At 44.2% G+C, this 144,179-nt stretch overlaps 1 protein-coding gene across 1 annotated transcript; it reads right to left on the minus strand.

The window, feature by feature from the left end:
• Window positions 1-19,517: 19,517 nt before the first annotated feature.
• PPP1R37 (protein phosphatase 1 regulatory subunit 37) lies at window positions 19,518-79,299 on the minus strand. Its single transcript, XM_044305345.1, has 14 exons — window positions 79,039-79,299; window positions 74,393-75,049; window positions 56,583-56,680; window positions 55,580-55,625; window positions 47,514-47,614; window positions 47,183-47,302; window positions 45,716-45,866; window positions 36,551-36,706; window positions 35,503-35,615; window positions 35,239-35,380; window positions 31,970-32,136; window positions 27,988-28,558; window positions 24,153-24,248; window positions 19,518-24,045 (listed from the first exon to the last, which is right to left on the minus strand). Exons 2-13 carry the CDS (start codon window positions 74,991-74,993, stop codon window positions 24,154-24,156), a joined length of 2,361 nt encoding a protein of 786 aa, XP_044161280.1. The 5' UTR covers window positions 74,994-75,049; window positions 79,039-79,299; the 3' UTR covers window positions 19,518-24,045; window position 24,153.
• Between the last annotated feature and the right edge of the window lie 64,880 nt (window positions 79,300-144,179).

The raw sequence follows: 144,179 nt of genomic DNA on the forward strand, positions 1-144,179 counted from the left end.
GATTTTTCTAAGGTTTTATGGACTGATGAAATGAGAGTGAGTTTTGATGGGCCAGATGGATGGGCCCGTGGCTGGATTGGTAAAGGGCAGAGAGCTCCAGTCCGACTCAGATGCCAGCAAGGTGGAGGTGGAGTACTGGTTTGGGCTGGTATCATCAAAGATGAGCTTGTGGGGCCTTTTCGGGTTGAGGATGGAGTCAAGCTCAACTCCCAGTCCTACTGCCAGTTTCTGGAAGACACCTTCTTCAAGCAGTGGTACAGGAAGAAGTCTGCATCCTTCAAGAAAAACATGATTTTCATGCAGGACAATGCTCCATCACATGCGTCCAAGTACTCCACAGCGTGGCTGGCAAGAAAGGGTATAAAAGAAGAAAATCTAATGACACGGCCTCCTTGTTCACCTGATCTGAACCCCATTGAGAACCTGTGGTCCATCATCAAATGTGAGATTTACAAGGAGGGAAAACAGTACACCTCTCTGAACAGTGTCTGGGAGGCTGTGGTTGCTGCTGCACGCAATGTTGATGGTGAACAGATCAAAACACTGACAGAATCCATGGATGGCAGGCTTTTGAGTGTCCTTGCAAAGAAAGGTGGCTATATTGGTCACTGATTTGTTTTTGTTTTGTTTTTGAATGTCAGAAATGTATATTTGTGAATGTTGAGATGTTATATTGGTTTCACAGGTAAAAATAAATAATTGAAATGGGTATATATTTGTTTTTTGTTAAGTTGCCTAATAATTATGCACAGTAATAGTCACCTGCACACACAGATATCCCCCTAAAATAGCTAAAACTAAAAACAAACTAAAAACTACTTCTAAAAATATTCAGCTTTGATATTAATGAGTTTTTTGGGTTCATTGAGAACATGGTTGTTGTTCAATAATAAAATTAATCCTCAAAAATACAACTTGCCTAATAATTCTGCACTCCCTGTATGGTCTGGCTTTTCTTACCCTGACAAAAAACGTTTTGAACGAGATACATGATGCTCAAATTTCTGTGGTGCACGTATTTGATGAAATTGTTTTGTATTTCAAGATTTTCGCAAGCCGCCTCCATAACATCATCAACAACCGCCAAATTTAAACGTAAAATTATGGTGGCTCACCTGGGTGTGATCATGTGTTGGGTGCTCCGTCTCTATCTGATTCACCCAATCAGTGTGTGTAATAGATAATTGTATTGTATAGATAGGCACTCCACATCTAGTCGCACGCGGAGAGATATGTGAAATACTAAGTATTTTATTAGTAGTAAAACAAGCAATATATGGAACACACTGGATATAATTAAAAATATATAATTAAAAATTAATTGATTAAGAATAAAACTAAGAATTAAAATCATCAAAGGTCCTTTAGCTCTAGAAAGATAGATGGATCAATTAACCATTGTCAATATTTATAATGGCTTTTATAATGGCTTAGTAAGAGGTTAATATTTTATTTTTAAAGATATTAAAACTTAATTGAATTAATGATGCGATATTAGATCTAACAGAATAAAAGGGGCGGTATTTAGGCGTGGTTTGGGGCGGTATTTAGGCGTGGTTTGGGCAGGACTGGGAGGGGTTGAAGGCGGAGTGGGCTGGGTTGTGGGCGGGGAAAGGGGCTTGTTCACCTGTCACTTTTGATTTGACAAAACATGTCGCCCTATACTACTGCTGGCATTTTTACCCCAAAAATGCAACAAAAAATACAAAGCTGCACAAAAACGCCTGCAAAAGCCTATGTTTGAACCCACCTCTAGAGGCATGGTGCAGTTAGGAATCACTGTGAAGGATAGAAGTGGGATGTGGAAGGAGCCAGACAAAACTGAAGGCTTATCTTAAAAATATGTTCACATGTTGAAGCTGAATCACTGTTTTGATATGGTTTTGCAAAAAAATGCTGAAAAAAAGCTGCAGTTTTTGCAAAACCAGCATTCGAACCCAACATGTGAACACGGTATTAGATTCATCATTCTTGAACTCTTGCTTCTGAGGGCTGTCATAGAAGAGTGATGGTCGATGGTTATTTATTATGCCCCGGGCACATAGTATATCCGCATATTTTAGTTTTCTGACCTTGCTGTATTTAATCACATATAACATTGTACGTGATCTTATGTCACATGGGTATTGAGAAACAAGCTCTGCCTTGTGCGAGAATAGTATGATGCTTAACCTTATGAACCTGTGGCTTCTGTATGCTGGTACACTAGTATAATAGGTGGATCCCACTTCTCCATTTTCTTAAAGGGATGTCCCAAAACTTAATCTTATCACCTATTTACAGGATAGGTGACAAGTGTTTATTTGGTGGGAACATGACCACTGGCATCTCCCCACCAGTTGAATGGAGCAGCGATTGAGCATGCACATTACCTTTCCATTCAAATGTATAGGATTGCTAGAGATAGCCAAGGACTGTACTTAGTTCCTCTTCGACAGTCCTATACACTTTGAATGGAGAAGCAGTGCACATGCTCAACCACTGCCACTGGGGGGGAAGGGAAACCCATGTTGAATTTGGATCCACGGGATATGCCAATCCACGGAATATGCCAAGGGACCACTACTCCAGAGAGACTGAAGGAGCAAAACACTACAGATATCTTCATAGCTACAGCGTTTACAGTCAGTAGAGTGACCAGCTACCACAGCTAGACAGGTTCTGCAGGTGAGGGACAACAGCTCAGACACCCATCACTTTAGATCACATCCAGGCCAACTCAAAAAAGCCTGCATTACAAAGTGGACACCTACAACCACAAATACCAGCTTACAGCTGCTCGCCAGAAGTTCAGGGGAGAGGCATCAGCAAAATAGCATACCCAGAGGGGCCATCATCTGTCACTTTGCCAGCCATCATACCTCATCATCTGAGGAAATTGCATAACTACTGCTGGATGGACTGCAGCTTCCATTTTGCACTTAGCAAAGAGAGACTTTAAATTCTTCTACTTCTGGCATGATTTCTTATACCACCTTTTCACTGCACTGATCCCCAGGAAGCAATGTCCTGAGGGAGTACACCGTGACACATCACCTCATTAGGGCCACTACCACTTCCATACTCTGCATCAGCTCTAATAAGAATTGGACATGTTATTTTTTTTTAGCGGGGCCATGGAACGGAGCAACAGATGCGGACAGCACACGGAGTGCTGTCTGCATCTTTTGTGGCCCCATTGAAGTGAATGGGTCCGCATCCGAGCCCACAAAATGGCGTCTCGGATGCGGACCAAAACAGCCGTGTGCATGAGGCCTAATCCTTCCTGTGAAGAGAATGAGACGACTGCCAAAAAGTGATTGCTAGAGAACAATGCCTAATATTAGGTTTAGCAGCCACAATGAAAATAACAAGATTTCTTTTTTTAATAGTAAAAAAGGAAAATAAAAAATATATATTTTTTTTAAATATGTTTAACCCCTTCCCAACTGTAAAATTAGTACAGAATACGGGTGTTTAAATATGGCGCCCACTCATGAGCGCAGCCACCAGGTGTAAGCTGTTTCAAACAGCAGACATTGGGGGCTGATGTCTGGGATCGGTGATAACGCTGATTGCTGACATTTAACCCTTCAGGTGCCAGGGTAAAATGTGACCACGACATCTGAGGGCTGAAAACTCGGACGCGCTGTGCTTCTGGGGCTGGAATGACTCCCCCTTAGTGGTGATTGGGGGAGCTGTTCATTCCCTGAAGGTTCAGAGAGTGTCTCAGCTATGTTTCTTTGAGCTCCATAGACATGCTTATAGACTCAAATGCTAATGCATTGGAGCCTATGTGACAAGTGATCTGATGATAGCATGTTCAAGTTCCCAAATTCCGAATTGTCTAATTCTCTACTTGCACAAGTCAAGATTCTACAGGCCAGAGCAGAAGACGCCGAAAATAGAAACAGGCGAAACAATATTCGCATCCTTGGTATCCCTGAAAGAGCGGAAGGCACTGAACCAGACACCGCTACACCTCTCTCAGTGCTTTGTAATCGAAAGGGCACATAGAATTCCAACTAGAACGCTGCCTCCGGGTTCTCTGGCACACCCTTTTATAATGAAAGTATTAAATTACAGAGACCGGGACGCGATCTTGACGGCGGCCAGAAAGAAAGGTACTATTTCTTACGAAAATAACAAAATATCCTTTTATCCGGATTTCACCACAGAAGTCCAGAAGAAGAGAAGACAAGTCACACAAGTCCGAGCCAGGCTCAGAGAATTAGGGATCCAATACGCAATGCTGTATCCCACAAGACTACAGGTTCAAGCGGACGGAGGAACAGGATTCGCCAGGGGCCGGAGGAAGCGTCAGATTGGTTAGAAACTGGCCAGAGGAGAAGATGATGAATCTCTAGTTCTACTCATATGCTTTGTACCCTCTTTATTGTATCTGAGATTTTCCTATCTAAATATATGGGGGGAAATGGGGATGGTAGAATTCTCCTAATCCGCAAAGAGGGTAGCGAGGAAGTTTTACTTTTCCTATTGGGTGGTGGAGACTAGTATAGGGGTGAAGGAGACCTATCTAACCGATCCGACTTACTTTTCACATCTAAGAGGGGTTCCCCCCCCCTTTTTTTTTCTCTTTGCTATTCCCTTATTTGCAAATAAGTGAGAACATAAAAGGGGGAGGTTCCATCTCTTTAAATCCCTTACTTTGGATAGAGGTTAGGGGTCTCTCCTTGTCGAGAAAGGTTGGGAAGAAGGAAGGAATTGCTTTAAAATAACAACCGATTAACTCCACGGATGAGTTAGTTCTACCTAAGTGTCAGGTTTCGTTTAAACTTCACTAACTTTAGTTTGGGATCCAAGGCTCAGACGAGTTGGGGATGTGTGGGCAGGGAGGGGAAAGGGATAGCTGTAAGGCATGTTTGAAATGGTATGAATGGATGTGTGAATGTCTCCATGGCTCTGCTGGATTCTACAACAAAAGGTATATATGTCGATTTTCATTATGGCAACGCTTAAGATAATTTCATGAAATGTGAGGGGTTTGTAAAATCAAAAGAGCTTTGGTTTTTAATTATTTTAAACCTTATAATCCTGACATGATTATTTTGCAGGAAACTCACTTGCGAGACCGAAAGGTAATGGCCCTTCGTTGACCATGGGTGGGACAGACCTACCATGCGACGTACACGAATAAAGCAAGGGGAGTATCCATTCTTGTCAGTAAGAAAACTTCAATACAGCTATAGACGGTTCTGACTGATTCACGTGGTAGATACGTAATTTTATATTGTTTACTCCGGGGTAGTCCTCTGACCGTGGTGGGAGTATACATTCCACCTCCTTTCTGCAGGTCCCTATTAGACAAGACTATGACTAAGGTGTCACAATTGCCTTAGTCTCCTTTTATACTACTGGGTGACTTTAATGCAGTACTGAACAATCAACTAGATAGACTCAAACCCCCAATCAGACATAACACATCTCTGAGCAATTGGGCAGCCGCACATAATCTAGAAGAACTGTGGAGATGGAAAGATCCTACTGCCAGGCAGTTTACGTGTCACTCAGCCTCTAGTAATACCATGTCACACATTGATTTAGCATTCGGTAGCCCGGACTCCCTACTTTTGGTAAGTGACCTATTTACCACGGGGAATTTCAGACCTTGCGCCGTTGCAGGTGATCCTCTCTCAACCATTAGAAGGGCCAGATAAAATATGGAGACTCAACCCTAGGTGGTTACAGTAGCTCCCAGTGAAAGCCAGTTGTCGACAGGAACTAGAGGAGTACTGGAAGGTGAATGAGGGAATGCTGAATCCAATTACGGAATGGGAGGCATGTGAAGCAGTGATGAGGGGAGTCTGCATTTCAGCCATTGCTACCCATAGAGTCGAACTGAGGATTACGAGAAATAGACTAGAGGCGGAGTAAGTAGAGGCGGAAGAAGCTTACATTGCAGAACAGGATGAGGACTGTCAGGAGAAATGGCTAACCCTTCAAAGGGATTATAGGATACATCTCACTGAATACACCCAAAAGCGTCTTTTAGCACAAAGGCAGACTATCTTTTCAGAGGGGGACAAAAACGGGAAAGCTCTTACCTACTTGGTAAGAACGGAGAACCCCCCCCCAAACGGTAGGGTCAGAGATCAAATTGGAATCTGGGGCAGTGGTGTCCAGGCCAGAAGAGATTTGCGCCCAATTTGCATCTTATCACACTAAATTATATACCTCCAAACATACCCCCATGACTGAAAGTCTGAAGACATACTTAGATCAGATTGAATTTATGACACTTCCTGGGGGGGATAGAGAGCTACTAGACTCCCCAATATCGGCTGCAGAGATTCAGATAGCAATAGGCTCTATGGCCTCACACAAGACCCCGGGTCCAGATGGCTTTCCTGCCGAGTGGTATAAGATACATGCCGAGAACCTTGGTACCCAGCTAAGCAAACTTTTCAAATACGCCTTAGAGAACTCGGAATTACCACAGTCTTTCTCTGAGGCTACAATTGTAATGATCCGCAAGGCGGGGAAGCCACCGGACCAATGCAGTTCATACCGGCCCATTTCACTTGTAAACTAGATGCCAAGATCTTAGCTAAGGTATTGGCCATAAGACTGACAGGGGTTATCCTATCTATTGTGGGGACAAACCAATCTGGCTTTATGCCGGGGAAATCTACAGACATTAATCTTAAAAACCTGTACACCAACCTACAGGTCAAACATGAAAATGTGGGTAATAGAACTATCGCCTCATTAGACAATGAAAAGGCCTTTGATTAAGTAGAATGTTTCTTCCTTTGGGAAATTCTGGAAAGATTTGGATTCCCAGGGAATTTCTTACACTGGCTGGGAATTCTATACCGACAACCCACGGCCCGTGTCAGTCAATTGATATCTGTCAGAACCGTTCCCCATATATAGAGGCACACGGCAGGGATGTCCTTTATCCCCTCTGATATGTGCTTTGGTAATGGAACCTCTGTCATGTCTCTTAAATAGCTGCAACCATATAGAAGGATGGAACTTTGCGGGGATAACTGAGAAGTTATCATTATACGCAGATGACATGCTGGTGTACTTGGGAGACACAGAGGGGTCATTGGAAGCGCTTTTGGAGGTAGTAAGTGAATATGGTGAATTTTTTGGGCTGAAAGTTAACTGGGCTAAATCAGCGCTATATCTAGTTGATGAAGGAGAACGGATCTTGGTTTCACCAAGATCCAAATTATTGGTGGTTGACCGATTTAAATATCTGGGAATTATTATACATAAGGATATACAGCAATTTATCCCGCTCAATATCTCACCAACCATGGAATATATTAACCGTAAACTGAAGACATGGGAAACCCTCCCCCTGTCTCTAGTGGGATGCATTAACATTTTTAAGATGATAATCCTACCCAAATTAAATATATATATATATATATATATATATATATATATATATATATATGTAGGTCAGTGCCAGTTGTCCTTCTAAAATCCCACTTTGTGGAAATTGACAAAATGCTGACTCTGGGCTCTGACTATTCCTCTGGGCTAATGCGAAACTCAGACTGGCCAGGGAGACTCTGAAAGCGCCATATACTCGGGTGGCCTGGCCCTGCCGGGTATGTACAGATATTACTATGCTGTCCAGCTGACATATGCAAGCTGGTGGGTAAGAGCGGATGCCAACAATCCGGCAGTGGTGCTGGAGGCGGCACTCCTTGGATCATATGAGGCAAATTTTTTGTACAGAATGGGTAAATACCCAGTGGAACATCTCACTTCTAACATGATGGCAGTAATAAAAGTATGGAACGATTATGTGTGGGTATGGGGTAATAGGGGAGGAGGGGAGAGATGGCCCCCTCTATTGCCATTGTGGAGAAATGCAAAGTTACCGGAACTAGAGACACTTCCTGATTTTGAGTTTTAGCCAAAACATGGAATCAATTACATGACCCAGATATTCTCGGAAGGAATGTTTAAAGCCTTTCATCAATTAAGGGAGGAGTACTGTTTACCCAGGAACAGTCTCTTTAGATATTTTCAATTAAGACACACTTGTGTAAAGCAATTTGGTAGCGGAAGAATCAAGATAGAGTATGGAGAGATCGAAAAAAATTGTTAGACAAACGAACTTATGCAAGCCAGTATCATCCTTTTATTCAGTACTTATTTCCCAATTAGCCTCCCCGTTGACCAGAGCTATGGCAAAGTGGCAGAAAGATGTCCCTAGATTAGAAGATAGTCATGAGAAGGAACTCACACACAACTGGAGGAACACAGTCATAAGCACTAGAGACCAACTGATACAAGTAAAGTGGCTACATAGAGTTTACCTAACCCCGGTCAGATTAGAATAAATGCATCAACTTGACAGTTCACTATGCTCTAGATGTAATGGAGAGACAGGCACTCTGATCCACATGATTTGGGATTGCCCCAAAATTGCTGAATTTTGGTCAGCAATTCATGAATTCCTATATCTGAAGCTGGGACTTCCGGCGGTATGCTCCCCTGAAAATAACCTGTTAGGACTGGTAGATGATCTATTGCAAACTAAATACGCTAAAAAACGATATCGACTTCTAATGTTCTATGCTAGGAAGTCTATCCTATTGAGTTGGAAGCCCCCTAAAGTCCCCTCAATCCAACACTGGATGCAACTAATAGAAGAAGCCTTGCCAATGTACAAGATTACACATTTAGCCAGAAATAACCAGGAGAAATTTGATAAAATCTGGGGATTATGGCTCAATGCTAGAACATCGGTAGCCTAAAGGAAGGTGGGAGTCCAGTGGACTTGCGGAGGTGTGTATGAGCGAGCGAATGAGGTAAAAATTTATAACACAATTATTATTCAGCAAAGGCGAAAACTCTGCTCTGAAGGAAATACAATGACAGACTTCTGTGGTATCTCTTTATTGCACTAAACCGTTGTTGAAGTGTCTCATTGATTGTGTGCATCTAGGTTACTGAACTGTTTTTTTTTCTCAAAAATGACAAATAAAAACTTAAAAAAAAACACAAGAAAAAACTTTAGAAATGTAGTATCGTTGTAATGGTACTCACCATGAGAATGAAGGTAGCAGGTCAATTTTACCTGCTACACCACGAGAATGAAGGTAGCAGGTCAACGATGGCAGATTTTTTATTTCTAACTCCATCCCATTTTAATTTTTTTCCAGCTTCCCACTACATTGCATGCAACAGTAAATGGTGCCATTAGAACGTACAACTTGTCCCGCACAAAACAAGCCCTCACTTGGCTATGTGAATAGAAAATAAAGTTCTGGCTCTGGCAAGGCAGGGAGTAAAAAACTAAAATGAAAAATGGCCCAGTCCTGAAGGGGTTAAAGGGAATCTGTGACCATAACTATGCTGCCCAGAGTCCTCATCTCATGAGCTCCTGGCTGCGACTGACAGCAATAGGTTAAAAAAAAAATAATCAGCAACGAGGCATTTTTTTTTCTAAGGGTTCTGTTGCCAGTTTATGCAGCCCTTAGATTGGACAAGATAAAACTGATGGCAGATTTCCTTTAACATAAAAATATAAAAAGGTAATAAATATAATTTTCTGATGACACATTCCCTTTAAACCTCACTCACTAGATCTCACTGCTGGTTCTATTAACCGATAGCGAGAAGTATCTAAGCTGAAATCTTAAGTGCCGATTCCCGCTCCATGAAGCAGATGCTGGCTTCACACGCTCCACCGTGTTTAAACTGCCCAGTGATATAATGTACCCTGTAAAAATGACGAGAGAACAGCATCTGGTAGCGATACGCGTTAAAATTCACTGTTATTGCAATATCCATAAAAGATCTCACCAGAAACAGGAAAACACACCACATGCGGCCGACAATCCTTACACACCGCATAAAAAAATACTATATAGTATAGTACACAGCCAATACAGGTTAGGGGATCTGTCGAAAAAACAGCAATGTCAAGTGGCATAACCTGTGCTCTAGTGTGAAAACCAAACATACCCTGCGAAGAACAGATCAAGAGACAGCCGCGACTCGTTCACAGTAGTAGATACAGTACCGCATTTAGGTCTCAAAGGCTTATTAACCCCCTTAAGGACCCTGGGATTTTCCATTTTTGCGTTTTTGTTTTTCACTCCCCTCCTTCCCATAGTCCTAACTTTTTTATTTTTCCATTCACATAGCGTTATTTTTTGTGGGACAAGTCTTACTTTCTAATGGCACAATTTACGGTTGCATACCATGTAGTAGGAAGCGGGGAAAAGAATCCAAATTGGGTAGAATTTGGAAAAAAACGCTATTCTGATAAAGGTTTTTAATTTTTTTACACTGTACACTATGCAGTAAAATTGACCTGTTATCTTCATTCTCCAGGTCAGTACGGTTACAACGATACCACACTTGTATAATTTTTCTTTGGTTTTAATACTGAATTTCTTATATTTTTTTTTACTTGTGATGAGCGAGCACCAAAGTATTTGGCCCGAACACATTGCTATATTTGTGTGCTCAGCCGAGCACCCAAGTATAATAGAAGTAAATGGCAGACAACCAGGCACCCCCTGGTTGGAAGAGAAGAAGGTGATTGGTTCATAAAAAATAAAAAAGCTAGAAATTGATGGAAACCCCATCAAAATGGTTTGCAAACAGCATTAAGAGGATAGCTGGATGTGTCTTAGACTCCAACAACTACACAAAGGCTATATGTCAAAGGCCAAGTATATGCAAGCTATCAATCTATCCATGAGACAGATGATAGGCTTAGTCAGCATACCTTACATAGGCAGACTTATGCACTATGAGATATTCTAAACCAGTTCTCGTCTGACTGAGAACCAGTAAACCTCAAAGTTATTTTGCATCTGTTGGATGGCTTGGGTGGACCTGCACACCTAGATCAATAGGATTAGGGAAACAAAAAAGTTTTCCGATTGTCCTAACATAATATTCAATAACCTTTGTATACAGTTTTGTCATGTAAAAACTCATTTGGATAAACATGGGCACATGGGAAAGACATGCAAATGAGCAGAATCTGCCTTGTTTTTAAGCTGTCATAAGACTATGAAAACCAATAGAAGGCGCTATTGAGTTATGAACAGCGCCCTTTGATGGTTTCACAGTCTTATGACAAGTCTAATATTCTGATCAGAAGACTATGAAACCAATAGAGGGCGCTATTGGTGGGGTGTCATGAAACTGTCCCAGGCCTTGGAGAGTGTTGCCCTGCCTCTGTTGGAACTGCTGTGTGTTTCCCTGGTCTCCCCTCCTCGGTTGGCCAAGAAACTACTGACTCTGCCGCCAGCGTTGTCAGATGAAAATTTTGGGAGCAATTTTTCAACAAGGATCTACTGGTATTGCACAGTTATGCTCGTCCTCTCCACCAGAGGAATGAAAGATGAGAAGTTATCTTTGTAAGGGAGGGGGGGGGGGGGGGGTCGAGAAGGGTGAACAACTTGTAATCCGTGTTGTCTAAAATGCGTATAACATGCGGGTCGCGGGAAAGGCAGTCTAACATGAAGTCAGCCATGTGTGCCAGAGTACCAACAGGCACAACTTCACTGTCATCATCAGGAGGATCACTCAATCTCCTCATCCTCTTCTTCTGCCCACCCACGCTGAACAGATGGAATTAAACTTCCATGAGTACTACCCTCTGTAGCGGAGGCGACCGTCTCCTCCTCCTCTTCATCGTCCAATTGCACGCTGAGAAGACAAACTGAGGGTGGTCTGGCTATCCCCCTGTGTAATGTCTTCCCCCATTTACACATGCAAAGCGTCGTCCTTAATTGTGAGCAGCGTGCATTTGAGTAGACACAGAAGTGGGATGGTTACACTGATATAAGTTTCTTAAAAACTCACAGAGGTCAGACATCCATGCCCACTCCTCGCTTGTGATATTGTGGTATTCCACTACTGCTCTCTGCTGTCCAACATGTGGAACGTCGAGTTCCAGCGTGTGCTCACATCGCACAGCACGTTGACAGACCGGCTGAAGCTGTGCCTGGCCGAATGCACTTATCCATGTGTCCGTGGTTAAGTAGACTTTCCCAGTAACTGCGTTGGTCAGGGCACGTGTGATGTTACGGGAAACATGTTGGCGTAAGGTGGGCATGGCACATAGTGAAAAATAGTGGCGGCTGGGGACTGCGTGACGAGGAACGGCCGCTGACATCAGGCTGCAGAAGGCCTCAGTGTCCACAAGCCTAAATGGCAACATTTCCAGGGCCAATAATTTGGAAAGTTGCGCATTTAGCGCTATGGCCTGTGGGTGAATAGCTGCATATTTGCGCTTGCGTTTAAATGCCTGGGGTAAGGATATTTGAACGCTGCGCTGGGACACGGAAGTGGATGTGGTCACTGATGGTGCTTGCGAAGGTCCAGGTGCAGGGCGGGAGGCATCCGGGCCTGCATCTTGGACAGGGTATTGGCCAGCACGTAACACAGGGAAGAGGAGGCAGTGGTGTGACCCGCAGACACAGATTGTGCATTTTATCTTTTCTGCTTCTGTGAACACATTATATATATATATATATATATATATATATATAACAGTTATATGACATCCAAACATGATGTCAAAGTAAATAACTCTGCTTTTGTCTTTAACACACAAACATAGGAACTGTATTAAGGTTATTGGCAGGTTTAGCTGTATAAACATATAAGCTATGTTAGCAACCTAGGACAGGTCTTAGCTGGCCAGCTACAAGTGGTGTCCTGCGCCGCCCTGAAAACTCGGACATGAAGCTAGGTATCTTGGATGATTGTTTTTCTTATGCTCTGGCAGTAGCCACTGTTCAGGGCCACAGCCTCTGCGTGCACCATCAGCATCACGGCCACTTCCCCGTCCCTTACTGCTCGCCTTCTTCATTTTAAATGTGATATATGCTTGAAAGTATGTCACACGTACAGTAGCATAGGATTTGGATGTGCAAAAAAATTTACAAAGGCATTTGTGATGAGGAAACGTTATACAGGACATGTACCACAGGTATGTCACAGTTCGCAGTGTCTACGGAAAAAGTACACTGGATGGAACACATCCGTATGTCATCTGTATTTTGCGGATCCATACTGTAGAAATGATATGCCCAGTCCATATTGCTCATGTGTTTGGTGATTAATAAGTTACTGTTTTTGTATACGATCCACAAAAGACGGATCAAATATGGAAACCATACGGCTATGTTTTGTGCAATAACGGAAGATGACTTAAATCAGAGAGAAAAAAAAAAAAACTTAGATACGGAACAATGGATCAGTGAAAAACTGACCGCAAAACAACAACGGTCGTGTGTATGAGCCTTTAGAATGAGCCGAACACGCGTCATTGGGTGCTATATAGCACCCGATGACGTGTTCCGGCCAGCCAATCACTGTAATGCCAGTAGAAAACATTACAGTGAGGGCAGTACTTACCTGCACATTTATTGGCTGCTTAGCAGCCGCGAAACATGCAAGGAGGAGACTCGAGCATTGCGCTCGAGCACATGCGGTACTCGGCCGAATACCGCCATGTGCCGAGCATAGCGATTCTCGAGCCGAGGTGGTATTTGGACGAGCATGCTCGCTCAACACTAATAACCATATTCTGACCCCTATAACTTTTTTGTAGTTATGTGTACGGGACTGTGTAAGGGCTCATTTTTTGCGGGACGATCTGTTCTTTTCAGTGATAGCAATTTGAAGTGTGTCTGACTTTTTTTATCACTTTTTATTAAAAAAAAAAATATTGGGTAGTTGAAGCGACAAAAAAATGGCAAATTGGCAGTTTTTTTTTTTTCCTGTTTCGCCATTTGCCATAAATATTGTTATATTTAAATAGTATGGGCATTTTCGCACGCGGCGATGCCCATGATGTTTATTTTTTTATTAAGTATTTTTATTATTATTATTTTAAGGAAAGGTGGGTGATTTTAACTTTTATTTAATATTAGCAAAAACATATTTTTTTTTTTAAGTCACCTTGGGTGACAATAACTGGCAATCATTAGATTGCCTATTGTGTTCATTGATGAACACTTCATTTGCACTATACCACGCATGCTCAACCTGCGGCCCTCCAGCTGTGGCAAAACTACAACTCCCAGCATGCCCGAACAGCCTACAGCAGGGCATTGTAGGAGTTTTAGTTTTACAACAGCTGGAGAGCCGCAGGTTGAGCATGCCTGCACTACACCAATACAATGCTGCCACCTAGTGGCCTGTATAGGTATAGTCAACTAATAGGCACCGAAGCCTGCTTGAGGCTTCAGCCGATTAGATCAATGTAACAGGTTCCCACGGCATCTGAAAGGGAAAATGTATACGATCAGCCTTATGGCTGATCGCATACATGTGCCGCATCCGTGCGAGCGGAAGCCATGTTTGAGGACTGGACTAGCAGAGGTCCTTAAAGGGTTAACTGCCATTTTAAACTACTTTGCACTGTTTCCACCATCTTTCCTTGTGTCCCTCTGCTAATCTTAGCTGCAGTGCACAGGCCGCTAGTAGTGTTTTATTTCTGCCTACAGTCCCGAAGCACCTTTCATGCACTTTATGTCAGCCCTCAGCAGAAGTCTTCATAGCTTCGCTGTGCTACTAGATCGGCTCTGGTCATTCTTTGACAAGCAGAGTAGGATCAGTTTACACAGGCTGAGCATGCATGTCCACCAGCATTCAGCTCATTGGGTGGATGTGCACATTGATACAGACTTTGAACAAAAGGTGGCGCCATACTTTGCAAGTAAGTGCATACTTCCCCAACTTTTTAAAAGCCCAAGGAGGGACTACGTGCACCATGGCAATTTTTTTTTCAGTAAGCCACACCTCTAATGCCCATCTATACATGCCTAATCTCCTTTTTGCCCCCATACAATAGTTATGCCCATGTAATCTCATATATTAGTTTCACCTTTTAAGTTTCATTACAAAAATTTACTTTGCATGATATTCAAATTTTTCGAGTTTCACCTGTATATCTGTGTCATCCGTATACACAGACAGTAGAAACCGGGACATGCTGCAGCCCTCCCGTCACAGCCGCCGAGATCCAGGACGGTTGGTAGGTGCGTAAATGTAACAACGCTTTATGCGATCATGGTCTAATGCATGTTTCAATTGTTCATGAGCCATTCAAATAACAGTATATACTGTTGGCACAATGCCTTTAAGATCCTGTAGGTCACACAATGGTGGCCATACATGTGATATTATTATACCGAGTCTTGGTCTGTCACTTTGGATCAATGGTAGTTTATCCCATTAGTTGGCAGCTGCAACTATAACGTTTTATAAGTTATCCCATAAGACATTAAGCCTGGTAGTCCTAATGGGACTGGGAAGGGCTTCCATACTGACAAGTTAGACTGCCCATCTGCATATATCAATGTTTTCGGTAGAGTACACTGCCACCTCGATGTAAAGGTTTATGCAACTTTAATGGGGGCTTCTCCATTAACTTCTCTATGGACAGGTTAGAGTTCTTCTGAAAGTGTGGTCGCTTCTTTTAGGGTTCAGTATCATAGTTCAGAACCACTGGCCTACAGGCAGAGTTTACTCATTCCCCTTCTGTGTACACCATGTACAGGAGATTATACAGGACTTTATAATCACCATCATAGCCAGCAGGGCAATGGGATTATCTGTAGTGGTCTAGGTCCAGTGAAGAGGTTAAAGAATATCCCTGGTTGCCTAGGTCAGTAAAGGTGTTAAAATTATTTTCATCATCTCTAAAAATAAAAAATATATATATTTTATGTAACTAATGAGTACATCTTCAGAGTGGAGTTCTGTCTATATGATTATAGAAATACAAATCCCTTTCTTCCCTTCACACATCCATAGGATGTTACAGGATAAGAAACCGACTGCCCAAAAACACCACTAGGTGGTGCTCACTACTTTCATGCAGCTGCTATTGGCATCAATACAAGGGAACCTGTCGTCAACTTTATGCTGCACTCAAAAAGGGCACCATAAACTAGTAACAGACATGCGGATTCCATTGGGGTGTTGTTCATGAGTAAGAGACCGCGAATTAGTCATAATATCCTGCTTTTCCTGCCTACCTACAGTACAGACCAAAAGTTTGGACACACCTTCTCATTCAAAGAGTTTTCTTTATTTTCATGACTATGAAAATTGTAGATTCACACTGAAGGCATCAAAATTGTGAATTAACATAACAAAAAAGTGTGAAACAACTGAAAATAGGTCAGATTCTAGGTTCTTCAAAGTAGCCACCTTTTGCTTTGATTACTGCTTTGCACACTCTTGGCATTCTCTTGATGAGCTTCAAGAGGTAGTCACCTGAAATGGTCTTCCAACAGTCTTGAAGGAGTTCCCAGAGATGCTTAGCACTTGTTGGCCCTTTTGCCTTGACTCTGCGGTCCAGCTCACCCCAAACCATCTCGATTAGGTTCAGGTCCGGTGACTGTGGAGGCCAGGTCATCTGGCGCAGCACCCCATCACTCTCCTTCATGGTCAAATAGCCCTTACACAGCCTGGAGGTGTGTTTGGGGTCATTTTCCTGTTGAAAAATAAATGATGGTCCAACTAAACGCAAACCGGATGGAATAGCATGCAGCTGCAAGATGCTGTGGTGGCCATGCTGGTTCAGTATGCCTTTAATTTTGAATAAATCACCAACAGTGTCACCAGCAAAGCACCCCCACACCATCACACCTCCTCCTCCATGCTTCACGGTGGGAACCAGGCATGTAGAGTCCATCCGTTCACCTTTTCTGCGTCGCACAAAGACACGGTGGTTGGAACCAAAGATCTCAAATTTGGACTCATCAGACCAAAGCACAGATTTCCACTGGTCTAATGTCCATTCCTTGTGTTCTTTAGCCCAAACAAGTCTCTTCTGCTTGTTGCCTGTCCTTAGCAGTGGTTTCCTAGCAGATATTCTACCATGAAGGCCTGATTCACACAGTCTCCTCTTAACAGTTGTTCTAGAGATGTGTCTGCTGCTAGAACTCTGTGTGGCATTGACCTGGTCTCTAATCTGAGCTGCTGTTAACCTGCGATTTCTGAGGCTGGTGACTTGGATGAACTTATCCTCCGCAGCAGAGGTGACTCTTGGTCTTCCTTTCCTGGGGTGGTCCGCATGTGAGCCAGTTTCTTTGTAGCACTTGATGGTTTTTGTGACTGCACTTGGGGACACTTTCAAAGTTTTCCCAATTTTTTAGACTGACTGACCTTCATTTCTTAAAGTAATGATGGCCACTCGTTTTTCTTTACTTAGAATTTGTATTATGGCAAGAAAAAAAGCAGCTAACAGTCTATTCAGTAGGACTATCAGCTGTGTATCCACCTGACTTCTCCACAACGCAACTGATGGTCCCAACCCCATTTATAAGGCAAGAAAACCCACTTATTAAACCTGACAGGGCACACCTGTGAAGTGAAAACCATTTCAGGTGACTACCTCTTGAAGCTCATCAAGAGAATGCCAAGAGTGTGCAAAGCAGTAATCAAAGCAAAAGGTGGCTACTTTGAAGAACCTAGAATATGACATATTTCAGTTGTTTCACACTTTTTTGTTATGTATATAATTCCACATGTTTTAATTCATAGTTTTGATGCCTTCAGTGTGAATCTACAAGTTTCATAGTCATGAAAATAAAGAAAACTCTTTGAATGAGAAGGTGTGTCCAAACTTTTGGTCTGTACTGTACCTAAATTCTTACTTTTCTCCTTTGGTAAGAACTGCCAGTCATCAACAGGTAGGTAGGAGCTGACAAATAACCATGACTCTTCCCAGGCCTGTGCTGCAACAATCATCATGCTGGTTCGTGGCAACCACTTACTTTTAATTCATGAATGACACCACTGAACTCAGCATGCCCGCCACTACTTTATGCTGCCCTCAGTGAAGTCAGCATAAGGTTGATGACAGGTTCCCTTTAAAGGGATTCTGTCATCAGATTTTACCCCTATAACCTAAAGATATCCTCATGTCCGGACTAAGAAGAAGAATCCAAAGCTGGCCTTATTAAACCTCACTGAGGCTCTATTTGTCAAAAAACAGGTTTTTATAACCTGCCAATCACTTACTTAAGGTGTCCAAGGGGAGGTCCGTTAATACAGGGTGCCCGTCCGCACCCCTCGCCGCCCGGTGCCCAGCGCCGCCCTCCCTGTCTTCAGCGCCGCCTTCTACAGCTCAGCACCGCCTCCGCAATCCTCCCCGTCCCTCTGCCAGATCCCGCGCCTGCGCACTAAGCTCAGCCAATCTGCAGGTCATATTAGGGTTGAGCGAAGTGTGCATCACGCCGGTGCATGCGCACTTCGCTCAATGAAGCCGCTGCCAGGAGTCCGCACGGGCGCATCAGGCCGAGCCTAGTGCGCAGGCGTGGGATCTGGCAAAGGGACGGGAGGAATGCAGAGGCGGCGCTGAGCTGTAGAAGGCGACGTTGAAGACAGGGTAGGCGGCGATGAAGACGGAAGGCGGCGCTGGGCACCGGACGGCGAGGGGTGCGGACGGGCACCCTGTATTAACGGACCTCCCCTTGGGCACCTTAAGTAAGTGATTGGCAGGTTATAAAAACCAGTTTTTTGGACAAATAGAGCCTCAGTGAGGTTTAATAAGGCCAGCTTAGGATTCTTCTTCTTAGTCCGGACATGAGGATATCTTTAGGTTATAGGGGTAAAATCTGATGACAGAATCCCTTTAAATACATAGTGGCAGTAGTTGGCATGTTATAAAGCAGGATGAGCTGAGCATATTGATATATTGTTTTGTAGGGAAAGATTCTGCATAAATTGCAACCCACTGACCTAAACCGCTCCTCTTTCTGACCTTAGGAGTGGGCAGCCCTGATCAGTGACTGAAAGCTCCGTCAATTGCAAGGAACACCCACTGGACTCCTAAGTCCGCTCACTGGACTCATAAGCTGAGAGATTTAGATCAATGAATTGCAAATAACCTATTCCCACAAAACTATGGTACATCATTCTGCTCAGCTGCTCCTGCTTTCATGGGAATTTTCTAGTTTAATATATACCTTTCCTTTCCCCCCCCCCCCCACCCCCCCACGCTGACACCCTGGTTGTTTTTTCAAACACCACTAGTATGCCTGCTGTGCCCCCCTTTCAGTTTTTGGCACTAAGTATGTTAATCCTGAGCATCGGTACAGGGAGAAGGGGACTCCGGGGTTTCTCAATGGGAGTCTCCTTCTCCCTGGGTGTGCCGATCCAATCACAGCGGAGAGCGTCACAGCCAGGGAGAAGGAGACGCCCATTGAGAAACCTCAGCATCTCTTCCTCCTTGTACCGATGCTCAGGATTAACATACTGAGCGCGAAAACTGCAGGGGGACACAAAGGGGCGTACGAGCGGTATTTGAAAAAAACAAACAAAAAACAAACAACAAACAGGGTGTAAGCATCTGCAGGGGGTACCCCGCAAGGAAAGGTATTTAATTAAACTAGAAAATTCCCATGAAAGCTCCTCTTTAAACGTGACAGGTTCGCTTTAAATCAACTGCATTGCTTTTGATACATTATACTCTTATACTGTGAAGTCCTTAGCCCATTTCGGCCACCACCAATTACATTCCAGTCCAGCTGCGGTATAGAATAGAGACGCAGTGAGACATATAAGAAATCATTTTATTTGACAATAGGAAGAAAACCCTTTTAAAACACAGCACATAATTGTAGGGCGCATATAAGGGGTGACCATATAGGTAAGAAGAGGTGTGCAAAGCAATGTGTAGTGTTTGAGTAAGGGGGCTGTATTGCACGTCATTTCAGGTTTGCATTTCCCATATCGCGCCTTGGAGGATCATTTTATGTAGCATTTCCAATCTCGACACAATGGGGTGGCTATCAATAAAAGGAGATGGTTAAAAACAGATGAACGTGTGCTTTTTTTTGTTTTGTTTTGTTTTTTAATAGATTCATACACACAGACTTGCATAAATATCGATTCGTACAATAAATTAGAAATAAAATGACTCCTGTAAACGCATGCCAGTTTCTGACGCTGTACCTGACCATTACACTAAGTGAAAGCGGCCATTGTCAGTCCATGCTTTGACGTGTACAAGTTCAATGGTCTAGTACAAAGCAACGTCTGGGGGGAAAAAAGGGCGGCCATTGTCTTATGAACAGTACAAAGAGAACTGCGGCTTCCACCGAGTGTAAGCAACACATACTCCGCGAGGGTTTACTCCATGACACGCATTGGAGAGTGAAGGGGTTCAATTTTGTGGCAAACTGAATTTCTCTATCTGGAGATAGACGGCATCCGATCGTGTCTGTTGAAGATCAATGGCGGAGAGAAGCTGCTTAAAACAGCATTTAAACCTAAGTAATATGGATCCTTAAAGGGGTTGTGCAAGGACGGTGGGGGTTTGGCAAACCCCCCATTCTGCCAGACCTGCAAAGGGACGATGACTTACCTGTTTCCTGGCTCCTCCCTCCATCTCCTCCTGCCCTGTGATGCTCTGCTGGGCGCCATCGATGTCAACATCTGGTTTGACATCGCTGCAGCGGTGCCCGGTTCCCCTTTTGTCATGTGACCATTTGTGAGGGAAACCGGACACCACCATGGGGAGTGATTGGCTGCAGCAATTTCAAACCAGATGTTAACATCGATGGAGCCCAGCGGAGCATTGCAGGTCTGCAGGAGCGGAGAGCCAGCACCAGGAAGCGGGGAAGTCATCTTCTCTTTGCAAATCTGGCAGAATGGAGGGGTTTTCCAAAAACTTCCCATTCTTGCACAACCCCTTTAAGTCATTTTCCAACAAGGGCTTGCCAGCAGATGAAATGTATCTGAAATGTCTTGGCGGGGTCAAAATAAAAACTCGCTGATGCCCCGTCACTCCCGTTCTGAGTGTTCCCGGTCCCCCGCGGTTCCCATTTCCGGCTGCAGCAATGAACACTGTCACAAAAAACGCATAAGCCTTGCAGACAGTCACTGGCCACAGTGGTGACCCGTACAGCCAGTGATTGGCTGCCATTGTCATATATACCTGTGCTGGGACGCCACTGCTGCAAAAAGGAGAACAAGGTGGGACCGGGCATCCTCAGAACAGTTGCTGCAGAAGATTGTTAGTGTATAATTTTTCTACATTTATTTTGACCTTGTCAAGGGTTAACTCCCCATAGAAAACCCCTTTAAGTCATAGTCCTTTTAAGACCAATTTCAGAGGTGCATGTCCAGTGCGTAAAACACATGTGGACACTGCTCCCTTTTACAAGACGCCCTGCAATCCTGTGAAAGGAGCATTGTCCATAATGGGAAATCACGCTCCCACACGGAACGTGTTTTCCGCACTGAACATTTCCTACATGGGTTGTCAGCTAGCTTTCCCAGCAGGGAACTGAACGGAAAATTTCCCACCAATAAGGCTGCATCCTTCCTCCATTTAAAATCGGAGCGGAGTCCTGAGACAGAGACCAAAGTCCAAAAAACTTCCTTCGGGAATAATTTCCAAAATGAATGGAAATATTTACAGTCTCCTCTAAGTTGGGACCTGTTCCCGTGTTTGGACAGTTGGCTCTCCTGGATGGCAGTGTGTACCCTAGCCTTAAAAGGAAACTTTTATAAGATCAGAAAAAATATGGCTGCTTAAGGCCATGTCTGGTATTGCAAATCAGCCCCATTTACTTGAATGATGCTGAGCTGCAATGCCCGAAAAAAAAACCTATATAGACAAAAGTGGTGCCGTTTTTGGAAGAAAGCAGCCTTGCTGTTTTTAACCTGCATGGGTCACGATATTACTGGCCAGATTTGCTAGTCAGAATTCGAGGAAAATTGACCCGGCTCCTGTGGCTGCCATTTTGTCTGTCGCACAGCTTTCTCGGATTCATTGGATAGAACAGGGCTCACATTCACTGGTGAGCGGGAAATGCTCTTTAGGTTGTGCATTTCATTTGGGTGTATCCGCCATGTGCACTAAATGTCATTGTGTCTCAATTCGGAAGCATCATTACGTTCTCATCGAGCATATAATGCCAGAAAGAAAACTGCATGGTATCAACGCAAACATGTAATGTGACAAGACAAATCTAAAGACGAAGGCGAGGTCACCATAAAACACTGCATGTGCTTGAACAAAACGTGCAGGACCTTACCCAGACCGTCATGGCGTGTGCATTATTCTATATAAAAATGTGCCTCTCCACACATGACGGGAAAGGACAGGACAAAATCACATATATAGTTTAAGTGCATATTTATCTTACCAGGGCTGGGAATGGAATGAGTAGGGAACTTGGGTACCGACAAGTCATCCTTTGGCTCCAGAACAGAATACAAATTGGGACATTGACAAAGCTGGCATAACAGCGTATGATAGGTCTACAATATAACGGGTCTTGACGGATGGAGGTTTCAACTTGAGAAAAATCCAGCCCTGATGGGTGGAATCACAGCGTACTGCACAACCTTGCCCAAGTCTTCCTAAAGAGATGGAGTCAATCCATGCTGTTTGCCATTTTGCAAGTTTCGCCAGTCCACACAATACGATGCGAGACAGGAGTCGCCAAAAGGCAAACCACAAGACGTCGAGGCACTCAACATCTTCCAGTGGTGGGCAAATGCTGCTAATAAATTCACTCATTTCTATTCAACTAACTGCAGCTAAACTACAACTCCTGGCATGCCCTGACAACCATGGGCTGTCAGGGGTATTCTAAGAGTTGTAGTTTTGCAAGCTGGAGAGGTTGAAGACCACTATCATACCTGCTCCATCAACTTGTTGTTTGACTACCAAGTAATCGAGCCCACGACAAAGAGGCTGCAAAAATCTCAGGCAGGCAATTTGCAAAATAAAATAAAAATAAAAAATGTATTAAAAAATAAAAATAAAGTTTAATGAAGAGAAATTGGGAGTCCACTTCAATGACTGCACATCCCTCAGTGACGTATTAAAAAATTCAGTTGGTTCCCTGATTTACAAGGCTATTGCCGAATGTTACATTCTCGTGTCCACCACGGTTTACATGGAAGTATGGAAATAAAGGAATATTGCCATTTTTTTTTCTTTTTAAAGGGATCTCACATCCACCAGCATGTCAAGATATTCTTACAGACCTGTGGTTGAATACGACCTCGCTGCAGTAGCTTTTTCGGGGAACTGGTCTAACTGGGTGTGGAAAGTGCCTGGGCAAAAATCACAGTGTTACCACTCACCGACACGGGTTTCTGAAGTACTTGCAGCCCTATGTAACTTACTAGCTAAGTCTATAAAGTTGACCAACACTATGTCCCAGGGATGGTGGTACAATCTCATCATTCTACATTGGTGGAGGATACTGGGTCTTAGTAGCTATGGTCCTTAGAAAGAGAGGATTTTGGAAAAAAAAAAACATGCTTTGGGAGTCAAAAGCTAAACCGTCCAGAGCAGTGTAGGGGAAAAGTACTAAAAAAAACCTCAAGTGAATGGAATAGATAGGATATTGGTTCCATCAGTCACTGATCCAGCCCTAGTCACTTTACATGGCTTGAGGCAGGCAGTTCGGTTATACACTATAGTAAGGAGATTTCAACCCCTATATGCATAAACCCCTATATCACCCTATAACGTCCCGGCCATAGAGAATGACTTTTTCACGCAGAACATCCTTTTTTTGTATTCTCAAAGGCAGATGATCTTGTGAAGTGAGTAAAGTAGTGCATTCTATACTCATCATGTAACTCAAGCAGTGGGATGTATATAAGGTAAGGCTGAAAATCCTATTAGAATGTAGATGAATGGCTGAGTGTGGGCAATTGTGAGGGGGGGTCAGTTTATTTGTCCGTAGCAGCCCTCATCTGCAGATTTCCCCAGAACCGGTAACAGTCCAGTGTGTTTTGGAGAGACCAGCCATGTCCCTGTCTCTGGGAACCCGTAAAAGTAACTCAACCCAATCCGGGGGAACGTCAGCTTGAAGTGAATGAGCTTTTCGTTTATTCTGTGCAAATTCCATTTACCTGCAGGAACGGTGTCTGCCCTTATTGCCATCATAATGGAGAAGCAAATTTAGGATCAGTTACATGTTCTCAAAAGGGAACCCGTGTAAGTGTGATCCTATGGGGGGCCCCCCCATTTCTTAAGGCGAGATGAATGGGATTGTAAAAAGGATTCAGGGTATGAAGAAAAGGTAACCCAAAGAGCCGGAAGAATCAATCCTATAAGAAGAGGGAAAAAAATAAATAATTTATTAAACCAGCGTAATGTGTAGACCGGAACACAGCGGCGCCTGGGGTGGTCTGCACTTTATGCAAGGCTCTGATACCTTATAGTGTTATAACGTTCAGAGATGGGTCTGGCTCTGTGGAGGCTTCACGTAGCAATTCCTCTAACTCTTTATCACAATATGTTCCATGAGAATCTGTATAAAGATACACAAAGGGAAAAAATAGATTAAAATGCAGACTATGGCCTCATTTACTCATTGACCTATGCCCTTCGTTCTCTGGATCACTACAATTACAACAATACCCCATATGTATAGGTTTTTTGTCTAAATAGTGAAAAAATGTAAAAATATTAAAATATAAATATTCTGACCGCCAAAACTTTTTTTTTGTTATATCTACTGAGCTGTGTGGGGGCTAATTTTTTGCGAGACAATCTATAGTTTTTATTGATGCCATTTTGGAGTTTGTGTGACTTTTTAATCACATTTTATTACATTTTTTGGGGTAAGACAAGCAATGAAAAAATGGCAAATCGGCCATTTTGACCGTTTTTTCCGTTACGCCATTTGCCATAATCGAAAAATATTTTTATATTTTAATAGTACGGACGTTTTCGGTCACGTGATACCCATGATGTTTATATTTTGTTATTTGGGTATTTTTCTTTTTATTATACAGAAAGGGGGCAATTTAAACTTTTATATTTTTTTTAATTTTTACTATATATATACTTAACTTTTTTTTTTGTAAAGATTTTGAAGCTCGTATTTGACTTACAAAATCATTTTTTATTTTCAATTTTGAACAATCATGGATTTTTTAACTGCATTTATTACTGACTATTGCTCATTTCTTATGTTGGTAAAATAGGAATTGCAGCTTGAATGCCCTCAGCCTCTTCAGCAAGGCTAAGCGCATTGAAACCAATTACCGACATCCTCCTTGTCCTCAGAGGATGCTGGTAAGAAGCCCAGAAATGTCATCTAAAGGCTTTAAAGAGGACCTTTCATCAATATAATTTTATTTAAATGACCCCCCTACCTAATAGTCCGGCATCCACTGATGTTCCCCCTTTTTTTTTTTTTTTAAATCGACCCCCGAATCTTGAAATAACAGCCTTTTTCTTCTGCTGCAGCGTCTGTCAATCAAACGCTTTTTTGTAGGGGGCGTTGCTCAAGTCTTTTCTTTGCTATTCTCCTTGGCTGAGAGCGCAGCCAATCGCAGCGCTCCTCTCTCAGCCAGGGAGAAGGAGCTCAAGTTCTCGCGAGAATCGCGAGAACTTGAGCTTCCTAACATCCGGTTCCAGCGCCATCTTGGATTCCCCTGACGAGGATTGCGGCGGGTGAGGAAGCAGCGCAACGAGCGGCAGGGTAAGTATTAGAATATACCCCTAGACATCGAGCAAAAGGGGTATATTCTAATACTTACCCTGCCGCTCGTTGCGCTGCTTCCTCACCCGCCGCGATCCTCGTCAGGGGAATCCAAGATGGCGCTGGAACCGGATGTTAGGAAGCTCAAGTTCTCGCGATTCTCGCGAGAACTTGAGCTCCTTCTCCCTGGCTGAGAGAGGAGCGCTGCGATTGGCTGCGCTCTCAGCCAAGGAGAATAGCAAAGAAAAGACTTGAGCAACGCCCCCTACAAAAAAGCGTTTGATTGACAGACGCTGCAGCAGAAGAAAAAGGCTGTTATTTCAAGATTCGGGGGTCGATTTAAAAAAAAAAAAAAAGGGGGAACATCAGTGGATGCCGGACTATTAGGTAGGGGGGTCATTTAAATAAAATTATATTGATGAAAGGTCCTCTTTAATTACCACAATCGGCATTATTGCTAGTCACGGTAATTATGATGCCCGCTGCACGTGCGAGAGGGCGCCATGTTTGCCTATCGCTCCAGTGAAAGGGTTAAGGGAATGAGGTCTTAAAGGGGTTGTCTCATTTCGGCAAATGGCATTTATCATGTTGAGAAAGTTAATACCAGGCACTTACTAATGTATTGTGATTGTCCATATTGTCTCATTTGCTTAGCTGGATTCATTGTTCCATCACATTTTACACTGCTCGTATCCATGGTTATGACCACCCTGCTATCAATCATCGATGGTCGTGCTTGGACACTATAGGACAGGGATCAGCAACCTTCCGCACTCCAACTGCTGTGACACTACAACTCCTAGTATGCAAACATGCTGAACTGTTCTTCTAACTCCCATAGAAGTGACTGGAGCATTCTGGGAGTTGTAGTTTCTGAACAGCTGGCGTGCTGGAGGTTGCTGATCCCTGCTATAGGAAAAAGCGTCGGCCTCTCTGGTGCCTTGTATTAACTTTCTCTACATGATAAATGTTATTTGCTGCAGCGAGACATCCCCTTTAAAGCCACATGGGAATAGAAGAAGAAAATACTTACACAATACTCAGCTAAGCGCAAACAAAAATAATCAATTTTTTGTCAGTATTTAAAGAGGACCTTTCACCAGAATTAAACTTCTAAAGTAACTATACAGGCATGTAGAGCGGCGCCCAGGGACCCCCCTGCACTTACTGTTATACCTGGGCGCCGCTCCGTTCTCCCGTTATTGCCTCAGGTATCTTTACAGTTAGGCTCCACCCAGGGGAACCTGCCAGCGTCTCATTCTCCCATACTGTAGCGCTGGCCAATCACAGCGCTCAGCTCACAGCCCGAGAGAGAAAAAAGCCTCTCAGGCTATGAGCTGAGCGCTGTGATTGGCCAGTGCTACAGCATGGGAGAAGGAGGCGCCGGCAGGTTCCCCTGGGTGGAGCCTAACTGTAAAGATACCGGAGGCAATAACGGGAGAACGGAGCGGCGCCCAGGTATAACAGCAAGCGCAGGGGGGTCCCTGGGCGCCGCTCTACATGCCTGTATAGTTACTTTAGAAGTTTAATTCTGGTGAAAGGTCCTCTTTAAACGTAACTTGCTGCCCTGCATGAAATACTAACAGGCTCCGTAATGGCAAAGAACTGTGTTTTACACTGAAACGCTGCAGCGTTTAATGCAAAACAGTCTTAAAATTAGTCAGGAATGGAAAGAAATATAGTGAGAGACCCATCAGTTAAGCAGAGACGTGCAAAGCGGACACTTCTCAATGTGCTTTAACCCCTCACCGACTAGCGCCATACTACTACGGCACTGGCCGGGTCTTTACAGCAGACACCCGCAGTTCATGTCCGCGACCGCCGATAATGCTGGTCATGGACATTTAACACTTCAGATGTCGTGGTCCAACCTGACCATGGCATGTGAGCGCGTGTATTACCAGAAACCTGCGCTTCCAGGTATGCGCTGACTCCCCAGTGTGGCAATCAGAGGAGCTGGAGCTTGTATGCAGAAGCCCCTGTCTTAGTGAACGAAAGGAGGATGCTGCATAGTGTTTCCTGAGGAAAACAAAATGCAGAACACACACAGCCGGCATCCGTGTTCTGCGGATCCGCAATTTCCTAAGCGCAAAACACTACAGCCATCTAATTGAGCCCTAAAGCTCATTTCTTTACAACTGATTCACTTATCTGAATCCGTCTGTCATGCACCCCTCTACACTAGGCAGTAACCAGGTGTTTTTTTTTCTGTGCCCTGACACATCTGTTTAATACTACATGATTTAATGCCCATAAGGCCCCATGCACATGACAGCATTTTTTTTTTTGCAGATCAGATCCAGACCCATTCATTTCAATGGGGCCGCAAACTATGTGCTGACAGCACAGTGTCCATTCTGCAGCCCCGCAAAAATAAAAAAATATAGAACATATCCTATTCTTGTCTGTTTTGCGGACAAGAATAGGCATTTGTAACATAGTGCAGGATGTGCAGCCGCTATCCGCGACTTGCAGACCGCAAAACGGATACAGTTGTGTGCATGAGGTATAAGAGCAAGACAGAAATGGCATAGAATCTAAGACCATATATGACACCCACCTTTGTTATCACAGCATGTCGGTGCCCTTCCAAATTCAGCCTCAAGTCCATTGGCGAGGGCGGGACTTCCTGGTGTGGCCACTTCTTTAACCGAAGACCCTTTATTCTCCGGAACGCCCTTTCCTCCATCCACTGTACTTGGATTTTCCACTCTTGTAACTAAAAAGACTTTATGACCTCTACCCGGGCTAGACACTGCCACCGGAGCCGGGGAGCTCTGCACTGGCTGCTCAGCTGGCTTTTCGGTTGCCTCGTTTATCTCTTCTTCATCCTCTGTATCAGAGTCCGAGTCCTGACCTTGGGGGTCTGGGGCAGGTGTAATCTCTTCTTCCTCTTGGTCATCTGAGTGCGGTTTGCTGTTCTCATTGGCAGTGCTGGAGTCCTCAGCAGCATGGCTGTTCTCTCCTGGGGCAGTGTTTGTGTCCTCCTCTTCACCAGTGCTGGCAATCTCTGCCATTGATACTGAGTGTTGGAGGCGTTCTTCCTTCTCCTTGGCCAAGACAAAGTTTCTCCTGCAACCGTTCTGAATCTCTGTCAACAAAGCCTTTTGTGTTTCAATAAAGCTCTTAACCTATTAAAGGAAATTAAATTCTTAATAAAAGCAATGGCTGAACTTTAAACCATATGTACTAGGCAACAGGTAAAGCTGTGACAACCTGTCTGGGGGGGGGGGGGGGGGGGGGTTCAGCCTAGGAGCAGGCTGAAGAGTAGTTTATTTTTTTAATAGGCACAGGTTAGGTTCATTAAGGGTTGTTGGCTCCTAGGCCGGACAACCCAATTTTAGCTTAGACAGATGTTGGCCAAACACTTTGTATAGAGAGAAGGGCCTAAGCCGCTGTCAAACACCTCTGAAGACAGCTTATCTCTCCATCTATGTTAAAATAAAAAATGGCCAACCATTTGTTTCCCCAAACATTTGTCATTGGTGAAGAGTCTGTACAAATCAGATGGCCACCTTTAAGGGCAGAGGATCCATGCTGTTAAACATAGCTGCCCACTAAACATACTGCCTAAAATGTGGCCCTGTGGGTGGACTTCAGAGTCTTATGGGGGAGTGTGAGATTATTTGGGCATCTATCTCATCTGAAAGAAGAGGAAACTGCCAAGGAGGTCTGTAGAGGGCTTTAGATCCTGCACACTCGCAGCGGACTGAAGCTGGCATCCCAGCTGGTCCCATAAATGCTCGATTGGTGAAAAATCTGGACACCAGGCAGCCCAAAAAAATGGCAATCTGGCAGAGACATTACTGGGAAACCCTTGCTGAGTGAGTGACCATTATCCTGCTGTAAAATGCCAGTTGGAATCCCTGCCATGGGAGGAACACATATGGCCACAGGATGTCCTGCACATATCACTGAGCTTTTAGTGTCCCTTTTGTTAGAAGAGACTGACTGTTGTATGTGATGGCTCCGCAGACCATCACACCAGCAGTTGGGCCAATGTGTCGCTCCATAGAAAAGGCTGGATTGAAGCTCTGACCATGAGGCCTCCATGCTTGAACGTGACAGTCATCGAATCCCAAACAGAACCTGGATTGATAAGATTCTAGTCCGTAGCAGTCCCAGTTTCTCGTTTACTACAGCACGAAGGAGACAGTGGGCTGGATGTCAATGGCAGGACACATAATGGGCGCAGGGACATCCTTTGCTAATGCCAAGTGCCTGGTCTGCCAGAGACAAGCGTAATGAAGGGGCCACCTGTGTCTGGATGGTGGACAACAAAACTGAGTGCTCGTGCTGGTCAGCAGCTCAAACGATCCCCTCTACTGGAGTTCCTGTCTGGGCCGTACGGAGCCTGGTCACCATGTGTGCCCTCACGGAACCACTGCTCCCAACAGCTAGTTCAGAAAGGCCTAGATGGCAAGCAGTTTTTCGAAACAACCTCCCTGCTTCTCTTAGTCCAATAACACCCCCCCTCTCAGTCTGTCAATTATACAGAATGTCTTCTAGTGTGTCCTAGAGGCATGTCTAGCAGTCAATAATCTCTCACCAAGAGGAACACTACCAAAAAGTAGCCCCGGGAGCTTTTTTGATAGAGCAGTAGGGCACTTTTAGGCCGTCTTATGGCAAGACCCGGTTTCTGTTTAGATCAGACCTGTAATCACTTACATATCTGTCAAAGGCCTCGTTCACATCAGCGTTCAGCCTTTCCGTTCTCCTGCTCAGTTATAGGAGCAGGAGAACGGAAAGGACGGATTGGGCACATAACTGAGACGAGCGGAGCCTACGGACCCCATAGACTATAATGGGGTACGTTAGGTTTACGCTCAGAAAATGATTTTGGAGCGGAGACAAAAGTCCTGCATGCAGGACTTTTGTCTCCGCTCCAAAATCATTTTCTGAGCGTAAACCTAACGGACCCCATTATAGTCTATGGGGTCCGTAGGCTCCGCTCGTCTCAGTTATGTGCCCAATCCGTCCTTTCCGTTCTCCTGCTCCTATAACGGAGCAGGAGAACGGAAAGGCTGAACGCTGGTGTGAACTCAGCCTAAGACAAGGCTGCATGCAGAGACATTTCTATCTGGGTGCAGTATTTTTATTACATCTCTATGGAACTATCCACATGTCCACCAATGAGTATATGTTAACTACTTTTAAGGGATATTTAAACCTCAGACACGGCACCCCCAGTTAAGCCAGGTGAGGGATGCTGTGGTGGCTACATCCTGAATAGAAAGGTGGATGTGCTCTCTCCTTTCACGTCTATGGGAGTTACAGTGATGGCCGAGCTTACACTTGCGCTGCCAACTCTCCTTTCCAGGGGTCAGCAGCTTAGGCACTCCAGCGGTTGTGAAACTACAATTCCCAGCATGTACACTTGTTTTCTTAGCTTCCATGGAAGGGAATGGAGCATGCTTTTAGTTCCACAACAGCTAGAATGCCAGAGGTTGCTGAACCCTGCTCCATTCAGTCGGCAGCTGGATGCGGTCAAGAAATCAAATATCCTTTTAAGTGCTATTTTTAAATTTCTAAAGAACCACGTTAAAGACTTATTGGACACCTTTGGGGGCAATTTTTTTAATTATTATTGCATTGTATTTATTTTGAGCTAAAAATAATTTTTTCAATATGGAATCCTTTTTTCTGTACAGAGCCGAGATGCTCTACTAGCAGAATCTGAATTTTCTCTCTCTTTCCGTCAGTTGGGGGGCTGACGGGCTCCTCATCTCTGCTCTCTGACATTATAAACACTCACTATAGCTCAGTTCTTATCTTACTGATAAGAATGTGGCTTAAATAAGTGTTTATGACCTCTTAGTAGTTATTAGATGACCGGCACAAAGTGAAAGTACCAGTCACACAGTTAGAAAAACAGTTAACCCTTTGTGACAGAATGGCTCAATATTTTAATAAAGGCCAACGGAAAATGTTTTTTTTTTTAGCAATATAAAAATAAGTTAAATGCAATCATTAGAAAAAATTGCCTCCAAAAGGTGTACAAAGCCTTTAAAGGGGTTGTCTCACTTCAGTAAGTGGCATTTATCATGTAGAGAAAGTTAATACAAGCAACTTACTAATGTATTGTTATTATCCATATTACTTACTTTGCTGGCTGGATTCATTTTTCCATCACATTATATACTGCTCATTTCCATGGTTAGAACCACCCTGCAAACCAGCATAGGTGGCCGTGCTTGCACAATAAAGGAAAAAGAACTAGCCTATGTGCGCTCCCATGGTCCCGGCCACCAGAGGGGCTGATTATTTTTCCTGTAGTGTGCAAGCACGACCACCACTGATGGATTTGAGGATGGTCTGTAACCACGGAAATTAGTAGTGTATAATGTGATGGAAAAATGAATCCAGAAAGCAAAAGGAAGCAATATGGATAACAATACATTAGTAAGTGCCTTGTATTTACTTTCTCTACATGATAAATGCCACTTGCTGAAGTGAGACAACCCCTTTAAGGATCACTTTTTGCTTTATTTTTCAGGAGGTAAAAAAACTGATATCTGTAAAGGAAAAACAGCGACTCTTACAGCTTCTTTCTTGGGTTCTCTGTCCAAATCCATCCTGAGAAGAGACTGGTTCACACGAAGAGCCAGCGACAGCGCCATCAAGCCTCCCGTCTTAATTTCATTCTCCCTCAGATCAAGACGCAATAAACGAGGGGATTCAGCCACAAACTCTGCTACAGCCACTGCGCCTGGAAACACAATGGTATATACTATATAATTATACAACCCTTGCCTCCCCCACATTAAAAACAGATCTAATAAAAAGTGCCCTTTGCAACCAACGAGTAATGGGAACAGAGGCGATCTGAGTGGTTAAAATACTTTGTTCTGATTAATTTCTGAATATTTGTTCTGTATAGCGGATGGCAGAGGTGGATTGGGAACTTACAGTGGGCCTGGAAAAAAGTAAAAGTGATCCCAAGTTGTAGGTGGGTCAAAATTAACAAAAAGACAATACAACACAAGTGGATGGGGCCAGCAAACCATTACGTCACATTGCTGGTAGCTGGACCAATGCCTTTTTAGTATGCAGAGCAATGCCCTGGTAGAAATCTGCATTGTAAATTTACATGCTACAGGTCAAATTACAGCATTTACAGTAGCAAGGTGGAGGATTTGCAAAATTCACATCCACACACAGATTTCATAGGGCCCCATAGCCGAAAGCAGTATGGGCCCCCTTGCCCCACTCAATTTCCCAGTATGAGAGCGATAATTGCATCCTGGATTTACACCAAACAACTTGCAAAAATACATTGATAGATCTGCTTACCTTCTATTACCTGCAGCCGCCAATAGGAGGAGCTCAGTGAATAGGAATTTATACAGTTACCATTTACTGGAATGGAAGAGGAAATAATGTCTTTGCATTGAGCTCCCCCCTAGTGGCGGCTCATGGAAATGCAGTTTTCTTGGTAAAAGGAGACGTTCAGAATCAGACTCTCCTCCCCTGTAACTGTTGCGTGGTCTGCCTCCACTGAAATTATGCCACTGCATCCCCTCGCTGGAAACTTTCAATCAAATTTGTAAATACCTTGTATTAAGGCATAACTTTTTAAATGACATTGTCATGTAGCCGATTACCATGAAATTACCCCTTTATAATGTAAAGGGTAAAATCTGTAGCAATTTCAAATCAAAATGTGCGTCGATTTGCCGCTGTGGATTTCAGCAAGATACAATGTGGATTTGGCAGCGTCAGGACCTTGTGTTCCATAATGTCCTGTTGCGGATAGTGTCGGGCCCTTACTACCTGGAAAATCTATTAAACTGTTAAAAACAGAAAGGAACTGGGGTAGTCCACTATGCATTGTCCCACAGGGATTTTTCCCTGTAGGGTCTACTGCCAGTCTGTCCCTGACGGTCAGACCTCCAAATCCTATACATAGACCTGTATTTATAACAAAGTGCTGGCAGCCTGCACTCACCACTAGGGGGAGTGTGGGGGCTTTCTGCTAACCATTTACTATTTGAACTCATTAGGACTGTATTCAGATAGCTCTTACGCTCCCTCTAGTGGCAGAAGGCAGTCAGTAAGTTAGGTTTCCTTTGAAACCTATCAAGGAGGATTAAAAGGATTTTCCGAGATTTTTATACAGATGACCTATCCTCTGGATAGGTCATCAGTATCTGATTGGTGGGGGTCAGACACCCGGGAACCCCGCCAATCAGCTGTTCTTGAAGCACACCACTGTACATTATATAGCGGCTGTGCTTGGCATTGCGCTTAGCCCCATTCACTTAAAGGGGTTGTCCGGGTTCAGAGCTGAACCCGGACATACCCTTATTTTCACCCCGGCAGCCCTCCTGAGCCTGGCATCGGAGCATCTCATGCTCCGATGCGCTCCCGTGCCCTGCGCTAGATCGCAGGGCACAGGCTCTTGTGTTTTCAATAACACACTGCCGGGCGGTAACTTCCGCCCAGCAGTGTGTTCGGTGACGTCACCGGCTCTGAGGGACGGGCTTTAGCTCTGCCCTAGCCGTTTTACTGGCTAGGGCAGAGCCAAATCCCGCCCATCAGTGCCGGTGACGTCACCGGGCTGCCTGTCAGCCCCATAGAGAGCCCGGTATGTCACCGGAACTCAGAAAAATGCCTTTGCCCTGCGCGATTTAGCGCAGGGCAAAGGAGAGCATCGGAGCATGAACTGCTCCGATGCTCATGTCAGGGGGGCTGCCGGGGTGAAAATGGAGGGATGTCCATGTTCAGCTCTGAACCTGGACAACCCCTTTAAATGGGGCTGAGCTGCTCCTAGGTCACGTGACACATGAATGTGTGGTCACTCGACCTAGGTAAAGCTGAGAATGCCTTCTCAAACAGCTGATCCGCGTGAACTCCCTTAAAAGGGGTTGTCTCATCTTCTGAAGTGATACTTATGTTATTTAATAACCTAATACAAGTAACTTACCAATATACTGTATGTGACCATAATGCATCCTGTTCTTACTTCTCCCAATTTTCCTTGTCTTTATAAACAGCTCGTCTCTAGGGGATACAGTCAGCGCTGCAATGCATCAGTGGTGGAGGACTGCTTGCGCTGTGAAAAGAGACGAAGCCGGCCTTTCTGGTGGCTGGGATAGTGGAAGCGAGTGTGCATAGTCTCCCACGCATGCGCAATTAGCTGACGTTCCTGGCCACCTCACATAGCCTGAGTCTGAAGTGCCTTTTGCATCTACCTCATATGTGGTATGGAGCTTCCACAGTGCTGCGCTCAAACTATACTTTTACTGAGCTGACCGAGGCTGCTACTGAATCATTAGCAGCCTCGGGAGCATAGACATACAGGCCAGGGGAGGGAATTACAGCATCCCAGCGCCTCTGGCCTGTGCCATCACTCATTTTAGCAGGCAGTGCCACCTACAGAACCCGAAGGAGGTGAGACAATCCCTTTAAGACCCACACACTGCCACCATCCTGGATGGTAAAAAGGTTGACAATGATGTCCTGGTATATTCTGGTGGTACAACACAAGTTAGAAAACAGTGCATTCTATATTCAATTTCCGTGTAAAGAGTCATTGAGGTGGTGTTGCTCCTCTGAAGCGTCACGCAGGCCAGTATCCTTCCTTGCTCCGCTGGCATCCCTCAAGCCAGGATACTTTATCACAAGCCACCTTCATCTGCACACTGTGCATGCGCCCAACCTCTTCATTCTTCGCATGGCTCTCTTTTGTAATGAATATTTCTCACAGGTTTCTTAAAGAGGTTGCTCGGCTGGTCAATTTATTTTTATTTTTTAACTGTCAGAATAACACTTTGGTCTTTTTGGACAATGTATGTCAACGGCAAATTACCTTCACACGTGAGTTTAGCACATGCCAGACCAATTCGGAGTACACTTCGGTTTCCAATCAGACCATTCTTAAGATGGCGGACCCCTTCATTACCGATTGCATTATGACCAAGGTTTAACGTCTCTAATGTCAGAGTGTGAGGCTGAGACAAAGAGAGAATCAGAATTACCGCATGAACAGAAATAAAAACTACACAGATTCTGACGGATGAAAGGGAAGGTTACTGGCACATAGTAACTTATATCAGACGTACAGAAATCTTACCAAGCACATGCTCATGTAGACCATGCCAGCATGAGTCAACTGATTGTTCCAGAGAACAAGGGTTACCAGTCCCTGACGTTGCTCCTTCACTCCCTCACAGATATAAGCAAGACCTAGAAAGTGAGAAATACCCTATAGTCAGCTGGCATCGCAACATCCCAAAGGTTTCTGATATGCAACTCCACCTCTGGGGATCTTTTGGGCAGACCCACCCTCCATGTCACCAGAGGAAGGAAGCATACTTACCTGCTCCCTTCAGCTGGGTGTGACCCTCGTCAAACACAGAGTTTATGAGCAGGGAATGGTGGACTGAAGGAGAGCAGGTAAGGATGCTTCCCTCCACAAGTCCGGTGATGTGGGGTGGTCTGGCAGAAACATCCTAAGGGCTCATGCACACAACAGTATTGCGGAACCATTCATTAATTTTGGGTCCGCAAAAAAAATTAAAAATAATATGAAATGACTCTGTGTGCATTTTGTTTCCGTATGTTCGCTTATCCTATTCTTGTCCGTTTTGCAGACAAGGACAGGCATTGTTACAATGTATCTGCAAAAAAACCGGATCCAACGCGTATGTCATCATTTTTTTGTTTTTTTTGCGGATCTATGTTTTGCAGACCTCAAAATACATACGGTCATGTGCATGAGCCCATAAAAGTGGATAACCCCCTTTACAGCCTACATGGTGTACAACCCCTGTAAGATAGGAGAATCTGCAGCAATACATGACATTTTGTGCAAGATAATAAATCATATGATAATTAAAATGTTGGGGAAGAGAAGGATCAGGCATGTCGGATTTCACTGCCCAAGCCTTTTGTTCTCCAGGCAGATACATCACAGCCAGAAGTGTCCGGCAGCGGCCTTCTCCTCTCTCCCACTGAGAACTCATGCATGCTCAGCTATAGTTACTCAAAGTGTATAGACAACTTTAGACCATTCCAAAATGGACTTGATTCAAAAAATTAATGAATAAAAAAAAACACAAAAAAACAAAACAAAACACACACTATCTGATTCCCTTGGTGGCAGATATGCCATTGCTCACCTGAGTCCATGATGTGGTTGTTCCGCAAGTCGAGGATCTGTATACAGCTGTTGAACTTCAATACATTTCCCAGCTGGGCTGAGTCCTGCAAGCTGTTCAGGCGGTTGTCGGCGAGATACAGCTCCCGTAATACTATGTTCATCTTTAAAGCCGTGGCTGACGTGGAAAACCAGGGGCAAGGAGTTAATGAAATGAAAACATAACGGAGCAGAAAAAGCTATTCATCCATTTATTTTGCAGAATCCATTCACACGTCTGTAAATGGGTCCACATCCGTTCCGCAATATCAGAAACTGGTGCGGACCCAATCATTTTTTATGGGGCCGGAAGAGATGCAGAGAGCACACTATGTGCTCTCCGAATTCGCATTTCCGGGCCGCGGCTCCGGAAAAGAATAAAAAATAAAATAGAATATGTCCTATTCTTGTCCACAATTGCGGATAAGAATAGGTGGTTCTATGGGGGGTGCCGGCCGGGTGTGTTGCAGGTCCGCAATACACTACGGATGTGAGAATGGACCCTAAAACATGACCACAACCACTGCCTGCTCCCTTTTACATTGGGCTGTATAGTTATGCTATGCTTTCGGATACCAGAGCACAGCTCACTTTTCTGTCTGAACAGCCAATAAAATATCATGCTGTTAAAACATGTTGCAAGACAAGCAACACAACAGGATTTACAAAGATGGTCAACTTGACATGCAAACTGGTATGTGTTATTTAAGGGCGGAGTTTTCCAGTTAGGCTCCATTGATACATGTGTATTTAAATCTGGAAAATCCAGCATTTTTGCAGTTTTTAGGCAAAAAAGAAAAAAAAAAAAAATTTAACAAACATACTTTTTTGTACTGGTGTTTTTTTTTTTTTTTTTTACCCTTCAGCAACTTTTTTTTTTTTTTTTTTTTCAATGGCACCAAGCGCTGAGTCTCATTGCCTGGTGATTTTTTCCCCTAAACCTCCAGTGATTGTTTCTTAAAAAAAATGCACACTATATAATACACTATATGGGTAAACATATCTGAAAAAGCCACTGATCAAGTCAAAAACAATCATGTGTGAGAACAAACACTAAATGAAGCCTAACAGAAATGCAAGAATTGGTACATATGAGCATTACTTACTGTATTTTTTTATTGTTTCTCTGCCTTTTGGCTAAGATCAAGCGTATTGTAGTACTTATCGAATTTTTGAAATAGGGGGGGAATGGCAGCGTCTTTAAGCGAATACTAACGAGTGCTTCCATGATGAAGCGCTCATTAGTACAGAAGGACCAGGGAGCAGTGAATACAGCCTTTACTCACCTCTTCCTAGCCTTCTGCTGGCGTAGCCCTCTGCTGTTTACTGACTGCGTATAGCGTCAGGACGCAGTGCACTATGAGCTGATGCTGTGCAACATCAGGTCACAGGGCTGCGCAGCTAGAAGAGTGCACTGGATCTCCCGGAGCAGGAGAAGCAAGTTCTTTTATAAAAAATTTTATCAAGTTTGATTAACATTGGGGATCTGAAATGAGGTCTGATGAAGACTGGAGGTCTGATCTGACATCTGATTAAGATTGGGGGTCTGATGAAAATTGTATATTATTCTTACTGGTAATTGGATTTTCCTGAACCCACGGCAGCACCACGAGATAGAGGATCTGCCCCAAAGACAGGAAACCTGAAGTACAAAAAGGCGGAGGCTCTCCTCCCACTTCAGTATGGCTGGTTTCAGATGGGTGTTACAGAAAAAGATGCGGGTGCGTTGCAGGAACATGCGTGATTTTTCCCCTCGAGTGCAAAATATTGTAATGCGTTTTGCACGTGCGTGAGAAAAATCTGCATGTTTGGTACCCAGAAGTTCGGGTTTGGGATCGGTGTTGTGTAGATTTAATTATTTTCCCTAATATGGTTATAAGGGAAAATAATAGCATTCTTAATACAGAATGCATAGTACAATAGGGCTGGAGGGGTTAAAAAAATACATAATAATTTAACTCACCTCATCCACTTGTTCGCGCAGCCGGCATCTCTTCTGTCTTCTTCTTTGAGGAATAGAACATTTGATGACGTCACTGCGCTCATCACATGGTCAATCACATGATCTTTTACCACTGTGATGGATCATGTGACGGACCATGTGATGAGCGTAGTGACATCGCCACAGGTCCTTTTCCTGTGCGCATTAAATAATTTTTTATTTTTTTTTACCCCTCCAGCCCTATTTTACTAAGCACTCTGTATTAAGAATGCTATTAGTTTCCCTTATAACCATGTTATAAGGGAAAATAATAATGATCGGGTCCCATTCCCGATAGTCTCCTAGCAACCGTGCGTGAAAATCGCACCGCATCTGCACTTGCTTGCGATTTTCACGCAGCCCCATTCACTTCTATGGGGCCTGCGTTGCGTGAAAAACGCTGAATATAGAGCATGCTGCGATTTTCATGCAACGCACAAGTGATGCGTGAAAATCACTGCTCATGTGCACAGCCCCAAAGAAATGATGAGAGGAACTCCGCCCAAAACTATTAGCATCAAAACCTCCAATCTTTTTTTTCTTTCTTTTTTTTTTGTGATACCCGTGAAAAATGTGCACCAACCACCAACACAAACAGGGAAGGGAAATAAGGGTGCTGTCGTGGGCTCAGGAAAATCCAATTACCGGTAAGAGTAATCTTCATTTTTCCCCATCACCCACGACAGCACCACAAGAGTGAAAAACCAGCTGAAAACACCTTAGTAGCGAAGGTTAAATCAGAAGAAGAGTCTAACTGTAACCGGTAATGTCTGAAAAAAGTGGTCGGAGAAGACATATCTTGTAGCTCTTGTAGAACGGGCCTCAATGCCTTCTGGAGGAGACTTCCCAGAAGATGAATAAGCCTAAAATACCACTGACGCAATCCATCTAGCCAAAGTAATTTTAGATGTGGCATGACCTTTACTTTTTGCCTGAAAGACAACAAACATTGAGGAAGATTTCCTCCAGTGTTTAGTTTTGGACAAGTACTGTATGAAACATCTCCTAACATCAAGACAATGAAAAGACTTTTCCTCCTCTGTAGTTGGTGTGTCATAAAAGGTTGGAAGAGTAATCACCTGAGAATCTTAGAAGCTACCTTAGAAAGGAATGCTGGATCAGGCCGAATGATTACCCTATCCTCTAAAATGTTAGTATAAGGAGGATTAATAAAAATGCACTGGAGTTCAAATTAGATGGATGGCGGACAGACCTCCTACGGTTGGACAATGGAAAACCATGGTCAATAACATTATTCCCTTCGAGAGGATTATTTATTCTCGTAGGGGTTGTCCTCAAAAATTCGAGAAAGTATGGGGACCATGGTGTGCTTCCCATCTGACTGCTACGACGGCCCATCTACATTCGATGGATTAAGAGGTATTACCGTCTGAGCGTAATCAGGTTCTATTGAAGCGTTTTGCTTGACTGCAGTAAATTATAGTATAACTGTAATGCTTGGCCTAATGACGTCAGTTAAAATTATGTATTATGGATACTGAATGCTGTTTATTACTTTTTGTAATGATGAGAACTGTATGATCTTGTAATATTCTTTCTGAAACACTGTACGATTATGTCCAATGTAATAATCCTTGAATGTACTGTTACATAACTTGCTTACCATCTTCCAATAAAGCGAGTTAAAAAAAAAATGCACTGGAGTTCACTAGTCCTACGGGCCGAAGTTAAAGCTACCAAGACATAGCTTGACAAACATCTGATAGAAATCTCTTCAAAAGGTTTAAAGGGCGGTTTCGTTAAAGCCTTTAGAACCAAATTTAAATCCCAAGGAGCTACCCTGGGAGAAAAATTCTGGGAAGATCTGGAAATTGATGTAAAAATAAAATAAAAAAATAGACACCCATGGATCTGAAGACACATTCTTATTAAACAGGGCAGAGAGCGCCGAAACCTGAACTTTCAAAGTGCTAGGTGACAATCCTAACTGCAAACCTTTCTGAAGAAATGCCAAAATATTACCCACTGGAGGCGGGGAAGGGATATTCCTAAAATCTAAACCAGTAAAAAACTCAGAAACCTTATCCAGGCCCTGGCATAAATGGAAATTGTAACCTTCTTTCTACATTTTATAAGGGTTGTAAGAAAGTACCTGGAATCATCGTGGATGGAAGGTATGTGTCACAGAGGTTCCTGACCTCGGTGAAGTAAGAGCCGGTAGTCAAAGTGCCGGGTGGGTGACTACTCCCCATGTTCCAGGCCGGGTTTTGCCAGGCATAAAAACCAGCCAGCACTGCCAGGTGTGTGGATTTACCTCCCTCTGACAGTGGAGCTCAGGAGTTTGTGTGCTGTGCCGGGCTGGAGGACTCAGACCCCTCTAAAGGCGAACAGGCTGCCTATGGACTTGATGAGACTGAACGGCTAACAGGGTATGAATTAACACCCAGGAGAAAAGGTGACTTTTATCGTTTATGGACTTTCCTTGTGTGTGAACAAACACCAAGCCACCTGCGTTTTGTGATACACCAAAGTGTGAATAAACACTGCTGTTTGATTCAAGGACTGTGTACTTTGCCTCTATACTGCATCCGCTAGTCCTAACTACCAGAGCGAATCCCCACAGGGTATTAACTAGATCTGAAGAAAACCTCTTAATTGGTCAGCAGGAACCTTTCAAATTCCATGACGTCAGATGGAGGCCCTTTATCTGCGGATGAAAAATCGGCCCCTGAGACAGAAGGTCGTGGACGTCCGGAAGAACCCACGGGTCCGTCACAGACAATTTTCTTAACCAGGTGAACCATGTCCTTCTGGGCCAAAAGGGAGCTATCAAAATGACTCTCGTGCAATCCTCCCATATCTTTTGTAAAACCCTGGGAATCAAGGGAAAAGGAGGGAAGGTATAAGAGAGAGGGAAATTCCAGTCCACAGGGGAATCCTTCTGGAGACAGGGAAAATAATTTGTTCACTTTCTTGTTCTGACTTGTAGCAAAAATGTCTATTGAAGGGAGCCCCCAACTGTCTGTAATCTTTTTGAAAATCCTCTGATTTAGACTCCACTCTCATTGGGAAATCAAATGACGACTTAGAAAATCTGCCTGAACATTTTCTGTCCCCTTGATGTGAACCGCCGAAATGGATCTGCAATTCTGTTCGGCTAACTGCAGAATCTCGCCTGTCATTAGCATCAAACTTCTGTTCCTGGTACCTCCCTGTTTATGTAAGAAACTACAGTCCTGTTGTCCGACATGACTCTGAGATATCTGATACCAACGGGAGAACTTCCAATATCGCAAATTTCACCGCCATTAGTTCTTATTTGAGGAGGCTGACTTCAAACAGCCCCTCCATAAACCCCGAAATGGGCTGGTTTAGAATATGAGCCCCCCCCAACCCCAGGGGCTTGCATCTGTTGTTAAACACAAAAGATCCTTCTTCCTCCAAGTAGCCCCCTGAATCAGATTGTCCTTTGTGCATGAAGCCTTAACAAACCACCATCTTAGATTTTGTAAAGTCCGATCCGATATTACTATCTTTGTCTCTAGGGATTTTTTGCCCCCTTCCCAAGTCCCACTGCAGATCCCTGGAATGAAACTGGGCCCATACAACAGTGGTAATGTAAGATGACAGGCTTCCCAGAATCGACATACCTTTTCTCAAAAATATCTTTGGGCTTTCGGTCAAGTCCTGTATTTTTCCTCTTGGTTTTACAATCTTCTCCTCCGTCAAAAAACACTTCTGTACTACCGGAGTCCAGGAGTAACCCCAAAAAATGCTGACTCTGTGAGGGTTCTGGTCTTGATTTTTCTTTGTTCAGAATCCACCCCATCTTCTCCAGAATCTGAGACACCACCTGTACTGCTCTTCTGCAGGATTCTTGCGTTTCTCCTACTATAAAAAAATAAAAATCATCTAGATAAGATATAAAAAGAATGTCCGTCTCTCTGATATGAGCACCCATTTCTGATATCACCTTTGTGAACACCCTTGGTGCGATTGACAGTCCAAAAGGAAGGGCCTGAAACTGTAGATGTCTGAGGACTCCCCCTAACTTTACTGCTACTCGGAGAAGCTTTTAATATCCTGATGAATAGGGAGAAGAAAATTGGCATCTTTTAAGTCCAGTACCATCATGAAGCAATTGGGAAAGAGTAGATTTATAGCAGATCTTCTAGTCTCCATTTTGAATTTATTTTTATTTTTTTTACGAGCAAGAAACCATTTAGTTTTTTTACATTTATAATTGTTTTGTAAGAACCGTCTGGTTTTCTCTCAGAACCGGTATTAGAACTCTCTTTTTTTATCAACCTATTGTTCTATAGAGTCCCCCCCCCCCCCAGCAGTCTTTGTGACCACAAACCTTACCGGAGGAGGAGAATGAAACTCCAGCTTTAACCTCTGACCTATGGTGTCTATTGCTGGAAACTTGTTGCCACGCAGGAAGAAAATTTGCTAACCTTCCTCCTACATGGAATATGGTGTCATTGCTGTGAATCAGAATTTTTTTATTTTTAGCTGCTGCTTTCTCATCTAACGCAGAACCGAAAAGATACTCATCCCTCACAGGGAATGGCACATAACCTCTTTTTTTTTTTTAAGTAAATCTCCACCCTAGCCCTTTAGCCATAAAGCCCTACGAGCAGAATATCTAGCTGCTAACCTAATAGAATCCGCCGAGGCATCCGCTAAAAAAATCTAAATGTAGAGACTTCCTAGGCCCCTTTTAAAAATCCATCTGCTTTTTTTTTTATCTAAGGGGTCTCTAAGAGAACCCATGTCTTCAAAGGGAGACACGACTCTTAGAAATAGACTTTAGAAATAGCTACGTCTATCTTAGGCACTTTATTCCAAGAGGCACAATCCTCTTCCGAAAAGGGGTAGTTCCTTTTAATATTTTTAGAAATATAAACCCTTTATTGGGCCTATTCTACTCCCCTTTAATCAAAGTCGTTACATTTTTATGCACTGGAAAACATCTTTGATGCCTAATTTCAAGACCGCCAAACATCATATCCTGCACAGATTTAAAGGGATTTTGTCACCTCGTTTTCGGTTATAGAGCTGCGGACATGCACGGCTAGATCGCCGCTAGCATGTCCGCAATATACCGGTCCTCTAGGGCCGTGTCCTTTTATTTAGTTTAAAAAATGATTTTAGAGATATATAAATGAGCCTTGTAAGGTGCCCAAGGGGCTGTACGAACCTTCCTGGTGCCCAGCACGCCCCCCCCCTGTGAAGGAGCCCAGCACCGCCTCGTCGTCCGAATGTCCTCCTTTCGTCACAGTTAGATTGCCCTAATCTTGCGATGTGCGAGCTCGCGCATGCGCAGTTCCTTCCCTGAGGCGGATGCCAGCACAGGGAAGTAACACTATACCGGCACTGAAGCATCACGAGATTACGTCAATCCAACTGTGAGGAAAGGAGGAGATTCGGAGGACATAGGCGGTGCTGGGCACCAGGAAGGTTTGTACAGCCCCTTGGGCTCCTTACAAGGCTAATTTACATATCTCTAAAATCATTTTTTCAACAAATTAAAAAGGACACAGCCCTATAGGACCAGTATATTGCGGACATGCTAGCGGCGATCTAGCCATGCATGTCCGCAGCTGTATAACTGAAAACGAGGTGACAGAATCCCTTTAAGCTCTTTTGAATCTTCGATACCCATAGTTGATTTTGCTGCTTTCAATAAACGATCAATATCCTCTACTGGAAAAAAAAGGGTCTTCTCATTTCCCTTTCATCTTCTCCAGAAGAATAAGATGAGACCTCAGAACAGGGGTTTTCAAAGGAAGGAAAATCTTGCTCCTGGTTCTGAGTCTGATGAACACAAACGGCTGACCTAGTCTAGGCTTTTGTTCTCTCTGTACTCCAGACTTTTCTGTGGCCAGGGAAGAGCTAACCTCGGTTTTGATTAAAGAATGAAGATTTTTATAAAAAGACGGTGACTCCTCTTGCCACGGTTTTGTCAATACAGCCCTGACACAATTTCTTTTCACATTCAGAAGACAAAGAACATCTGCATAGGGCACACTCTATATACACACAGACACAATTAATACAGGCTTTAAAAAATAAATAAATAAAAACAAAAACAAAAAAAAAAAAGGCCAAAAGCCGCTCACCCCCCTGTTGCGGGTACCAGAGCTGGAGTAAGAGGATCCTCCGCCTTATCCTTTCTTTCTTCTTCCATAATAGCTTGCCAGCAAGTTCCACGCTCCTAATCCAGGCCGTCCAAAGAAACCCACCAGGAGACGTTCACATGAGGTGTCAAACTCCCATGTAACCCGCCGGCACCTACATTCGGGTTTCGCGCTTTTTATGCGCTTCCCCTGACGTCATCACTCATCGCACTATGCCACACCATGCCAGACACCTTTACTTCCTGCTCATCCCCTGGGCCAAGCAGAAAGATGCCCACGCCACCAAGCAACATGCCCCCATAACGCTCCAGAGCCCTCAAGACCGGCTACCGCGCCTCTGCCGGACCCCCAGGGCATCACAACATGCCGTCAACTTCCATAGAACAGGGGAACCGCAGGTAAAAAGGGCGAAGCCACGCAGTACCACGGGCTTCCCTTTAGAGACAGGAAACTATACTGAAGTGGGAGGAGAGCCTCCGCCTTTTTGTTCTTTAGTTTTCCTGTCTTTGGGGGCGGATCCTCTCTCTCGTGGTGCCGTCGTGGGTGATAGGGAAAATATTTTTCTTATTTACCTCCTCTAAAATTTAGGTGCGTCTTATAAAGTGAAAAATACAGTAAGCCTAAGAAATATTGCACAGTACACATGAAACAGCACAAGCTGCATGATGCAGTGACAGATTTTGCAGGGGGTTACTCATCACACCACAGGATATGCAGCCAGCGTTTGACCTCTGTAAATACACGGCAGCAACGCTAGCCACACACTGTCACTAGCCTATGGCTCTGTTTGGGCGTAATTTTAACGTGTTGTGTGGCTGCAGCAATGCATACATTCTCCATATAGAACTGGGCCCTTAGATCTCAGATAAGGAGGAAAATTCTTATAGCATGCTTAGTCTATTAAAAAGTAATATTCAAGCTACATCCAAATGATATGGCCATTTTTCTGAGTCACCCCCCAGGAAGACCAGTGGCCAAATGAAGGCGGTGTTTACGGCGTGAAGGTTTGGAATGAGGATGCTGTGCGCGGAGCTGGCTATCAGACTATAGATCGGTCACTCACCCAGCAACATCAGGGGTCTTCCAGAGAGACTGCTGTTCTCCAGGTGAAGGACAGTTAAGCTGCTGCTGATGCGTAGAGCTCGGGCCACAAATGGTGCAGAGTGGTCCAGCAAGGGGGTATTTCGAGCATCCAAATACTGCAGGCAATTTGTCTGTACAGAAACATAACCTCACGATTATATTACTGGCCAACATAATGCTAAAAACATTACTTAAAGGGCATCTGTCAGCAGATTTGTACCTATGACACTGGCTGACCTGTTACATGTGCACTTGGCAGCTGAAGGCATCTGTGTTGGTCCCATGTTCATTTGTGCCCGCATTGCTGAGAAATATGATGTTTTAATATATGAAAATTAGCCTCTAGGTGCAATGGGGGCGTTGTTATTACACCGAGATGCTCAGCTCTCTCTGCAATTTCTGCACCCTCTGCACTTTGAGTGACAGGACTAGGCAGAGTAAAAGTGATCCCGCCTGGCCATCCGAATCATAGTGCAGAGAGTGAGGCAGTATCAGAGAAAGCAGAGCCTCTAGGTGTAACAGCAACGCCCCCATTGCTCCTAGAGCCTCATTTGCATATATAATTTTTCTCAGCAATGCAGGCACATATGAACATGGGGCCAACACAGATGCCTTCAGCTGCCAAGCGCACATGTATAGCTGCCAAGCGCACATGTATCAGGTCAGAGATTGTCATAGGTATAAAACTGCTGACAGATGCCCTTTAAAGGGGACCTCTCGCCACTCCTGAAATGTCCGTTTTAGTAAATACTCATACTCCCTATGAAATAATTCTGGAGCTTCCAGTTTAATAGCTGCACTGGGCCGTTCTTTTATTACTCCTGCCACGATTGGTCTGCTAGCTTTATTTCATGTTGGCAGCTCGGGGGTGGGGGGAGAGTGTCCTATATCAGGGGTGTGGCTGTTCTGCTGTAGCCCTTTCCAAGATATGGCCAGTGACAGTTGAAGATCTAAACTGAGCGCATGTGACCACCTCAGTGAGGTGGACAAGAAATAAGGAAAAGAACAGACAGCAGGTGGCGCTATACCGATACATTTTATTGAATAACTCAGTGGATATAGTAAATTTGTAACTACATGCAATTACTAAAAGTATTCAAATCCAGGGGCTGGTTTATAAAATGTAGAATATTTTTCGAGGTACAATCCCTTTGAGAATAAACCAGCAACTGGGTGTTAACTTTCTCCTTGTCAAATGAGTGTATCCTACACATGCAGTACTGACTGGACAGTACTCAACTGTGCAGGGACACAGTAAGTAAAGTAAAGGTGCTTAAAAAAACTGACATACTGCACATGACACTTTGGCCACTAGGTGGCACTATAGTTATGTATTATACTGTAGTGCTAGATTATAGATTAGCTCTGCTTGGTATAATACAGCCAAACTACTGAAAATAAATTTCTGTACAGTAGAGTTTGTCACACTGTTGCGCGCCACCCTTACCTTTCGCATCATATGAGCAGCGGCCTGCCAGCCCCGAGTGCCGATGTGCTTGTTAAAGGAGATGTTTAGATGCGTCGCTGACTCATAATACTCAATCATGTCAAACAAAGCAGAGGCTCCCTGTACAAAGAAGTAGAAAGGGAATGATAAAACTAAAGGCGAGTACAATAAGGAACACGTCACAGTGATCTATCCTTGTAGGATCCTAATCACACCGATCCTTGCATATCTATTTCAGTGGGGACCCCATCCTTCAACAGATCTCTAGGCCCCCCGGGTCAATGCACAATGATTATACTTCCCATTCACTGCAAGATTCCCAACAACTTACGTCCTCGTCCAGGTTTGTCTGCTCCAAATCCACCATTTTAAACTGCACCCGCTTAAAGATTTCCTCCAGTGCCTCACACGCCTTATGGTCCAATTTTTCCCCTATGAAATAAAATAATTTGCATAGGAAAACTGAGAACAATCATAATATGTTAAATGTTCTTATAAAAAAAAAAGAAAAAAAAAAAAAAGAAAAGTAAATGTATTTTATGATATTTTCAAAACATTTTAAGGGATCAATAAAGTAATACACACTTTTAACCCATAGGATACCAGAGGTTTTTAGTGTTTTAATTTTGCTTCCCCATCTTCCTTGAGCCATAACTTTTATTTTTTGGTTCACAAATACATATGAGGGCTTATTTTTTTGCGGGACAAGTTGTACATTCTAATGCCACCATTTAATATGGCAGACAATGTAATGGGAAGCTGGAATAAATTCCAAATGGGGTGGAATAGGAAACAAAGAAAAACAATTCCTCCACAGTTTTAGGGGTTTTGTTCCCGTTGTTTGCTAATTTTTAACAGGTTTGTTTTGCTTTTTACTTTTTTATGGTATTGTAGCTCATGTTTGAAGTTACAAAAAGGAGATTTTTGTATAACTTACCAGTTAAATCTCTTTCTCGCTCTTCCTTGGGGGACACAGACCTTGGGTATAGCTCAGCTCCCTAGGAGGCGTGACACTAAGTAAAACTGTTAAGCCCCTCCTCCATCAGCTATACCCTCAGCCTGGAGATAGAGGCTACCAGTTGCGTGTCCAAGTAGTGAAAGGAAAACAACCAATAACAGGAACAACCAACCAGCAACCCAACGGGCGCCAAACCATAACCCTGTAACCAAACACAGAAGGGTGGGTGCTGTGTCCCCCAAGGAAGAGCGAGAAAGAGATTTAACTGGTAAGTTATACAAAAATCTCCTTTTCTCGCCCATTTTCCTTGGGGGACACAGACCTTGGGACGTTCATGAGCAGTCCAAGAAGGGAGGGACCACAAACCCAAGGCGGAACACCACCAGAGCATCAGGAAACCGCTGCCTGCAAAACCAGGCGGCCCAAAGCAGCATCCGCTGATGCATGCGTATGCACTCTATAGAACTTTGTGAAAGTGTGCAGAGAGGACCAAGTGGCTGCCTTGCACAACGGTTCAGCCGAGGCCCGATGCCTCTGCGCCCAGGAAGCACCGACTGCTCTGGTGGAATGAGCAGTGATGCCGAAAGGCGGAGCTCTGCCCTTGGCTCGATAAGCCTCAGACACCGCCAGTTTAATGAAACGGGCAATAGCCACCTTGGAGACCGCCAAACCCTTGCGCGAACCCTCCGGAACCAAAAACAGGGAGTCCGTGCGCCGAAAGGATCCGGTGACCTCCAAGTAAATCCTCAACGCCCTGACCACATCCAGACGGTGCAGTTCCCGTTCTCTGGGGTGGGAAGGAGAGGGACAGAGCGACGGAAGGACGACGTCCTCATTGATGTGAAAGGCGGAAACCACCTTTGGCAGGAAGGTCGGGACAGGCCGAAGCACAACCTTATCCTGGTGGAAGACCAGGAAAGGGTCGGAGCAAGAAAGAGCCGCTAACTCAGACACCCGTCGGAGAGACGTGATGGCCACAAGAAAGATGACCTTGCAGGACAGAAGACGAAGGGAGACTTCCCGTAAAGGCTCGAAGGGGGCGGATTGGAGCGCCGAGAGCACCACATTCAGGTCCCAGGAAGGAACTGGAGGGCGGTACGGCGGAACAGAGTGAGCCACCCCTTGTAAGAAGGTCTTAATGGGCCCTAGAGGGGCCAGGGGACGCTGGAGAAGAATAGACAGCGCCGAAATCTGTCCCTTCAGAGAACTGAGGCTCAGCCCCAGGTCCAGACCCGACTGGAGGAAGGACAGGAGTGTGGGAAGGGAGAATCGGAGAGGAGGGATGCTCCGGGACTCACAGAACCCCAGATAGGACCTCCAAACCCGATAGTAGATCCTAGAGGATACAGGCTTACGAGCACGGATCATGGTGCGGATTACGTCCGCGGAGAAACCCCGTCGCGTTAAGACGGCGGTCTCAATAGCCACGTCGTCAAACGTAGCGAGCCTAAATGCTCGTGGAAGATCGGTCCCTGAGAGAGAAGGTCTTCCCTGGAGGGCAGTGGCTACGGTGCGTCTGCCAACAGCAACATTAGGTCGGCGTACCAAGACCGGCGGGGCCAATCCGGGGCGATTAAAATCGCGGGAACGCCCTCTGCCGCGATCCTCCGAAGAACCCGTGGCAGGAGGGGAAAAGGAGGAAAGACGTACAGAAGGGAGAATTCGCGCCACGGAAGGACGAGCGCGTCGGCGCCGTATGCCTTCGGGTCCCGTGCCCTGGCCAGGTATAGGGGGACCTTGTGGTTGAATTTGGAAGCCATGAGGTCCACGTCGGGGCGACCCCAGCGAAGACAAAGGGCTTCGAACACCTCTGGGTGCAGGGACCATTCTCCCGGGTCGATGGTGGACCGGCTGAGGAAATCCGCCGCCCAGTTGTCCACCCCCGGGATGTAAATCGCAGATAAGGCCGGCACGTGCGTCTCCGCCCAGAGGAGAATGAGGGTCACCTCTTGCATCGCTGCGAGTGCCTCCCTGATGGTTTATGTATGCCACAGCCGTGGCATTGTCCGATTGGATCCGAACAGGGTGGCCCTTCAGTAGATGGGTCCAGTGTCTGAGGGACAGAAAAATCGCCCTCAGTTCCAGAATATTGATTGGAAGTCTGGACTCCGATAGAGACCAAACGCCCTGGACGGACCGGGGAGGGAAACCCCCCCCCCACCCCCGTAAGCTGGCATCGGTGGTAATCACCAGCCAGTTCAGTGGGAGGAAGGACTTCCCCCTTAGAGGGATATGCAACCACCAGCTGAGGGAAGCCCGAGCCAGGGGAGGCAGAAGAAAGGTCCTGTCCAGACTCCCCGGTGATTTGTCCCAGGCCGACAGAATTGCCCTCTGAAAGGTGCGGGATCGGAATTGTGCGAACGGCACCGCTTCGAAACAGGCAACCATCTTTCCCAACAACCGCATGCTGGATCTGAGGGAAGGGCGGCGATGACGGAGGAGACTGTGAACCGACCCGCGAAGGGCCAGACGCTTGTCCGACGGGAGGCGGACCTCCGCCAACTCTGTATCCAGGAGCATCCCCAGGAAGATCAGCCGTCTGGAGGGGATAAGGGAAGACTTGGGGTGGTTGATAACCCAACCGAACCGCGTCAGGGTCTCCAGGGTGAGGTCCACACTGCCGGATGCCTGAGAGAAGGAGGGTGCCTTGACCAGGATGTCGTCCAAGTATGGGAGAAGAAAAACACTTCTTGAACGTAGAAGGGCCAAGACAGGGGCCAGGACCTTGGTGAACACCCGAGGAGCCGTCGCCAGACCAAAGGGAAGGGCGACGAATTGGAAGTGATCGTCCCCCACCGCGAAGCGCAGGAAGCGGTGATGACATGGAGCAACCGGAACGTGGAGGTATGCATCCTGAATGTCGATCGAAACCATGAAATCCCCTCTTTCCAGGGAGGCCACTGCGGACCTGAGAGACTCCATCCGGAATCTCTGTAGTCGGAGAAAACGGTTCAGGCGTTTTAGGTCCAAGATCGGTCGCACTGAGCCTTCCTTCTTGGGAACCACAAAGAGGTTCGAGTAGAACCCCCTGAACCTTTCCGTCGGAGGCACGGGGGCGACGACACCCTTGTCCATTAGAGAGCGAATAGCCGCGAAGAAGGCGGCCGCTCGTACGGGATCCCGCGGAGGACGGGATCGGAAGAAACGGTCTGGCGGAATGGACGCAAATTCGATCTTGTATCCGCAAGATACAATCTCGAGCGCCCATGCGTCTGAGATGTGGGCCCGCCATACGTTCCTGAACAGGAGAAGGCGGCCCCCCACCCGGGTGGGTGGGGGCGCACCTTCAGGCAGAGGGCTGCTGGCCTGTGGGAGCCCGTGCAGGCTGGGACTTGCGCCAGGTAGGTTGCGTCCGAAAAAAACGGCTTCTTGCGCCTATCTTGGGCTGGGCCAGAGGAAGAAGAACTGGCCGCGGGTCTAGACCCGGTGGTCTTGCGAAAGGACCGAAACCGGGACGAACCAGCGCGACCACGGGGGGCGCCCTTTGGCCTGGACTGGGGGAGGAGAGTACTCTTCCCACCCGTGGCCTCTGATATAAGTTCGTCCAGACGGGTCCCGAACAGGCGGGAACCCGTAAATGGTAGGCCGGCCAAAGAGCGTTTGGAAGCGGCGTCCGCCGCCCAAACCTTCAGCCAGAGTTCCCTCCTGACAGAAACTGCCAGGGCAGAGGAACGGGCAATGAGGGCACCCGCATCAAGGGAGGCCTCACAGACGAATTTTCCGGCCTGAACAATTAGTTGGGCTAAGGAGCGGAGGTCCTGAACAGGGACGTCCGACCCTAACTCCCGTTCCAGTTGCAAACCCCATTCAGAGACCGCTTTACCAACCCAGGCGGAGGCAAAGACCGGTCTAAGGGCCGAACCAGAGGCAGTAAATATGGCCTTGGAGAGGGATTCCGTACGACGGTCCTCAACAGACTGGAGGGAAGATCCGTCCTGTACCGGAATAGTAGTGCTTTTGGACAGGCGAGCCACGGGAGGATCAACCTTAGGCGGGGATGTCCACGTGGTCACAGAATCCGCTGGAAAGGGATAGCAAATGTCCAGCTTTTTGGGTGTAATAAAGCGGACGTTAGGCCGGGTCCAAGCCTTGGATACCACAGAAGAAAAATCAGCGTGTATGGGAAAAACCTTGGAGGCCTGTCTGGGGCGGAGAAAGGACACGCCGGCCTGTTCGGAGCTGGGGGGGTCATCGTGTATCTGAAAGGTATCACGGATGCTAGCGATAAGATGCCCCACCGCGGACGCCAATTTGGACGGAAGCTCTGAGTCCATGTCCACGTCCGAATCCGCCAGTTCTCCCTCAGAAAGCGTATCCCTTTGAGAGGATAGACTCGACTGAGCTCGCACGCATGGCGGAGAGAGCGAAGCATCTGGAGAAGATGTGCGCTCAACCCTTGAACGTTTCTGAGTATGCCGGGCCCTGGAAGATTCGCTGGGAGGCAGGGAACCAGTGGGGGCGGCAGAAACGGTAGTCCCAGCGGGTGCGACAGGGATTGTGGCAGCCTGCGGGAGAGGCGGTCTATCCACGAGACGGCCCACTACGTGTGTAAGGCTTTCCACTGCCTGAGACAGAGACCTAGCCCAGTCAGGGGGTTCAGAGGCACCGGGGGTCGCAGCGGGAAGCGGGCCCTGCATCGGGGCCTGACATGCAAGGCAATGCGGCTCAGATTGTCCACGCGGAAAAAGTTCCTTACAGGCGGTACAGGCATGGTACCAGGGTTTGGGGGCACCCGTGGGATCTGACATGCTGAAAGGTGGTTGTACTCTAATACAGAGACCACAAAGGGTTATAGCAGCTATGACCAGGAGGGTTAGGAGAGGGTTAACTGTCCTACCAGTGCCTCAGAAGAACGTCAGGAGTAGAGATGGAGCAGATCAGCAGCAGCAGAGAGCAGCAACAGCAGTGAGCCAGCAGATAGCGCCCACAGAAGCCGAGCGATGTACACAGGAGTTTAGAGTCCCCCACCGTGTCTCAGCTTCCTGTCAGGAGTGAGGAAGCGCGGGAAATCTCAGCAGAATCGCGGGGAAAACAAGCTCCGCCCCCTCCAGCGCTTGCTCCGCCCCCAACAGGACGCGCGCGTAAGCCACGCCCCCTGCTGCCGAAAATGCTCTCAGGGCTAAGAAGAAGCCAGATGCCAGAAAATAAAGGGCCCGCAGGCCCCTGGAGTGCGGCGATTTGCCCAGGTGGGTGACCCTCTGCCACCAAGTCCCCTGTTTCGCCGAGAAACAAGCTCCGCCGCGATCTGCCCATGTCGGGCATAAGCCCCGCCCCCCGATCGGAACGGAGCGGGCGGCGGCGGGAAGGGAGAGAGGGAGAGAGAATGCCGGGCTGAAGAAAGCAGCGTGGGGGGAACGGCGTGGAGGAAGGCGGCCCCCCTGCTGAGGATAACCTGAGGGGAGCTGGGGAGGGTCTGCTTGAGCGCTCAGAATAAGCGACCACGGGTGCCCCCCTTACCCAGAGGGGTAGGTGCTGCAAATAGGGACGGGGTATGGGCTGGAATAGCCATCTCACCGAACGACGTCTTCACCCTCAGTTCCTTCCAGCAGGGTCGCCCCTTCAGCCACTGGCACCGCAGTGGCAGGAAGCTGGTAGAGGGGCTTGGCGTGCGGGCGACCCCCTAGCTGGCGGGATGTAGGGGAGCCATTGCTGCCCAGATCCTCCTATTGCTTCTGTGGGGGAGGCAGCAGTGCAGATAAATTGGCACTGGCGCAGCTCAACCCCGGGAGAGCAGAGAGGTCCATGCGTCTCTGGTATCCCTAGGAAAAAGTAAAATAACAAAATTAGAAAAATAAAATATCAAGGAGAAAACAGCCCTGCAGTAGCAGGGAGTGTCTTGCCTCCTTGGACACTAAGCTAAAACTGGTAGCCTCTATCTCCAGGCTGAGGGTATAGCTGATGGAGGAGGGGCTTAACAGTTTTACTTAGTGTCACGCCTCCTAGGGAGCTGAGCTATACCCAAGGTCTGTGTCCCCCAAGGAAAATGGGCGAGAAATGAATTTTTTTATTCTGACCCATCATGGTTCTTATAGATCCATGAGGAAAGAAGAATAGCTCATTTCTTATGTTGGCCTGCCACCTGCTGGCCAAAATAAGAATTGCAGCTTCAATACCCTGGATCTCTTCCACCAAAAAGCTTAAAATTACATTGGAGAGCAGTGTTTTTGCATTGATATAGTTAAAATAATGGCGTGCATTACTTTGTTTTCAAATTAATGTTTTTGATGTTACAGGTTGACCTTGATGGACCAGTGTCTTTTTTTTCAACCTATGTAACTATGTATTACATTATGGTCATGCTCTGTGACCTGTGCAGAGAGGATGAGCTTTGACCATCATATGCCTATTGTAAATAGTGGATCCGGCATTACCTACATATAAGCATAATGTGATGACAATGTGATGACTGCTTAGAAGCAATCTGTATAGAACATGAAGTATCAGCATATTGTGAGGCTCAGTAACCAAAGGGAAAACTGCAAGATTAATTTTTTTTAAAGTATTTTTTTTTATATAGATAGTGAAAATACTTGTCCTTTAGATTGTTAAAGCATGCGTAAAAAAAAACATTTAATTTTATTTTTTTGAAATGATTTCTATTACATGCTTGTTTTGGCACCCTCTGCTGTTCTTTTGTTTCCTTATAGGACATCCACTTAAAAGGGTTGTCCTGGCTTTTTAATATTTATGACCTATCCTCAGGTCATCAATATCAGATCGGTGGGAGTCGAACAGCCGGCACTGCTGCCGATCAGCTGTACGGTGCGCAGTGCACATGAGCAGTCTCCATTCCTCTCCACTGCTGCATGTCTATGGGACAGCAGCAGCGGTCAGGAAGAGAGAAGGAAGACAGCGCATGTGCAGTGCGCGCACCTTCTCCTCATACAGCTGATGAGGATAGGTCATCAATATGAAAAAGCCCAGACAACCCCTTGTTACCGGACACAGTAAGTGATATGTTCTGAATGTGAATAGAAAGAGGGCACAATACAATACCAGAGGGCACAATAGCTGTGGCAGAGGGCACAAACACTGTGTAGTGTGATACTGTAGTTAAAACACCAATTGTCCATTAAAGAGTACCTAAACGTCACTCAAAGCACAGAACGTACAGCGATGCTTCTCAGAGTGATATGCACCTTCCACTTGAACCAGTTATGCTCTACTTTTGCAGCATCCGGAGTACAGATCCATAGAATGTGTACAGGATGTGTACTCCGCATTCTGCAAATGCAGAACAGAGCTGATGCATGTAGAAGGTGCAGATTGCTCTGAGATGCACCGTTATACCTTCTGTGCTTTGCATGAGGTCTACTAACCTTCGGTAGTATAGCGGGAAGCAGGGGGATAGGCGGATGGTACTATGACTGCAGTATCAGACTACAGTCTGACATGGTTCCAGGAGACCACAGAATCCTTCTCAAAATAAGAGGCCTTACCCTTGAGATCCAGGCTCTCAACCCTCCCTGAAAGATCAGTCAGATCCTGCAAGACACAGAGCAACCCAGAATTAGACTACGTTAAACTTTATAAACTGGATCAAAGCACTGGGCCCACCAGGACGCTCAATCACACTGCTCTGCAGTAAGCCTGACGTTCACAGAGAAGTACAAACGTTTTCTTCTTAGGCTGGCCATACAAGTGAAATAATTGTTGGCTGAAGACTTGTTTGGGCTGCCAGCTATTTCTCCCGACTCCACCATAAACATGCATCCTTGACATGCATGCGTGTGTTTTTTTTCAATGGCGAGAAGGGACTAAGCCTCCATGTGTTAAAATCCATACCCCAATCCCTCTATTCCCTGATATCTGCTGTTGGGGAGAGCTGGAAGTTAGAGATGAGCGAATCAATTTGTACATCTCGTGCCTGTGCCGATGTTCAGAGTAGCGGTGCAAGAGCAGGGGCTCTGCTGCTAGTGCTACTGTGCATGGGCTGCTATGCTTCCAGGTAGCAGCGCATGCACAGATACTGCTCTTGTATATTACTCGAAGCAACAGCGAAGGTGTGAGACTGAAAAGGCCAGATGAGATTCCCCACCCTGTCAGGAGGGGGGGCGACATCTGGAGCAGCTGCGAAAGAACTCCGATAAGTGAATCGATTCGCTCATCTCTAACGGGAATTGCTCTAACTGTTAACAGGGATGCTCAACCTGCTGCCCTCCGGCTGTTTCAAAACCACAACTCCCAGCATGCTCTAATAGCTGTAGGCTGTCCAGACATGCTGGGAGTGGTAGTTTTGCAAAAGCTGGAGGGATGCAGGTTGAGCATCCCTGCTCCAACATGTAAAATGGCAAATTGAGCCGACTAACTTTTACATATTTAATGTTTGAAGTTGCATAGGTTCCACTGATACTTCTTCGTCTAGCCTTCCCCAGAACACCCTGGTGCCAGTAAGGTACGACTACTTCCATATAGTTTTTGCTTCTACGCAGCCGACCTTACCTGAAGCTGCCGGATAAGTTTCGGAATCTGTTTGCAGTTCAGTTTCTGGCAGGCTTGTGTATAGGACGTGACGACATCTTCCACAGTCACGTTCTGGGCTAAACAGAAAGACAGAAGCATGTGAATCTTTCCCTCGTCATTAAATGCAACGTTTTCCGTTTACATATGTGCACAGAGAGGGGTTTTGTGGGAATATACAATAGTTATAAAACAGAAAAATAAAAAACCCTTGCTATATACTCTCCTATATAAAGCTTCCTGCCGCTACATCTATTGTGGGGATGCAGGACATGGCCAGTGGTCAGGGCTGGGATGGAGTTAGGTTACCCACAGACATAATAGCAAAGTTGGTTAAACTTCCCGATTTTAGCAGGACCAGGTGGCGTAGCAAGGACGGGTAAAGGGTGCAGGTGAAACCTTGTCAAAGAGGGTCTTTAAATCCAAGCAGCCATCTGATTGACTGCTATGAGCAATAAATCCGGTTCTTATCTGCACCGGTCAAATACAACCATCGATTTCTCCTGTAACTGAATCTACCCCAACATACCTCCCCATTCATATAAAATTTTAACAACCGCCCTCCCGCCCCGCAAACGCCCACAAATCCTCATAAAAACACCCACATTGGGGCATATCTGCCTTAGGCCTCATGCACACGACAGTATTTTTTAGCGGTCTGCAAAAAGGGGTTTCCGTTGTTCCGTGATCCGTGTCTGTTTTTGTTTCCGTGTGTCTTCCTTTATATTTGGAGGATCACCAGACATGAAGGAAAGTAGAAAAAAATCCATGCCATGCAAAATGATAGGAAAAAAATGGGCGCGGATGACAATCTTGTGTGCCTCTGTTTTTTCACGGACCCGTTGACTTGAATGGGTCCGCGAACCATTGTCTGCGAAAAAAATAGGACAGGCCATATTTTTTTTTCACGGACTGGAAACACGGATCACGGACGCGGATGACAAACAGTGCAATAGCCGAGTTTTTCACGGACCCATTGAAAGTCAATGGGTCCGCAGAAAATCACGGAAAACGGAACAACGGACACAACAACGGTCGTGAGCATGAGGCCTTAGTCCCATTCAACTTGAATGTAAAACACGGGAAGGGAAGGCCGATACCAGCAGAAAAATAAAAGTTTTGCTTAACCCCTTCTACCCTGGGCCAGTTTTTGCCCTTCTGCCCAGGCCATTTTTTGCAAATCTGACATGTGTCACTTTATGTTGGTAATAGCTTTGGAACAGCTTTGGAACACTTACTTATCCAAGCCATTCTGAGATTGTTTTCTCGTGACACATTGTACTTCACGATAGTCATAAATTTGAGTCAATATATGTCATTTTTCTTTATGAGAAAAATAAATAAAAATTACCCAAAAAACTTTTACAAAAAAAATAAATAAAAAAAATAAAAAAAATTCCAAATTTTCAATTACTCTGCTTTTAAAACAAAGTGATATCATTTTGTAATTTCATTTTTTGGATGTTAGAAGGAATAAAACCCACTTTTTAAGGACCAGTTCAGGTGTGAAGTCACTTTGTGAGGCTTACATAATAGAAATCAATAGCCGCTCCCGACCTCTATTAAGAATCACATAGCCGCTCCCGACCTCTATGACCGGTAGCTGCGATCTGCGGTAATTAACCCCTCAGGTGCGGCACCTGAGGTGTTGACTACCGCAGATCGCAGCTACTTGTCATAGAGGTCGGGAGCGGCTATGTGATTCTGCAGCTCCCACCTCCTGTATATGAATTAATGAGAGAGGTATCTTCATTGGTGGCGCAGTGCGCCCCCCCCCCCCAGTATTAATCATTGGGAGCGCAGTCCCCCCCACCCAAGCCCCCCAGTATTTATCATTGGTGGCAGTGGCCACAGTGTCCCCTCTCCCCTCCTCCGTGGAAGTTCCGATCAGAGCCCCAGCAGTGTAATCGTGGGGCTCCGATCGGTTGCCATGGCAGCCAGGACGCTAGTGAAGCCCTGGCTGCCATGGTAAGCTCCATGCTGCTGTGTGCACAAAGCACAGAGCAGCAGGGTCAGTGTGAGGTCCTATTCACCCTAATGGAGCTCTATCAGTGTGAATAGGACAAGGGTTTTAGTCCCTAAGGGGGCTAATAGTTAAAAAAAAAAATATATTAATTATAAATGAAAAATAAATATTTACAAAAAAAAAAATCTACACTTCAGCAGATTTGCGTAGGAATTTTATATTTAAATTCACAGAATATCGGTATCGGCCCTAAAAAATAAATATCGGTCGATCCCTAATACATATGATTTTTGACCACTCTTATGTTTTTTGTGAGGCAAGGTAACCCAAAAAATTGATGTTCTGGCACATTTATTTTTTACAACATTCAACTGACAGGTTTGATCATGTGTTATTTTTTAGGCTACTTTCACACTAGCGTTTTTCTTTTCCGGCGCCGAGTTCCGTCCTAGCGGCTCAAATCCCGAAAAGAACTGATCAGTTTTATCCTAATGCATTCTGAATGGAGAGCAATCCGTTCAGGATGCATCAGGATGTCTTTAGTTCAGTCTTTTTGACTGATCAGGCTTTTCAGAAAACCGTAGCATGCAGTATTTTTACCTCCGGCCAAAAATCCTGAACACTTTGAACGCCGGATCCGGTCTTTTTCACATTGACTTGCATTAACGCCGTCAAACCAGATCCGGCTTTTGCATGTTAAACCCCGAAAAATGTGAAAAAAAAGTCCATAAATGGCGGATCCGTTTTTTCCAATGCATTTTTTTCATTGTGATCAAAATCCTGATCAGGATTCAAATGTAATCCGTTTTTAACACGTTTTTCCGGATCAGGCGGGCAGATCCGGTGTCGGAATTGAACGCCGGATTTAAACAACGCTAGTGTGAAATTAGCCTTATAGAGCAAGTTGTTATCGACACAACGATATCAAAATATATGTCAACTTTTTTGTTTGTTTCAGTTTTACATAATAAATAATTTTTTGAAGAAAAAAATAAATACATTTGTCTCTTTATTCTGAGCGCCATAGTTTTTTTTTTTTGGGCGATTGACTTATGTAGGGGCTCATTTTTTTGCAGGATGAGGTGACTGTTTGATTGGTACTGTTTTGGGGTGTATATGACTGATCGCTTGGTATTACACTTTTGTGATGAAGGCGACAAAAAAAAGAATAGCTTTTTTGGCACAGTTTTTTTTTTTATACTGTTCACCTGAGGGGTTAGGTCATGTGATATTTTTATAGAGCAGGTCATTACGGACGATTGCACCTTTCATTTTTCACAGCTCCTTTGGAAAATTAAAGGTAGAATCTGATTGGTTGCTAGGGGCAACTAAACAAGTTCTACTTTACACCAGTTTTAATAAATCTCCCCATATAATAGGAAAACTGGATTCCCCCAGAATAAAAACTTGACAATAAGCAGTTTTTCTGCACACACACACACACACACACACATTGGGGGCCACTTATAAAAAGATCTTTTTTTCAAACAAAGCAGATTAGTTTTTTTGCTGAACCAAGGGTGGATCCCACACAGGAGATTCACAGCTGTCCTTTCTTCAGGAGAAAAATAAAAATAAAAAATTCATGCAAAAAGCCACCAAACCTGCCCGTCTTATCTGTAGTAGCTATACGTTATAAACCTGCGCAGTCACGTCTTCTATATACACAAGAGCTATTACCTGACCGGCACTTTTCTTTGTGATGTGTGTGGGACTTTAAGGGTACATGCACACGGTCAGGATTCATGTGTGGAGAATCCACACGTGTTCGCAGGCAAATCTGTGCGGCAATCCGCATCAATTGGTGCGGATTTGCATGCGGATTTTACGAAGTGAAAGAAGAAAATCCAGTCAGGAAAAATAAAATAAATTGACATGCTGCGGATTTTAAAATCCGCACCACAGGTCAAAATTCACGCGGAAAAATTCAGCATCGTGTGCACTGAGAATTTCAAGTTCTCATAGAATACAATGTACATGACCTACGGTGCGGATTTTCCGCACGCAATTCTGATCGTGTGCATTTAGCCTAAGGCTGGGTTCAGACATGAGAGTTTTACAGCGCGTTCCTACGCGCTGTAAAACGCTCAACAGGCAAGAACCAATGATTACCTATGGGAATGGTTCTCATCTGAGCGTTTTACAGCGCGTACGATCGCGCTGTAAAACGCCCGACGCCCCAAGAAGTACAGGAGCTTCTTTGGGGCGTCTTATCGTGCGTTCCTGTACATAGACTTCCGGGAACGCGCGACAATAGACGTTCGCATACTACCGGAGCCGCGTATGTGAGACGCCGGAGAATCGCGCATACACAGCACTCAGGTCAGTACGCTCAGGTCTGAACCGGCTGTTAGGGAGGAAAACTCTGAAAAATTAAAAGGTGGAATCCTGTTTCCCTTTGCACCAGTTTTGATAAATCTCCTCCATTGACCCTATGTTGCAGAAAAAAAAATAATTGTGTAAAACTCACAAATTCTTCCAATTCTTTCACACGAGGAGAAGCACATTTTAGGGTGCGCGCCTTCACACGCTGCAGACTTTGTTGCAGAATTTTCCTCGACTAAAATTCCATGTGCTTGCTGCCCTATTCATGGAAAATTCTGCAACAAAATCTGCATTGTGTGAAGGCGCCCTTAGGGCTCATGCACACGACAGTATTTTGCGTTCAGTATACTGGACGTTTTTTGAGCTCAGTATACGGAACATATACTGAACCATTCATTTCAATGGTTCAGCAAAAAATACTGAAGTGTCTCCGTGTGCATTCCGTTTCAGTATTTCAGTATTTCAGTGCCGTGAAAAGATAGAACATGTCCTATTCTTGTCCGCAAATCACGGTGCTTGGCTCCATTCAAGTCAATGGGTCCGCAAAAAAAACGGAACACATACGGAAATGCATCCGTATGTCCTCCGTATCCGTTCCGTTTTTGCTGAACCATCTACTGAAAATGTTATGCTCAGCCCAATTTTTTCTATGTAATTACTGTATACTGTATATGGCATACGGAAAAACGGAAAGGAAACACAACGGAAACAAAAAACGGAACGGATCCGTAAAAAACGGACCGCAAAACACTGAAAAAGCAATACTGTCGTGTGCATGAGGCCTTACAGTCCGGAGTCAAGAAGGCCAGGCAGCTGCAGACTGTTTCCCAATTATAAGAAAAACCTGTGCCGCTGTTTTAGGGTAGTGAAGAATTCAACCCCTTTACTACCCTTGACCACCAGGTCTATTTTTTTGACGGACAACGGTTCACGGACCCATTCAAGTCAATGGGTCCGTGAAAGAACACAGATGCACACAAGATTGGCATCCGTGTCCGTAGGTTACAAAATACAATAGAGGGAGGGATGGGGGGCCGGGGGGCGCACACTGGCCACCAATGAAATTGAAACTGGGGAGGGAGGGGGGGGGGGGTCTGCCCCCTGCTGCCTGGCAGCCTCGGATCTCTTACAGGGGGCTATGATACGCACAATTAACCCCTTCAGATGCGGCACCTGAGGGGTTAATTGTGCTGATCACAGCCCCCTGTAAGAGATCGGATGCTGCCAGGCAGCAGGGGGCAGTCATGTACACAGTTCATAGTATATTCTAACTAGAAGCGTCCCCATCACTATGGGAACGCCTCTGTGTTAGAATATACTGTCGGATCTAAATTTTCACAAAGTGAAAACTCAGCTCTGAAAAAGCTTTTATGCAGACGGATCTTCGGATCCGTCTGTATGAAAGTAACCTACGGATCACGGACACGGATGCCAATCTTGTGTGCATCCGTGTTTTTTTACAGCCTTGAATGGGTCCGTGAACCGTTGTCCTTCAAAAAAAATAAAAAAATAGGACCACAAGGTAACGGCTCATACAGATGGCCTCGGCCCGTCTGGGTCCGCAATATATGGGCCCCACTTGAATGAGTCCGCAATCCAGAAGGTTCGTGCGGAATGGAGTGCTCCCGTGGGGTTTCTCTCTGTGCCTCCGCACCACAAAAAAATAATAAAAAATTTGAACTATATTTTTGCGGTGCAGACGGATCACGGACCCTTTTAAGTTGAATGGGTCTTAACCTGTCTGCGGAAACCGCACAGATGTTGCCCGTGCATTAGAGACTGCAATTTGAGGTCCCCAATGCACGGAACGGCGGGGCAGCGGCCGTCTGCATGAACCCTAAGGGTGCATTTACACGACTAAGTGTTTTGCGGTCGGCAAAACACGGATACCGGCCGTGTGCGTTCCGCAATTTGTGGATAGCACATGGCCAGCGGTATATAGAGAATGCCTAAGCTTGTCCGCCCAAGAATAGGACATGTTTTATCTTTTTTGCGGGGCCACGGAACGGAGCAACAGATGCGGACAGCTGTACGCATCTTTTGCGGCCCAATTGAAATGAATGGGTCCGCAAATTTGCGGAATGGATGCGGATCCATTTATACGATCGTGTGAATGCACCCCAAGTCTGAGCGAGGCTACAAAATACGGTCCAAAGTTTTAAGCTCATTTTTGGTGCACTACGCAGTCTGAAAAATACAGTAATTATAACTAATAATCTTGCTGTAAAATGCGTTAATTATTCTTAATATTAAGAATAAAATTTGGGCTCATCACGTGATTTATCATGTCTGCACTAAATTTACAATCACTCCCAGTGACTGGGTCCCTGCCGGATGACCCCTTCAATCCTGCTCTCCGCTGCAGAGAAGCGAATATGCATGACGGACTACATGACAGCAGAGTCTATATTGTAATACACTGGTTATGTACACTCCATGGGACCGATATTACAGGTTATCATAGGTTACATTCCTGTGTAAATACGTCGTCTTTTTTATTTCCTTTTTATAACAAGGCGCCAATTAAACAGGACCTTGATACGGCGCTTCCAAATTGCACAATATTTCCTGGGTCTGATCTCTAACCCGCATTCGTTTGTACATTTTCTTCAGTCCGCAGATCTACTGCCCCGCTACAAATCTTTTATTCTGGGGGAATCTATTCTTAGGTTGTGCCATTTCTCTATTATTCCTTCTGGTAGTCTATGAGTGAATCGCCAGCAGTCTGCAATAAAAGGTCCATCTAGGTATTATCACGTGGGGATATGTCCATGTACTGTCTGATACTATCCAATCAGTGCTGCCAGTGTAGGGACCCCCCTCCAACTGGTAACACCCATCTGGACCTTTATTACTAACTGCTAGTAATTCATTCATAAACTTCTAGTAGGAATAATAAAGGAATCATAACAAAAGATGCTCCAGAATTATTATTACACGGAGACATGTCAGGAGAGGAGACAGGTCTTCTTAAATGGGTATGTACGACATGGGCCAATGGAGGTATGACTGCAATAGCTCTGAAATGGAAGAGAGGCCACGCTCTTGTTAGTGCAGCCACGGTTTACTTCCATGACCGCAGTAAGGTGCCCTGGCAATGAATAGGGCACTTCATATGAAGTATTACTGCATTATACATGCAATAAATATATTTTCCACTTCCGCACATACATTACGTTTTCCTCTGTGGTAACGCCCCCTGGTGCTTACACTTCTGGTGCACCTTCTCCTGCATTCAGAGGTGGACCATCATGCTCCAGCTGCTCTCTTCCCCTCAGTCCTGGCATAGTGGTCTCATAGAGACGCGGCTCAGACATCTTTCAATCATTCACCCCCAATTCTAAATTCATAGAAATCTATAGCTGTACAGTACCTCTCTCTAGACAGCAGAGGAGGAAATGTATACCAAGAATGGCCAACCTGTGTCCCTCCAGCTGTTGTAAAACTACAACTCCCACCATGCCCTGCTGTAGGCAGTCTGGGCATGCTGGGAGTTGTAGTTTAGCAACAGCTGGAGAGCCTTGGGTTGGCCATCCTGCCATATACCATATGTGAGGTCTATTTTCTGCAGATGCTTGATGAGCTGCTGCCCATCTATAGAAAGGAAAGAAAGTCCGACATTTAAGGGTGCGTTCACATGACAGTTTCCGTTTTACAGATGTGGTTTGCGTGCATCCTGCAATTTTCACAGGCCTCACTGAAAAAAAACACCTATTCCTGTCCACAAAACAACACCAGGACATGTTCTATAAGGGGAGGCTTGGTTGCACAATAGCATGACATCCGTGTGCGGTCCATGAAAATAAATGGGACCGAACATATGGTCGCGTGAAAACACACAAGTAGTGAAAAAAAAGGTTTAACCTATTTAAAGGGATTGTTCTGCCATGTATATTCATGAACTATCAGGGTAGGTCATCAATATCTGATCAGTGGGCGTCCGACACCCGGCACTCCCGCTCCATGTGAGCGCCGCTTCCTCTTCATTACACTGGCCGTTGAAGTACTCGCTCCGTTCACTTGAATGGGGACGAGTACATGTACTTACACTACGTCGCTGCTCCACAGGAGATGACACGCAGTGTAATAACCAGGGTGCGAGCGTTGCCTCCTTGTCAAACAGTTGATCGGCAGGGAGGCCGGGTGCCGGACCCCCACGATCTGATATTGAATGACCTTTCCTGGCGATAGGACAACCCCTTTAATTCTGTATTTTCTACACAGTCTATGAAAAATGTTGGTTGTCCATGTATTTCCCAGAAGAAAGGAGTAATGGTTGTTGACAACCCTGCCCCAGGAGCTTCTAAACTGAAGGGAAGCCGAAAATGCATTCTCCATTAAAACAAGCCGATATTGTCCAATAACACTGCACCAGCCTGACTTTAGCCATGACCACTGTTTCAACTTGTAGGTATCTACAGGTAGTGGGGGGGAGGTTTGGTGGTAGGCGAGAGGTTGATGGGTATTATAAAATGCCTTGTCAACCATGCAGGGGGGGGTTTGGGGGTGGGTTTTAGGGAGGGATTGGCTGCTGTTCTCTGTTATGTGGTTTTGCGTGCCTCTCCGCTGAGATTAGCGATACCTCTACTCATATCATATGCCGTGTAATATCTTATGTTGGAATGTGAGAGGGCTGGGAGACAGAGTGAAGAGGACGGTGGTCTTTGACCTTGTGGTCCGCCATCTGCCCGCAATTGTGGCACTAATAGAGACCCATGCTACAGCTGATAGGATTTACCACGCTTGTTATTCCTCTTATGCAAGAGGTGTTAGTGTGTATATTCATCGAGGGATGGAGTTCCAGCCACTAGATAGTTCCATTGATAAAGAAGGGCGATATGTATTTTTACATGGGTATTGGAAAAGACAGGAGGTAATATTGGCGTTTATTTACATCCCCCTCCATTTAAAGCAACGGTCCTTTCCCATTTAGGTCAATATATATCTACCAAAAATCAATGTTCTTTACTGGTGGTGGGGGATTTTAATGCAGTCCCGGACCCTGAGTTGGATCGGTTCTCTTCACTCTCTGGGCACGGTCGCAGTGGGTCCCCGCTAACTGCTGTGTGCCAGGAGCTGGCGCTGGTAGATATCTGGCGCTACCTATATGGCAATAAGAATTTTTTTTCATGTTTTAGCCAGTCATACGGGTCTATGTCCCGTATTGATTTGGCTTTTGCAAGCCGGGACCTGTGCGGTCGGATCCAGAGGATGAGGTATGAACCCCATGGAATCTCGGATCATTCCCCAGTTTTGATTGTGTTTGTGGAGGCTCCATCCGTAGGAAGAACTTTTAAATTGAATTCGCATTGGCTTGAGGTGATTGGGGAGCAATCCCGAATAGACCAGGATATTCAGGAATTTTGGGGCTTCAACGTAGGTTCAACTCATATTCATCATGTATGGGACGCGTTGAAGGCCCATATTAGGGGGTTGTATTTTAACAAAATTCATAGATTCAGAAAGGAAACACGACAGAGGGAAAATCAATTGACAGACACAGTAAGGAGTTTACGGGGCGCACTGATTGACAGTCATAATGAACATTTCATCACTCAATTAAAAAGGAGGCTAACTCTCAGCTTAAGACACTTTTATATAAAAAAGCACACCACAAGTTGTTATTTCAGGGCCAGAATCATTTTTGCGAGTCTGGTAAAACGGGTAGGTTTTTGGCTCGTTTGGTGGCCAACCAGAGAGAGGACACTAGTATAAAAGAAATTAGGAACCTACAGGGAAATGGAGCGAGATCTGCAGAAGAGATTAGAGAAGAATTTGTGAAATATTACTCTACCCTCTATGAATCTGAGTCTATGTTTAGTCGCACTGATATGGATCAATATCTTCAACAACTGGCGCTTCCCCAATTAACTATTCAGGATAGAGAAATACTGGACTCCCCCATCCTTCTGGAGGAACTCCAAGCGGTTCTTCCGTCCTTAAAGTATAGTTCCTCTCCAGGACTAGATGGATTACCTTTCGAATCTATAGGTACCATGCCAGGTCTCTCCTTCCAATCCTTCTTCGGGTCTTCAATGACTCCTGCGTACTTGGCTCTCTACCGCCATCATTCAGAGAGGCAGTGATGGTTTTGGTCCTAAAGAAGGATAAGGATCCATGCGATGTGGGGTCATATAGACCTATATCGCTTTTAAATACGGACTACAAGATTTTCGCCAAAATTCTTGCTTGTCGATTGAAGAGGGTTATAGCTGATCTGGTCCATCCTGACCAGACGGGCTTTATCCCGGGCCGCCATATCCAGTCCAGTATATATAGGGTGTTTTTGAATTTGTCTGTGGGGGGTGGTGTGGACCACTCCATCCTGTCATTAGACGCCGCGAAGGCGTTTGACAGGATGGAGCGGTCTTTTCTGTGGGCTACAATGTCTCATTTTGGTCTTGGGAACTCATTCTTGGGAATGACTCAAATGTTATATGAACAGCCGGCTGCATATATTAATATCAATGGTATCACTACTTCTCCTGTCATGATGCGGAGAGGGAAACCGTTGGCTTGTCAGATCCGATTAGAGAGGGGTATAGACGGCTTTGGGGTGGCGGGAGTCAGCGATAAAATAAGCCTTTATGCAGATGACGTGATCCTGTTTTTAGATCAGGGTTGGAAAATCCTTCCGTATGTTATGGAGGTAATAGAATACTATGGTAAATTATCAGGATATATGATTAACTGGGCAAAGTCATCGCTCCTCCCGCTGAATCGGAAAGCTGTAGATGTAGAGAGCCGAGTTCGTGTTTTGGCCCCCAATGATACCTTAGATTATTTGGGGATTAAGATAGGGGTTCCCATAAGTAGATATTGTGAGCTCAATCTGGCCCCAGAGCTGGATAGGGTGAGGACTAAGGTTGGTGCCTGGCGGAAATTGATACTGGCACAGATAGACCGAATCGCACTGATCAGGATGGTTATTTTGCCCATGGTTTTGTTTCCGATGTGTGCTTCTCCCATTTGGATAGAGGATATTTTCTTTTATAGATTGCAGACTTTGATTAATGATCTAATTTGGGGCAGGAAGAGGGTGCGTATAAAGCAGAGATATCTATGGTTGTCGGAGGCAGATGGTGGGCTGTCACTTCCTTTTTTTCAAGGTTATTATTTTTGCACACAGATTCAGCGGTGTTGTAACTGGAAAGAGTTTACTTTTACGGTATTTGAATAAAGTCATGGACAAACCAATAGAAAATATTTTTTCATGTTTAGAAACTGAGTTTATGGGAATGAGAAAAACCTTGTTGATCCCTCTCTCAATACAGAGGGTGTGGAATAGGTTGAAGGAGCTTCTTAAAGTTTCCGGCCCATTTGTTTTCACCCCTCTGTGGGGGAATGGGGAGCTGGAGGAATTTTCTAAAATTACAGAGTTTGGTTACTGGACACGTAATGGCATCAATAGGGTGTCTCACCTATTTTATTTAGGTCGATTTAAATCACCTTCGGAATTTGGGTTGGTTGATGCTTCACCATTAGATTTATTCATGTATGCACGTTTGAAACATGTATTTGAAGCCTCTAGGAATAGGGGCCGTATATTTCCACAAGAGAATATTTTTTTTGATTATTGTGACGCTCAGAAGGACCAGAAGGTGAAACTATCTCGATTATATGCTAAACTCTGAATGGCACTGGCTACTGTAACACCTTTTAAGGCCCCAGGTAAATGGGAGCAAGAGTTGAATTGCCCCTCTTTACAGTGGCCTACTATCTACAGGAATGTGAGAAAGGCGTCAGTATCCAGTGCTCATAGATTGATCCAATTTAAGATCCTTCATAGACTGTATTATACGCCCAAAACCCAAGGAAAGTTCCCCCAAAATAGGGATCGGGACTGTTGTTGCCCTAAATGTGGTTACGTGAACGCTGATTTTGCACATATGCTTTGGAGTTGTAGTAAAATAAGAAAATATTGGGAAGAGGTTTTCTTTGCTTTACAAAAGGAATCCTCTATGAACTATAATCCGGGGATCCTGATAGTGATCTTTGGAGACTATACTTCGGAAACGGAAGTTCCCCATCAGGTTAGGCGGATTTGGATGAGGGGATTGATGGTAGCGAAAGCTATAGTGGTCAGGTATTGGGGCTCTGCTTCCCAGCCCTCGTCTAAGGAGTGGGGTGCATACCTTCAACAAATTAAAATTTACGAGGATAGTGAAAGGAATCAGAGAGTTGCACGCAGAGCCACGTAGAAATATCTAATGTATGTGCTGTATGTTGTACTTTACTGAATTGAGGGGAACAGCAGCTAATGGGGGGGGGGGGGAAGGTTATTTATGATTTGTATACTCTATACATAGATGCGATGGATATGATGTTTATTGGTATAATTTTTATACTAGTGTGATTGATATTGGTCTATGTATTAACTTTATGTTTTTGTAAAATAAAGATTAATTTAAAAAAAAAGGTATCTACATGTACATCTGGACAAGTCCAGGGGACAGAAGGTAGGTTCTTCCTACACCAGCAGACAAGACATAAATAGGATCTTCTCTACAGAGGTTTTGGTTTTCCAAAGCTCGTCTCTTCTATCGACCACGGCGTTCCGGTCTCTCCCCCTTAGGCCCCATGCACACGGCCGTTGTTCACGGCCGTGTGCGGGCCGTGGAACCGCGGCCTGGATCCCTTCCTGTGAGCTGGAGCGCACGGCGTCACTGGTTGCTATGACGCCGTGCGCCCCCTGCTGCCGGCACAGTACAGTAATACACTGGTATAGATCATACCAGTGTAGTACTGTATTGCGGCGGCAGCAGGGAGCGCACGGCGTCATAGCAACCAGTGACGCCGTGCGCTCCAGCTCACAGGAAGGGATCCAGGCCGCGGTTCCACGGCCCGCACACGGCCAGTGAACAACGGCCATGTGCATGGGGCCTTACTCTGACTCAGGGATGTTGACACTTTTTGGACATCGTGCTCATCATCAGATGACTCAGAAGCGCGGCCTACACTCAAATCAAGAGCAGCTCCAGAGTCTGGCACATCTCATCAAGAATCAAAATCACACTGCAGAAACACTCCAAAATGTTCATTTTACTGATCAAATCAGTTTTTTATAATCTGCTAAATTTCCAAAAAGTTAAGGCGACCATACCACATTAGGTTGAATGTTGGTGAACCCACTGATTTTGGGCCTGCTCGACCATCTAATATGCAACGGTTCATTCATACCCAATGGACGCTCTCTAGGAAAGAAAGATCAGGTCCCCTCCATTTGTTTTAACGGGGAATCTGTCAGCAGTTTTGTACCTATAAATCTGGCTGATCTGTTACATGTGCGCTTGGCAGCTGAAGGCATCTGTGTTGGTCCCATGTTCATGATGTTTTACTATATGCAAATGAGCCTCTAGGAGCAACAGGGGCGTTACCATTACACCATGAGGCTCCGCTTTACTGCTGCTTCCTCTGCACTTTGATTTACGGGGCCAAGAACGAAGATGTTTTCACTGCCTGACCTGTCAAAGTTCAGAGGGCGCGGCAGTGGCAGAGAGACCAGAGCCTCTAGGTGTAACGCTAACGCCCCCGTTGCTCCTAGAGGCTCATTTGCATATATCAAAAGACCATTTTTCTCAGCAATGCGGGCACATATGAACATGGGACCAACACAGATGCCTTCAGCTGCCAAGTGCACATGTAACAGGTCAGCCAGCAGCGGGCCAGGGGGGGGAAAGGAGAGGGGTTTCATATGAAAAGCGATGAGGGGCCTGGGCACCGGCCGCATAAACGCCGCCCCCTGGCACCTTCAGAACCTAATTAACATATTGAATAAGAGTGTTTTTTAGCGAAAATAAGCGACGGACAGCTATGCGGTAAGTAGCATTCCAATATGGGGACTATAATGCAGATCATGGTGTTAGTGTTCTATAATGGTCAGTTTAGGTGAAAGACTCCCTTTAAGCCTGGGGTGTTCAGTAGATGTGCCCTGTAGACTAAATGCAGCCTACCCTGGAAACATAGCTGGGGCGATACTACCAGGGGCACATGCACCTGCCAACAAGACAATGCCCTGAACCCATTAACCAGACGGGTGCAGAACAATAGTTTGCACCATTACATACCATTGTGCAAAGAGCAACCTCTGTGTTCTCCCTGCCGAATACAAACTGCTGACGAGGCAGCAGGCGATACAGAAGAGGAGTATGACTTAAAGAACCTGCTGACTCCGATATTTCTCAAACGCTTAATCTCCAGTTCACTTTGATACCCTTGGACAGACTTTTTTTTTTTTTTTTTGCCCATTTAATGGGATTAAAATTAAACATCCCTTGGACAAGAAGTAAAAAATTCCTGGAGTGTCATTCCGTAAAAAGAGAACAAACACACTGAAATAAAAGCTTCACGATAATCGCCGCTCTCAGTGCAAGAATGGCGAGTCCGGTTAATAAATAACGAATAAGTGCTGGGTTTGATTTATAATTAATCAGCCCAGAACGAGGTCAGATCTGGTTTCAGAGGAATGTAATACTATAGGGCCAGGACGATGTAGCTCTGCGGGGCTGGGGTTACTCGCTTGGTGGCTGGTACTTGTCTAAGGAGCTCACACTGCACCATTGTTTTCAGTCAGTCGTGACAGACCCCATGTTATTTACCGCAGGAAAAACAGAGCGGTGCTTCTCCTGTACAGCATACGTGTTAAAGTGTATGGGCGACGCTGAAGTGATCAGAATGGAAAAGAATTGTCCCTGTAGACAAAAATCATTAGATGCCTGGTAAACTGGAAAGACCTGTACAGACACCATCAGAGCGCAGGGATTGCTAGGATCACAAATCTCTCCCCAATGTCACCATCTTGGGGGCATTTCTGCACAAAACCTTTTAGGCGAAATGCACACAATCAGGATTGCGTGCAGATTTTCCGTGCGGATTTGCATGTGAAAAAGCCGTACCATAGGTCATGTACATTGTATTCTATGAGAATTTGAAATTCTCAATGCACACAACGTGGATTATTTTCTGCCCGGATTTTGACCTGCAGTGCGGATTTTAAAATCCGCAGCATGTCAATTTATTTTATTTTTCCTGACCGGATTTTCTTCATACACTTCGTAAAATCCGGACCAAATCTGCACGCAAATCTGCACCAATTGATGCGGATTGACCGCACAGATTTGCCTGCGAAGACCTGCGGATTTCAGTGCAGATTCTCCGCACATGAATCCTGAACGTGTGCATGTACCCTTAGGCCACCTGCAGTGCACACAAGTGCAGGTGAACACATAAGATCCGCACTGATCTGTGCAGATTTATGTACGTTTCTGGAGCATATCCATACCAATCCTAATAGGGATTTTTGGTGCAGATTTGTTGCGGTTTTGCCGCAGATCTCACTCTTCAATTGAAAAGGGTGAAATCGTGAGATCTGCAGCTAAAACAGCAAACATAATTGACATGCTGCAGATTTTGAAATCCGCAATGCATGTCAGCAAAGTGTACACGAGATTTGTGTACAGCATTTTGCTGGTACTGTAATACGCAGCATTTTTCCCCCGCCTTTATTCCGCAACATGTGCAGGTGGCCTTAGGGTTCGGCTACGCTGCGATCTTAGCTGTGCGACGCCCAAGGATAACAGTGTAGCGCTACTAACATAGAAATTAACGGGGTGTGCTGCCTGACTCACACGCTTGCCACGACAGTAGAATCATAAGAAATCTAGCAGTGTTGGGATTTTTTGCAATTCTGGGGTCATGGCGAACATTTGTCGCACGGTGATCCCATTCATTTATAGGCTAGCACTGCGACCCTTGGGTGTGACATCTTGTAAAGCGACCAAAATCGCATTGTAGCCGAAGCCTTAAACAGATTTTCCAGGACACAGATATTGATGACCTATCCTCGGTATAGATTTGTGGGGTCCGTCTCGCAACACTACTACGATGAGCTGCTTCAGCAGCCGCTGTCACCGCACCAGAAACTATACACTGTATGGAGCAGGAGGCCGGCGGCGCTGTACACCGTGTAGGGGCTATGCCGGGGTACTGCAGCTCAGACTTAGTTAAAATGAAGCTTCCACTCTGTACACTGTATAGTTTCCAGTGCCGTGGCTGCAGGAAACAGGTTATCGTGGCGGTGCACCACTCCGGCACGGACACTACACAGCGTACAGAGCCTTCTGTTTCCGGCACTGCAGTAGCCCAAAACAGCTGATTGGTGGGAGTGCTGTGTGTCCGACTCCCACCGATCTGATACTGGTAACTAGGGATGAGCGAATCGACTTCGGATGAAACATCTGAAGTCAATTTGCATGAAACTTCATTCTAATACTGTACGGAGCAGGAGCGCCACACAGTATTAGAATGTATTGGCTCCAATGAGCTGAAGTTATTGCTTCGCGAAGTCTCGCAGGACTTCGCACAATAAAACTTTTAAAACTAATTTGTACTGTAAGAAACTATTTCTCGAAATCTGGTTCAGTTGCAAGGTACCACTTAGTACTGAACCCGAGTTCGGGAAATTGTTTTTTACAGTACAAATTAATTTATGAAGTTATTGCGCGAAGTTGCAATAACTTCAGCTCATCGGAGCCAATACATTCTAATACTGTATGCCGCTCCTGCTCCGTACAGTATTAGAACAACGTTTTATGTCAATCGACTTCGGATGTTTCATCCGAAGTCGATTCGCTCATCCCTACTGGTAGGTTAGTTGCAGCACTGACCCACTCATCTGAATGGGGCTTGCAGAAACCCATCAGCTGCAGAAACAACCCCATTTAGATGTAGGAAACAGATTTTCAGCAAGGAGAAAAACCCACTATGACATCCAATGCTGGGCAAAATAAGGTCCATCTTCCCAAATTATTTTGGTACCTTAACCTGGCTGGTTCACCTCCTGGCTTCACTGAGGTTACATAGGCCGGGTGTGTCATCCCAAGCCAACTCCAGGGCATCTGGCGCATGCGCAGGGTGGATATTGAGTTGAGGTCAATACACCTTGCTTCACTGCGCATGTGCTGGATGTGGTGGCGATGTACCCAGCTTGTGGGATGTCAACCAAGCCAAAAGGAGGACTTCTTACAGGTCAAGTTTTTTGTTTTTTTTCTGCATTATGCTGAATCTGTCATAATCCAAAAGGACATCAATATAAACCTTTCACCAGGATGGATAACAGGCTAGAGTTTAGATCCTCACGAAAAGTTCCCTTCAACAAAGTATTCCGTCCCAAGGTTAAATAGGAACTTGCTTTTCACCGAATACAACAAAGCAGAACTCTGTGGCAAATCTGTAAAATCTGCAATGCTGGTGAATCCGCAGCACAAAGGTGCCCACCAAATAAAATGAGACCAATCTAGTCCAAACCAACAATAATGTAATGTCTACGGGGCTTGCACACAGGCTGCTGTTAGGGAAAGCAAGAATCTGACTAGTTGGCTTTTCCAGTCCAAATCCCCCCCCCCCAGAAACAAGAGGTCGCTGCCAGCACTTACCCCAAAACAATTCAGAAATTAGGCAAATATAACAGTTACGGAAATAAGTAAGGGTTCACAGTCCTCACCATGTCTCCACGGGTCTTTGGGTTCTAGGGCACCAGATACAATGTCATCATCACTAGGAAACGTGACTCTCTTCGGCCCCTGTTTACTGCGACCATTCTCCTCTTCTGGGGCTCCTTCCTCTTTGGCCCCCTTTGTATCATTCCCTTGGTCCTCTCCTGCAGTGGCTGCAGGTCCCTCATCACAGTCAACCTTTGCTTCATCTGTAATATCCGGACTGGAAGAAGCCAATTCGGTCCTGTGAGGCAAGGCCTCCAAGTCCTGGCTGACTGGTAATGAGATGACGGAAGACAATTCCATGGTCTGTTCTTCCTGGGCACTACCCAGGGAACCTACAGCCCCCGAAGAACTTTCCACGTTTAGTTCCACCCTCGTCGTATCTACATTTGCTAAATCGTCTACACCATCAACCTGAGCGGGCTCCTCGCCCACGTCATCTGTGCCGTCTTCTTGTTTAGTGTTTTGGTTGGGACACTGCTCGTCACCTGTCCCCTCCTGTGTGTAAAATACGTCCCCATTGTCCTCTATTTCAGTATCCTCCTTCTGTATACGTGACCCCTCAGAGGGAAGGTTTGCACTTTCCAAGACTGCAGGCATCTCCATAGTAGCAGGTACTCTATCCAGCCATGGAAGCCATCGTTAGCTCACGCACCAGAAGTCTGTAATACATCAAAAACATCTTGTTGGTATCAATTGGTAAAGCAATGTAATAAAACTGATGGGATGGGTCTCCTGACACATCCCTTTTAGTAAATGCTTGCATTTCCCATAATATAGAAATCCCGGAACATTTTTCTCTTGACATTGTGTCATTCCTCTGTTATTCCTCCTTTTTACAAATTTATGAATAACCTGAATACTAGCTAAGTGTTACCATTCTCCCAGTCAAAGGTGTATCCTACAGTCTGCACTGATTGATCTGTACCAGATTATGTAAAGACCCCCCCCCCCCCCAACTGGTAACGCTCAGGTGTCAATTTATTCACAAACTTTAAAGAGGAATAACAGAGGAACAGCTTAATACAGGTCTAAGAAAAGATGCTCCAGACTTGTTATATTACAGGAAATAAAATGTACTTCTATGACAGACATATCAGAGCAGACAGGAACCCAGCATCAAGGAAACCGGACGAGTGCTGGATTATCCAGTATTCCCAACGACTGGGGGTCATTGAAAACAATACAAATCTCACTAGTAGCAGAACGCAGAGAAACTCCAGGAAGGAAGGCTGCAATAAAGGAAGAAAAGCCGCAATAAAACCATGTCTATAAAAGTATATTCACATGTGGCAGATTTGATGCACAAACTTCTGCGACTGTCCCCATTCATCGGAATGGAGCGTGCAGAAATCCATGCACTTGCTGCAGAAGCAACCTCAATCAGAAGTGACGGGGGGGGGGGGGGGGTTCTGCCAGGATATACTCTGGGACGGCTTCACACTCCGCCGATTTTGTTGCAGAGTTTTTCGCAAATGAAAATACTTTCTATTCCCCTGGATAGGGCTTGCAGAAATCCATCTGCTCGCCGCTCCACTCAAATGAAAGGAACTGAATTTCAGTTGCGGAAAATTCGTGTTAAGGCACCCTATCCGTGCGGCTGGCGCGACGGATACAGGCCCATTCAACTTGAATGAGTCCGTGATCCGTTCTCACCGGGAAAAAAAATGTTGTATTTAGAGAAACCCCCATGGAAGCACTCCATAGTGCTTCCGTGCCTCCGTTCCGCACCGGACCTTCCGGATTGCGGACCCATGGGGGTACATGCATACAGTAGTGTAGCTAATGGGGATTTTCCATGCCGATCTTGTACGGTTGCTGCTGTGTTTTCGTACCACACTCTGTTTGCGTTACTTGCGGATTTGCCCCAGGTCTCACCTTTCGCAGGGTGAAATCAGAACTGAAAATCCACACAGACAATTGACATGCGGCAAAGCTCAAAATCAGCACCGCAGGTCAATATCAGAGCAGAAAACTTCCGCATTGGGGCACTTAAGATTTTGAACATCTCATCCACTTAGCTGCTACTTTACTACACTGCAGATTTTCCGCATGTAATCTGCACCGTGTGCATGTACGCCTATACAGATTTTATATCGAACTCTCCCCAGTGCTCTAAATGTGTTCAATCAATAAAGGAACGTGCGCTCGCTCACCATGTAAGTCCCCATTGTCTCCAGCGCTGCTGTTCCGACCTCGCCTCTGGTCTGCAGCGGTGACATTGTCGTATACAGTACCGCCAAACAGGAGCTGCAGCGCTGGAGATGAAATGTTCTTTTTAACACATTTAGGCCTCATGCACACGACCGCTGTTTTGGTCCGCAGTTTTTGCGGCTTGGATGAGGACCCATTTACTTCAATAGTGCCACAAAAGATGCGAACAGCACTGTCCGCATCCGTTGCTCCGTAAAAAAAAAAAATTATATATATATATATATATATAACTAACCTGTCCTATTCTTGTCCGTTTTGCAGACAAGAATAGGCAGTTATATCAATGGCTGTCCGCGCCGTTCCGTAAATTCCGCAACGCACACGACGCCATGCGTGTTTTGTGGATACGCAATTTTCGGACCGCAAAACACACAACGGTCGTGTGCATGAGGCCTTAGGGGCACTGGGGAGGCTTCCATACACGTCAGACAATCCCTATAGAGTGTGTTCTCTCTGCTCAGGCTTCTCCTCGTGCTCCTGTGAAATTCCACACTACACTGTAGCTCTCCGCTGGGAACGAGCGCTGGATTATCAGATTTTCTGGATTAGTAGACGACCGATTAAATGAATGTCACTGTATTCCATCTGTAAAGTGCCTTGATAACAGCTGCGGTCTGCAGATACGTGCCCACAATGAAGTACAAGTATGACAGATTATTAAGTGTCAAGTAGTCTCACTTCTCCTAAAAGGAAAAAAAAAAAAACATTTCCACTAAATTAACAAAAAGTAGTCATACTCGTCAGTCAAGCTGTAAAACTTGCATTCAGGTTTTTCGTAGTCGCAGCCGTATGTGGAAACCCTGGGCGGCGGCCTATAAGCACAACTTTTGGGTATGTTCATACGATATTTTTTTGGGGCCAGATTTGCTGCAGAAAACCACGTCAACTCTGCGCTTTCTATGGGAGGCCGCGCGACAGTCCACGCAGCCGAGGATTTTTCCTGTGCGGTTTTCCGGACTGCTCCAAGACACCTCGGAAGGCCGCCGTGGGAGCCAGCTTGATTTTTAGTTCCACTCAATGCACCGTTTAAAAAAAAAACAAAAAAAAAAAAAAAAAAACTGCAGCGGTTTTTACCATGGGATAGGCAGCGGATTTTGCCGTGGTCACGAGATCCTACCCTCTCAGCCCCTCCCCAGGCAGAATACCATGCAAAAGTTTGGGAGAACGCGGCGCTACAGCTGTAAAAAATAAAAAAATTAAAAATTAAGTGCACACGTAGCGGAAATGCTGCCGATTGCCGATCTGTAAACTGAAAACCTGCAGCGGATTATGGTACCAGCCGTGGGGGATGAGGCTCAAGCCTAAGATGCTGAATTTTTCAATGCAGAAACTGACCTGTGGTGCGGTTTTTAAAATCTGCAGCATGACAAACTGAGGTTGCAGATTTTTTACCATGGACTTCAACTTTTTCAATATACTTTGCCAAAATTTCACAGCGCACACGCGAGCATCGTAGAGGCTTGTCTAGTTGATCCCGTTTTATAGGGAAAATTTCTAAATTTGAAAATCTTTACAGACTTTACTCTGCTCCCATCCTTATTACTGGTGTTGAGCGAACTTCTGTTTAAAGTTCAGATTATCGAAGAATCGCGTTATGGATTCTAAATTCCGTGGAAGAGGAATCCATAACGCGATTCTTCGATAACCCGAACTTTAGATGCCGAACTTAAAACATAAGTTCGCTCAACACTACTTATTACCAGTCTTGTGCACATCCGTAATGACATCATCCCTGCTGCCAGTGACTGGTGGCCCCATGTGCCGAGAAGATCTCCCTACACACACACACCATTCAATAGACCCCGCCATACAGAATCAACCAGAAGATACCTCCGTAAGAGAACGGAGGCCTACAGGGGTGCAGTAGAGGCCCCATCCAAAAACGTAACACGGCCGCGGGCACGTGGCCTTACTACGGGGAAGCCACTCATTCATTCATTTTGTTTTCAATAATCCTGGAAAAATAGTAAACAAAAAAAAAAAAGTTTAGGAATTAGGAATATAGGATCGGGATTTAATATGAATATCTACCTGGATGTCTGCAGCGATAAGTGGCGCCACAGCTATTTGGCCACGCTTATCTCTCCCTGCTCCCCAGATGGCTATATTTTGGGAACGGCGCTGGTCCTAGATATAAAGTCACGCGGTCACCGTCTGGACGAGCGGAGGCAAGTGGCAACCCCCAAGTTTGGAGACAAATTAAACTTAAAAAAAAATTAATAACAAAGGCGTAAAAACGGCGCCAGGTGTAGGAAAGAATGGCGCTATTTCTGGGACCTGACTGCCAGCGCCAGTTCACACCAGGCACTTTTTCACAGCGACTACGGCGCAGTATTCAGCATGACATCAGCCAGGCTGTCTCTTACGGTTACTGGCGGTCTCAGGCAATGTCCACCCACATGTCACCCCAGAAATGTCTACCTGGCAGTCTCATTACCTCTCAGTGCCTTCCTGTCGCCTGCAGCATGTCTACAGCGCACGGGAGCCGTGGTACTTTGCTTCTCAGTATTACATTAGCTCCTGCAAGTCTATGGGGCTTTGGTAGGTGTCAGTGACTGGACACAGAGCAGTCTCTCTCTCAGTGCAGGCTAGTCTCTTCACAGCCGTCTCTTCCCCCCAGGCCAGTGTCTCTGCTCCGCACAAGTCCTTGTTTGTCTCTCTGTCGTTCCAAGAATGTCTCTTGCTGTCTAAACTCAGTTTCCGGGTCACATGTCTCTGTCTCAGGTCTCTGCCAGGCTGCGACGCCAGAAAACAGCTGAGCCAATCAGCGCTCGCCGCGTCAGCAGCTACCATAGAGGCGGAGGAGGAGCGGAGAAGGCAGAAGGGACGTACCATAAAGATGGCAGGTGGAGAAGAGCGCCTACAGTGCAGTGGAGTTGGAGGGATTGGTTCAGAACTACAAATCCCAGCATGCAGTGTAGCACTGCAGAGCGGCTGTACATGCACAGATGCACCAGTATTCCCAGTATTAGGGATATAATGGAGACGATTTACCAATCCTATGGAAGGGGTAAACTAGACCTGCACCAGATCTATCACAGGAGTTCAGGCTGGATGAGAAATCTGATGCAAAAAGGCACTTTTCACTGACTCTATGCCAGCTATTGGTTTAGTCAGAGAGAATTTTTTGCCAGAATTGTGGTGCAATTTTGGCCCAAAATGGCACATATTAAGCCACACCCATTTTGAATTAAGCCACGCCCTTTCCTAATAAGCTGCGCCCCCTTTTGGGCTTGGTGTAAACAATTTCTCTAAACCTAAATGGAGCCACTTTTTTTTTTTTTTAAAGTAAAAATGTAATGTAAAAAAAATTATAAATTTTTAATTTTTTTCCATTTCCGGTATGCAGCACCTCTGCAGATCTATGCATCCCCATGATGACAAGCTACATACAAATGCCATGTACAAATTGTGGGTTTATCAGTTGAGCAAAATGATAAGAACATAACAAATCTGCAATAAAAATAAATAATAATAAAAAGAACATCGTAGGCATCGCTGCGTCCCAAACTGCAAAAACTTTTAAAATATAAACGGATTTATCCGATATGGTGAACGCCATAATGGACGGAAAAAAATAAAAACTGCCTATTTGCATTTTTTTTCGTCGCATCCACAAATAATTGAATAAAAAGTAATCAAAAAGTCCCGCACACTCCAAAATGGCATCAGTAAAAACTGCAGATTGTCCTGCAAACAAATGAGCCCTCGCAGAGCTCCGTAGACGTAATTATAAAAAAAGTTATGGGGTCAGAATATGCCGATGAAAAAATAATTCGATTTTCCAAAGTTTTTATTATTTTCAGTATTAAAGCACAAGAAAAACTATAGAAATGTATTGTAATCATACAGACCCGGAGAATGAAGTTAACAAAACCCATAAAACTATTGTTTTTTTACGTTTTTTTTTACCCCTTTTAGAAACATTTTCCAGCTTCCCATTAGGGTTTCTCTCAGAATTAACCCTATTAAACTGTCTGTCTTATGCTTATTGATGCGCCCCTTACTGCACAATTTTAACTTTGATGATATGAAAATTTGCCTCTACGTGCAGGGGGGAACGTTGCTCCTGCTCCTAGAGGCTCCGTTCTCCCACCTCATGTCACGCCCTGCCACCCTTGATTGACAGGACCAGCGTTCGTCTCCTCATGCCGGCCCTGTGTGCTGGGTAAACAGCACTGCGCAGGCACGAGATTTATCCAGCACACAGGGCCGGCAGGAGGAGAGGAACGCTGGCCCTGTCAATCAAGGACGGCAGGGCGTGACATGAGGTGGGAGAACGGAGCCTCTAGGAGCAGGAGCAATGCAACCCCCCCCCCCCCCCCCTCCACGTAGAGGCAAATTTTCATATCATCAAAGTTAAAATTGTGCAGTAAAGGGGGCATCAATAAGCATAAGAATAGTATAGTTAGGACTCCTTCACACGGGCGCCGCGTGTGAGGGACGGATAGGATGCATCGCGGGAAAATCATGCGATTTTGCCTGCGAGTAGGGTGAGTATTGTATGCGATTGCATTGCATTCTTCAGTTTTTTTGGCACGAGTGCAATGCATTTTGCACGTGCGTGAGAAAAAACTGAATGTGGTACCCAAACCCGGACTTCTTTACTGAAGTTTGGGTTAGGTATTCTGTAGATTTTTATATTTTTACCTTATAACATGGTTATAAGGGAAAATAATAGCATTCTTAATACAGAATGCTAAGTGAATTAGTGATGGAGGGGTTAAAAAAATATATGGTGATGGGCCATGTGATGGACCATGTGATGAGCGCAGTGACGTCACCAAAGGTCCTTTTCTTCCAGGTCCTCAAAGAAGAAGAAAGAAGACAAGCCGGGTTGCGCGAACAAGTGGATGAGGTGAGTTTATTATTATTTTTTTTAACCCCTCCAGTGCTATTGTACTATGCATTCTGTATTCAGAATGCTATTATTTTCCCTTATAACCATGTTATAAGGGAAAATATAAAAATCGACAGAATACCTAACCCAAACCCGAACTTCAGTGAAGACGCCCGGGTTCGGGTCTGGGTACCACATTAAGTTTTTTCTCACGCACATGCAAAATGCATTGCACTTGCGCCAAAAAAAACTGAGGAACGCAACGCAATCGCATACAATACTCACCCCACTCGCAGGCAAAAATCGCACGATTTTCCCGCCAAGCACCCGCATCCTATCCGGCCCTCACATGCGATGCCTGTGTGAAAGAGTCCTTAGGGTCTGCTAACATTAGCACATTGCTAATGTCAGACAGTTTAGTAGGGTTAATTCTGGTGACAGAAAACCCTTTAACGTTGTATACAATACAACGGGGGTTTTCCAAGTGTTTTTTTTATTTATTTTTTACTGATGACCTATCCTCTGGATCAGGGATGCTCAACCTGTGGCCCTCCAGCTGTTGTAAAACTACAACTCCCACCATGCCCTGCTGTAGGCTGATAGCTGTAGACTGTCTGGGAATGCTGGGAGTTGTAGTTTTGCAATAGCTGGAGGGCTGCAGGTTGAGCATGCCTGCTCTGGATAGATTATCAGTATCCGATTGGACTCCTGCCGATCAGCTTTTTGAGAAGACATGGGTGCTCCTGTGAGTGCGGCAGCCTTCTCTCTGCACACCAAGCATAGCGCCAAACATAATATAGTGGCTGTACTTGGTATTGCAGCCCAGTCCCATTTACTTCAATGGAGCTGAGCTGCACCTAGGCCATGTGACCGATGAACATGACGTCACTGGCCTAGGAAAAGCTGGAGAAGGCCGTGATGCCACTGCAAGGGCAGGTGCCTTCTCGTGCAAGGCAAGAGCTTTTTTGTTTTTACACTGCTAGGCGAGGCTTCCGCCTAGCAGTGTATTCGGTGACATCTCCGGCTCTGATTGGTGGGCGTTTTACAGGCTAGGGCAGCGCTAAAGCCTGCCGAAATAGTGCCAGTGACGTCATCAGTCTTACTGCTGGGCTGAAGCCTCCGCCTAGCAGTCCCTATGAAGAGCCTAGTACGTCACCGGATCTCCTGAAAATGCCTTTTGCCTGCGCGATTCAGCACAGGGCAAAGGGGAGCATCAGAGCATAAAATGCTCCGATGCTCATATCAGGGGGGCTTCTTAGGTGAAAATGTGGGTATGTCTGGGTTCAGAAAAGGGACAACCCCTTTAATGCCTCCATTAGTGCCCCCAGACAGCGGCTTACATAGAGACGTAAGGGCCCCATAGCAAGGATCAAACCAGGCCCCCCCCCACAGGACAGAAGAGTTTCTGCCTAAAACCTTTTCAATGACCCTTGGGACATTTTTCCACTGCCTCACTGAGTCCTGACCAAGTTTTCACCCCCAGTCGAAGAGGGGATGATCCCAACTAAGACTGGGCCCCCTCTTGCCCTGGGCCCCATAGCAGTCCCATGGTCTGCCACTATGGTAGTTATGCCCCTGCCCCGAGAATTGATAATGCCACCATTAGTGCCCCCCGGTAATAGTAATGCCCCCATTAGTACCCCCCAAAATTAATAATGCCTCATTAGTTCTCCCAGTAATAGTAATGCTTCCATTAGTGCCCCCCAGAATTAATAATGCCTCCATTATTACCCCCAGTAATAGTAATGCCTCCATTAGTGCCCCCCCAGAATTAATAATGCCTCCATTATTACCCCCAGTAAAAGTAATGCCTCCATTAGTGCCCCCCAAATGAATAATGCTCCAATTAGAGCTCCCCAGAATTAATAATGCCCCCATTAGCGCCCCCAGAATGAATAGTGCCTTCATTAGTGCCCCCAGTAATAGTAATGCCTCCATTAGTGCTGCCTGGTAATATTAATGCCACCATTAGTGCCCCCCAATAATATAAATGCCCCAGTTAGTGCCCCCAAAATGAATAATGCCCCTATTAGTGCCCCCAGTAATAATGTCCTGCCCAGCAGGGTTAGAAAATGATTATAGATTACTGTTGCCACATTCAGGGTATTCTAGGGGTTGTTCACTGTGGTTATAGCACAATCTAGTGGTGTTAAACTGTATTACACTATATATTACAAAGACTACTGCATTGTCGGTTTGTGCAAGGCATCTTGGGAAATGCTTTGCATTGTGGGAAGAAGAAGTCTCCAGGACACATCACAGACCTGTCCTATGCATATCTCCTTCTTAAACTGCATGGTGTCATAGGCCCAATGTTAATATATTAAATTAAGTAAACTCTTAACTTATTAAATAAAGAATAACAAATTAATTTATTATTTAATTATTTATTATTTGTATAATGGTAGCATATGGCCGCCGCGCTAACATGTTACCAGTATAATTAAAACCAATAAAACAGAATTAATTAAAACTGAAACAACCTTTCAAATAGTCCGCTCAATTATGATAGCAACGCGACATGAATGATTTATAAGGGGAGGGATTTCAGATGTGTGCTACTTACGTCAATGCGCCAGTAACGGATTTTACTTTCTTTTAAAGGTGCCAAGCCGTTAGATCGACCTCCAATCAAGATGTTCGACACGGTCTCCTGCCTTTCCAGAAGTTTCTTGGAATATACCACAGTCACCTTTATAGAGGTAAGATATATTTTACTGTGTATATTTATGTGCCATGACACCATGGCTCCCGTTTTGTTTACACAATTTGGTTCGCTCCATTATCCTTGTAAAAGCATTAGTGTCCCCAGTAGTGCCCCCCAGTAATAGTAATGCCCCCATTAGTGCCCCTAGTACAGCCCCCAGTAATAGTAATGCCCACAGTAGTACCCCCCAGAATTACTAATGCCCCCAGTAGTGCCCCCTACTATTAATAATGCCCCTCCTCTATTTGATCCTGCCGCTGTGAACACTCGCCACTCACTGGAAGCTCAGCACAGGACCTGCGCTCCAGCGTGATGACGTCTTGCAGGTAGGGTGGCCAGAGGTCCGGTTTTAGGCCGGACAGTCCGGTTTTCAGACTCCCTGTCCTCCGTCTGGTGCAGGGCCTGGACGGACGCAGGGATGTCCTCCTTTTCAGTAGCTCACGCTCAGACAGCAGCACAAACTTACTCACTAACAGACTTCTCTCACCCCCAGTCAGTCACTAGAGCCGGCAGACAGGGGAGAGAAGCACACCGGCTGCCCCCAAGTTCTTCCTCTACCTCTGCCGGCGATGAGGCGTTGCTTAATGGAGCGGGGGCGTGGCTTAACAGAGCATGGTCAAGATGGGGTGTGGTCTAGAAGTTTGGGGGAGTGGCCGGTGAGGTCTGGCTTTCTGGGATGAAGCCAGTGGCCACCCTACTTGAAGGTCTGTCCTGAGCTTCCAGTCAGCAGCGAGTGTTCACCGCGGTGAGCAAATGGAGGAGGTGTGTTCTTTTTTTTTTTTTCTTTTTCTAACACAAAGGGGGGGGGTGGCGTTAAAGGCTGTTCTAATGAGCACCCCACAATGGAAGCGCTCATTAGTAACATCCTGTATAGAAACATACTGGCAATTATTATTATGAGAAATGACCAGCAGGGGGCGGCACTAAATGCCCTTCTTGGCCGGTGAGATGCTAATGATACTGATGACTTAGGCCTTATGCACACGACCGTTGTTTGGGTTCGCATCCGAGCCGCCGTTTTGGCGGTTCGGATGCGGACCCATTCATTTCAATGGGGCCGCAAAAGAGGCAGACAGCACTCCGCGTGCTGTCCGGATCCGTCGCTCCATTCGCGGCCCCACTACAGACAAGAATAGGCATTTATATTGCCGGCGCCCGTTCTGTTTTTTGCGGATCCGCGCTTTGCGGACTGCAAAAAACGGTACGGTCGTGTGCATGAGGCCTTATCCAGACTTTAAAAACCCCTTTAAGCACCTTTACTAAAAAGTTTCTGTACTTTTGTATATAGGCTTCATCTAAAGCTAGGAGAGGGAGACATATTTTAAACACAAAATACGTTTTTTATTCTTGCTACTATAGTGACATCATACATTACGCATATTATGCAGGAGGAATTTGAAGATATTTAAGAGATAAATACTATTGGGGGGCATTTATCAAATTGGTGTAAAGGAAAACTGACCTAATTGCCAATAGCAACCAATGAAATTCCACCTTTGATTTTCCAAAGGAGCTCTGAAAAATGAAAGGTGGAATCTGATTGGTTGCTATGAGCAACTAGGCCAGTTTTCCTTTACTCCAGTTTTGACAACTCTCCCCTTAGGTGCTGAACAAACTTCCTTAAAGAGGTTGTCTAGGATTATAAAAGTAAAGGCCTGTCTTCAGGATAGGTTGGTCGGTCATCACTATCGGACACCCTGCACCCTCGCCAGTCTGGTGTTCTGCAGTAATTCCACTAAAGCCCCATTCACATGTCCGCAATTTCGTTCCGCATTTTGCGGAACGGAATTGCGGACCCATTAATTTCTATAGTTCCGGGTCCGCATTTCCGTTCCCGAAAAAAATAAAACATGTCCTATTCTTGTCTGCAATTGCGGACAAGAATAGGCATATTCTATTAGTGCCGGCAATGTGCGGTCCACAAAATGCGGAACGCACATTGCCGGTGTCCGTGGTTTGCGGATCCATGGATCCGCAAAACACGCTATGGACGTGTGAATGGACCCTTAAATCCTGGACCAACCCCTTTAAACATAGCATAAAAAAATAGGAATAAATGGATTTTTCCCAATTCCCAACAGTTTTCTCTAAAAAGACCAACACAATTGACCTCTGCTCCCATTTTCAAACAATAAAAAGCTCCATATGGCCCGGCCCTAATCCTCGCCCATGTCATGCCCACAATTTTAGACCTAGCGTGAACGGGGCAAAGTCGCCATCTGCACCTGAAATACGCCTAATTTAGGTGTATTTCAGCTTAATCCACCCCTGAGGAGATCTCTGGATCCATGTGAGGCATGTACTATAGGATGTCTGATTTTCATTTTTCAGATTAATCATGGGATAACCCCTTTAAGGAGATATAATATTAGGAGTGATTGGTCTAATGTAATACAAATTTTATCATTTTATTACAGTCCATGATTGTGCACCAACATAATGTCTACATAGCAACTTTTTTATTTTTTTATCTTATACTTTATTTTATTTCTTTTATTAAAAATCCAATGCAGCATTCCAAAAGGTGAATTTTCGCACTGACCCTAAACATCTCCAGTTATGAAAGGATTAATCTGGTAATCGTTGCGCCCTGAATGTTCCCTGGGCATCCTTAGGTGACAGATTGTGTCTGTGTTACTCCAGCGGCTTATCTTCTGAACAGCAGGAATGGTTTGGATTTACATTGTGAGAATGTCAGATGAAAAATGTGGAATATTACTGTACAGAAATGCAGCAAATACAATTTCAGACACATTAAATTATAATGTTTACTTATTTTTTATTATTATTAAATACTTGTTTATAACAATTTTTCATACAAGTTATTGTTTACAATTTTTCTTTTGCACAGTTAACAGTAAATACAGTGTATATTGCCCTCCCCCTCGACCCTCCCTGTTGCTTGTTGCTTGGTCTGTTCCTGAAGAAGGACAAAGAGGAGAAAAAAAAAAGGACTTTGCTGCTCGCCTACTCATCTCCCCACCCCACAAATCCCTCCCCCCCGCATCCCCCAGGTCCAACCCCCGCCACAGCCCGTTAATTCAACCATCTCTGCCACCTAGTGACAAACGTGTTTTTTCTTGGGTGATACTGGGTGAAATTCCTCTCTGACAAGTGAGACTCTAGTCAGGTTCTCCCATTCTCTAACTGTAGGTATGGCGCTATCTCCCCAATGTGCTACAATACATTTCCTCGTGTAGAATAGTAATTTGGATGCTACTTCTCGATCTTTAAGATTGTCTATTTTATCGGTCATGCCCAGAATACAGGTCTCAAAGCAAAGAGGGACTTTTTTATTCTTTATACATGTCCAGAGTATATGAACATCATCTACCCCTACTTCCCCACATTTTTTACAACTAAATTGTTTGGTTTTGTAATAGTTCATTAAGGTCTTGGGGGAATAATACAAACAATATAATATATTAAATTGGGTGATTCTATGGGCAAAACTATTAGACACTCAATTTTTTAACTGTATAACCTTTTCCCCAAATTCTTCTCGTTGCATGTTTAAAGGGAGTCTTTCACCTATACTGACCTTTTTTGAACACTAACACCATTCTCAGCATTATAGTACCCATATGTGAATGCTACTTACTGTTTAGCTGTCTGTCGCTTATTTCCTTCAAAAAACACTTTAATCCAATATTCAAATTAGGTCTGAAGGTGCCCAGGGGCGGCGTTCAAGCCGCCGGTGCCCAGGCCCCTTTTCGCTATTCATATGAAACCCCTCCCCTTTAAACACTCAGGCCGGCCCTAGGTTCTTCTTATTACCGCCTCCCTTCAGTGTGAAATGCCGCCCCTGCGCCGTGCATCCGAATCGCCGCGCCTGCGCACAGCATTAACCATTATGGGCATCGGCATCCGAGCGTTTATTGCGCATGCGCTGGCGCCAACATCCCGATCTAGCCAGCGGAAGTAGCCGCCTGCTAGATTGGGATGTTGGGGCCGGAGCATGCGCAATAAACACTCGGATGCCGATGCCCATAATGGTTAATGCTGTGCGCAGGCGGTCAGTATAGGTCAGTATAGGTGAAAGACTCCCTTTAAGACATCTTGCCATCTTTGATTTAAGGTAGCGGTAGCTTTATTTTTTGTCTTCCAATATAACAGACATCCGTATATTTTAGAGATCAATTTCCTCCCTGCTGCTGAATTCACAATATTAGCTAAAATTGGTGGAAAAGGGGCAATTTGCGTTCCTTTCCCTAACTCTGCTCGCATGGCTTGTTTCAATTGTAAATAAAAAAAGGTCAGATCTTTATTATCTTTCACGTAATCATTTTTAAGTTCTTGATAAGTAATTATATCTCCCTCTCTCCATATCTGGCCCAATTTGAAAATTCCATATTTCCACCAGACTTTTTGTTCAATTAATTTTTGTTCCTTTAACTGAATATTATCCCATAACAAAGTGTCTGAGTGTATTTCCTTTTGTAACCAAAGTTCTTTTACCTTGTTCCAAGATTTAGTCCACATATGCAATAAGGGTATTTTCTTATCTTGTTCTTGAAACAAAATACCTGCTTCTATTAGTTGAAAAGACCTTTCTTAACGCCGGCTACCATGGTCTTGTATCTATGTGAGTGGCTCCATATTATCATGTTTCTAATCTGTCCAGAAATAAAATGCAGCTCTAAATCCGGAACTGACAAACCGCCCTCTTTCTCGTAAATATACAATATCTGTGCTCTTATTCTCGTTTTTTGCCTCGCCATACTAAATCTGTTATTAGGGTGGCTATTATTTTAAAAAATCTTTTAGGAATTATTATTGGTGCATTCCATAACATATAGTTTAAGGAAGGTAAGATACACATTTTCACCAGTGAAATACGTCCTGCCATCGATATATGAATTTTTTTCCAGACTGGGATTAGATGTTATCTGAATACCCAAATATTTAACAGATTCTTGCTTCTCTTTAATTTCAAGTGGCCCCGGTACAAACCCATTCAGGGGATCAATCGGGATACACGCCGACTTGGACCAATTTATGTTCAGTCCAGTATATTCACCATATTCTTCAAACACCTGGAAGATCTTCATCAGTGAACCATGAGATCCCACAAACAGCATAATGTCATCTGCGTACAGTGAGATTTTTTCCTCATAAGCCCCAAACCTAAAAGCTACAATATCCTTATCTTGTCTGATCATATCCGCTAAAGGTTCCATAGCTATGGCGAATAGTAAGGGGGATAGGGGACAACATAGCAATATGTATTTTCTCCGAATACTCGCCATTCAATATTAGCCTTGCGGAGACTTCGGTGTATAATAACTTAACCCAAGATACAAAATAGTCCCCGAATCCCATTCTCTTCAGTGTAGCAAATAAAAAGGGCCATTCTATCGTATCGAAAGATTTTGAGGCATCTATGGTTACAATCATACGTTCTCCACAATTCATAGGTTCCAGCTGGGTGCCCATGAAGTATCTGGTTATGTTGTCGCTTGTAGTTCTTCCTGGCATAAACCCCGACTGATCCCCATGAATGATCCCAGGTGGCACTTTCCCAAGTCTATTTGCAAGAATCCTTGCTAATATTTTATTATCGGTGTTAATTAATGAGATAGGACGATATGAATCCGGAATTTCCGGGTCTTTCCCTGGTTTTGGTATTAAGGTTATTAGGGCTTCTCTGACAGAATCTGGGAGTTTTCCCACTTCCCTCGAGACTGTCCACATTGTGAGCAATTTCAAGATTAATACTTCTTTATATTGGGCGTATATTTCGAATGGGATACCATCTGTTCCTGGGGTCTTATTCTTGGTTATCTTAGACAGTATTATCTCTACTTCAGCCGAATCTAATGGGGCTTCTAGGGTTTCTCTTTGGTCTGTAGTTAATTTGGTGATAGTAATTTCCCCTAAGAATTGTTGTAATTCCACCACACTCTTTTTTACCTTGCTACTGTATATATCTTCAAAGTATTCCCTAAGAAGCTCCAGTTTTGCCGTTTGTTCAACAGTTTTATGGCCATATTTATCTGTCAAACAGTGAATATATTTATTGTTTTTGGTCTGTATTGCCACCAGGGCAGCCAACTTTTTACCAGGTATATGCGCAAAAATATAGTTATCCCTTACATAGTTCTCTTTTTGTTGTTCGGCAAAAAGTCGCAAATACCTTTCCAGTTTGTCCGCTTTATCTGTCCATTCTTTGTAATTTTGTGCTGTGGGGTTATCGATATATTTATTTCCAGATTTTTCTACTTCAGTTTCCAAGTCAGTAATTTTTTTCCTAATTCCCTTGCGGTATATTAAAGTGTATGTAGTGACAATCCCTCTTATAAAGGCCTTTGCGGCCTCCCACACCATATTATTTCCAGCTGAACCCTCATTTATCTCAAAATATTCCCTAATCTCTTTCATTATCTTATCGTGAGTACCCATTATATTGATCCATCCTATAGTTATGTTCATCCCTCTATTTATTTTTTTCTTTATTTTTATGTTTATAATAAGTGAATTATGATCTGAAATCCCCCGTTGTCCATACTTTACCTGTTCAATATCTTGAGCCCCTTTATTATCCGTGAAAGCTAAATCAATCCGTGACAAACACATATGAGTTTTGGAAAAACATGAGTATCTTTTTAATTTTGGATACATTACCCTCCAGATATCGATCCAACCCAATTCTGTTGTAATATCTTTTAATTTACTGTATATACTCGAGTATAAGACGAGTTTTTGGGCACATATTTTTGTGCTCAAAAAGCCTCCTCGTCTTATACTCGAGTCTCGATTTGGCCGACCCGAAAATGCCACTGCAGCGAGCGGAGTGGGAGGAGCGTTACTAAGTGATGTCAGTCACGCGCCGGCCGGCCAGCCAGCTCCCGCTCGCTGTAGAGCATTCATCGTGACAGTGAGTACAGTCGGACCTGTTATCAATAGGAGAGAGATTGTTTGTTTTACACAGGAGTAACACTTTACACGCAAAGGCAGTTATGTGCGCAGTTTAGGACACGAGGGGACACATAGGGCCATAAGGGGGACCAGCATAAGATGCTATATGTCTTATGCTGCCTCCCCCTCATGGCCCTATGTGTCATAGCACATATCCCCTATAACAGCGTCCTCCACAGATCCACCCCATAACAGCGTCCTCCACAGATCCACCCCATAACAGTGCCATCCACAGGTCCCCATAAGTGTCCTCCACAGATCCCCCATAACACTGTCCTCCACAGATCCACCCCATAACAGTGCCATCCACAGGTCCCCATAAGTGTCCTCCACAGATCCCCCATAACACTGTCCTCCACAGATCCACCCCATAACAGTGCCATCCACAGGTCCCCATAAGTGTCCTCCACAGATCCCCCATAACACTGTCCTCCACAGATCCACCCCATAACAGTGCCATCCACAGGTCCCCATAAGTGTCCTCCACAGATCCCCCATAACACTGTCCTCCACAGATCCCCCACATAACAGCGTCCCCCACAGATCCCCCACATAACAGCGTCCTCCACAGATCCCCCACATATGCTGCATTTCCCACCCTAGTCTTATACTCGAGTCAATAATTTTTCCCATTTTTTGGGGGTAAAATTAGGGGCCTCGGCTTATACTCGGGTCGGCTTATAGTAGACCCTGAGTTATTTGGTTAAAGATTATTTAATCTACATCTGTCCATTTCACCATCCATTGTGTTATTAAAATCTCCCATTACTAAAAGTGATTTGTCGCCTGCCTTAAGTACAAACTCGTTTATTTTTAATAATACATCTACTCTAAAGGACTCTATATACGTTTGCGATAATCCAGGCTCTACCTTCCAGTCTACAGTCCATAAGGACATATCAACCTTCCTTATCTATTACTGTTTTTATTCTTTTAATGTCTATGTTTCTATGAATTAATATACTCACCCCTCTAGCATACGATGAGAAAACTGAGTGAAAAGCACACTGCATCCAAGGCCTAGTTAACCCAATTATCGTCTCACTTGTCAGATGCGTTTCTTGTAAACAGACAATAGCAGGGAGGAACCTATGTATTGCGTCAAAAACTGCCACTCTCTTTATTCCCTTACTCAACCCTCTAATATTCCATGAAATTATTCTCATAGGGTCTAATTCAAGTGGTCACTATCCATTTCCTATTATAAATTGTGAAACCGATGGAAAGGGGGGAAAGCGAAGGGGTGGCCGAGCGAGTAGGAAGCGAACACCGGAACAGGCTACAAAAACCCTCCCTGACCCTCCCTTCCTGATTGGCCCAGGATAGCATCAATACCTGGCCCTCTCCCTTGCATTACTCCCTCCCGGATGTGCTCCAGCCCTATTTATACCTCATATTTTCATCTTCTCTTTGATCTATTCTCCTGCCGCCTCTGCTGTATAAAAAAAACACGTTTTATTCTCCCACTCAACTCTCAGCTTAGCCGGAAACAACATTGAATACTTAACATTATTTTGGCGCAGCATTTTTTTTACATCAATATAATGGCTTCTTTCTCTCACAGTTTCTCTTGCATAATCAGAGAATATTGTTATACCCACATATTCTAACTTCCCTTTATTTCTTGCCCTGCGCAATACTTCCTCCTTATTTCTAACCGATAGGAAGTTAATTATTATTGGTCGTGGTCTTGCTGACAATCTATGAACTCGTTCCATCAAATTTTTATAGTCTGAGATATCCTGACCCAATTGTTCCCTTAACCAGGTTTGTATAAAACCGCACGGGTCTCGTCACTTCACTCCCTCTGGAAACCCCAAACATCTCAGGTTGGGCCTCCTAGACCTGCTTTCCAGGTCCAGTAGTTTATTTTTAAGTACTGTATTTTCCTTCTTTAACATAATTTTTTCTTTAACTATTGTCTGCAGTAGGTCCTCTGAATCGGATGTTCTCTTCTCTACTTCTAGTAACCTTTCTTTATATTTTTGTAAATCCGTCCTGAGGAGTCCCACCACCTCCTTGATATTTCCAGTCTGGAGAGAGAGGTCCTGTATTGCCAGGTTACATTTTTTTATTTCTTGGAATATATCCTGCAGACTAGGCACCTGTTCCTCCTGAGTGGGGACAGTTTTTTCCGCCTCTTTTAAATGTTTATGTCCACTCTCCCCAAGCTGGAGTTCAATATCTGGTAAACTCATGATAGCATTCTCTATCGGCCTTGAGGGCTCCCCCTCTTGGATTTGGGATATATCATCCTTCTTCCTCCTAGAAGGGCTGATCTGTCCACTTATATTAGTCAGCTGTTGTTGTTTCAATCTTTCTGCCCGCTTAAACATGGGGGAAATCTAAGTATTTAATTCTGGTAGGGTTTTCCCCTTTTTTCCTGCCCCCTGTCTGGACATTTTAAGGCTGTTCTTCCTGTCTTTCTCTTTTCCTTCCCTCTTCCCTTTTCTCCTCCCCCTCCTTCTCTCCCTCCTTCTTTCCCCTTCCTTTTCCCCTTCTCCTTGCCCTCCCCTCCTTCCTATCCCCTTATACCTCCTTCTTCCCCTTCTTCCTCTTCCCCTTCCCTTCCCTCTCCCTACCCCTCCCCCTTCCCTTCTCTTCCCTCCCCTTTCCTTTCCTTCTCTTACAGTAGAAACTCCCAAAAAGTAACCCTATTTTGGAAACTAGGGGATAAGGTGCCAGTTTTAATGGTACTATTTTGGGGTACATATGATTTTTAATTGCTCTAGATTAGGTTTTTTGTCAGGCAAGGTAACTGAAAAATTGTAGTTTTGGCACAGTTATTTTTTTTTTTACAAGATTCATCTGACAGGGTAGATCATGTGCTATTTTTATAGAGCAGGTTGTTACGAACGCAATGATATCAAATATGTCTACTTTCTTTGTTTGTTTGTTTGTTTCAGTTTTCCATAATAAAGCAATTTTGAAAAATAAATTATATTTTTGTGTGTCCATTTTCTGAACGCCATATGTTTTTTATTTTTCTGCCGATCGTCTTGTGCAGGGGCTCGTTTTTTGCTGTTGAGGTTTTTATTGGTACCATTTTGGGGTATATAGGATTTTTTGATCATTCATTATTACACTTTATGGGGCAAGGTGACCAAAAAATTGGCTGTTTTGGAACAGTTTTTATTTATTTATTTTTACAGCGTTTATCTGAGGGGTTAGGTCATGTGACAGTTTTATAGAGCAGATCGTTATGGATGTGGAAATACCTAATATGTATACTTTTTCTTATTTATTTAAGTTTTACACAATAATAGCATTTCTGAAACCAAAAAAATTATGTTTTAGTGTCTCCATAGTCCGAGAGCCACAATTTTTTTTATTTTTTGGGCGATTGTCTTAAATAGGGTATCATTTTTTGCGGGATGAGGTGACGGTTTGATTGGTACTATTTTAGGGGTCATAAGACTTTTTGATCGCTTGCTGTTGCACTTTCTGTGATGTAAGGTGACAAAAATGGCTTTTTTTACACAGTTTTTATTTTCTATTTTTTATGGTGTTTATCGGACAGGGTCTATCATGTGATATATTTATAGAGACGGTCATTACGGACGCGGTGATACCTAATATGTGTATTTTTATTTATTTTTTATAGGAAAAGGCAATTTATTTTTTTAATTTTACATTTATATATTTTTTTAATTTACTTTTATTTTTTTCACTTTTTTTATCAAGTCCCCCTTGGATCTTGGAGATCCAGTAGGGCTGATGGCTGTATTATACTTTGCAATGCTCTTGCATTGCAAAGTATAATACAATCAGATGCCCTGTAGGTGGCAACAGCGGACGCTTTTGCAAAGCGTCCGGTTGCCATGGCAACCATCGAGCGCTTCAATCGCAGCGCGACAGCCCCGATGGTGGAGAGAGGGGCCCCCCTCCCTCTATTAACCCCATGGATGCCGCTGCCACGGCATCTATGGGGTTGCAGCAGAGTGTCAGCATAGAGCTGACACTCGCTAATGATGGCAGTGGCTCAGGAATGGAGCCGCCGCCATCACACACAGCAGGGGGACCGAACCGCATCGGGGGCAGCGCTGGAAGGGGGGGGGGGCGGTGTCACGGCCAACATTGAGGGAGGTGGGGCAGGAGGAATGTATGGGGCGGGGAGGGGGCGGACCGCATCAGGGCACTGGGCAGGCTGATTGAATCTGTGGAGAGAGCTTCAGGTGCAGGTGGCAGGCGAACACAAGGCGGGCTTGGAGGGGCACAGATCAGGGGGGGCACAGATCGGGGGCACGAGGACACTACCTGATTTCAGGCTCTGATCTGCAGAGCGCAGATCAGAGCCTGAAACCGGCATTTTAACACTGACGCGATCCGATTGGTTAGTCTGCACTCTGATTGGTCCCTTGCCGGCATTACTGAACTGTATGCTGTCCGTGACAGCAGCAGGGCTCGGGCAGAAGCTTTTAATATTTTTTTTTGCAGCGCTTGGATTAAAGAGCTTCCATGATGTCTATACACGTGGTAGCTGCACGGGGTATGTGCAGCTATCACGTATATATACGGATTGCGGTCGTGAAGGGGTTAAGGAAAGAGATCATTAACTTTTGTTTTACTCTGGAAGAGATTCTAAAATGACAATGAATTTGTACCTCAATTCTAACCTTAAAACTGAATATATCTATAAGGACCACACTCTTATATATACAGCACACATATTTAAATTGATGATATAAAAATCAAAATCCACTCATACATTGATTAATATAAAAACCCCAAAGAAAAACTAGAGTCTTTCTATTCACTGAAAATCATCAAAACTCAGCACATTTCTAATACATTGTCTTATCTAGGTAAATACTTTTCATTAGACCATGGGAAACTTCCTTTTCACAAAACAGACTTGGGTAAACACTTTGGTACTTATTGTTAATCCTTGGTTAGTAATCCTGATTTCAAAAATCCCGAACTCAACCTGCACTTTTAAAATAAGACAAAATGGTTGTTCTTTAGGTTCATGTCCATATATCTCATATAGGCCTTATACTTATGGACTTTATTTATACCCAATAGTTTTGAAAATCTCTCCCCCTCCTTTTTCCGTTATTCCAGTCGGTACTGGACATATACGGAAAAGAGGTTAGAAGATTTTTTATATTTTTTATCAAGGTATATGCAGTGGGATGCGAAAGTTTGGGCAACCTTGTAAATCGTCATGATTTTCTCGCATAAATCGTTGGTTGTTACGATAAAAAATGTCAGTTAAATATATCATATAGGAGACACACACAGTGATATCTGAGAAGTGAAATTAAGTTTATTGGATTTGCAGAAAGTGTGCTATAATTGTTTAAACAAAATTAGGCAGGTGCATAAATTTGGGCACTGTTGTCATTTTATTGATTCCAAAACCATTAGAACTAATTATTGGAACTCAAATTGGCTTGGTAAGCTCAGTGACCCCTGACCTACATACACAGGTGAATCTAATTATGAGAAAGAGTATTTAAGGGGGTCAATTGTAAGTTTCCCTCCTCTTTTAATTTTCTCTGAAGAGTAGCAACATGGGGGTCTCAAAACAACTCTCAAATGTCCTGAAGACAAAGATTGTTCACCATCATGGTTTAGGGGAAGGATACAGAAAGCGGTCTCAGAGATTTCAGCTGTCTGTTTCCACAGTTAGGAACATATTGAGGAAATGGAGGACCACAGGCTCAGTTCAAGTTAAGGCTCGAAGTGGCAGACCAAGAAAAATCTTGGATAGACAGAAGCGACGAATGGTGAGAACAGTCAGAGTCAACCCACAGACCAGCACCAAAGACCTACAACATCATCTTGCTGCAGATGGAGTCACTGTGCATCGTTCAACCATTCGGCGCACTTTACACAAGGAGATGCTGTATGCGAGAGTGATGCAGAGGAAGCCTTTTCTCCTCCCACAGCACAAAAAGTGCCGATTGAGTTGGGCTAAAGCGCATTTGGACAAGCCAGCTTAATTTTGGAATAAGGTGCTGTGGACTGATGAAACTAATAAATTGAGTTATTTGGCCATAACAAGGGGCATTATGCATGGAGGAAAAAGAACACAGCATTCCAAGAAAAACACCTGCTACCTACAGTAAAATATGGTGGTGGTTCCATCATGCTGTGGGGCTGTGTGGCCAGTGCAGGGACTGGGAATCTTGTCAAAGTTGAGGGACGCATGGATTCCACTCAGTATCAGCAGATTCTGGAGACCAATGTCCAGGAATCAGTGACAAAGCTGAAGCTGCGCCGGGGCTGGATCTTTCAACAAGACAACGACCCTAAACACTGCTCAAAATCCACTAAGGCATTTATGCAGAGGAACAAGTACAACGTTCTGGAATGGCCATCTCAGTCCCCAGACCTGAATATAATTGAAAATCTGTGGTGTGACTTAAAGAGAGCTGTCCATGCTCGGAAGCCATCAAACCTGAATGAACTAAAGATGTTTTGTAAAGAGGAATGGTCCAAAATACCTTCAACCAGAATCCAAACTCTCATTGGAACCTACAGGAAGCGTTTAGAGGCTGTAATTTCTGCAAAAGGAGGATCTACTAAATATCGATTTCATTTCTTTTTTGTGGTGCCCAAATTTATGCACATGCCTAATTTTGTTTAAACAATTATAGCACACTTTCTGTAAATCCAATAAACTTCATTTCACTTCTCAATTATCACTGTGTGTGTCTCCTATATAATATATTTAACTGACATTTTTTATCGTAACAACCAACGATTTATACAAGAAAATCATGACGATTAACAAGGTTCCCCAAACTTTCGCATCCCACTGTATCTTATGTTGGAATAGATTGCCCCCTTTCTATCCATTCTGATGAAGAAATATTTTTGTTCCTCTTAGGATTTACCTGGTAGATCTTCCTAGATAAGATGATCAACCAAATGAACCATCCTATTGCGAACACATGCAGCATGATTTCGACAATGTTAAAATTAAAATTTGAGGATAATATTTGATGATCTTGTAATGAATATTTTAAAGTATTTATCGTTACATTATCTTTCTTTACTAATAATTCTATCGTATGGTTAGGTTTATTATCCAGTAGAAACTTTAAATCTGGATTAATGGGAATTTCTTTTCCCTGAAAAGCATCTACAATCAAAACCTCACTTTCCCATACATCATTATCTACGGGATAAAGGGTAATGCCCCCAATAACTACCTTAGCATTCTGGGGTACTTGAACGAGAATGACTGAAGTAGGTAATAAAATCTTTCTATTCTGGATTAATTCCTTATAATACACATTAGCTTCCTTTTCATTGGTACTTACTAACCACTTGTTTCCCACTAAAATGGCTCGTACACTCTTTCCCTCAGTTTTACTAATGGTTACTTTGCATTTTTCGGATCCATATTTTACATAATCTAACCCACATAATGCTTGTGATGCATCATACACAAATGGTTTTCCATCACATTGAAAATTATTATCTTTAAATTTTACACATTCATTTAACATAGGTATAGAAAACACCTCGGGTTCGGATGTTCGATAAGAAATGATTTCCGGAGTTTGTATTTTCAGATATAAATCATTTTGATATATCCCTACGTTATGAATGTATTTCATCTGGAATATGTTTTTATCATCTACAACCGGTATTGATAATAAAAAACAAATCTCCATTCTTTCGGGATCGATATATAACGGTAATGCACTCCCCATCTCAAAGGATAAATTAATGTGGAATTCCTCCATGGCATCTTCACTTAATTCATTAAACATTTTCTTTATTACGCCCCGCGAAACAAAATATAATGGCACACGACCCTGAATTAAGTCACTTATCCCGCTTTGTATTTCATTCAAAAATGATAATGTGTAGAACATAATGGCATCTTTTATAAATAAAAGTTCATATTTAAATCGTTCATGATTCTGATGTAACTTAGTAGAATGTGAAATTAATTCGGAGTGAAGATTTGAAGTCACAATAATATTATTAACGACGTCCATTAATTTTTCCATGTCTGTCTTTTGAACCTCAATCTCCTGATAGAGGAGTTCAATATTTTCCTTCAAATTTCCCACTTCCGCTTGTAAAGTCTTGACGGAAACCGAATTAACTGCTGAAGTTGTAGTCGCCACCACCATTCCTAATGTAGTAAGAACAATACTAGCAATTAAAAAACTAAGGAATCTTTTTGGTTGCTCATTCCGGGACATAGGTTGTAGAATAAAGGGTTTCCTTGCATGTTCCAAAATATCCTGTACTCTCATTTGAGTTCGATTCATATGGACCTTGTACCATTCTTGCATCTCTTCCAACTGAAATTGTGATATGTTATATCTTCTCTCAATAAAGGTTCTGGGATCCAAATTCACAAAAAATTTCTGTGACAGAATCTTCTTTTCCACCAACAAGAATCCCGGAGCATCTTGTAACATAATTCCCGACGATGGTCCCGACTCGATGATAGGTTCCATCCGAAATTGGGCTCCAAGGATTAATACCATCCACACAATGGCTGTAGTCTTGGTAGTCATCATTACTTCAGGGAATCAACGTCTCAGTTCCGCCAATTACTTCCTTTTTCTGTAAAAAGAAATTAAGAGTATAAATATTTATATTCTTATCCACTTACACTTACAGTTTCCTAACTTTGTTATATAAAATACTGTGTAAGGAAACACCAAAATCAGAACATCTGTGAACTGAGAGAATCCAGATTAATGCAATCCTTATTCATTCTCTTATTCAGCATCACCTTCTATGATTCTCAGTTGTGATCTTGGATGACATACTCGCAATTGATTTACATGGACCCATTTCTCGACAAAACCATCTGTGGTATTAATTTTCATCTTTTAAACTACAGGCGATATTTTATCAATTACATCATACGGACCTTTCCATGATGGGAGAAATTTTCTTTCTTTTACCCGATCCCGGGCAAAGTTAGCGAGATACACTCTATCTCCTACCTCATATTCCTTTTTGGTAGTTTTCAAGTCATAATAAGTTTTGTTACTTATGGCAGCTTTCTCGAGATTCTTTTGCGCGAAAGCAAACGCATATTGAAGATACTTACGAAGGTCCTCCACATACTGATGTGTCGTGGCCGCATTGATCAGGTTATGATCTGATGTGCGATACAACAGATATTGAGGAAGTACCATTCTTCTCCCTGTCATCAGCTCAAAAGGTGACATCTGGGTAGCCGTGCTTGGAGTAGCTCTAATGGCCATGAGCACTAATGGTAACCTTATATCCCAGTCTTTACCCGACTCCTTAACATATTTCTTAAGGATGTTGACAATAGACTGGTTATAGCGCTCAACGGATCCGCTAGATGCTGGACGATAGGCAATGTGTAATTTTCTCTTCACACCCAAAATCTTCCACATCTTCGCCATTACCTCACTTACAAAATGTGATCCACAGTCTGAATCAATCCTTAACGGTAACCCAAATCTGGAAAATACATGGTTAATCAACAAAAATGCACAGGTCTCGGCTGTGTTATTGCGGGCCGGTAGACACTCTACCCATTTTGTAAACACACAAGTGACGGTCAACATGTATTGATTCCCTCGGGATGACCGGGTTACAGGACCAATAATATCGATTTGGATGTCAGACCATGGTAATGAAAAACCTTTCTTCTGAAGTGGAGCACGATGTTTAGGACCTTGAGGTTGAAATTGCGCACATACCAAACAACCTTGACAATAACTCTGGACATCCTTTAACATATGAGGCCAGTAGGCATAATCACGTAGTGACTCATATGTAATCTTTTCTCCACGATGACCAGCTGTAGGTGCATCATGGGCATGCTGTAACATTAAACCTCTAAATGTAGTAGGAACTACCCACTGCTGAATACCATTTTTAGAGGTTCTCATTAATAACCCATCCTGAATACTAAATTGGGATTTGGATTTCATAAGTAATTGGAGGTCTTCTTTTTGGGTATAATTATCCTCCGATATGGGATTATTATTAGGATCCTCAATATGTTTATAGAAGATTCCCAATATAAGATCTTCCTTCTGGCTTTTGATCAGATCTTCACTAGAAGATTCTTGGCTCCATTGAACTCCACTATTTTCAGTTTGGGCCTTAGCCTGTTGTCTAGTGATAGCATCAATGAGAATCATTTCTAGTAAATGATCTATATTCACATGATCACCATTTATGGCTCCTTGTTTGGCCAGTTTATTAGCTAGGTCATTACCCTCTTTATCTTTATTTTGGGTTTTGGAATGACCTTTAGGCTTTTTCCAATAAATGGTTAGATCATTATGTCGGACCAGCTCATCTATGGCACAAAACAACTTGTTTGTTATTGGAACGTAACATGTGACTCCTCTTCCATGTGGGCATATATATTCTACAAAACTGTTCCGCACATAATTTGAATCAGTAACTATGACAAATTCCTTTATATTGTGCTCTATAGCAATTTTAACGGTTTGGTAGACAGCTGCTAATTCGGCTACCTGGCTACTCTTAACACCAATATTGTAACCTATTGAAATACTCAGGCACTCATCTATCCAGGTAATGCCAATTCCTAGTTTTCTTTCGTCCCCTACAGTGGTGTGGTAAGCACAACCATCTATATACTCACAGGGTAGTAGAGAGCAATAGTCTTCGTCATACACTTTGTAAGGGGAAGATTTTTGTTCCTCTAGAAAATCATCTATCAGCTCTTCTGTATGAGAATGAGCGGCACAATCATGCAGTTCTGCAAGTCCTTGGGCTACTGGACACTTTTTATTTTGCTTATACCGAACTTCCAACGGTCATCCTTGTAAAGACAAGGTCCAAGCAGTGATCCTGCTGTTAGACAAGTTACCATCCCTAATTTTATCACTCTGTAGATACTGTAGGTGTTGAAACGGTTGTAGCCGTTTCAACAATGAGTTTCTCACCCTGTACAAAACTTCTAAAGTTTTGAAGTGCCCAGACTGTGGCTAGTAAAGCTTTTTCACAGTCGCTAACCTTTATTTCTACTGGTGACAGGGATTTACTTACATAAGCTATAACTTTATGCAATTTATCCTGTTTTTGCCATAGGACAGCATTAATACTAAGCTTCGTAAAACCAGTTTCCAGATAAAAGGGTTTACCCCTCTCGGGATAAGCTAGACATGGGGCTTGGGTGAGTCTCCTTTTAAGCTCAGACATAGCTTGTTCCTGATCCTCCCCCCATGTCCAGGGTACACCTTTCTTTAACAATGTCAGCAACGGTTTACTAATCTCAGCATAGTTATCAATGAATTTACGGGAGTAATTCATCATTCCCAGGAATGATCCTCAGGGCCGTCTTTAATATTGATTGGACCCTGGGCAAAAATTTACTTGGGCCCCCTGGATCCCGCCTTCCCACACCCTAGCAAGCAATCACGCCCTCCACCACAACACACACACAAAAAATCCACACACCTGGTAGAGTACAGTGAATGACTGTAAATACTTCCAGTTCTGAAGACTCCAGCGGCTCAGGATCAGTGCTCTGGGCTTAGGCTGGAAGTGGGCACCGCTCTGCAGGAAGGAGACCAGGGCTCGGCTCACCCTAGTGTTACAGTGCACCCCAGCACCCCACAGTATGCAGTATAGCACCCTATAGTATACAGCACCACACAGTATGCAGTATAGCACCCTATAGTATACAGCACCACACAGTATGCAGTATAGCACCCCACACAATACAGTACCCCACAGTATATAGTAGAGCAGTATAGCAGCCCACAGTATACAGCACCCCACAGTATACAACACCTCACAGTATACAGTAGATCAGTATAGCACCTCACCGTATACAGCACCCCAAACTATACACGATACAGCCCCCCACACTACACAGTACAGCAGTATAGCACTCCACACTATACAGCACCCACAGTATACAGTATACAGACACCACACTATACAGGCCCCCCCACACTATACAGCCCCCCCACACTATACAGGCCCCACAGTATACAGTATACAGACACCACACTATACAGGCCCCCCACACTATACAGCCCCCCCCCACACTATACAAGCTCCCACAGTATACAGGCCCCCACAGTATACAGCCCCCCACACAGTATACAGCCCCACACAGTATACAGCCCCCACACACTATACAGCCCCCACACACTATACAGCCCCCCACACTATACAGCCCCCCACACTATACAGCCCCCCACACTATACAGCCCTCCACACTATACAGCCCCCACAGACTATACAGGCCCCCCACACTATACAGGCCCCCACAGTATATAGCCCCCCACACAGTATACAGCCCCCTACACAGTATACAGCCCCCCACACAATATACAGCCCCCCCCCACACAGTATAGAGCCCCCACAGTATACAGCCCCCCACAGTATACAGGCCCCCCACAGTATACAGGCCCCCACAGTATACAGGCCCCCCACAGTATACAGGCCCCCACAGTATACAGGCCCCCACAGTATACAGGCCCCCCACAGTATACAGCCCCCCCCACAGTATACAGCCCCCCCACAGTATACATCCCCCCACAGTATACAGTCCCCCACACAGTATACAGGCCCCCCACAGTATACAGTCCCACATAGTATACAGCCTCCCCACAGTATACAGGCCCCCAACAGTATACAGCCCCCCCACAGTATACAGCCCCCCCACAGTATACAGGCCCCCACAGTATACAGTCCCACACAGTATACAGCCCCGCACAGTATACAGGCCCCACACAGTATACAGCACCCCACTATACAGTAGTTTACAGTATATTAGCATAACAGCCCCTGTCACCTTTTTCTGATGTAATCTTCACACAAAAAAGCTCCACAGATAAGGCAAACTTCTCCTGCAGCAACACTCCTGCTAGGACCTGTGATGACCTCATAGCCATGTGACCAGTAATATTGCTTGGTTACTGGTCACATGGTGATGATGTCATTAAGGTCCTAGATCACAGCTGTCACAGACACAGTACGCTGGCTGGAGTGTCGGAAGGCATAGCTGACAGCCTGACACCCGGGGCAGTGGCTAACAGGGCTCAAGATGCAGCTGCCTTGGGCCCCCCAGGAGCAACTGGGCCCGGGGCAGCTGTCCCTTTTGCCCCTTGGTAAAGACGGCCCTGATGATCCTTATTCACTGATGTTGGTAGGCATTTTAGATTTCATCACAGCCTCTACCTTTTTCTTCTGGGGATTCAGGCCTTCACAGATAACCTCATGTGCAAGGAAATTTACCTTGGTTCGACAGCACTGGGCTTTCTGTAAATAAATTTTCACACCTGCCTCTCTCAACTGATTCAGTACATGCCTAATTTCTTGGATATGCTGGTCAAATGAACTACTTTTCATCAAAATGTCATCTACATAAGTTAAGTTTCCTCTTTCTGTGGCATCAGGAATAGCCTTATGTAAAAACACTGCAAATTCATGACCTGAATTTATGTACCCAAACGGTAGTCTAGTCCAGGCAAACTGTTCTTTGCTAAAAGTAAAGGCCAATTTGTATTGGTCTTCAGGGCTCACTTTGATGGTCCAATATCCCTGAGCGCAATCTAAGGTGGTAAAGATCCTAGAGCCTTACATTTGTGCCAAGCATTGGTCTATATATGGCACGGGCCAGCCGGACATATATACACGTTTATTTAGCTGACGAAGATCAGCACATAAACGCCATTGACCATTTGGTTTAAGAATTCCAAGAATAGGATTATTATAAGAACTGTGCACTGGTCTTATAATACCTCTCTCTTTGAGATTTCAAATGATTTCCGCAAGCGAGTCGTAACAAGCTAGTGGAAGACGATATTGCTTGATATAAACGGGGGGTGTCTCAGGATCAGTCTGAATCCTGGCAATGTGTATGTCAGTCAGACCACAATCAAAGGAATCTTTAGCAAAGATATCCTTGAATTCTAAGAGAACTTCCTTTAGTTGTTGTCTTTCTGGGTCATTGGAGCATCCATCAGCTAATGAGATTTGGTGCTGGACCATTTCCATAAACCCTCGGAAAACTTCAGGTTGACCTATTTCATAGGTTTCCTCCAACCTGTCAGTGAGGTCATGATTTGACTTACCTGCTTTTTCAGCAAACTCATGATATTCCTGGGCTTCCTGCTCATTGATTGTATGATTAAAGGTAAGGGAGGATTCCTCTACCTTACAGGTACCTTCTTCAAGATTAAAAGGATATACTGAACTAATGGTGAACAGTCCTTCAGGAGAAGAATAAAATGTTTGTTCAACCAATTGTTCTTCTGTTAGATACGATTCAGATATTAGGCCAATAATTACATTCTGAAACCCAAAAGTATAATAATCTGAATCTAATGCCATACCAATGATAGTGTCTTTAGACAAATGGACTTCATTTGGCATACCATTATTCACAATTATTTGGGTTTTAAAGGTTTGTAAATTCACCATAGGGGTATGATTTACTGAAATACCTAATTGTTGCATTCTGTTTGATAGGCATATCAATGCATCACAATTCTTTAATTTTTGGCCTTTTGACACCTGAATGGGTAACAGGAAATTATTAGTACCTGGAGGGATTATTATATCTCGTGGCACTAATACACCGACTGCATAAGGCAGTATATGGGATGACTTGAGTGCTTCATGTTCATCCATAAAACCATCAGGATTCCCTTTTAATCTTGTCCACAATGTGGAATTCACTATATCCACACGGATGGCAAAACGATCTAAAATATCGTTGCCAATGTACATGGGATATCTGGGTTCATCAAGCACCAGGAATAAATGAGTAGCCGATTTTCCTGCAATAGAAATGGTTAATATACATTTAGCAATGATATTATGATCATCAGAATCATTATCCAAGTCATGTATCCAATTATCCTGTGGATTTGGATATCGAATCACTTTAGAATTGGCCACTTGATTTAGTAGATCCCTACTAATAGTACTATTTTCATGGCGCAAATCCAATTTAGCCCTCTTAGTTCTTCCCAAGTCATTCACCTGTACTGGGAAGAACATCTCATCATCCACCTTTTCCATTCCCACTAGGAATTGTTCGTGACCATTAAACCCAGTAGGGTCAGTAGTTTCTGGGTGTAGGTGGATTGTAAGAACATCCCCTTCCAAACAGACATCTTTTACTCGTTCAGGAGACACACATATGGTGTTATCCTCCTGTTCACCTATAGTGGAATTTGGAGTGGTTTGCAAGAAAGAGACATCAGGGACTTGGCTATTTCGAAAATGTACCTCAATGGAATCCGGCCTTTCCTCTATCACATGGCAGTTACGCCTATTGTGATAGGATTGTGATTGTTCATAATTAATGGGCTTCCTCACTTGGGACCATATCACCTTGTTAACTAAATCAATCACTGGGCTTAGTCTTTTCAGGAAATCGATGCCAATAATTAATCGATCAATGGGCATATCCACGATCAATGTAGGGTGGCTAATTACTTTGTTTTCTACTTTAAAATCAAGCCAAGCTTTACCTAAAACCTTGAGGGCATTGCCTGAGACACTTACCAGGTTAGCATTAAAACTTTTTAACTTATACCTGTTAGAAGATACATCCTGCAATTGTTGGAAGTACTTTAAAGATAATAAAGTGCTTGGCTACCTGTATCTATGAAGGCTATTATTGGTGGGAAATTATCAAATAATTCAACTTTCATATAATATCTATTTTCTATTTCCTGTATGGAACAAAGATATTTGGAATGATTATTGAAATTGTTTTCCTGCTTGGCAAATATACTTGTCCTCGACTCCTCCTCCTTCCTTTTATTAACAGGATCATATGCCTTCATCTGTGCAGCTGAAGACTTTGTGTGCTGTAAGACAGAACAAACAGGTTTCCCCTCCCCCTTGCCATGTGGCTTTGTAAGGGTTAAATTCCTTTGAAAGGAAAAGACAATTATATTAGATTGCTCCAATTTACATACATTTAAGTCATCAACGTCTGCAACATTTGACATACTTACCTGCTTCTCCCCCTTTATATTTGGGGAAGACTCTCTACAGGAGGGGTTGCCCCTAAAAAAGGATTTTTAGGGTTAGCAGTGATGGTTTTAGACAATTCCTCCATCCGTTGCATCAACATACCAAACTGGTTTTGGATTTGATCCATCCGATCATATAGGCTACTTCTCTTTCTCCCATAATCTTTGGGAGATTGATTTTGGGACCGATATGATTGTGACCTCCCAGAACCATCTGACGCAGAACCACTTTGAGCCCTTTCTGGCCTACGTTGATATCCCCTATAATAATTACTTTGATATCTTTGAAAAGGAGGGAACCGTCTATTTATAATCTCCTTCTGGTGGTTTGGGTTCTTTTCAGCAACATTTGGACCCTTATTCCCATCTGGCCTAGGCTGAATTTTATTTGGCTGGGAAGGTCTAGGAGTTTTCACCACCTCAGCATAACTCCTTTTAGGGCTCTCAAATTTTCCCTGATCTCTTTTTATGTGAGTTTCTGCTATTTCCTCACTCGCTCTTTTAAATTTGCTATCAGGACACTCATCGCAATTTTGTATTGCATCGTACAGAGTTGTACTCTCAGTGAGTAACCAATCCAGAGTCTTTCTAGGATGGTAATCCCTAGCCAAAATAAATTTTATTTTATTGGGCAAAGCGTCATAAAATAACTGGATGAATTCACTACTTTCAAAATTGGGATCTTTTTCGGACAAACTATAGGCATTTTTAAGGACTGACAAAAATTCCCTGGGACTTTGATTAGGTCTACATTTTAGGGTAAATAAGGCCATCCTTGCAGCAGTAGCAGACTTATAGGGACCAAATTCAGTTTTTATTTCTGCGACCACATCTGACCAAGAATCCCTACCCATATCTCTAAGGGAATTAAAGAAATACCGGTGTTTTGGTTCGAATACCCAGGTAATAAATTCAAGTTTCCGTATGTCCTGTTCTAAATGTAAAGTTTTCATGGCCTCCTCCAGGGCCGGACTGGCCATAGGGCCGGGCCACCTTAGGGCTCGAGTCGAGAGGGAACGGGTGGTAACGGCGTTCCTGCACTTTTTTCATGGCAGGAACGCCGTTCCCAAAGTTTCAGGGCAAAACTTTCCCCCATATATTATGGGCAGTGAGCTGATGAGAGGCGCAGGGGGGCTGATGAGAGGCACAGGGGGGCTGATGAGAGGTGCTGGGGGGCTGTGATGAGAGGCGCTGGGGGGCTGATGAGAGGCACAGGGGGGCTGATGAGAGGTGCTGGGGGCTGTGATGAGAGGCGCTGGGGGGCTGTGATGAGAGGCGCTGGGGGGCTGATGAGAGGCGCTGGGGGGCTGATGAGAGGCACTGGGGGGCTGATGAGAGGCACTATGGGGCTGATGAGAGGCACAGGGGGGCTGATGAGAGGCGCTGGAGGGCTGATTAGAGGCGCTGGGGGGCTGATAAGAGGCGCAGGGGGCTGATGAGAGGCGCAGGGGGGCTGATGAGAGGCGCAGGGGGGCTGATGAGAGGCGCAGGGGGGCTGATGAGAGGCACAGGGGGGCTGATGAGAGGCACTGGGGGGCTGATGAGAGGCACAGGGGGGCTGATGAGAGGTGCTGGGGGGCTGTGATGAGAGGCACTGGGGTCTGCTCTGAGGCATGGGGCTATTATCTGAGGCCTGATTGGGGGTCATTCATATTGGGGTCTGATCTGAGGTCTTATTGGGGTCTTATTAACATTGGGGATCTTATTGGGGCTGTTAGCTGAGGTCTGATTAACATTGGGGGTCTGATTGGGGGTCTAAACTGAGGTGTAATGAAAAATATTTTTTTCTTATTGTCCCCCTCTAAAACCTAGATGCATCTTATGGGCCGGTGCGTCTAATAGGGAAAAAAATACAGTACTTGCTTGCTCCAGCCGACCTCCCCTGCCCTTTGCATACGCCGCATGCTGTGACATCACGCGAAGGCACTTGGGTGAGTTCCCACACTTTTTTTCCCAGGACTTGACATTGTGTGTTGGCTGGAGCCTTCCTATCTTACTGGTAGTTGGCCCTGCCCCTCAATTGGGCATCCGGTTTTGGCACCGCCCCTAGACTGCAAGGGGGTGGGGTGTGTTGGGGGTCATGTGATTGGGCTGCTCAGTCAAAAATGCCCTGGGCCTATTTTTTGTCCCAGTCGGGCCCTGGCCTCCTCATATATTTCCAAATTACTTATTATGGAGGGTGATCCCTTTTTAGCAAATTGACCCACAGTTTACTTGAGAAACTTGATCACTTTAGTAGTCTCTATCATGGGTTGAGAAGATCTCTGTACTAAACTTTTAGAGGACCTAGGAGTTGAAATCGGTTTTAATTTAAGAAGAGAATGTTCTCTCAGAGACATTAGCTCTTCTCCTTTAACCCCTTAAGGACGTACCGGTACGCCCTATTTGCCGAGTCCTTAACCTCTTAAGGACATAGGGCGTACAGGTACGCCCTTGTGCCCTGGTACTTAAGGACACAGGGCGTACATGTACGCCCTGTGTATTTCTGATCACTGCCGTGCGGCTGGCAGTGATCGGAACCCGGCGCCTGCTCAAATCATTGAGCAGGCACCTAGGCTAAATGCGCCGGGGGGTCCCGTGACCCCCCCATGTCGGCGATCGCGGCAAACCGCAGGTCAACTCAGACCTGCGGTTTGCTGCGATTTCTGCAGTTTCTGATCCCCGCGGTCCCTGACCGCGGGGATCAGAAACTTTAGCATTCCTAAAATGCATCTGTATCCCCCCCACCTGCACCCCTTAGTGATTTTTGCCGGGTGGGAGGTGCAGGGGGAGGGTTGCGGGCGGTGCGGGCGGTGCGGGAGGCGGGCGGTGCGGCAGGCGGGATCGCGATCCCCCGCCCGCCTCCCATTGCGTAATCGTTGGTGTCTAGTGGGTATACCAGGGTGCCAGCACATTGCTGGCACCCTGGTATAAACGGCTGACATCGGTGATGCGATGTCAGCCGTTTAACCCTTTCCATACAGCGGTCCGTACGGACCGCTGTATGGAAAAGGTTAACAGCGCAGGGAGCTCCCTCCCTCTCCCATCGGGGGGCTGCTGTGCCTTTGCAGCCCCTCCGAATGGAGAGGGAGAGAGCTTCCAGGCAGCCCCCCAAGCCCCGTCCTTACCCTTCCCCGTCTGCGAAGTTCTGACCATAACTGAGCAGACGGGGAAGGTTCCCATGGCAACAGGACGCCTTCTCAGGCGTCCTGCTGTCCATGGTGCTGAACAGATCTGTGCTGAAAGGCATAGATCTGTTCAGACAAAGTGTAAAATACAGTACAGTACTATATATTGTACTGTACTGTATTATACAGACATCAGACCCACTGGATCTTCAAGAACCAAGTGGGTCTGGGTCAAAAAGAAAGTGAAAAAAAGTGAAAATAAAGTAAAAATCAAAAAACACATTTATCACTGATTAAAAATAAAAAAAATTAAATTCCCTACACATGTTTGGTATCGCCGCGTCCGTAACGACCTGATCTATAAAACGGTCATGTTACTTTACCCAAACGGTGAACGCCATAAAAATAAAAAATTAAAAACTATGATGAAATTGAAATTTTGCCCACCTTACTTCCCCAAAAAGTTAATAAAAGTGATCAAAAAAGTTGTATGTACTCCAAAATTGTAACAATCAAACCGTCATCTCATCCCGCAAAAATCATACCCTACCCAAGATAATCGCCCCAAAACTGAAAAAACTATGGCTCTTAGACTATGGAAACACTAAAACATGATTTTTTTTGTTTCAAAAATGAAATCATTGTGTAAAACTTACATAAATAAAAAAAAGTATACATATTGGGTATCGCCGCGTCCGTATCGACCGGCTCTATAAAAATATCACATGACCTAACCCCTCAGGTGACCACCGTAAAAAAAAAAAAAAAAAGAAACGGTGTAAAAAAAGCAATTTTTTGTCATCTTACTTCACAAAAAGTGTAACAGCAAGCGATCAAAAAGTCATATGCACCCCAAAATAGTGCCAATAAAACCGTAATCTCATCCCGCAAAAAATGAGACCCTACTTGAGATAATCGCCCAAAAACTAAAAAAAACTATGGCTCTTAGACTATGGAGACACTAAAACTTTTTTTTGTTTTAAAAATTAATTCATTGTGTAAAACTTACATAAATAAAAAAAATTGTATACATATTAGGTATCGCCGCGTCCGTGACAACCTGCTCTATAAAATTACCACATGATCTAACCTGTCAGATAAATGTTGTAAATAACAAAAAAAAAATGGTGCCAAAAAAGCTATTTCTTGTTACCTTGCCGCACAAAAAGTGTAATATAGAGCAACCAAAAATCATATGTACCCTAAACTAGTACCAACAAAACTGCCACCTTATCCCGTAGTTTCTAAAATGGGGTCACTTTTTTGGAGTTTCTACTCTAGGGGTGCATCAGGGGGGCTTCAAATGGGACATGGTGTCAATAAAACCAGTCCAGCAAAATCTGCCTTCCAAAAACCGTATGGCATTCCTTTCCTTCTGCGCCCTGTCGTGTGCCCGTACAGCAGTTTATGACCACATATGGGGTGTTTCTGTAAACTACAGAATCAGGGCCATAAATAATGAGTTTTGTTTGGCTGTTAACCCTTGCTTTGTAACTGGAAAAAAAATATTAAAATGGAAAATCTGCCCAAAAAGTGAAATTTTGAAATTGTATCTCTATTTTCCATTAAATCTTGTGCAACACCTAAAGGGTTAACAAACTTTGTAAAATCAGTTTTGAATACCTTGAGGGGTTTAGTTTCTTAGATGGGGTCACTTTTATGGAGTTTCTACTCTAGGGGTGCATCAGGGGGGCTTCAAATGGGACATGGTGTCAATAAAACCAGTCCAGCAAAATCTGCCTTCCAAAAACCGTATGGCATTCCTTTCCTTCTGCGCCCTGTCGTGTGCCCGTACAGCAGTTTATGACCACATATGGGGTGTTTCTGTAAACTACAGAATCAGGGCCATAAATAATGAGTTTTGTTTGGCTGTTAACCCTTGCTTTGTAACTGGAAAAAAAATATTAAAATGGAAAATCTGCCAAAAAAGTGAAATTTTGAAATTGTATCTCTATTTTCCATTAAATCTTGTGCAACACCTAAAGGGTTAACAAACTTTGTAAAATCAGTTTTGAATACCTTGAGGGGTTTAGTTTCTTAGATGGGGTCACTTTTATGGAGTTTCTACTCTAGGGGTGCATCAGGGGGGCTTCAAATGGGACATGGTGTCAATAAAACCAGTCCAGCAAAATCTGCCTTCCAAAAACCGTATGGCATTCCTTTCCTTCTGCGCCCTGTCGTGTGCCCGTACAGCAGTTTACGACCACATATGGGGTGTTTCTGTAAACTACAGAATCAGGGCCATAAATAATGAGTTTTGTTTGGCTGTTAACCCTTGCTTTGTAACTGGAAAAAAAATATTAAAATGGAAAATCTGACAAAAAAGTGAAATTTTGAAATTGTATCTCTATTTTCCATTAAATCTTGTGCAACACCTAAAGGGTTAACAAACTTTGTAAAATCAGTTTTGAATACCTTGAGGGGTGTAGTTTCTTAGATGGGGTCACTTTTATGGAGTTTCTACTCTAGGGGTGCATCAGGGGGGCTTCAAATGGGACATGGTGTCAAAAAAACTGTCCAGCAAAACCTGCCTTCCAAAAACCATACGGCGCACCTTTCACTCTACGCCCCGCTGTGTGGCCGTACAGTAGTTTACGGCCACATATGGGGTGTTTCTGTAAACGGCAGAGTCAGGGCAATAAAGATACAGTCTTGTTTGGCTGTTAACCCTTGCTTTGTTAGTGGAAAAAATGGGTTAAAATGGAAAATTAGGCAAAAAAATGAAATTCTCAAATTTCATCCCCATTTGCCAATAACTCTTGTGCAACACCTAAAGGGTTAATGAAGTTAGTAAAATCAGTTTTGAATACCTTGAGGGGTGTAGTTTCTTAGATGGGGTCACTTTTATGGAGTTTCTACTCTAGGGGTGCATCAGGGGGCTTCAAATGGGACATGGAGTCAAAAAAACAGTCCAGCAAAACCTGCCTTCCAAAAACCATATGGCGCACCTTTCACTCTACGCCCCGCTGTGTGGCCGTACAGTAGTTTACGGCCACATATTGGGTGTTTCTGTAAACGGCAGAGTCAGGGCAATAAAGATACAGTCTTGTTTGGCTGTTAACCCTTGCTTTGTTAGTGGAAAAAATGGGTTAAAATGGAAAATTAGCCAAGAAAATGAAATTCTCAAATTTCATCCCCATTTGCCAATAACTCTTGTGCAACACCTAAAGGGTTAACTAAGTTTGTAAAATCAGTTTTGAATACCTTGAGGGGTGTAGTTTATAGAATGGGGTCATTTTTGGGTGGTTTCTATTATGTAAGCCTCGCAAAGTGACTTCAGAGCTGTAGTGGTCCCTAAAAATTGGGTTTTTGTAAATTTCTGAAAAATTTCAAGATTTGCATCTAAACTTCTAAGCCTTGTAACATCCCCAAAAAATAAAATATCATTCCCAAAATAATTCAAACATGAAGTAGACATATGGGGAATGTAAAGGCATCACAATTTTTAGGGGTATTACTATGTATTACAGAAGTAGAGAAACTGAAACTTTGAAATTTGCAAATTTTTCCAAATTTTTGTTAAATTAGGTATTTTTTGGTGCAAAAAAATTTTTTTTTTTTAACTTCATTTTACCAGTGTCATGAAGTACAATATGTGACGAAAAAACAATCTCAGAACGGCCTGGATAAGTCAAAGCGTTTTAAAGTTATCAGCACTTATAGTGACACTGGTCAGATTTGCAAAAAATGGCCTGGTCCTAAGGTGTAAAAAGGCTGTGTCCTTAAGGGGTTAAGGACTCAGGGCGTACCGGTACGTCCTAACTTCAAATCGAGATTCCGGCACCGCGGGGGTTAATCGGAACAGGATGCCGGCTGAATTCATTCAGCCGGCATCCTGTCACAACGCCAGGGGGGGTCATGTGACCCCCCCCGTATCGGCGATCGCCGCAAACCGCAGGTCAATTCCGACCTGCGGTTTGCTGCGCTTTCTGCAGTTTCTGATCCCCGCGGTCCCTGACCGCGGGGATCAGAAACTTTAGTGTGCCTAAACTAGCAATTTTGCACCCCCCCCTGCACTCCTGCATGATTTTATGCTGGCGGGTGGTGCGGGGGGGTTGTGGGCAGTGGGGGCGGTGCGGCAGGCGGGATCGCGATCCCCCGCCCGCCTCCTCTTGAAAATTCGTTGGTGGCCAGTGGTTATACCAGAGTGTCAGCACATTGCTGACACTCTGCTATAAACGGCTGACATCTGTACAGATGTCAGCTGTTTAACCCTTTCCATACCGCGGTCCGTACGGACCGCTGTATGGAAAAGGTTAGCTGTCAGGGTCAGGGAGCTCCCTCCCTCTCCCATCGGGGGCTGCTGTGCCTTTGCAGCCCCCCGATGGAGAGAGCCCCCAGACAGCCCCCAGACAGCCCCGAAGTTGTGGCAGATGGGGAAGGTTTCTCAGGCGTCCTGCTGTCCATGGTGCTGAACAGATCTGTGCTAAAGGCATAGATCTGTTCAGACAAAGTGTAAGTAAAATACAGTACAATACACTATATAGTGTACTGTACTGTATTATACAGACATCAGACCCACTGGATCTTCAAGAACCAAGTGGGTCTGGGTCAAAAAAAAGTAAAAAAAGTTAAGATAAAAAACACACATTTATCACTGAATAAAAATCAAAAAAATGAAATACACTACACATATTAGGTATCGCCGCGTCCGTAATGGCCTAAGCTATAAAACGGTCATATTACTTTCCCCGCATAGTGAACGCCATAAAAATAAAAAAATAAAAACTATGAGAAAATTGAAATTTTGCCCACCTTACTTCCCCAAAAAGGTAATAAAAGTGATCAAAAAAGTTGCATGTACGCCAAAATAGTACCAATCAAACCGTCATCTCATCCCGCAAAAAATGAGACCCTACCCAAGATAATCGCCCAAAAACTGAAAAAACTATGGCTCTTAGACTATGGAAACACTAAAACATGATTTTTTTTGTTTCAAAAATGAAATCATTGTGTAAAACTTACATAAATAAAAATAAAGTATACATATTAGGTATCTCCGCATCCGTATCGACCGGCTCTATAAAAATATCACATGACCTAACCCCTCAGATGACCACCGTAAAAAATAAAAATAAAAACGGTGTAAATAAAGCCATTTTTTGTCATCTTACGTCACAAAAAGTGTAATAGCAAGCGATCAAAAAGTTATATGCACCCCAAAATAGTGCCAATCAAACCGCCATCTCAAAAAATGAGACCATACTTAAGATAATCGCCCAAAAACTGAAAAAACTATGGCTCTTAGACTATGGAGACACTAAAACATTTTTTTTGGTTTTAAAAATGAAGTCATTGTAAGAAACTTACATAAATAAAAAAAATTGTATACATATTAGGTATCACCGCGTCCGTGACAACCTGCTCTATAAAATTACCACATGATCTAACCTGTCAGATGAATGTTGTAAATAACAAAAAAAAACATGCCAAAAAAGCTATTTCTTGTTACCTTGCCGCACAAAAAGTGTAATATAGAGCAACCAAAAATCATATGTATATGTATTGGATGGAACCGGCACTCAAACAGTCGGAATGCACGTGGGATTGTATTAAACATATAAAACTTTTATTAAATAATATACTCTTTGTGTACTTCTTAAATAAAATATAAAAGCGTTAAAATAATGCACTGATGCACGCATTCAATTCAACATCTTCAGTAATCGGAAAAGGAGTCACTACTGTGTTGCCCTGTAGGTTCGCTATACCATATGTCGCTGCATCCGTATCCCACCTGTTTAGTAGGACTGATGAATCGCAGTCATCTATGGCAGAGCTACCTATTTGTAGGGCTACTTGTGTGGCTCCTTATGAATTGACAATAAAAGCAAATGACTGTGTGAGTTGTCACTACAGCAGGTATACAATATAGCCTCAAAGTATTAATTTGCACTATATAATGCACCAGTCCTCTGATATGGTTCTCTCAAGAGTCTGAGTGTATCACCTAAGCAAAATTAGCAGTCCGGTAAGATTCATAAAGTCCCGCCTGTGTTAATATTATCACAGAGGTATGGCGGAGCTCCACTTGTATTTCTCTCAGTTGTATATTTTACTCACTGCGTCCCGTATAGGCTCGCTGTATGCGTCCCGTAGTCGGTTACTGCCGTGGCGTCCCACACTTCCACCTTTCTCCGGTGTGTTCGTATTACTTCCGGCTTTGCCGGGGTCTCGCCTTTAGTCTCGCGAGGGTCTTGTATCGGGTAGTTGTCTCGTGAGTCCCAATACGGTGCTTCGTATGTGTGAGTTAAGTGGAGCTTTTTCCTGTTTCTGTTAAGATTATCGATCCTTCAGTACATGGCCATGCACAGTCTCACAGGTAACGCCCAGACGCGTTTCGAGATTCTATCTCTTCATCAGTGTTGAATTGAATGCGTGCATCAGTGCATTATTTTAACGCTTTTATATTTTATTTACGAAGTACACAAAGAGTATATTATTTAATAAAAGTTTTATATGTTTAATACAATCCCACGTGCATTCCGACTGTTTGAGTGCCGGTTCCATCCTATACATATTCATACAGCACAGAACCAGGGGTGTGTCTTCTTGAACCTGTGCACCAACTGTGACAATTCAGAGTGAGCCATCTGCTTATCACCCACTGTTAAAAATCATATGTACCCTAAACTAGTACCAACAAAACTGCCACCCTATCCCGTAGTTTCTAAAATGGGGTCACTTTTTTGGAGTTTCTACTCTAGGGGTGCATCAGGGGGGCTTCAAATGGGACATGGTGTCAAAAAAAACAGTCCAGCAAAATCTGCCTTCCAAAAACCGTATGGCATTCCTTTCCTTCTGCGCCCTGCCGTGTGCCCGTACAGCAGTTTACGACCACATATGGGGTGTTTCTGTAAACTACAGAATTAGGGCCATAAATAATGAGTTTTGTTTGGCTGTTAACCCTTGCTTTGTAACTGGAAAAAAAATATTAAAATGGAAAATGAAATTGTATCTCTATTTTCCATTTAATCTTGTGCAACACCTAAAGGGTTAACAAAGTTTGTAAAATAAGTTTTGAATACCTTGAGGGGTTTAGTTTCTTATATGGGGTCACTTTTATGGAGTTTCTACTCTAGGGGTGCATCAGGGGGGCTTCAAATGGGACATGGTGTAAATAAACCAGTGCAGCAAAATCTGCCTTCCAAAAACAAAACGGCGCACCTTTCACTCTTCACCCCGCTGTGTGGCCGTACAGTAGTTTACGGCCACATATGGGGTGTTTCTGTAAACGTCAGAGTCAGGGCAATAAAGATACAGTCTTGTTTGGCTGTTAACCCTTGCTTTGTTAGTGGAAAAAATTGGTTAAAATGGAAAAATAGGCAAAAAAATGAAATTCTCAAATTTCATCCCCATTTGCCAATAACTCTTGTGCAACACCTAGGGTTAACGAAGTTTGTAAAATCAGTTTTGAATACCTTGAGGGGTGTAGTTTATAGAATGGGGTCATTTTTGGGCGGTATCTATTATTTAAGCCTCGCAAAGTGACTTCAGACCTGTAGTGGTCCCTAAAAATTGGGTTTTTGTAAATTTCTGAAAAATTTCAAGATTTGCTTCTAAACTTCTAAGCCTTGTAAGATCCCCAAAAAATAAAATATCATTCCCAAAATAATTCAAACATGAAGTAGACATATGGGGAATATAAAGACATCACAATTTTTGGGGGTATTACTATGTATTACAGAAGTAGAGAAACTGAAACTTTGAAATTTGCAAATTTTTCAAAATTTTTGGTAAATTTGGTATTTTTTAATGCAAAAAAATATTTTTTTTGACTTCATTTTACCAGTGTCATGAAGTACAATATGTGACGAAAAAACTATCTCACAATGGCCTGGATAAGTCAAAGTGTTTTAAAGTTATGAGCACTTAAAGTGACACTGGTCAGATTTGCAAAAAATGGCCAAGTCCTTAAGGTGAAATAGGGCTGAGTCCTTAAGGGGTTAAAGGGGTTGTCATATTTACTTTCTGCATCTGATTCCCCCCTGGAATATTTTACCTTCACTCTATTAGAATCCTTAGGCTGTTTGAATTGTAAAGGGGCAAGATCCCGGTTATCTAACTCTTTTAGTAAATTTCTATTGTCCTCATACAACTTCTTACATTCCTCATCTAGATCCGCCAAGGACAATTGATGTTTAGACAGTTCATTAGTAGCTTGACTTAATTTCCATTCCAGAGTTCTTATTACCTCTTGCTGTTGATTGTCTCTGTCATTATATTCTGATAATTTAGCAGACCATTGTGCTAATTCACCAGAAACCGTGGCCGCCTTAATTTCCATTTCAGATAGGTCTTTTTGAAATTTATCAATTTCATATGCCTGTTCAATATTTTTATATTTTGCTTTTTCCAATTGCTTTGCTATTTCACCAACTAAATATACAAATTCAGGCCAAGATTAAAGGATTAATGAATCCTTATCTTTCTTATGTTTAGCTTGGGACTAACTCTCTCTTAATATCCAACCTATCATGCAAATGACACATCACAATATGTTCAACTAATTCTTGAGTCTCTCTATCATGCATATCAGTCTTTACCACTGCAGCAGCAGCCTGCATGCCTTGGCTAGCCTCGCTATTGTTCTCAGACATATTTTTACTTGTTGCACTACAAGTACCACAATAACTTTATTAAATATATATTTTGCACCCCAAAATTTTGTTTCTATTACAAGCCGATCTCGGTGGGACCTCCAGATTATGTCGGAATATTTATGCTGTCTCCGATTGACAGTCTATATTATTTATGTGAATAAATTAAAATCTGTAATGAAGGAGATTCTAATTTATTATCATAAATATCAAGCTAAAACAAGCTCATGATCTGCGTTGAATTGAAGACAAAACCCAGTTACAGACAAAATATATATGTAATTTATTAATACAATTTTTAGTGCAAAATAATATATAATAAAATTGGTGACAATTGAAATTCAATCAATGATATGCAAAATAGTGAGAAAGTCAAAAATAATTGAGAATATATATATATACACAATTATGCCTTATTATAATGATACCCCTCAATTATATTTTAAATCAATTTAATACTTGATTTCTCTCAGCCGACAAATGTATATATATATATACATATATATATATATATATACAGTACAGACCAAAAGTTTGGACACACCTTCTCATTCAAAGAGTTGGCTTTATTTTCATGACTATGAAAATTGTAGATTCACACTGAAGGCATCAAAACTATGAATTAACACATGTGGAATTATATACATAACAGAAAAGTGTGAAACAACTGAAAATATGTCATATTCTAGGTTCTTCAAAGTAGCCACCTTTTGCTTTGATTACTGCTTTGCACACTCTTGGCATTCTCTTGATGAGCTTCAAGAGGTAGTCACCTGAAATGGTCTTCCAAAAGTCTTGAAGGAGTTCCCAGAGATGCTTAGCACTTGTTGGCCCTTTTGCCTTCACTCTGCGGTCCAGCTAACCCCAAACCATCTCGATTGGGTTCAGGTCCGGTGACTGTAGAGGCCAGGTCATCTGGCGCAGCACCCCATCACTCTCCTTCATGGTCAAATAGCCCTTACACAGCCTGGAGGTGTGTTTGGGGTCATTGTCCTGTTGAAAAATAAATGATGGTCCAACTAAACGCAAACCGGATGGAATAGCATGCCGCTGCAAGATGCTGTGGTAGCCATGCTGGTTCAGTATGCCTTCAATTTTGAATAAATCCCCAACAGTGTCACCAGCAAAGTACCCCCACACCATCACACCTCCTCCTCCATGCTTCACGGTGGGAACCAGGCATGTAGAGTTCATCCGTTCACCTTTTCGGCGTCGCGCAGACACGGTGGTTGGAACCAAAGATCAAAAATTTGGACTCATCAGACCAAAGCACAGATTTCCACTGGTTTAATGTCCATTCCTTGTGTTCTTTAGCCCAAACAAGTCTCTTCTGCTTGTTGCCTGTCCTTAGCAGTGGTTTCCTAGCAGATATTCTACCATGAAGGCCTGATTCACACAGTCTCCTCTTAACAGTTGTTCTAGAGATGTGTCTGCTGCTAGAACTCTGTGTGGCATTGACCTGGTCTCTAATCTGAGCTTCTGTTAACCTGCGATTTCTGAGGCTGGTGACTCGGATGAACTTATCTTCCGCAGCAGAGGTGACTCTTGGTCTTCCTTTCCTGGGGCGGTCCGCATGTGAGCCAGTTTCTTTGTAGCACTTGATGGTTTTTGTGACTGCACTTGGGGACACTTTCAAACCTGACAGGGCATACCTGTGAAGTGAAAACCATTTCAGGTGACTACCTCTTGAAGCTCATCAAGAGAATGCCAAGAGTGTGCAAAGCAGTATTCAAAGCAAAAGGTGGCTACTTTGAAGAACCTAGAATATAACATATTTTCAGTTGTTTCACACTTTTTTGTTATGTATATAATTCCACATGTGTTAATTCATAGTTTTGATGCCTTCAGTGTGAATCTACAATTTTTATAGTCATGAAAATAAAGAAAACTCTTTGAATGAGAAGGTGTGTCCAAACCTTTGGTCTGTACTGTATAAATATATATATATTGTAGGGGATTAGCTCTTTTCCAGGGGTTGCAAACACACACTTCTTCACAGAAACCAGGATTTAGGGGCCAAACTGTGCTTTATTGTGGCACACGGCATAAAGCAAAAACACACAAAGCCAAAATAAAATACCTTGCCCGTCTGGGCCCTAACTAAACACATAGGTTTCCCTGACTCACCTAAAGCGTAGCACAGTTCACACCCGTGATGAGATGCGGCTTTCCCAGCCCAACCTTCAGCAGCCTCCAGGCTGCTACCACACCAGTGTCTCTTGGGGAATCGTGGTCTCTTAGCCCTCCCGGCTCAGACCACACAGAGCCACTCCAGCCTTCTGTGTGCAAGTCCCCCAAAGTCCAGGCTATTGCATAGCCTCGTGGCCCCTCAGCCTGGCTTATCTGAGACCACACTGACAGAGCCTCACCAGGCCTCTGTCTGCACACTCTCCAGAGTGAGACACACCCAAGAACAAGTAGCAGGATTAAATAGGATCCCTGGACATGAGCATGCCCTAAGTCCCGGACCGGAGCCTGGGGAAAACACTTCAATGTTCACATTGCTACATATCCCCCCCCTCTGTTCAAACCTGTGGGGGTGAACACATGTACCAACTGGATGCTCGTGACAGGGCATCCGCATTTTCTTGCCATCGCCTGGCTCAACCTTCCCCCTGGAAGATGTGGTCCGCGTCAGAGGCTTCCCTTTATTTTGCCAGACCCATGCCATCAGTGCTTGGTTTGTCACACTCATGAGTTTATTACAGAGCTGACAAGGCCTCTGGGATTTTCTTGCCCCTCTCATGAGCAGGTACGGTCTTTTTATATTTCCTGGCTTCTGCACAGGCCCCTCACATCCTTTCTTGGACTGCGGCAACTCTTGACTGAACTGGTCCCAGTCATGGTCGTGTCCAGACCCCTTCTCTTTTGCCTTGCGGGGCTCCTTCTGCAGAGCAGGTTTCTTATGTCTCGCTCCTTTTCCACATATCTGGACCCCTTTACCATTATTCTCAGTAAGGGTTTCTTCAGGTTTGGAGCCAACTTCAGAGTCTTCTGCGTCTTCAGTGGCTTTTCCCACTTCAACAGTCGCTCTTTCCGCCCTAACCTTGGTCTCTGGGACATCCAAGGTTTTCTCCCATTTTAAGACCTCTGCCTTAGCTTCTTTGGAGTTTCCATTTACTTTATTATCCTTTTCATCCTTCACGGACTTGGCCTCATATCCTTGCCTTCTTAACGCCTCCTCCTTCTCATCAAGGTTGGAGGCACTGGGGACATCAGGATCTTCACCAGACTCGTTGCCCTCTGGCAAACCCTCTAGAGGTTCACTCAGGATATTGTTCCCCAATCGCTTAAGCTCTAGTGGAGCCATATCACAGTAGTAGACACCATCTGTATGCTGATCGTCTGTTTCCTGGTATTTCTTCTCCAGCAGACCGCTGGCTTTCTGTAAGGCACTGACGGCAGAGGGAACATCTTTCATGACCAGGTCCTGGCTACTTATTGCCACGAGTCTCTTGGCTTCTGCATGCACATCAGCACCATCAGTTGGGTGAGCAGAAAGATTTTCCATCTTCTCCACCTCGGTCGGCACCACGGCGCCACCATCTCCAGACCCATTCTTAACAGGTGAAAATCTAGAAAACTCAAAATGGTGGCTCACCTCAGGCGGTCTTCTGGATAAGGTGCTTCTAGCCCAATATAGAGGAACACCCCTCCTCAAATAATAAGTATAACTAAAATTAAAAATAAGGGCGAGCACTCTGCACTTGGACAGTATTGGAGTAAAATTTAATTAAATCACAATAGTATAACACGTGTATATTTATACTGTAAAACCTAAAATCTGAAGATAAAATACATAAAATAAATAACCACAAATAGGGATGAGGGAATAATGGTAACAGTCTATTATAGAAACAGCTGTAGTATATATATAACTGAATCCAAGGAATTGTTAACAATGTTGCGCTTCACTGTCCAGTGTGCACACTTGAAAAGTTTGTGAGTTTACAGACTCATGTGCGCTACTCCAATGTTAATATGGCACTCGGACAGGCAAACAGAGCAGTTCCTGCTCATATGAAAATGCGTAAATCGTTGATGAGTTTACAAGCTCATATGCGCTAGTCCCATGTTAATATAGCACTCGGACAGGCAAACAGAGCGGTTCCTGCTCAGATGAAAATACGTGTCTTAATATCCTTAGATACCGATAATACAGTTCAGTTGCCGTACATATTAGAATAGTATGCCGGTTCACAGCTGCAATGTTCCTACCTTCCACTCGATGTAATTCGTGGGCGCCTCTATGGACGTAAGCGGTGGATAAACGGCATGGAACAATTCCGGCGTTTAGCTTGTAGCTCCTGCAGTTTGCTGTTCCCGGATCTCGCGGGATTTCGGAAGTGGTCTGAGTCCGGGCAATGAAAAGCAATAATGAGCAGATTCTATGCTCCGTGTCCTAAAAAATCCGAATTCTTCCGTTATAGTAGTATTAGCATGGCCATGCTTTGGATGCGGAGATACTTCTTTCACAGGTGTGCAGCCCAGACGCGTTTCGGGAACTCCTTCCCTGACGAAGGGAAGGAGTTCCCGAAACGCGTCTGGGCTGCACACCTGTGAAAGAAGTATCTCCGCATCCAAAGCATGGCCATGCTAATACTACTATAACGGAAGAATTCGGATTTTTTAGGACACGGAGCATAGAATCTGCTCATTATTGCTTTTCATTGCCCGGACTCAGACCACTTCCGAAATCCCGCGAGATCCGGGAACAGCAAACTGCAGGAGCTACAAGCTAAACGCCGGAATTGTTCCATGCCGTTTATCCACCGCTTACGTCCATAGAGGCGCCCACGAATTACATCGAGTGGAAGGTAGGAACATTGCAGCTGTGAACCGGCATACTATTCTAATATGTACGGCAACTGAACTGTATTATCGGTATCTAAGGATATTAAGACACGTATTTTCATCTGAGCAGGAACCGCTCTGTTTGCCTGTCCGAGTGCTATATTAACATGGGACTAGCGCATATGAGCTTGTAAACTCATCAACGATTTACGCATTTTCATATGAGCAGGAACTGCTCTGTTTGCCTGTCCGAGTGCCATATTAACATTGGAGTAGCGCACATGAGTCTGTAAACTCACAAACTTTTCAAGTGTGCACACTGGACAGTGAAGCGCAACATTGTTAACAATTCCTTGGATTCAGTTATATATATACTACAGCTGTTTCTATAATAGACTGTTACCATTATTCCCTCATCCCTATTTGTGGTTATTTATTTTATGTATTTTATCTTCAGATTTTAGGTTTTACAGTATAAATATACACGTGTTATACTATTGTGATTTAATTAAATTTTACTCCAATACTGTCCAAGTGCAGAGTGCTCGCCCTTATTTTTAATTTTAGCCATTCTTAACAGGCTCTGGCTTAGACTTCTTCAACTCATAGACGTTCTTCCTGACATCATCCTTTGAGCTCATGAGATCTTCCATCCCTGCTGTGAGTTGTCTGTTCAGCCTCTCACATTTATCTCGCTCCTCAAGCACTTCTTCAAGGGATCGAGCCAAGGAGAGTGTCTCCTGTTCCAGATGCTCTTCACTTGGCTCTGCTGCAGCCGATGTAGGAATATCACCATTCTCTTTTGCATTGCAGACATTAAAGTTTCTTTCCCAGGGCTGCTGGCCCTTTAAATCCACACAGCAATTTCCTTTGCAACATAGCAGAATTCAGCAGCACCTGCTCTTGCCGTTGCCCCTAGCAACCAGTTATCTCCTTTCCGCAGGGACGCTTGCCCGCATCCGACACCAAATGTAGGGGATTAGCTCTTTTCCAGGGGTTGCAAACACACACTTCTTCACAGAAACCAGGATTTAGGGGCCAAACTGTGCTTTATTGTGGCACACGGCATAAAGCAAAAACACACAAAGCCAAAATAAAATACCTTGCCCGTCTGGGCCCTAACTAAACACATAGGTTTCCCTGACTCACCTAAAGCGTAGCACAGTTCACACCCGTGATGAGATGCGGCTTTCCCAGCCCAACCTTCAGCAGCCTCCAGGCTGCTCCCACACCAGTGTCTCTTGGGGAATCGTGGTCTCTTAGCCCTCCCGGCTCAGACCACACAGAGCCACTCCAGCCTTCTGTGTGCAAGTCCCCCAAAGTCCAGGCTATTGCATAGCCTCGTGGCCCCTCAGCCTGGCTTATCTGAGACCACACTGACAGAGCCTCACCAGGCCTCTGTCTGCACACTCTCCAGAGTGAGACACACCCAAGAACAAGTAGCAGGATTAAATAGGATCCCTGGACATGAGCATGCCCTAAGTCCCGGACCGGAGCCTGGGGAAAACACTTCAATGTTCACATTGCTACAATATATATATATATATATATATATAATCAACCATACCGGTCTAGAACTGAATTCAATTCCTTGGAGATAATACCGTGTTTTCACCAGTATATTTTCAATCTCCCTGTATTGGATTAATTTTCAGGATGATGCTGCAGGTACACCCCAATCTTATTCCAAAACAGATACTATACACAAGGTATGGTTAATTGAATATATATATAGATATGTATTATATTAATTAATTATCCTATAAAATATAGGTAAGGTTATACTATACCAAAATGTCAGCTAGATGAAATCAGTTTCAATGGTTTTAAGATGGCTACCTCCAATGACTGAAAAGGTGGCCAGGGCTGGATCTGGTCTTCTCCCTTTTGATGGTTTCCTGATGATAGTTTTCTGATAATCGTCTTTCTGAAGATGGTCCCTTTCTGTCAGCCCATACCATCTTTTTATCCTATCTTAGAAAGGGCTTGGCCAAGTTTTATCATTAACTAGTGACCTCACTTCATAATTAATAGAACCTCCCCTAGGGAAAATACACCCTAAACCTTTATGTTACCCTAACACTAGATGGCACTAGTACTCCATACAAAAGTCGAGGCACTTTTTTCTCTTTTCTATATATTCTCTTATTCATTTACTTAAAATAAACTTTAACTAATGTTTTAGACAAAACCTTGAGGAGATCTTAAATAGACAATGACTTTTGTATTTAGTCAAACACCTCGTTCATCCCTTAATCTTTTGACCAGACCAAATTAAATCAAGATACACATGACCATTCTTAGGTCATTGTTCTGGGGAAAAGACAGGGTTTGTTTATGATCACCTGTGTCCACATTTCTCCATTCAAGAAAACCTTAAGGAAAGAGATCATTAACTTGTGCTTTACTCTGGGAGAGATTCTAAAATGACATAGGAATTTGTACCTCAATTCTAACCTTAATACTGAATATATCTATAAGGACCACACTCTTGTATATACAGCACACATATTTAAATTGATGATATAAAAATCAAAATCCACTCATACATTGATTAATATAAAAACCCCAAAGAAAAATTTGAGTCTTTGTATTCACTGAAAATCATCAAAACGCAGCACATTTCTAATACATTCTCTTATCTAGGTAAATACATTTCATTAGACCATGGGAAACTTCCTTTTCACAAAACAGACTTGGGTAAAATCCTGAACTCACCCTGCACTTTTAAAATTAGACAAAATGGTTGCTCTTTAGGTTCATGTCCATACATCTTATATAGGCCTTATACTTATGGACTTTATTTATACCTAATAGTTCTGACAGTATGATGAAGAATTCCGTAGACGATTGGCACTTCAACCAGAAATTGGTTGGGGAGTCAAAGCCATGGATCTTTGGTTACGTCTGATGATGTCTCAGAGAGTTCGCCCTTTTTCCTGCTGCGGCCCCTGTCTCCCCTTCCAGCGGCCAGGGGCCCGTCACCATTCGCAGACCGGGAGCCTGCTGGCTTTATAACGAAGGACACTGCAAATTCTTCGCACTCTGTAAGTACAAACACGAATGCTTAGTTTGTGGTGGGTCCCATTCGGCCATCCGTTGTTCAAGATTTGTCCCCCCCAGACACTCAGCCCCCTCTAGTGGGAAAAACCCCAGTGAGCGTGGTCGTGATGTCCCCGTGGCTCGACCAATACCCCACATACAAACTATCACTCATCAGTACAAATTACTCAGGTGCACAAACTAGCTGCACAAATAACTATATACTTCAGAACATAATACATGTTTATACTTACGGTCCTCATGGAGTGAAAAGTTGACCTGGAAAAAGAGTCATGCTGATATCAGTAGAGCCTACATTCATATAGCAAAAGAACCTCCTATGAAATGTGTCTAAACACCCCTAGGGTGTGAATTTCCAGGGTACCTATTACTGTATCTCTGCTATAAAAATCATTTCTCTTGAACTGCAACTTTTTATGCCAAGTTTCCTTTTCTTTTCTTGTGTATAGACCATAAAGCTAGACTAGTCTGAGGTGGAATTATACCACATGTGCCATAAAGGCAAACTCTGAGTACATACAGGGCAGTAGAAGCTCTCCAAGCACTTAAGATAAAGCCTGTGTCCCAATCTGAAAGTTACCCTGGTGTATGTATCCAGTTCAAGATAATGGTCCTCAGATCCCTGACTGTCTGTCCCCAAAACACAAAGGCTATAAAGGGTAAAAAATGCCCTGCTGAAAGATGTAATCACCCTCAACAGCTCCACTAGCCCGGGGTAATTGCAATGGTACTTTTGACAGAGCATTTTTCCACCCTGTTAGTGAGCAAAGGTCTGAGACTGTTTAGGTGGCATGTGACTGGCACTATTAGAGGAGATTACTGGGGATTCGAATCCTGGCTTCCCCACCAATCAGCGAAACAAAGGTTCCCAGTAGTATATTAGAAAAGGGTTCTCTAAACAAGCCCCTTTACCTCCTTCCCAACATCCGCCGTACATGTACTACACAGCAGGCAATGTCCATGATTGGTAATTTCCTTGGAACGGGCTGGTGACTGAAAAGTCTCATCTAAAAAGAGAGCCAAGGCTCATAATCAAGTTACTATTAATTCAATTAAAAAAATTATAAATACTAAATTATGAAAATATAAGTATAAATATTAGTATTTATCCCATATGGTGAATGTCATAATGGGAAAAATATCTAAAGTGCAGTTTTTTGATTGGTTCGCCTCCCAAAATATTTATAAAAGGTGATAAAAAGACATACATAGCCCAAAATATATCAATAAAAAAATCTCTCCACAAAAACAGCTCCCACACAGCTCTGTAGACAGAAATATAAAAAAAAAAGTTATGGGTGTGGATAGGGGATAATTAACCCCTTAAGGACACATGACGTACCGGTACGGCATGTTTCCCGAGTCCTTAAGGACACATGACGTACCGGTACGTCATGTGTTGTTCCGATCACTGCCGCCCAGCCGGCTGTGATCGGAACAAGGTGCCTGCTCAAATCATTGAGCAGGCACCTCGGCTAAATGTGCGGGGGGGTTCCGTGACCCCCCCATGTCCACGATCGCAACAAACCGCTGGTCAATTCAGAAGTGCGGTTTGTTGCGATTTCTGCCGTTTCTGATCCCCGCGGTCCCTGCTTACCCTTCCCCGTCTGCGAAGTTGTGGCAGACGGGGAAGGTTCCCATGGCAACAGGACGCTTTCTCAGGCGTCCTGCTGTCCATGGTGCTGAACAGATCTGTGCTGAAGGCATAGATCTGTTCAGTGTAAGTAAAATACAGTACAGAACCCTATATGGTGTACTGTACTGTATTATACAGACATCCCCAAAAAAGGTAATAAAAGTGATCAAAAAAGTCGCATGTACGCCAAAATTGAAAAAAACTTCATCTCATCCCGCAAAAAATGAGACCCTACTTAAGATAATCGCCCAAAAACAGAAAAAACTATGGCTCTTAGACTATGGAAACACTAAAACATCATTTTTTTTTGTTTAAAAAATGAAATCATTGTGTAAAACTTACATAAATAAAAAAAGTAGACATATTAGGTATCGTCGCGTCCGTATCGACCGGCTCTATAAAAATATCACATGACCTAACCCCTCAGGTGACCACCGAAAAAAAAAAAACGGTGTAAAAAAAGCAATTTTTTGTCATCTTATGTCACAAAAAGTGTAATAACAAGCGATCAAAAAGTCATATGCACCCCAAAATAGTGCCACTTAAACAGTCATCTCATCCCGCAAAAAATGAGACCCTACTTAAGATAATCGCCCAAAAACTGAAAAAACTATGGTTTTTAGACTATGGAGACACTAAAACTTTTTTTTTGTTTTAAAAATGAAATCATTGGGTAAAACTTACATAAATTAAAAAAATTGTATACATATTAGGTATCGCCGTGTCCGTGACAACCTGCTCTATGAAATTACCACATGATCTAACCTGTCAGATGAATGTTGTAAATAACAAAAAAAAACTGTGCCAAAAAAGCTATTTCTTGTTACCTTGCCGCACAAAAAGTGTAATATAGAGCAACCAAAAATCATATGTACCCTAAACTAGTACCAACAAAACTGCCACCCTATCCTGTAGTTTCTAAAATGGGGTCACTTTTCTGGAGTTTCTACTCTAGGGGTGCATCAGGGAGGCTTCAAATGGGACATGGTTTCAAAAAAAACAGTCCAGCAAAACCTGCCTTTCAAAAACCGTATGGCGTTCCTTTCCTTCTGCACCCTGCCGTGTGCCCGTACAGTGGTTTACGAACACATATGGGGTGTTTCTGTAAACTACAGAATCAGGGCCATAAATAATGAGTTTTGTTTGGCTGTTAACCCTTGCTTTGTAACTGGAAAAAAAATATTAAAGTGGAAAATCTGCTAAAAAAGTGAAATTTTGAAATTGTATCTCTATTTTCCATTAAATCTTGTGCAACATCTAACGGGGTTAACGACGTTTGTAAAATCAGTTTTGAATACCTTGAGGGGTGTAGTTTCTTAGATGGGGTCACTTTTATGGAGTTTCTACTCTAGGGGTGCTTCAGGGGGCTTCAAATGGGACATGGTGTCAAAAAAACTGTCCAGCAAAATCTGCCTTCCAAAAACCAAATGGCGCACCTTTCACTCTATGCCCCGCTGTGTGCCCGTACAGTAGTTGACGGCCACATATGGGGTGTTTCTGTAAACGGCAGAGTCAGGGCAATAAAGATACAGTCTTGTTTGGCTATTAACCCTTGCTTTGTTAGTGGAAAAAATGGGTTAAAATAGAAAATTAGGCAAAAAAATGAAATTCTCAAATTTTATCCCCATTTGCCAATAACTCTTGTGCAACACCTAAAGGGTTAACGAAGTTTGTCAAATCAGTTTGTGGGGTGTAGTTTATAGAATGGGGTCATTTTTGGGTGGTTTCTATTATGTAAGCCTCGCAAAGTGACTTCAGAGCTGTAGTGGTCCCTAAAAATTGGGTAAATTTCAGAAAAATTTCAAGATTTGCTTCTAAACTTCTAAGCCTTGTAACATCCCCCAAAAATTTAATTTCATTCCCAAAATAATTCAAACATGAAGTAGACATATGGGGAATGTAAAGTCATCACAATTTTTGTGGGTATTACTATGTATTACAGAAGTAGAGAAATTGAAACTTTGAAATTTGCTAATTTTTCCCAATTTTTGGTAAATTAGGTATTTTTTAATGAAAAAAAATATGTTTGGCTTCATTTTACCAGTGTCATGAAGTACAATATGTGATGAAAAAACAATCTCAGAATGGCCTGGATAAGTTAAAGCGTTTTAAAGTTATCACCACTTAAAGTGACACTGGTCAGATTTGCAAAAAATGGCCTGGTCCTTAAGGTGAAATAAGGCGGTGTCCTTAAGGGGTTAAAAACCTTTTAAAACTCCTTTGAATGATGCCAATAGAATGTACAACTTGACCTACAAAAAAGAAGCCCCTGTTTGGCCTGTGAACTACAATTTTTTTTTACTTTTTTAGGTATTAAAACATAGCAAATCTGGTAATCTGTCAGCTTGCTGCTTCATTATAAACCAGCCTACGCACTCCAGCAACAGGCACGATGCAGTGACACATCTAGCCAGCTGAGCTGTGTAGAAGAACTGTACAGGCCAGTAAGCGCTCTGTTCGCTCTCCATCTCAACAGGCGCATTGACATCACCATATCGTGCCTGCTGCGGGACAGAGCGGGATGTTCACTCACAGGCAAAGGAGGCTGAGAGGTAAGTATTACATTTTTATTTAATTTTACTAACACTACTGGACTGGGGGCACTAAAAGGGGAAATGCTACTGGACTAGGGGCACTGAAAGGGCAATGCTTCTGGACTGGGGGAACTAAAAGGGCAGTGCTCCTGGATTAAGGGCACTAAAAGGACAGCACTACTGGATTGGGTGTACTACAAGGGCAGTGCTACAGAACTATGGCCACTAAAAGGGCATCACTAGTAGACTCAGGGAACTAAAAAGGCAGCACTATTGGACTGGGAGAAGTAAAACGTCAGCACTTCTGGACTGGGAGAACTAAAAGGGCAGCACTACTGGACTGAAAGAACTAAAAGGGCAGCACTACTGGACTGGGAGAACTAAAAGGGCAGCACTACTGACCTGGGGGCACTTAAAGGGCAGCACTACTTGACTGGGGGCACTAAAAGGGCTGCACTACTGGATTTGCGGTAATAAAAGGGCAGCACTACGGAATGTGGGCACTAAGGGGGCCATTTACTGTGTAGGGATACTACGGAAGCATTTTACAGTTTTGGGACACTTAAGTGCCATAAGTAGCGTGTGTGGTCACTAAAGGGCATGCCTATTATGAGGGTCACTAAGGAGGCATAAATAGTTTGTGGAGGCACTAAGGGGACACAACTACTGTTCAGGGACATAAAGGGGGCATTCTACTCTGAAGGGGAACTATAGGGGCTTTTTATTATGTGGAGTTACTAAAGGGGCATTCTACTATATGGGGTCACTAAAGAGGCATTCTACTGTGAAAGGGGCAGGTATTCTACTGTGTGCAGGCACTAACAGGGGATTCTTACTGTGAGGGGGAAATATGGGGGCATAACTACTGTGGAAGGGCAGGTACATGCCACAGCTGCAACATTCTGAAGCACACTATAGCACTATAGGGGAGCGCAGACCATGAGACACTATAGCAGACACAGAACATGAGGCATGACAGGGGGAAACAGAGCTTGAGGCATGATAGGGGGGTACAGAGAATAAGGCACTAAAGCATCTGAGAGGCTTAAAACCGGGCAGGAACGCCTCCCCTGGTCAGAGATCAGAAAGGCGTTCCATGTAAGTAATGAGCCAGAACCTGTAATAGGCTTCTAGGCTTATTACTTGTATCTTACAATTCAGGCCTATACAGTCAGGTCCATAAATATTGGGACATCGACACAATTCTAACATTTTTGCCTCTATTCACCAACACAATGGATTTGAAATGAAACAAACAAGATGTGCTTTAACTGCAGACTGTCAGCTTTAATTTGAGGGTATTCACCTACATCCAAATCAGATGACCGGTGTAGGAATTACAACAGTTTGCATTTGTGCCTCCCACTTTTTAAGGGACCAAAAGTCATGGGACAGAATAATAATCATAAATCAAACTTTAACTTTTTAATACTTGGTTGCAAATCCTTTGCAGTCAATTACAGCCTGAAGTCTGGAACGCATAGACATCACCAGACACTGGGTTTCATCCCTGGTGATGCTCTGCCAGGCCTCTACTGCAACTGTCTTCAGTTCCTGCTTGTTCTTGGGACATTTTCCCTTCAGTTTTGTCTTCAGCAAGTGAAATGCATGCTCAATCGGATTCAGGTCAGGTGATTGACTTGGCCATTGCATAACATTCCACTTCTTTCCCTTAAAAAACTCTTTGGTTGCTTTTGCAGTATGCTTTGGGTCATTGTCCATCTGCACTGTGAAGCGCCGTCCAATGAGTTCTGAAGCATTTGGCTGAATATGAGCAGATAATATTGCCTGAAACACTTCAGAATTCATCCTGCTGCTTTTTTCAGCAGTCACATCATCAATAAATACAAGAGAACCAGTTCCATTGGCAGCCATACATGCCCACGCCATGACACTACCACCACCATGCTTCACTGATGAGGTGGTATGCTTAGGATCATAAGCAGTTCCTTTCCTTCTCCATACTCTTCTCTTCCCATCATTCTGGTACAAGTTGATCTTGGTCTCATCTGTCCATAGGATTTTTTAGATGTCGTTTGGCAAACTTTAATCTGGCCTTCCTGTTTTTGAGGCTCACCAATGGTTTACATCTTGTGGTGAACCCTCTGTATTCACTCTGGTGAAGTCTTCTCTTGATTGTTGACTTTGACACACATACACCTACCTCCTGGAGAGTGTTCTTGATCTGACCAACTGTTGTGAAGGGTGTTTTCTTCACCAGGGAAAGAATTCTTCGGTCATCCACAGTTGTTTTCCGTGGTCTTCCGGGTCTTTTGGTGTTGCTGAGCTCACCGGTGCGTTCCTTCTTTTTAAGAATGTTCCAAACAGTTGTTTTGGCCACGCCTAATGTTTTTGCTATCTCTCTGATGGGTTTGTTTTGTTTTTCAGCCTAATGATGGCTTGCTTCACTGATAGTGACAGCTCTTTGGATCTCATCTTGAGAGTTGACAGCAACATATTCCAAATGCAAATAGCACACTTGAAATGAACTCTGGACCTTTTATCTGCTCATTGTAATTGGGATAATGAGGGAATAACACACACCTGGCCATGGAACAGCTGAGAAGCCAATTGTCCATTACTTTTGGTCACTTAACAAGTGGGAGGCACATATGCAAACTGTTGTAATTCCTACAACGTTCACCTGATTTGCATGTAAATACCCTCAAATTAAAGCTGGCAGTCTGCAGGTAAAGCACATCTTGTTTGTTTCATTTCAAATCCATTGTGGTGGTGTATAGAGCCAAAAATGTTAGAATTGTGTCTCAATATTCATGGACCTGACTGTAGGTGGCAGCGCTGAATTGTAATATAGTCAATGGAACATATTCACAGAATTTGGCCGGACAAAAAACGGTGATAGCAGCGGTGCTCAGGCAAAACGAACTCTGGCTTGGTGCACCTAAGATGTGTGAAAATCTGTCTCCAAGGAAGCCAACCAATAGTTAGTATAGAGTCAGAGAAAAGTATCCATCCCTGCACATTTATCATCCAGTCTGAGCCCCTGTGATACTTCTGGTGTAGGTCTAGATAGCCGGTCTATAGGATTAGTAAATCTGGGCCCCGGCCATAGTCCTCAGTGTTGGACACGGTTTAGATACAGCGGCTAAGCAGCCAGTGTCTCACAGAGTAGGGCCAGACAGCTTAGAAGGCAGTATCACAGGCATAGAAACAGCGCTTAGTGTTACGTTCTCACGTGGTGAGGTGGGTCCGCTATGCCACCTATCTGGTAGAGCTGTAGATCTTGCAGTAGCTCTGGTAGGACACAGTGGCATAACTAGGCAAAGAGATTAATCACCACTGATATAGCAAAGCTGTAGACAATACTGAGTAACCGAACTGTAGACTCGAATGTGGCAGAGCCATATGACCGATGTAGCCGAACTGCAGGGTTGAAGTTTAGGAGCTTAGCAGAGCTGGAGAACCAGTGTAGCAGAGTGGGAGGGCCATCAATCAAAACAGTAGGCTGGATGGTCAATGTAGCAGAACTTTATGTTTGTTATAGCAGAGCTGCGGGGGCAAAGTAGCACAGCTGGACAGCCAGTATAGAGGGCCAATGTAGAGTAGCTGGATGGCTGGTATAGCGGAGCTGCATGGCTGTTGTGTGGGGACGCAGTGAACAACCTGTATAATCAGGTGGGGTCACCTCCCTGAGCTGAGTTTAAAAAACCCAGTTGGCTGACATTACCAGAGAGGAGTGACGGAGCAGGTCGGAGACAGAGAGCGAGGCACTGCAGGGTGCTGGATCTGGTGGGACAGATGGGTAACACAAGACCGGCTTAATTACTGCAGCAATACAGGTAGAGGGTGATAAAATGTGGGGAGGGTGCTGTACAGGCAAGATGTCTGTGTGTTAAATTCTGCAGAGATAAGTGGTGGTCAGAAGATGTCTTCATGGTGGTCTTGCCGTTATGGAGACCGAAAGGATAAGCAAAAGTTACAATGTAGGAAGGTATCGCCTGTGTATGTCTTTCACACACTGTACGCACTTGTATCTGCAGAGTGCCTGTGTAGAACTGGTATCTACCTTTACATTGTATTTACCACTGCCATTTTACGGTCTTTGTATTGTAACTGTATGGTGGTAATATTCAAAGACTATGTGGGTATATGTGGTAATATTTAGTCACGGTGTGGCGATATTATTGGTAAACTGAATTTTGTGAAATAAACGAATTGTAGCGCCATTTGGTAACTGTACGACTGCATTATTTAGAGGTATATCATCATTTACAATATTGATTTAGAACAGATTTTTGACCTAGAGACATGTTTATAGCAATAAAGCGATATCCCGTATTTAGTTTGGATATGATATTAGAGGTTTCCACAGAAGCAATAACATTAAGCTTTAAAGTGTCTACGGGATTAATGATTGACTTATAAACAACACGCGTAGCCAGATATCTGCTGAAGGTCCAATCACAGCTTTTTATTTTTAAGGAGTTGTCCATAGACCTCTTGCGGTCAGATATCACTTATTTTCTAACGGATAGGTTTTCATATACACAGAGGTCCTACAAGTCTCTTTTTATGACAGGCAGTAGCAATATATATAGTTAAATGAAACAACCGAAGGAGAGGATCTCGTTGAGGCCCAGTGGGCTCACAGTTTTTAATCTGTGGGTCCACTCCGCCTCCTTTTGTAGGATTCTCCTATCCAGGTCTCCACCTCGAGGGGAAGGGCGTACCACCTCAACCACGCAGAAATTGATAACCTTGTCTACATTGTCATGAAAATTTCTGACGTGTCGGGCAATGGCTGTGTCTTTTTTGTTCCTAATGTCCCCCAAATGGTCCCCAAGTTACCAACCCTTCTCCTCAGTTCTCTTTTAGTTTTTCCTACATACTGTAATCCGCAGGTACAGTTGATCAGGTAAACCAGTCCTGAGGTTTTGCAGTTTGCGAAGTCCCTGATTGTGTACATCTTGTTAGTGATGTTACTTTTAAAGTTTTTTGTTTGATATATAAATGGACAGGCTACGCATGTACCGCAACGAAATGAGCCAAGGGGTCTTCTATCCAGCCAGGTACCTGGTTTAGGGATAGGAGTATAGTGGCTGTGAATGAATCTATCCCCGAGAGATCTTCCTTTTCTATATGTAATGGCAGGGTAACAAGGGAGCATGTCTCTTATGTCAGTATCCAAACGAAGCATTTCCCAGTATCTTTTTAGGATTTCCCTGACCTCTTTGTTGCAATCATCATACGTTCCAATTATGCGAAAAAACGATTCTGTCTCTTTTCCTTTTTGGCCTTTCCTGGGATTAAGTAAATCTATTCTAGTGGCCTTCTCCGCTGACCTAAAAGCTTTGTGTAATGGTTCATCTGGGTACCCTCTTTCATTGAATCTGGTTTTTAGATCCTTAGCTTGATGGTAAAAGTCATTTTTAGAGCTACAGTTTCTCCGGATCCTCAGATATTGACCTTTCGGTATACCACACTTTAAGTTGTAGGGGTGGTGGCTCTCCCATCTCAGTAAGCTGTTTGTGGCCGTAGGTTTTCTATAAGTTTTTGTATTAATATTGCCATTATCCAGTGAGATGTACAGATCCAGGAAGGCGAGGCCCTTCTCATTTATCTCCGATGTGAAATGCATACCGATCTGATTTTTATTCAGATCGGTTACAAAATCCGAGAATAACCCACTGTCTCCAGTGGGGCTCACAATCTAAGTTCCCTATCAGTATGCCTTTGGACAGTGGGTGGAAACCCACAGAAACAACGGGAGAACATACAAACTCCATGCAGATGATGTCCTTGGTCAGATGAACCTAGGACCCCAGCACTGTGCGCCACCATGCTGCGCCTTATTGGTAATGCAATTGTAGTGTACGGGAGAGTAATACCCCGTCACTACAGAAGGGTCACTTGGGTATTGTCGTTCCCCCTTTAAGGGGAGGTTGGTAAAAACATCTTGTAATGTCATGCTATGTATTTTCCTGTTACTGTGAAACGTGCATTGCAGGCCGGCTAGGGTGTAGTTCCAGCTCTGAGTCACTAGAGGGAGCTAGAGAACCCTAGGTTATATAAGGCCCAGTCAGGAAGTAATAGCAGGCTGAGGAGTCAGACAGTGGGAAGCAGAGGTCAGAAATGATCCTGTGTCTGAGAGAAAGCAAGGCTATGGGCCTGTGAGAGCATAGCAGGCCTGAAGCCTGCCGGCTAGGAGAGGGTAGTAAAGGCCCTGTAACCGGGTTCCGGATCCAAGGAAAAGGTTCCCCTCCTGAGTCACCATCCGTTCAGCTGAAGCAGCATAAGTGAGCCACAAGCCAAGACACAGATTACCACAGAAGCCGATCAGATAAAGCGAGAGGTACTCAAGATAACAGAGGAGGTACTAGATAAGGACAGCTTCAAGGGTACGCCAGATAAAGGGCAATTAGACCTTGGAGATAAAGTCACATGTAGCAGGACCAGTCAGGAATAGTGAGCAATCCGCCTGTACTGCATCTCCTGAAATCAACACTCTGTATAATTCATCGCTAAGACCGGCCTTTCTGTAATGTCAAGAACCATCTGTATTCTTCTAAAACCAACCGTCTTTTATGGAACTGTGCACTACCAGTGTCCGTGTATTATCCTGACTGATATTCAGTAAAAGTTCCAGTTTTTGTTGGCTATCCTGTGCTTGCTTCATTTTTCCACCATACTTTACACGGCGTGTCACCGTTTAATTGACACTGGCGTCACGAACTCTTTAACTACCTGCCTGTTCCAGCATTCGCCCCGATTTGAAGACGACAGTGGATCCCAGGTTAGTGGTCAATCTGCACTACAAAGCCCAGCACACACTACTGACCCCCTGGGACACTGCATCGCTCTTTTTGGCGTCACGAACAGGATCCGCATACTTCGACAGTGCAGAGAAGTGTGAACTGTGTGCTTTAACTACTCCAGCACCGTATTACAAAGACTGCAACCTTTATTTCTAACTTGTGGATTACAATTGCGCCTGGGAGGAATCAGAGACGCTGTACTGTGTTGCGCTACCCCCAGAGAAAGAAATCGCATTTGTGGACTGTGTTTTACTGGACTTTTCATCATCCTGCTTGCTGTCAGTGAATTGCAGCATCAGGACACTTAAAATGGCCGCCGGCGCCATGAGGCTTTTTACTGCGCCATCAGGATGTGCAGAGGCGCGAAAACTTGGCGCCGAAACCCTCCAAGAAGAAGGAGGAGATTGTCCTGGAGCGCCACCCACCTGGAGAAGTGATGATGCGGCTGACGTCCCCGAAGAGTTACGCCTGGGAGGCGGGCCTCAGATGGAGGTTGACCGGCCCAGTGTGTGGGAGGAGCCAGTGTCGTCCTTGCACCCAGTGAGAGAAGAGGAGAGAGAGCGGCTGGACAGCTGCCAGCGGGCGGAAGAATGCGCAGAGGCCCGACGTCAAGCAGCAGCTGCCACCGGAACCCCAGCAAGCACTGTCACTGAACCTCCGGTACCCCTGACGACCTGCACGAAAGCTGAACTAGAGGCCCTGCGCAAGAGGGTGTACTGGGTGGCGGACCTTGGCTGCGCTGGAGGAGTGCAGTGGTTTCCATTCCCGAGAACGGAGGCCGAAATGGAGGCCGTGAAAGACAAACCTCCCCCTCTAAAAATTGTCAGGGGAGACGGGTTCCAAATGTGGCCGGCCTTGCCAGAAGAATTGCTGCAGGTTCCCTATGTCGACTCGTCATCTGAGGAGGAACATGATACTCGTCTGTGAGTACTTTTGCCCTCTTGTTCATCTCCTTAATGGCCGTTTGTCCCTCCATTTGGCAGAGCTGGTGTAGCTCGCTGCCAGTTACCCACGGCCGGTGGCATTCTAATTCTATAATGTGCCACTGTGTACCAAGGCTTCCAGCTGCCTCTGTTTTGTTTGGGACATCCGGTTTTGCTGCTGAATTCCCGGTTGTGCCTTGAAGTTGTTGCACAAATTTTACCCCTTTTACCCCCATTTCAGGTTGAAAAGACATTTTTATGTCAGCACTATTTTAAAGGGTAAGCAGGACTTGCCAGGATAACAAGGCCCTGGTATTGTCAGAGTCCTGTATTGTCATTTTATACATGTGCTGCTGACAGTATTTAATAACCGGTTTTCTATTCAAGTATATGTGCCCAGAGATGGACTTCCTATGTGCAAGCCTCTGAGAGGTTAATTTATTATGGACTTATTTATTGTCATGGACTATCCTGGTTCTTTAAACATCTCGCTGTGCCAGGTCAGCGCCCCCGTTCCACTCACTATCCTGTGAAAAAGAGAACGACGCCCCTTGTCACCAGACTTCGCCATTTCCAATTGGGTCTGATAAGAGTGTAATTGACATATATGTATGTATGCATGTGTCTTCCTCTATTTCAGGTCATGATTCCAGTTGGGCGGGCCCTGATGGAGTACGAGGTCGTACTCAGCTTAAAGCAACGGGGTATGTAGTGTACGGGAGAGTAATACCCCGTCACTACAGAAGGGTCACTTGGGTATTGTCGTTCCCCCTTTAAGGGGAGGTTGGTAAAAACATCTTGTAATGTCATGCTATGTATTTTCCTGTTACTGTGAAACGTGCATTGCAGGCCGGCTAGGGTGTAGTTCCAGCTCTGAGTCACTAGAGGGAGCTAGGGAACCCTAGGTTATATAAGGCCCAGTCAGGAAGTAGTAGCAGGCTGAGGAGTCAGACAGTGGGAAGCAGAGGTCAGAAATGATCCTGTGTCTGAGAGAAAGCAAGGCTATGGGCCTGTGAGAGCATAGCAGGCCTGAAGCCTGCCGGCTAGGAGAGGGTAGTAAAGGCCCTGTAACCGGGTTCCGGATCCAAGGAAAAGGTTCCCCTCCTGAGTCACCATCCGTTCAGCTGAAGCAGCATAAGTGAGCCACAAGCCAAGACACAGATTACCACAGAAGGCCGATCAGATAAAGCGAGAGGTACTCAAGATAACAGAGGAGGTACTAGATAAGGACAGCTTCAAGGGTACGCCAGATAAAGGGCATTAGACCTTGGAGAGAAAGTCACATGTAGCAGGACCAGTCAGGAATAGTGAGCAAGCCGCCTGTACTGCATCTCCTGAAATCAACACTCTGTATAATTCATCGCTAAGACCGGCCTTTCTGTAATGTCAAGAACCATCTGTATTCTTCTAAAACCAACCGTCTTTTATGGAACTGTGCACTACCAGTGTCCGTGTATTATCCTGACTGATATTCAGTAAAAGTTCCAGTTTTTGTTGGCTATCCTGTGCTTGCTTCATTTTTCCACCATACTTTACACGGCGTGTCACCGTTTAATTGACACTGGCGTCACGAACTCTTTAACTACCTGCCTGTTCCAGCATTCGCCCCGATTTGAAGACGACAGTGGATCCCAGGTTAGTGGTCAATCTGCACTACAAAGCCCAGCACACACTACTGACCCCCTGGGACACTGCACAATGTCTCAGTGTCATACTGGGGTGCCAAAGGGCCCACCAGTAAAATTTATTTTGGGGGCCCACCATACGGATACATTCACATATTACCTGCTCACACAGCAGCAAGATGCTACAAGATGATTGAATGTGGGGGTCCCTGGAGCAACGTTGAGAAGGTAGGTCCTGGGGAGAACTGGCTAGCTTTCCTCTATACCTAGAAGTCATCTCAGCTATCTGATCCTATCTATAATAATAAACTGGGCATTTTTTTTTAAATAATCTATCAAGTTTTTTATATGAACATAGGCTGATTGAGGTGCTGTACATTGAATATATGTATGTAGTGGAGTAAGTCTACTGTGTTATGTGCCACTTGTGCAGGGGGTGGATAACTAGGGGCCCATCTTGCTCAGGGGCCCCCTGGGGGATTTACCTGTACCCCTGTGGGCCAGTCCAAGCCTGAATGTACAGTTCTGTTGGTCACTTTCCTCTGCATCCACTCTAGTTCAGAAATGTCTTCCTAAGGCCTCATGCACACGACCGTTGTTGTGTTCCGTTCCGCAAAATGGGGTTCCGTTGTTCCGTGATCCGTTTCCGTTTTTGTTTCCGTGTGTCTTCCTTTATTTTTGGAGGATCACCAGACATGAAGGAAAGTAAAAAAAAAGTTTGCCATGCAAATGATAGGAAAAAAACAGACGCGGATGACAATCTTGTGTGCCTCTGCGTTTTTTCACGGACCCATTGACTTGAATGGGTCCGCAAACCGTTTTCCATGAAAAAAATAGGACAGGTTATATTTTTTTGATGGACTGGAACCACGGATCACGGACGCAGATGACAAACGGTGCATTAGCCGAGTTTTCAACGGACCCATTGAAAGTCAATGGGTCCGCAGAAAATCACGAAAAACGGAACAACGGACACGGAATCAAACAACGGTCGTGTGCATGAGGCCTTATAGACAGGATTCCAGATTTGTATAATATCCCGTGTCTGGTGTTTGGTATGGTCCTGATTGCACCGTACCATGGTTGACATGATATTCCACAGAACTCACAATGTTGTAGTTCATTATTGTTCATGTTCAGTAATAGGTAAATTAAAATAAAGAGCTGTGATTGGACCTTCAGCAGATATCTGGCTATGCGTGTTGTTTATAAGTCAATCATTAATCCCTTAGACACTAAAAGTGTAATGTTACTGCTTCTATGGAAGCCTGAATCCAAACTAAATGTGTGACATCGCTTTATTGCTATAAACATGTTCTAAGTCAATGTTGTAAATGAGGATATACCTCTAAATAATACAGTTGTACAGTTACCAAATGGAACTACTAAACCAGTTTACCAATAATACCGCCACACCATGACTACATATTACCACATATACCCACATAGAGTTTGAATGTTACCACCATAAAACTGTTACTATACAAAGACCAACATTACCACCGTAAAATGCTAGTGGTAGTTAGAATTTAGAGGTAGACACCGCTTCTACACAGGCACTCTGCAGGTATAAGTTTGTACAGTGTGTAAAAGCCATACACAGGTGATACCTTCTTAGATTGTAACTTTTGCTTATCCTTTTGTTCTCCATAAGACCACCATGAAGACACCTTCTGACTACTACTCATCTCTGCAGAATTTAACATACAGACATCTTTAGCGCCTTGCCTGTACAGCCCCCTCCCCACATTTTTCTCACCTCTACATGTATTGCTGCAGTAATTAAGTCCCAGATCCAGCACCTTGCTGTGACTCGCTCTCTGTCTCCGACCCGTTCTATCCCTCCTCCGGGTGATGTCAGCTAACTGGGTTATTTAAACCCAGCTCAGGTAGATGACGCCACCATTTTATACTGGTTGTTTACTGCGTTCCCGCACAGCAGCCCTCCAGCTCCACTATACTCGCTGTCCAGCTGCGCTATTTTGGCCCCCCAGTCCTGCTACACCAGCCATAAAGCTCTGCTACATCCAACAGCTACCCGTTTTTTTGTTCAAGGCCCTCCTACTCTGCTACGCTGGTTCTCCAGCTCTGCTAAACTCTTAAACTTCAACCCTGCAGGTCTGCTATATCGGTCATATGGCTCTGCCACGTCTGAGTCTACAGTTTGGTTACTCAGTATTGTCTACAGCTTTGCTATACCAGTGGTGATTAATCTCCCTGCTCCATTATGCCACTGTGTCCTACCAGAGCTACTGCAAGATGTACAGCTCTACCAGATAGGTGGCATAGCGGACCCACCTCACCACGTGAGAACGTAACACTAAGCGCTGTTTCTATGCTTGTGATACTGCCTTCTAAGCTGTCTGGCCCTACTCTGTGAGTCACTGGCTGCTTAGCCGCTGTATCTAAACCGTGTCCAACACTGAGGACTATGGCCGGGGCCCAGATTTACTAATCCTATACACAGGCTGTCTAGACTTGCACCAGATCTATCACCGGGACTCAGACTCGACTATTGGTTGAGTCTGTGCTCCTGTGGTTGGCTCACTTTGAGCCAGATTATCACAGTTGAATTGTTGTACAATTTTGGTGCATCTTAGGTGCACCCTGCTGGATTTCGTCATATCCAGCATAGCCAGAAAGGACCAAAGGGTGCTGGTTTTTGTCTGTCCGAATCCCGACACTAATACTTGAAACAGGCTGGATGCCCGCAGGGTCTCATTATAGTGATTGGCCTCCGGCAGGGAGAGACACTATCAGGGTATAAGAAACAATCTGCCGGAAGATTTTAGCATTAGTATAAAACTAGCATTAGGCCACTCCCCCTTTCAATTAAAGCCACACCCCTTCCTGCTGAGTCCAACCCAATATGCCTAATTGCACCAATGAAAATCAGTTATTAGACAGACTGGATGCAGACACATTATTAAATCTGGGCCTATATGTTGTTGTGGTGGTTGGAACATTATTATTATTATTTCATTATTATTATTTTTTTATTATTAAAACACCATTCATTCCATGGCGCTGTACATAAGAAAAGGGGTACACCTGCATAATAAAAAACAAGTATAATAGGCATGACTAAGCATGAATAAGATGAGTTATAAACTGGTACAGAAGGAGAGAGGACCCTGACCGTGAAGGCTTACAGTCTACAAAGGATGGGAGGAGGACACAGTAGATGAGGGTAAAGCTGGTCCTGGTGGTATAGTAAAAGTACGGTTACTGTAGGTTGTAGGCTTGTCTGAACAAGTGAGTTTTCAGGTTTCTTTGGAAGTTTTCCACTGTAGGTGAGAGTGTGGTATGTTGTGCTAGACTAGCGTTCCATAGTATTGGTGTTGTATGGGACAAATCTTGGAGGTGATTGTAGGAACAGGAGATAAGAGGAGGGTAGAGAAGAAGGTCTTATGAGGAATAGAGATTACGTGTGGGAAGGTACCAGGAGATCAAGTCACAGACATATGGAAGGGACACATTGTGGACAGACTTGTATGTCTTAGTGTTTTATTTGAAGATATTGGCAGAGAGAAGAAACACAAGAGTAATGGGGGAGAGATGGTTAATTGGGCAGCAGAGTTGAGGATAAATTGGAGAGGTGCGAGAGTGGTAGATGGTGGGCCACAGAGGAGGCTGTTACAGTAGTCTAGATAAGAGATGATGAGGGTTTGAGCTATCACCAATGACCAGAAAAACTGTCTTGGTGACATCAGTCTGGCCAAAGTCCACTGACTCTTCCCAGAAAAGTTGGACTTTGATAAATTTACACTCCACGGGGGGTATCATTTAAACCTCTTATACTCCATTAATTGAATGCAGCAATAATTGACCAGAGTGATTTGTTTACATGTGCATGGGTGGCCCCTCAGGGGCGATAGGGTCCCACTGTTTAGGAATGCCGACTGGTATGTTATGGCCCTAATAGTTTTATGTGTCAGTGCTTTTACCTGGATACTGTCATTCTACAGGGTTAGCCTCGATAGCAACAAAGGAGTTGTAGTTGATGGAGTAAGTAGAGTCCAGACTTGGTAAAGTTTAATGGTTTGTACTTGATTAAACTTGCATCCAAACAATATGTGATCTCTCTCTTGGCTCAAGCAGGCTAAGG

The sequence above is a fragment of the Bufo gargarizans genome, chromosome 9, assembly GCF_014858855.1.
Source record: "Bufo gargarizans isolate SCDJY-AF-19 chromosome 9, ASM1485885v1, whole genome shotgun sequence".
NCBI classification, from domain to species: domain Eukaryota; kingdom Metazoa; phylum Chordata; class Amphibia; order Anura; family Bufonidae; genus Bufo; species Bufo gargarizans.

Coding starts and splice junctions, on each gene's coding strand:
- PPP1R37 (XM_044305345.1), bottom strand. CDS start 74,993: ATGGAGATGCCTGCAGTCTTGGAAAGTGCAAACCTTCCCTCTGAGGGG. Junction 36,707..45,715: donor AAGACCCCTGATGTTGCTGG/GTGAGTGACCGA, acceptor TTTCCACGTCAG/CCACGGCTTTAAAGATGAAC. Junction 24,249..27,987: donor GACATGCTGTGATAACAAAG/GTGGGTGTCATA, acceptor ATCTTTATACAG/ATTCTCATGGAACATATTGT.